This window comes from Molothrus ater, chromosome 2, assembly GCF_012460135.2.
Source record: "Molothrus ater isolate BHLD 08-10-18 breed brown headed cowbird chromosome 2, BPBGC_Mater_1.1, whole genome shotgun sequence".
Taxonomy (NCBI): domain Eukaryota; kingdom Metazoa; phylum Chordata; class Aves; order Passeriformes; family Icteridae; genus Molothrus; species Molothrus ater.
In genome coordinates this window covers 29,921,652-30,065,830 of record NC_050479.2, presented here as the reverse complement: position 1 = coordinate 30,065,830, position 144,179 = coordinate 29,921,652, and the positions used below count along the sequence as shown (strand labels likewise).

General features: G+C 39.8%; 5 protein-coding genes across 5 annotated transcripts in view; 4 read left to right on the top strand and 1 right to left on the bottom strand.

The window, feature by feature from the left end:
* The first annotated feature begins 5,262 nt into the window (after positions 1–5,262).
* IL18R1 (interleukin 18 receptor 1) lies at positions 5,263–21,895 on the top strand. Its single transcript, XM_036384115.1, has 10 exons — positions 5,263–5,342; positions 6,366–6,606; positions 11,871–12,048; positions 12,959–13,112; positions 13,609–13,671; positions 16,168–16,324; positions 16,505–16,638; positions 17,433–17,594; positions 19,347–19,505; positions 21,137–21,895. The coding sequence occupies exons 1-10, from the start codon at positions 5,294–5,296 to the stop codon at positions 21,532–21,534; spliced, it is 1,695 nt and encodes a 564-aa protein (XP_036240008.1). The 5' UTR covers positions 5,263–5,293; the 3' UTR covers positions 21,535–21,895.
* Positions 21,896–34,263: 12,368 nt separating this feature from the next.
* On the top strand, positions 34,264–47,175 carry IL18RAP (interleukin 18 receptor accessory protein). Its single transcript, XM_036393905.1, has 10 exons — positions 34,264–34,387; positions 35,444–35,711; positions 35,843–36,017; positions 37,276–37,450; positions 39,170–39,238; positions 39,397–39,517; positions 41,295–41,449; positions 42,321–42,458; positions 46,017–46,187; positions 46,808–47,175. The coding sequence occupies exons 1-10, from the start codon at positions 34,264–34,266 to the stop codon at positions 47,173–47,175; spliced, it is 1,764 nt and encodes a 587-aa protein (XP_036249798.1).
* Positions 47,176–50,247: 3,072 nt separating this feature from the next.
* On the top strand, positions 50,248–80,638 carry SLC9A4 (solute carrier family 9 member A4). The gene is made up of 12 exons (XM_036386564.1): positions 50,248–50,533; positions 52,760–53,223; positions 58,454–58,713; positions 61,806–62,023; positions 63,904–64,106; positions 65,238–65,324; positions 66,571–66,641; positions 68,875–69,036; positions 74,701–74,797; positions 76,543–76,674; positions 77,385–77,472; positions 80,340–80,638. Exons 1-12 carry the CDS (start codon positions 50,272–50,274, stop codon positions 80,636–80,638), a joined length of 2,343 nt encoding a protein of 780 aa, XP_036242457.1. The 5' UTR covers positions 50,248–50,271.
* A 23,113-nt stretch (positions 80,639–103,751) lies between these two features.
* On the top strand, positions 103,752–137,709 carry SLC9A2 (solute carrier family 9 member A2). Its single transcript, XM_036393282.2, has 12 exons — positions 103,752–104,031; positions 109,466–109,929; positions 115,196–115,446; positions 122,053–122,270; positions 123,653–123,855; positions 126,430–126,519; positions 127,793–127,863; positions 129,306–129,467; positions 130,050–130,146; positions 131,038–131,169; positions 133,119–133,209; positions 135,235–137,709. Exons 1-12 carry the CDS (start codon positions 103,752–103,754, stop codon positions 135,603–135,605), a joined length of 2,430 nt encoding a protein of 809 aa, XP_036249175.2. The 3' UTR covers positions 135,606–137,709.
* Positions 137,710–142,079: 4,370 nt separating this feature from the next.
* Positions 142,080–144,179, bottom strand: part of MFSD9 (major facilitator superfamily domain containing 9) — a 9,035-nt gene continuing 6,935 nt past the window's right edge. The window contains 1 exon segment of the mRNA XM_036389530.1: positions 142,080–144,179. This exon segment is cut by the window's right edge and continues 707 nt beyond it. Coding sequence (XP_036245423.1) covers positions 144,099–144,179 — 81 coding nt within the window. The 3' untranslated portion in view covers positions 142,080–144,098.

The window sequence follows — 144,179 nt, the reverse complement described above, 5'->3', positions numbered from 1 at the left end:
CTCATGGAAAATATTGCTGTAAAAGACTGAGTCAAAAAAAGAAGTTTCCAAACTGTAACTATGAAGACAATCTGTGAAAGTAAAAAGCTGATGACATTTTACTTTACCATTTTTTTGCTGGCTGCTAAAAAGTTTCCAGACTGTCATATAAAATCATTATCATCTTTATGATATCTGCTTTCTTTTAGGTTTTGAAATCAGGTATTAAGTCATAAAACCAAAAGCACTGCAAAGTATCTTCTACACATTTTAAAAGCAGTTATATTTAGTTAGATCCTTAGCTTACTTTCCTGGAGTTGTGCTGATTTACATTATGCAAAGGTCTAATTGTTATAGACATATGCTTCATTCTGTGATGAGGAAAACAAACAAGGTTAGACAGTAAAACACTCCAGGGTTTCTTCTCTTCACCTCTGCAATGAAAAATAGGCAAGAAAGCCAGCCCTGTGTAATCCCTCCCTCCTTTTAAGTGTAGCCTGCTTGTTTTACCTCCAAATAGTCCCCTCCGGTTGAAGTTGGGAACTTTTGCATTAGCAGTTGTCCTGGGTAAAAACCCCAAAATGTAGCTGTCACCAAACAAATGTCTGAAGATGAAAAGGGTGATAGGCAAATAAAAGGATTCCTGAGGGAATGACTTTTTTCCTGATGTTATCAAACTAACTTTATTTAGAAGTACAGTGAATCATTGTGCAGTACTTAGCAGAAAAAGCATTCATGGAATTAACAACGGCAAGCATGCATTTACTTAGGAACAGGACTCAAACAAGAAATATGTCTGTCAGAAACCCCTGACTGAACCACAGTTCCAATATAACAACATTTGGCTAACAAGCAAACTCAACTAATGGCATGATGGCTTATTTAGACGTTAATACATACAATCACAGTGCAGCAATGGAGCTACAAACTTTTTAATGTCCTGAAAGTTAAGTTTCCATTATTATCCCCTTGAAGGGGATGTTGTCATAAAAACTTAAGAGAACCGAAGAACTTAAGAAGAACTACACAAGAACTTTTTCTTTTTTTTTTTTTTTTTTTGTGTGTCTGTGTGTGTGTGTGTGTGTGTGTCTTTTGATGTCTTTGTAGAATATCGGCCTTTCAGTGTTAGCTCTTTGCACCGCCTCATTCTCAAACCAGGCAGCGGGATGGGGAGGAAGCTGTAGCAGAGGCAAAACTTGGTATGCTCAGCCCAATATACTCGTTCCTAGCACTCCGTCCTGCCTCCAGGACGCTCCTACAATGCGCATTCAGCGGAAAAGCGGAGGAAGAGGCGTTTCGGCCCAAGACAGCGGAAGGCATCACCTCCTTAAGCCTTTTCTTCCCCTGAAAGGCTGTGAGAGGGAAGAGGCGCACACACCCCACCCCTCTCCGCCTCCTAAAAAAGCCGAGCATCACTCGCTGTGCCGGCGGGGCGCACCTCGGGGCGTGCGGGGCCCGGCTGGCACCGCTCCGCTCCGCCCGGCCACGCTGCAGCCAGGTAGGGCAGCGGGCCGGGGGAGGCCGAGGCTGGGCGCGGACACCTCATCCCCCCTCGCTCGGAGGAGCCGAGCGCCCGCCCCGCTCACGGCATCCATCCCCGCGGGTGTGCGGGCAGCCGCTCTCGCTGGCCGGAGAGCCCTCCGGGGCACCCTGCCCGTCCCCAGCCCTGCCCGTCCCCAGCCCTGCCCGTCCCCAGCTCTGCCCGTCCCCAGCTCTGCCCGTCCCCAGCTCTGCCCGTCCCCAGCTCTGCCCGTCCCCAGCCCTGCCCGTCCCCAGCTCTGCCCGTCCCCATCCCTGCCCGCTCCAACCCTGCCCGTCCCCAGCTCTGCCTGTCCCCAGCCCTGCCCATTCCCAACCCTGCCCGTCCCCAGCCCTGCCCATTCCCAACCCTGCCCGTCCCCAGCCCTGCCTGTCCGCAGCCCTGCCCGTCCCCAGCTCTGCCCGTCCCCAGCCCTGCCCATTCCCATCCCTGCCCGTCCCCAGCCCTGCCCGTCCCCAGCCCTGCCCGTCCCCATCCCTGCCCGTCCCCAGCCCTGCCCGTCCCCATCCCTGCCCGTCCCCAGCCCTGCCCGTTCCCATCCCTGCCCGTCCCCAGCCCTGCCCGTCCCCAACCTCTCCCTCTCCCACCCAGCCGTGTTTCCCTGTCCATGGCACTGCCCGGTGCTCCCCAGAGTCACCTGTCTCGGACACCTTTGTCCAGGGCCCATGCTGTATTTTTTCCTTATTACCCAGCTGTCATAAACAGTTTAGCTCCTGATAAAGGCTTATTTCAACCCACAGCCCCTGTTGCCATCTCTGCGCTGTCCGCAGCCCTTTTCCTCACACCTGGGTGGCTTTGGAAGAGGCTGGGCTCCTTCAGCGCTGTTGTAAGTGGTAGGAGCAGAAGATTATGCCTAAAACATTTGTGTATCAGCTCTCAAATGGCCTATTAAAAAATATTAATATTAAGGACTTGCTATTAAACTACTCATTAATGCTAGCAGAAATGAATTTCTCCCATCTCCCTTTTCCATTTTCCTTCCTGCAATCAACAGTTCTCTTTTCCCTTTTCAGAAGGTTTTTCAAACTGAAATATCTATGTATTGAATCACTTGCTGAGAGAGACAACTCTGTTTCAGTGATGAATGAGATTCAGAAGAGCTGTAAGTTCAAATTGCAGCTCTCTGGAGTTTGGAAGACTCCCTCTCCATCCACTTTCCACCTGTCAAGACTTGCATAGTAAGTAAACAGCTTTGCTTATGTTCTTTGAAATTAAGACAGATTTTAATTTTTACCAGTAAACTGCAATCCTGGCAGAATGCTGCTTGGATCTAGTATGGTTGTTTGCTAAATATTTTTGTTTTCTTCATCAATGCTGCGTAAATTATGGCACTGTCTGGTAATACTTAAAAAATACTTAAATTCCATAGCTGTTCTTAAAGAGGAAAGACTAGTGCTTTCCTTCCTCAACCCCCAAGATGATGTTTAGAACAGTCACATGTTTAGAAGAACCTGTTGAGGTTTTTTTTAAAAGAAAGTCACAACCCTTCAGGACCAAATTGAGTTTTCCAAAAGTGTTGATCAAAATTAGTTATTTGTCCAAAACTGAGGATCAATCACTTCTGTATTGGCCTAATTTCATTCAAAAATTTTCTGGTGATTCTTGAAAAGTGGGGAATAATTTTAATGGTGCATGATTTTCTAATTCATGAGACATTGGTAATCCACTTTACAGAATTTAAACTTTTGGTTTGTTTGAAATTTTTTTGTGGTTTCACAGTGGCACAAGCATTTCAAAGAACCATATTTTATTATTAAAACTCCATCAGTGGTTTTAAACATGTATAAAACATAAATAAAATGCCTAAAGATGTTGTCACTTTGAGCCTTATAGACAACTTGTAATTTAATCAATTTTCATTGAAACTGTCATTTCCATCTATTACCTTAGAATTTTGCCCATTAGTATTTCTGTACTCCTTTATTAGGTAGAGAATCTTTGCTTTTACTTTAAAATGTCTCAATTTTTTCTGAAAATTAAAAATCTTATTCTGTTTCTCAAAGATTCTCTCTGGATTAGCTGACTTTCACTAAAAGCACTTTTTTTTTACCTTTTTTGCCCCCTCCTAACTTTTCAGTGACGAGTATTCAAACTGTATGGCTCAAATTTTTTAGCCTACAGTAGAACAATTTCAGACAAATTGATCAGATTCAACAGCAATGAGAGAGTAAGACTGAGGTCTTGTGTCTTGATTTTTAGTAGTCATGAATCTCAAACATGGTCATTACTAAGTCACTTTGATTGTGTTGTGTGCATTCAACCAACCTTCTACTGTGTGCTGATGTGATATACCAAAAAGAAGTGATTAGAATTAAGATCTGGCATTAAATGATTCTATCTTTATATAGCGGATCATAGTCTTGTAGTCACTAACAGCTGTATTTCTTCTGAATGTGATAGGATAGAAAAGGAAAACAAAATTCAAGAATTTAAAGAGAGAGGACCTTCTTTCCTTATGAAGTGTAGGAGTTTGAATCTCCATGTGTAATAAGGAACTGAAATTGTGTGTTGCAGTATTCACCATCCAGATTCTTTTAGCTTTCTAAATCTGGATCTGCCTACCAGGCTGTATAAAAAAGGGATGTGAAATACTTCCTTCATCTCCTTGCAGTGCTTTAAGGGATGATGGCACTCTTGTAAAGAACAAAGAAACACAGGGGAGGGAGGGCAGCTACCCAGTTTGGTGTCCTGCAATACTGCTGGAAATGCAGTAGCCTCCTGCCTCCAGACTCTTCAGGTCACAGGAACTTTCTGACTTCAAATCTTAGGGCAGTCTCTCAAAGTTTGTGTTTTCTCAAATTGCAACAGGTTTACCCAATAAAAAAGAAATGGATTACTGATGAGAGTCTTTAGCAGATTTCCCAGATCTCTGAAATACATTTCATGTGTTTTTGTCTCATCTATCCACCCATGTTTGTGTCACACTAAGCAAGGTTATCTGTTTTGGATTCAGGGGTTGAACTGAGCTGATTGTGTATCTCACCTGCTTTGTAAGCAAAACAGAGGCTGAGTCTCAGAAGCAGCTCTGTCTTTGGTACCTGCTGTTCTGAGGAACCTCAGAATATGCTGTAAGCCAGTCTTAGTGGTGTTTTTCACTTGCCATTGAAATCAGTTGACTACAAATGAAGCAAGTGAATATAGGCTGCTTCTTGTCCTCCCCCTCAGTGGAAATGTTAGCACTCTCAGCTGGAGCTTATTGCCCCACAGAACAAGTTGTGAAAGAAATTACACGTCCCATTGCTTTCCAACAGGCTCAAAGTTAGCCATCAGCACAGTCAATCTACACCATTGTGCAGTTCTCACTGAAGGCAAGGGAAGTTTCCAGTGGCTGTTTCTACAAGGTCCAGTCTTGCAAAGTTTATTCTCTTTGTGGGGAAAAAAAAAGCACTGTCCTGTCCTGTGGTAGATATCTGCTGGCTCAGGATTTGAGTGCTCTTGTAATACTGCAAAATGCATCCATGAAATAAGAAAATGGCACAAGGAAATCCAGCAGTGCTTTCTGAATTTGAAATGAAATTGCAAAGAAAAATCTAGACACATGACCTGATGTATGAAAATAGCTGTTATGATAAAAATATGTAGCTTCCCATTTGGAAAGCCCTCTTCAGCAGCAGGCAATAGTTACACTGCTCACATGCTCAAAGGAATCTGTTTCACTGGACTTGTGGTGAACTGTGAATCTTGTTGGTTTTTTTTAATAGGCTTTCAGAACAAGCAAGAGCAATTCAGTTTCTTTTTTTTTTTTGGAGAAGAAATGAGAAGCAACTCAAGAAAATGATTCTGATGATTTTTTTAGTAACGTTGATCATGGAATCTGCCCCTGGTAAGGAAAAGTCTCCAATTCAATAATAGAACATTCAAAATATGTGCCAGCTTCTTGACAGTTGCTTGGAGTAGGACAAGTTTTGTTTTTTGCAGCCAAACCTTGTAATTGCCAAGGTTTGGCAATTACAGCCCAGCTCCAGACTTGGGAAATTTGGTCCTAAACACCAAAATTATGAAATGAAAAAACAAGGATGCTACCTGGAGGAACCTGATGATGTTGTATGTGGCCGTAACTGTATGAAGAGATATGGCAAACAAGAGAAAGAGTCTGCTTCTTTTTGTGCCATTCAGAAGTGTGGTCACAATAGTTGCTAATCTCTGAGAACCTCAGGAGAAAGAGAGTCTGAAGTCTGATTTTATTTTTGACTCTTAATCCTTGATCATGGTTCCTTTTCCGTACTTTTAATAACTTTTGTATGCAAAAGTAAATTTGGGAAATTTGTTTGGAAAGGCAGACTTGAAGACTAAATTTTACACACATAATCTCATTCCAAGGCAGTTTTCCAAAGATATTTGAAGTTTTTCAGAAATATATCTACATAATTATTCAGTTTTAATTAAGAAGATAAGGAAATGCAAATGTTAATTTATAGGATCTGTGCTTTTATCTCAAACATGTTTGTCAAGTCAAACCATATGTGAAGAATTTCTCCTCTCCTCTTCCATTTGTGGCAGCTGCTTTAATGTACAGTGGGGCCAGATTCTGCCTTTTGAGCCAATGTAATTCTGACACTGTTGAACTCATGTGAAATAATCATAGAGATAGGGAAATGTCCTTCTATTTTCAGTCCTTTTCTCCTTCTGGTGTTGCTTTGGTAAGATAAAATAAAACCTTGAAAAAGGCTGTTTTTTAGCAAATATTGCAGGAATAAATAAATAAATGCTGCCTAACCATTTTGCTGAAAGAAGTCTTTTCATAAAATGCCATCAGCAAGAAAATCACTTTAAAGTCAGGCTAATGCAATTTTCTGAAATAATAAAATAATGGCTTCGTAATATATTTTTTCCCTTTTCTCTGAAGAGAAACTGTGTCCCCTTCGTGCCTCCATTGATATTCTGGAAGGAGAATACTTTTTCCTTTGTTATCTTGAGTCAAGGCAAGAACATTGTCAGGAAGAATCATATACAATAAACTGGTATAAAGAAAGTGCTGGCAAGCAGCAAGTGATAAAGCAAACACGCAGAATTGTTTCACAAATGAATTTTCTGGAGTTTTGGCCAGCTGAACTCAGTGACTCTGGGAATTATTCTGTCATTCACAGGTGGGTACACAACACAGTGGGTAAATGTCTTGCCTGTGCACATCTATGATGAAGATAATTTCTTTGTCTTGTTTTTTATAGCTAGTGGCATTCATATAAAAGGGGCTTAGGGAACTGCTTTAACTGCAGTGTCATTTCCCACTTCATTTCACAATAACTATCAAAGTAGACCTGAAATATTTACAAATATCTATAAGGAGTTTCAGCCTTTTAAGTGTTCTGTAAACCTTTTGATAAGGCAGGTAACATTTTTGCTGGCTTGTGATTAATTACCAAAGAAAAATGAGTGTCAGGCAACCCTTCTGTCCACTGCCAAGAAAAAGGAGACATTTGCTTGTCTTCTTCCCCAGACTTGTTCTTGCTTGCTGTGTTGAGTGGATCTCATGCTATGAGGCTTGCCAAATCATCTAACTGTATAGTAAAGATTAAACATAGCATAGCTGAATTCTGCTTTCTATGCAAACCTTTGCCTGCATGGAGCCATTCAAAGAACAAATGAAATAATTGGATTTGATTTCTTACTGCTATAGAACACCATGGGTTAAAAGGAGAAATGAGGATGGGCCTCCATTATTTGGTGGAAATTTTCATTGGAACACCTTGAAAGGGATTAAATCAAAAGTTTGCAGCACTGAGTTCTTATGACTAACCCATAATTCAGCATTTACATTTGAAGTAATGATTAATTTGAAGAAGATCACCTTGCATGTAATGATTTGTGCTGTTCTCCAAGTAATATTTTTAAGGTTCTAGGCAGGTTTATAAAGGGGATGGGACTGTGGATACTGAAAAATGCTCTCCACTTTATTCCAGAAATATCTCAAGTTTGATAGTTTACAGTTCTAAGACAGACTTCAATTGTAACTTCCAAGTCAATTTGGAAGCTGAAAATGTTGGTTTTTTAAAAATTCTTCCATGTATCATTACTGTTATCTCCTTACTGATATTATTTTAAAAAGTACTGACTCATGGTATATGAAATGCAAAATATTTTTAATTGTAGGGTAAATACTACGAAAAATTCTATTCATCTATGTTAAATTCAAGAGGATTTTCTTTAGGGATGATGAATATGGTAGTCTGTCTAGTTTGTTGTGCTGTTTTGTTGTGTTGATCAGTTTTCTGTATGGTCACTTCACAAAAAAGCTATTAAATCTAAAAACTCACTCCAATGCCACCTAATTAGTGTCACAAAATGCAGACTGACTAATTTTGGCAAGGGGAAAGGTAGGTGGAGGTCATACCTGAATTGCCAGGCTATTGAAGGAGACTGCCATAATGAGTCCTAAATACTCATAAAGGGCAAAAGAGAAGAGAGCTGTGATAACCTCAGCTTTAATTCATGATCATTGTGGTTTTCTGATTACTTTAAGGACGTGGGGTAATGACAGTAAATCCACAGTAAGTCACGAGATTTCTACAAAATTTCTATGAAAAAGTGTATACCTCAAAACCAAAGGAAGCAGCCTCACATACAGAAGGAGATGACACAAACTGAAGTAAAACTATCAAAATAAAGTTTTTTAAAATGAGGACTTGTTGGAAAACAAAAATGTCAGAATCTTTTATGAAATTTCTTGATTTACTCATTTGCTTAAGAGAGAAACTCAGAAAAAAGTTTTGTTTACATCAAAGCATTCATTTGGAATTGAGAGTTTTGATTTTCTCCTTTTTTGTCTTGTCTTCTAGAACTGTTACATGCTGCATTTTAAAAGTCAGTTTTGAAAGAAAGTATTTTTGGGGAAAAAAATTCTTACTCTGAAACATCTTTTCTTCTTTTTTTTTTAATTTTTAAATTTTTTTTAATTTTTAGATTTCTTTCTGTTAGGCCCATATTTTCTGTTAGGATCAGAATGATGCCAGAATCTGGCAATCCTGTGGAAACTCTTCACAGGTCTCACTGCTGGAACAACAGGCATTAGGGGATTTTTTAATGGGATTTTAATGGGATCTTGGGTTTCGTTCATATGGTGGTTCTCAGTATTGGCAGGCATATTAAATGAGTTGTATTTCAGTAAATACAGAAGGTTATTGCAATAACTGTTTACTGCAGAGACAGAGGACTTTTAGAAGTTTCTGTAAGGAAAAATTATGGGCTGTTGTGGGCTACTGTACTTGTTTAAGATTTAATAAAAATGCCTGAGTGGAATTACTTTAATTTCAGAGTATTTATAGTAGGTTAAAAGTTTTACTTTTGAAAGAAGATATGCTAAGTATATTTTTATTTATATTGTTAATTTTAAACTATTTAATTTAGAGTTAGGTGTTTGTAAGCTACATGGGAAATAATTTTATAACTTTAGGCAGTTTCAGGGAAAAATGTGACAATTACATATACTGCAGATTTTCAAGAAAAGAAGACAACATGTTGACAGATTTTGCAAACTAATTAAATGTAGGATTTTTTTTTGTAGGATTTTTTTTTTCTGATGTGTTACAACTGACAGTATGTAAGAAGCAAGAGGTGAAAGTAATGTAACAATGGTTTTATGATGTTTTAACCACATTTTTTTTTTTTGCTTAAAGAGTAATCAGAAATTTTACAGTTAAACCAGATGTGTCCTGCTGAGACATACATAGACAGCTGAAGTGTGCATATATGTGTGTTGACATGCTCACATGTGTTTGTTAGTACACTAGACTTAGGATACAAATTCAGGAATCAATGGACATCACATATAGGCTGAATGTGTCCATCTTCAGCAACATTCTTGAAAATAAAAACTGAACTTAGAGTAAGTGTGGTAAGCAGCAAAAACTGTGTCACAGGTCTTTGCAAAGATTTGTAATTTGTATGGGTTTTTTTTTATAGCCTGTATCCTGTGGCTGTCAAAGAGAAAAACAGAGTACAAAAAATCAGGTCATCAGGTTGCTCTATTTTGGTAACCTTGAAATTGAGAGAACTTAGAGGTCCCTGAAAAAACCAAAAAACTGCAGAGGACCATGATAAACACATGATAAATTTTAAAATCCAAATATTGCTCAATTTTTCAATATGTTTAGAACAACTGAAAGCCATGGGAGCATACATATAAAGTTAATACTGCAATTTGGAAAGTGAAGTGACAGCTTCTGCAGAAAATTGCAATATGAGATAACACTGGCTGGTTGCAGTAAAACAGCTAAGGGATTACTTAGAATTGGCTATGTATCCAGTAAGCTTGGTTTATATTCTCTGAGGGCTTTCACTTCCCTGTATCATCTTCTGAGTCAAGCTGGATTTTGTTGTTCCTTCTTGGTGGGTTTGTTGAGGGGGGAGATTGAAAAGCTGTTAAACCAGAAATGGTTTTGTTCCTGACAGAATATCACTGGAGACTCTTAACAAGTCAAAACAATGATAAAAATATATAGCAATTCAGACACTAGCAGTTTAAAAAATCCAACTAAATGGGTTTTTGTGTGTGTGTGTGTGTGTTGAAAACCATGCTACATGGCAGACAACTAGAAATTATGTATGAAAAAATTCATCTTTGTTTGCACTGGTATGGTTTTAATACCTTCCAGGGGCATTCTCCTTGCCAGATGTTGGCTCATCAGGTAGAATATCTTGATCCCCTTTGAGTGGTTTCCCAGATAGGATCACAGAATAAATCCTCTGTGGAGTAACAGTGATGGGGAGAACATGTGGCTTTACGGACCTTTTTCTTTCATCTGCTGAATCTAGCGAGTAAAATCATTTGCATTTCATGGCTCAGTCTGTAATTAATTCTCTGACAGTATTCAGATTAGCAGTGATGCCTAAAGAAACACACAGACTCAGTGGAATTAATTGGAATTAATGTTTATGTCCACACCTAAACTTATCTTAGGTACCTTTGCTGTCAGGGAGGGAAAGGCCTTTCTGGGTCACAGGTGATCGTGTCCTAAACAAAATATGTAAAATAGGTCCAATAAACTGCACTGTAACAGGGTCACTTCTGATGTGGTCCCACTGCTGACTGTGATTAGTAGCTCTGATTTAAATGTGTAAATAAGGTGTTTTGTAAATAAGAATAGGTGAGAAGAGCTCCACGCATCGTGAATACCCACATGAGCTCGTCTCTGATGGAAAAGCTTTGGTAAGGTTTTTCCTGTTTGTGACAGCATAGTTAGCTCATTTACCAAAACCACTATGTTTTGGTTTAAAGAGTCAATTACAGCTAGGAGTAATGAACATCTCAAGTGAGTAGAGAACCTCTGTAGCTGGAAAAAGGGCTACAATGCAAAGAGGGTGAGCAGAATACATAAATACATTTGTTTCAGGAGCTTAAAAAGCAGAAAAGAAACAACCCAAGACTTGGTCTAAATTCATAATAAAAATGATGTTGTGATAGCTCTTCTGAATCTTGTACACTCAAAAGACATGTCAAGAATGGTGTTTAAGCTGATGTACTCACCAGGGATGCTTTTCCATTCCAACTCCTTTGTCCTCTTGGACTTTCTCATTGAAACAATTCTTGACTAGTTGCAGTTCTGGAAGAAATTTGTTTTTCTTTTCTTGGAGGCAGGAAGATTCAAACATATTTATGAAGACATGACTGACATTGGAGGGAAGTTCTCTGTGATTGCTGCTTTTCCTTTGTCAGGCCCTGCTTGTTCAGAAAACAAATGAGAGCTCTATGCACTAATTGCAAAATCTCACCCATTAACTGACAGAATCTCACCCACTAACTGACAGCAGCATATGGCTTTCTCTTAAGTTCTAACTTTGCCAAATAAAAGTTCTTCAGGTTCCTTTCCCTTGGTAGTCATGTATTTGGATATATCAAACAGTGAAATTACAGCTATAATCTGATTCTTTCAAGGAATATATGGATAGAAGCTAGTAGATATCTAAATAACAATGACCTATCTCATTTCTAATTTTACAAATATATTTTTCTGTCATGGCTTTTAATCTTAGCAACACATATGAAATTAAACCTGCAAATTCTTCAGCTGATTCAAGGTCCAAAATTCTTTGATGCTGTCATGTAGCTATGGATGATGTCACAGATTGTTGCATCCTTGTTCAGGTCAATGTAGCATATACTGTCATGTTCCATAGATATAATTGTATTGTCAAATGTCTTGTGATAGTGCATTTAGTTTAGGTAACCTGTTTGGTTAAAGGAAATTACACTTATTTGGGAGTGGGAAAGTGATAAGGGGAATAAATGTAATTTGCTCACTGTAGAAGTACTTTTTACCTAACAGATGTATTTGAGAATTTGTGTTTTGTAACTCACCAAGCTGCATTATTTTAGAAAGCTCCTAAAACTGATTTTGATTTTTTTTTTTCTTAGCAATGGAAAACAAAATATCACAATTCAAAAGTGGACATTGAATGTACTTGAAAGAAATAAAAGCAGCTGTTTCAATGAAAATCATTTAACTACAGAAATTAAAAGTGCTGGAACTGGTCATTCACTGAAATGCAGCGATTTGTCTGTCCATGAAAATGACAGCATAACATGGTATAAGGTAATTACTGAAACAGTGTCACTCAAATCATTGGCTGTAGAAACAAAACATCTGATTGCAGGAACTATTAATTGCAAACAAATTTTTAGAAGCATCTACAAATATTGTAAAGCCTTAATTTCTCATGGGATTAGGGGGAAAAACTTTAGACAGATACACAAAACAAAGCTTTTGTCTGCTTTCCAATTTGTTTAAAAAAATACCTGTTTCAGAAGTTATTAAACTAGTAGTTTGGAATGATAAAAGATGTGATGTGCATGTCTGTTTGCTGATTTTGGCAGCAGCTGGTTTAGCCAGCTGCTACTTTGCTGATACAGATATTGTACTGATGCTAAATGAGATGCCAAGATTTTTATTTTACAGTTGGCATGTACTTGCAAAGTAATTGCAAACTTTTCAATTTTGCAGTTTCTGAACAGTGTGTAACAGATCCACTTCTGTTCATTTTTGGCAAATCATCTCTTTGGGGTGTGCTCCTTATTCCTCTCAGGTCTCCTGGTTGGAGTAACAGGCCCTGTTCACCCCAAGATCAATCAGCTTCAGGAAGGGATTTTGACTGATGTAGTACAGGCATCTGGAGTAGCGTGGCAAGAATGAGCTACAGCCCTGTTCTCTTGTCTTTGGAGGCCTGGGAGGATGGGACCATTGATGGATAGGGCCACAGGTTGTTAAGCTTTCCACAACTGCAGTATTCTCAACTTCTAATGGGTTAAATGTTCAAATGTTGCATTTAAGTGACCATGAATAAAAATTGGGCCTGCACTTCTTTTGGGTCAGATACATGTAATTGAGAGTGTGAAAAGGTGATGGTGGCACTGTTTCAAAAAAAAAAACAAAACAAACTTAATTTCTTTAATATTTTGAATGCATGTTTGCTGCAGAATAGTATTTTCTGGTTTTATTGATGCAGGACTGTAAGAATTATGAACATGAAACAGAGAGGGAGCTACATTTTAGAGCCTTAACAGTACAGAACTCTGGGATATATACCTGTAAAATTTTAATCAGTCATGAAGGAACAATCTACCACAGCACAAATACAATTAAACTTGTAGTAGAAGAAGGTAAGAAAGCTTTCTGAAATTTTGAAGTGTAATTTTTGTTCACTTAACTAAGGAGATTTTAAATTGCAGTTCTTGTTTGATAAATATATACCAGGGGGAAAAAGTCTGGTAATCTGAACTACTTCAGAATAATTTGAGAAGTAAAAAAGGGGAAGTTGAGATATTACCAGTTTTGGAAAATGTATTTAGCATGTTTTCCCTACAGTTTTATTTTTTTTCAAAATAGCTGCTCTAAGTAAGCCATACAGACTACTAAGAATTGTACACAAGAGCCTTTCCAACCATTGCAGATTGTACTCTGTATATATATGTATGTGAAAAAAATTCAACAAGACATACTGGGTTTTAAGCTACTCAGTAACACCAGAATCCAGATATTGTTCTGTGAATTGAATGGAATGTTTGTGATTAATTTTACATATGGAGCAATTATGTAACTTTTACTGTGGAAGAACACAGGTGAGGTATTACTTCAATAACAATACTTCTATTTTAGATGCACCAGAGGCTTTCACTTTGGAGATAGTTGGACGTGATGAAGAAATTGAAACAGAAATAGGTATGAAATTAATACAAATATCTTTGAAGTAGCTACTCTACCTATATGCTTTTTTCTGATTTCTTTATGGTTGATGGTCTGGATAAGTGGAATCAAACTAATTGTGCATCATCCAGTATGGGATCTAACATCACATCTGGTAATGCTTTGCCTAATGTATTCCATGATTGATACACAAGTACATTAAATGTACCCTTTCACAGAGGCTGAAGCTGAGGCTGCTGCTACAGCCTGCAAGAGAAGGTGGTGATAAAACATCTCTCCATGGCTTTCTTTTGTAGATAGCAAACCTCATGAAGGAATGTGTAAAAGATGTATGGTTTACTCAGTGAACAGCAGTAATGAGTAATCCTGCTGCTACCTGATGTGGTTGAGAATGTTATTCTTCAGGGAAATGAGGAGTGTGACGTGTGACAGTGCTGGCAGTGTGTGCATTTATATCTGTATTGTCAAGAGACCTTACCTGTGCTTCTAGCTGGAAGTAGGTTAGATAAAATGATCTGCAGGCTTCACACAGTCTTGGACAGGATCCAGTATTTTGTGATTGAGGCTGTAATTAATTTCTTTTCTCTTCTCTTCTCTTCTCTTCTCTTCTCTTCTCTTCTCTTCTCTTCTCTTCTCTTCTCATTACTTAATCTTTCCTTTCTCCAAGTCTTACTCCCTCTATGGCTCATACCTGTATCTCATTTACCTAATTTTCCTTCCTTCCTATCAGTACTGCTTGGTAAGTCCTTTTCCCAATGGTAGTACCAATCCTATGATGCCCCATACCTCCCAACCTCCCAGAATGCCCTTTCTGCACATTTCCTCCTCATTACTGTGCTTGTCCCAGCCCTTAGAAGTCAGCAGGGTTTGGCATCAAATGCTTATGAAGTACCTGTCTATAGTAGAGGAAATGCATTGTACTTGAATATCTGTACTTGAATATCTGTGTATAGGCTTTGGCCCGGGAGGTCCTGGTTGCCCTTGATGGGCTGCAGCTGTGATGCCCTTAATTGGGCTGCAGCTGTGACCAATGAAGATGACTGGGATAAAAGGGGGTGGGTTAGCTGGTCAGGGAGAGCCTTGGAGGAGCCCTGACCTGAGAGAGAACAGCATGCAGGAGGAGTCTGTGAAGATCTGCAGCTGTAAGAATGCACCGAGGAGGTATGGACTTCAGAAATCTGATAACAACAATATGAGACTCTAGAAATAGAACAACAACACCTGTCTTCCATCCCTTATCTGCCTTGATAGGATCATTTGATAAGGTCATTGAACTTTCTGCTGAGTGATGAGACAGGTGGCATGGTGGAGAGTGAAGGGAATTTAGGATGAGCTGTGTCCATGATCTTTAAAATCTATCATTGCTTAGGATAGTGTTCTATGATATTTTTCTCCATACAACTGTTGTGTATGGTGGAAATGCTAGAGTTGCAAGGCCAATGATACTAGGTTAGGTCTGTGCAACTGTAATTTGGATTTCTAAGGTCTGAATCTATGATGGCCAGTTTTTCATCTGGCTCTTGCTTTGAAGGTTCTAGAAGTATCTGATAAGTCTTGAGAAGCTTTGTGTGCTCTTAGAGAATTGCTGGGTAGGCCTTGCTTAGTGGAAAGTGTTTGTGCATGATGGTCTGAAGAAGGAATAACATGCATTTTTCCTGCCTTAAAGAGCATTCTGGTTGCTAGAAATGATGCTGCAATAACCAATTTCCCTAGAAATGATGCTGCAACCTAGAAACTGTAGTTGTAGCTAGCTTCAGGTCAAGCTTCCCTTGGCAGAATTAAAAAATCTCACACTCCAGAGCTGCAGTCTTCTGCCCTTATTTATTCCAAGTGTATAATTGTCCTCTTAGTTTTGCAATTTCTTGAAACTATTGGAACTTTATGGGGTGCCTTCTCTCAGTTACACTTAGTGTTTTGAAATGGAACAAGTAGCTGATGCATTAAATGACTTCTTCATCTGTTCAGGAATTTCCAGTTGCGATACTGAGATAAGAATTTGTTCTGTGCATGTTCAGCAGGTGCTTTGGTTTTGTTCAGTAATGATATATAGTTTCCCTATTACAATTAGTTGCGTGTAATTCCCCTTACCAGTTACTTACTTTTACCTGGCCCTGGAGCACTGGTGATAGGTTTTCCTCTTCTGTTCTCAGACTGCAGAACACAGTCTGGTTTATAGAATCATGGAATATCTCAAGTAGAAGAGACTCATAAAGATCATCAAGTCCAATTCCCTTTAGGTTTCTAAAGCCTGAAATTCTCAGGTGTATTTAAACCCACCTGGCTTTGATGATTAATCTCAGAGAAAGCAATGGATGATTGTCACTCTGCTGCAATGCATGATTGCTGAGGCCACCACCAGTGCAGGTGTAACACCTATAAAACATTGAGCAGGGGCTACAAAATTTAGAAGGGAGCTCAGCTTATAGGTTATGTTTTCTGGAAAGCTTTACTGTGCTGTGTACATGAATACTACTTCTCACTAAATCTTCGCATGCTATGCTTTTTTTTTAGGTAAAGAAGAGATATTCAATTGCACAGGTTCCTTGGGTGATTATATGCAAGAAGATGCCAGCCTCTACTGGTTAATTAACCAAACATTTCCAGAACAATGCACAGGTATCCCTGAGAATGAACCTTCAATATGTGAAGAAGAACTCAAAACACTACAGTAGGTTTCCTGAAAATGCTGCATTTAGTATGTGATAATGTCCTACACTTTGTGGAACTGCAAATTCAGTAAAAAACACACCCTGAGTGTTTTCTCCAGAAACTTTTACTCAAAATCTGCCTCTCAGGTGGTTTTAGGTTTTTGCACAGATAGTGTTGCTAATGCCATTCCTTATTGCAGGTTGGGAAACAAGTTCTATATCACAAGGCTCCTACGGATTAAAAAAGTAAGAGAGGAGGACATGCATCATAATTTCACCTGCAGGTTGCAAGCTGATGAAACCACACAGATAAAAATAGTAAAACTGAAGAAAGGTATGGCATAATCTAGAAATAATTTATTAATCAGTCTTCTCAATCCTGAGGGCATTTCAAAACACTGCTCCAAATACTGTCTGCTTATGAAGGCCCTCACACATCTAGTGCTGGACCTAACAACCCCGGGTGATTCTTCCTGCTCTCAGACAGGGAGAGGAGGAGTGCAAAGCAAAAGAAATACAGACTACAATGAGAATGTCTTGATGTCTTTGTAAAAACTTCACAAAGATTTAAGTGTTAACAATCTGTTTTTGGAACTAAAACCCTCAAAGATTAATAATAATGATTAATAATAATACTAATAATAATGAAGAAAGGCCTGAAAGAGACTGGAGCAAAAAAATGCAGAAGTATCTTGGCCAAAGAGATTAAATGGGACTTTAAGGACTTATGGATGGGACTGAGAGAGGGGTGAAAGGTAGATAATAAGAAGAAATAATAAAAAACCTGAAGGAAACTCATCACAAAAGTGACCATCATTTTAAGATGCTGTACATCCATGAGGATCTGCAATGTCAGTCCTGATCTCACATAACCTGCACACACACAAATGAACTGTATGTGATTTGTGTCCAAGATTGCTTCTCCTGTTTTTGCATTAGAGGATGTTTTCTAGTTTCTCTCTTAGTGTGGCATGTATATGTGCTTGAACCATTAGCAGGAAAGGATTCCCATCAACATTGTGGGGTTTTTTTTAGGTGATTTTTAGGTGCCATCAGTATTTGATACAGTAATCTTGCTAGATAATACTCTTTATTAAGGCTGTAATTTGCTTTTTTTCTCTCTTACAGGGAAGATCCAAGACTTGCCAGTGCACGTATTTACCACTGCAATGGTCCTTGCTCTGCTATTTCCATTTGTTGCCATAGCTGTGGTGTTTGTGTTTGTGATGTTTAGGGTCGACTTCGTTCTATTTTACAGAAATATTTGCAGGAGCGATGATACTGCTGGAGGTATGACTTTGCTAATGCTGACATTGAAATAAGCATATCGATGAAAAATATTTTCTGGCAGGTTCTATGAAGAAATCAGCTTTGAGGAAGATAAAAAAAATTATCTTAAATCCAGGAGTAGTGTGAGAAAAAACAAAGAATATATAAAAAAAGAACTTGATGGTCAGGTGCTAACATGTGTTTGTTGTATATGTGTGGCAACGACAGCAGATAAACAGAGTGGAGAAGCTACCTCTGGAGCAGGCACTGGAAGGGATGTGGTTGGATGCTGTTCAGATGAGCTCTGTTCTGCCATGTTCTTCATGGCAAAACACAAAAGTTGATTGGGTTGGAGAGGTTTTCAGTTGTCCACGGAGGTTTTCAGTTGTCCACGGAGGTTTTCAGTTGTCCACGGAGGTTTTCAGTTGTCCACGGAGGTTTTCAGTTGTCCACGGAGGTTTTCAGTTGTCCACGGAGGTTTTCAGTTGTCCACGGAGGTTTTCAGTTGTCCACGGAGAGGATGAACACTCTGGAGTTTTCAGATGGGCAGACTGACATAAATTCATTTTTACCTCACTGATGCCCTTCAGTGAGGTGAAGCTTAAAATATTTCTTTGGCTGTAGAGGCCATTGCACATTTATAGGTTTGTCACTACATGCTCTTAAGGAGAGCAGGAGTGCACAGTCCCAGTATCTTACCAGGCAGCAGCTCTGTGGCCTTCACAGCAAGCAAACATGAAATGACTCAATTTTAGGAATAATTTTTCTGAAAATTGTGGTGACAAAACTTGCTATATATATGGGTCTGATTTTCTTGGTCTTTCTTGGTCTCTAAATCAGCTTGAATATAACTTGAATAAACTGCAATGCTTGGAAATTTTTGGATAATGGGTGGATGTAACTGGAGCCTGCCAGTGTTGTTATCTACTTGTTGATATCAGCTACCACAGTAACTTACACTCACTCAGGGAGGGTCTCTGAGGACCTGGACTGTGCTGCCCTGGAGGAGCTGCCTGTTGGGTACTAGGCAGTGGTTTTCCTATTCCTAGAGCTCTTGAAGGTGTGGGTTTCATGGTGTTTACTTTGTGCTCTCTCTTATGAACCACATGCAGTAAAGTATTCAGAAAGGGAAGCAAAGAAGTGCAGTTTAACAAGCAAAGGCATATGTGCTGGTGTATCAGCCCTGATAGTTGCTCTGTGGTGCAGTGTGGTGGACCTCGCCTCTGGATTGGTCTTTGATTTTCTGTCTGTAAATTAGTGCCCCGACCCAGACCAGACATGCCATACTCTCATAACAAAAATAATTAACTGGTTTGTTCTCTCTTTTGCCAGTACCCATTCCACTTGATACTGTTCAACACAGTGTACAATAAATGTTGAAATCTGCAACATCACTTAAACAGCAATTAAAAAAAAACAACTAATTTTTTTCAGTTAACAGACATCTTTTTTGCTTCCCTTCATATCTTGATTTTCACAGATGTGACATTAAATGGTTAAATTAATCTGATTTTATTTAAAAAGCACCTTAATGTAGAAAGGAAATATTTTCAAGTATTTTCAAATGCAATCAGAATCTTTTGTATCAACTTTAAATTTCTTTTTTGAATCTCAAGGAGAGTGTTTGAAGACTCTTCAAAGTCTTCAGAAGAAAGATCAGGAATTTCTAGATGCTTTACCATGGAGATACTAAGTTTGGAAACCAGAATGGTGAATCAGATACTGGATTTCTAGTGGTTGATAACAAGGCAACAATTGTTGATTTATTTTCAGATGGAAAAGAATATGATGCATTTGTGTCTTACCTGAAAGACTGTGTTTCTCCTACTGAAGAAGAGAGAGAATTTGCTTTGAAGGTGTTGCCCATGATATTAGAAGAAAACTTTGGGTACAAGTTATGCATATTTGAGAGGGATGTATTCCCTGGAGGAGGTAAGTGTATTGAATATTCTTGTCATTAAATAGGCTCATCGTTCTCACACAAAGGTAGAAGTCTATAATTAGAAGGAATTCTGTCACATGTTGTGCATTGAAAGGTTACATTTTTCATTTAATCTGGACTGTGTGCATGCAAAGTTTGGTTGCAAACATTTTACACATTTTATAGTTATATTTATGAATTCATATACCCTCACACATGCATACGTAAATCACTAATTGTAAAGAATCAAGATGAAAAGATCAAAGAGCAAGCATCAAGAAAGTTAAGGTGAGGACTCAGAAGATATCACATATTTCCCAGTAACAGTGCTTTTGCTCTGATTTTGCTGAGGGCCAATGAATGAACTCACATTTATTGCACAGAGCAGCTGATGACTCTGGTACTAGTCATTCTTAGGTAACTTGTATGTTTTCTGTATCTTCGATGTGATGGTTGAAACAATTTTCTGGATGAAATGGGTGCCATAACAAAATAGAAATAAGAAATGGAATTTTGTTTGGCCTATGGATGTATCTGGCACCTGCCTTTTCCTTGGACAAAAGGTACTATGAGTTTCTATTTAGTCCAAAGATCCAGCTGATGAATGAAATTTCATTGTGCAAACCACAGAACAAGAGGATCAGTTACCCTCCTTCATTAATCAGGATCTTGTCCCTTTATATCCATTCCTGAAAATTTTTTCTATCCTGAGAGGAGCCACAGCTCTTCCAAGCCCTTTCTTCTTACCTATTCTCATTCTGTAAGTATTAAAAAATTGTTTACTGAAGTGTGCAGTCTGATTCTTTCAATAGTTTTAGATTATTTCCTTTTCTCTGTTCTGATCCATTGTGAACACATAAAATAGAATATTTCCTTCTTTGTACAGGAGCCTTTGGTGTTGTAATACCCTTGTTCATACCCTCCTTTTACCCTCAGTTTTCTCTTGCTTAGGTTAGTTCTGCAGTTTGCTTTGCCTTTCTCTACAAGTAATGTTTTCTAGATCTCTGGTTTATGTAGACTCTGTCCCCTGGTGTTAAAACAAGCACTGGAAGCTGTTAACGAAAATTCAATTTGATATTTAAAGGATATCACCATTCATTTTCATTCATCACTTTTCATACCAAAAGTCAATCTAAAACACAGTTGGCACTCCTTTTGTCATCACATGCTGGTCTTCTCAGCCCTAGATTACTGGAAATAGATTTGGGTGTTTGGTGTCATAAAGGAAGGTGTAACCCCAGGGTTACAAAATGCTTGGAGAGAAGCTGCTGTTTGTGCCTTTCTGTGGAATCACTCCAATGGTATCTATTAGGAAAGAGCAAAGAGATGTCTGGTTGGGGGAAACCTAATTTTGCTGTTGCCTTCTGTCCATGTGACTACTGCCAGACAGCAGTCTAGGGTAGATGGAGATTATCAGCACGTTTATGTCTGCTCTAGAGAACAATCTTTCACTGTACCTGAGTTAATTTTTGGAGACTCCTAATATTTAATACATATTAATCTCTTCATAAGGACAGGATACTTACACACTGTCACTTTATAAGAGGGACATTTTTAGTACATATGTGAATTTAAAAGATAAGTTGATTTTGTCCCTGTCCTTTCAATTTAATATAACAATAAATTTATCTTTAATTTGCAGCACTTGTTGATATCCACTCATTCATTGATAAAAGCAGAAGATTAATCATTATACTGAGCCAGAACTACGTTTCTGACAGAGCCATATATGAACTTGAGAGTGGACTTCATAAAGCTCTAGTTGAAAGGAAAACTAAGATCATATTAATTGAATATATGCCTATAAGTGACTACAATTTCTTGCCAGAATCACTGTCACTTTTACCATCAAAGAGGGTGGTGAAATGGAAAAAAGATAAATCTCTTCCCGTGAATTCCAGATTTTGGAAGAACCTTCGTTATCTGATGCCAGCAAAGCCTATCGAGACAAAGACCAAAGGGCACTATAGTGACCTTGAATCAGGCTCAGAAACTGCTCAACCCTGGACTGAGGGCTGTGACTTTAATGCAATCATATAACAATTCTGGAGACTGAAGATGTAGCAGAAAACTGTGTTTTTCTAACTAGTAGAACTAAATAATCTAATATTTTTGGAAATAGTTGATTAAGAGGCCAGCTCTGAGATCTGAGAAGAATGCAGAAGTCATTGCAGTGGCCAGGATGTCAACCCCAATTGATAAATCCTATCCCAGAGAAGGTTTCCTCAGCAATCTGCACAAGGAACAGAAGTTTTGTTCTGCTTAGGACTTAGCACATGGCATGAAGCACAATGAAAAACATTTTTATTTCATGATTTTCAGTCATGTAGAATGATACTATTTTTACTTGCATATGCTTTTTAGGCCCTTCAATAAATAAACCAGTACTTACAATCTCTTATTATTAGGATGCTCTTTGTTTTATATTTTGGTATTTTCTAAGGATTGTAAGTAGACCCAAACAGCTCCTGCCTTAAAGAGCTTGGCATTCAGGCTTTGGGCAACATCAAGTAGAAAAAAACCCAAACCAACAGAAAAAGGGAGGTTATAAAAAGTAGGGCAGTTTTGGATGGTTTAACAGTATTTACTACTGCGTCATACATGGTGTACAACTGGGAATCATTTGAAGGTATGATGAAGGCTGTTTACATCCTATTTCACTGAGAAGATTGCAAATGCTCATTTTGACTGGGAGAAGAGGGGGGGTGGGATAGAAATAACGGTATTTTGTTAATGTGCGCTGATACCACACTGGAACCAATTGCCCAGAGAGGTTGTGGAGTCTTCCTAAATGGACATATTCAAGAACTGACTGGACATAATTCTGTGCAATATGCTCTGGGATGACCCTGCTTGAGCAGGAGGTCAGACCAGATGTCCCACTGTGGTCCCTTCCAAACAGACCTGTTCTATGATTCTGTTATACCCTGAGCTGCCTTCAGCTATTGCATGTAGGGGAATTAGGTGAAAATGAGGTCTCTGGCATGTATATACACTCCTAATCCTTTGGAACCCTTGTCTTAATATTATTTTCTAAAACAGTGTTAGAAGAGCTATTCAAAACTATGGTAATCCTCCCTTATTATTAGCTGCCTGACAGAAGATACTGAGCTCACATAAATTCCTGGATAAAATGGAACCATATTTCCTCCTAGCATCAGTGGGGAGAAGTCAAGGGAGAATAATTTTGGAAGATCTTTTGTCAAGTTGCTAGGAGATCATCAAGGCTCTGCCCATTCTTGTCATTGCTTTGTATGCCATTACTGCTGGTTTTGAGAAGGCATCTCTTTTACAGTGCCACTTAATTCACAGAGGTGGAGGAGCTCCATTACCTTCTCAGTGCACTTGAAAATACAATTGGAGTGTTGGGTGTCATGACAATGTCTCAAGTTTCATGGGAATGAAACATTGTTTGTCAAATATCCTTTGATCACGCATAGTTTCTGGAAGATGTTTAGATAAAAGGCTAAGTATAGATTTCCAAAATGGAGACAACACTGTTGCCAGGTTAACCGGTAGGTGGAAAAGGAACAAAGAAATAAAGCAAACATCTGAGGGACCTTCAGATCAGCTCTAGGAGGTCTCCTCTCTGTCAGACAACTAAACAGCTATGTAAATATGGTTCATAGGCAAAAGCCATTCTCTGGTGTAAGCTTTTACTGACAAGGATTTCTCCTCTGGAGATGTGTACCTTTACATTCCAAATCTCAAATCTTTCACAATGTTCAGTCCTTCTTTACCTGTGTTTCCCATGTTCTCTAGTCACAGAAAGTTTTAACATTCTCTGTCAGCACAGAAATGCCATCAGACATACCAGGCACATCAATTTTCTGGCCAAAGATCTTACAAAAGTGGTAGTAATTTTCCTAATACTTAATTGAAGTATTAAGCTTTCTCCTCAGCCATGTAGTTTTTCATATACTGTCATCAACGTATTGCCTAAAACATTACATGTCAAATGTGTTTTACTACACATGCGACTGTGGATGGTGCCCATGGTTTGTTAATAGGTCTGGACCAAGCCTACCCTCTATGAGAGTCAGCTGCTATAAATTGAAATTGAATTTGCCATGGATGCCCCCTCACCTCAGCTTGGAGAGACAACATGACTGCATATACCTGCTAGACCTCATGAAGACATGCCCTAAAGCCTGTGACACCATACAGAATTTGTCTGCCCTGAGATTTTACAGATTAACAGAGGATTATACATAAGGAAGGTTGAAAGCTAAATGGCATTAACTCCCAAGTTTTCTGAATGCCAGCAAAGCAGATGCACATTGAATGACTCAACATCTGTAAAAGGGGAAGTGTTTTTGCACAGAGAGGTATCATGACACAGACACTTTATAGATGATCCTCACTGCCCATGATGCAGTGGTAAAGGAGGACAAGGGAAATTAAGGATATACATACTCATACTAATGCCAGATGTTGTTCTTATTGCTCTTGTATCCTGAATTACTGACATTAATCAGACCTTGGAAATGTCTGATTTTTGTTTGCCAGTCCATAGAGAAAAGGAACTGCTAATATTTCCTTTATAGACTGTAGTTGTAATGACTTGCCTCATCATGTATAAGTGAATTCACATGATAGTTGGTTTGAGGTAATGGGTCATTTCAGCGATTTATACTGTGGCTTTTGTTCACTTTTGCACTTAATAAAACTATATTTCTCCTTCTCCACATCTGTGGCTTCCATTTTTGCTGCAGCTAGACAAGTAATATCATGAATGAGTGCTTTAAGGTTGCTTATAGAATCACTGACATATGTATTGGCAAAAGTAGATTTAATATAAAAGTGAAAGGAAGAAAAAAATTAATTGGCAAGGTTCATTCTACTACTTACTGGACAGCTAAAGCACATAGAAAAAATCAGATTAAAACCTAATATCAATCAATCTTACCCCAAAATCAACCCAAAAATTATCTATGAGGAGGCTGGAGGGGGAGTGGGGGGAAGAAAAGAGCTAGGGTAGGAAAAGGTAAGGATAAAAAGGAATCAGGCAGATGCTCCCATTTAGGTACAAGGTTCAGAGCCACAGCTAAATTTATCCAGTCTTGATCAACAGTTTAGGCCCAAAGGTTTAACAGCACTTAAAAGCACTTAATTGATAGCTTAAATTAAACAATTTAACAAAAGATTTATATAGAATTTACTGCAGCAAAACAGTAACTCATTTACAAGCCTAGCTTACAAACGTAAGTCTTTTAGGAGAGCAACATTCATAGCACATTTGCTATTAAATATTCACACTTGCATGCACGCAGACCTGGAGAAGTATGTATCAGATATCTCTGTGAAAAATGCCCCTTGAATTCAGTGAAGTGCTCCCATCAGATGATTTTGGATCTTCTCAGTGGACAAAGGGTTGAGCCTCGAGCAGTGGGGGCATCAGCCCAGGATCTGTCATTGCCGGGTGGTCCTCCAAGTGTGGCAAAGCTGGGAGTTCACTGGCTCTGAGAGGGAGGGTGCTGGCTGCAGCCCACTGTGGTCCTGGAGAGCTCAAAGGGTCCTAAACAGGACTGCCTTTTATAGGGTTGCAAGAGAGTGAGCTTTAGTCATAGTAATATCACATCCTAGCCACAATTTGGGTTGGAAACTTTCCTCAAGAGAGCTCAATCGTGGTGCTGTTCAAGGCCGAGGCCTATTGAACATTTCTCAGCTCATAGTGTGACCTGAGGTGCTGGAGGGAGGGATGCACCATCACAAGCAAGAGTCAAAACTCAAGGATATGAAGAAAAATTGCAGGAAAAGCAAATGTGGTTAGACCACAAGCAACGAATGTCTCATTTGTAATTTAGGAAGATTAAAACAAAGCCAAATCCAAAAAAGCTATTGAAATATGCAATTTCCCTGAGGAGAACACAGATGGGATCAGTAAGGAGACAGCTGTTGCAAGCCACCAGTCTTGAAATTTCTTGTCTCTATGCACTATAACCTAGTAACTGGCTGTGAGAGCATGGTCTGTCTGTGCATTTTATTAGTGTTGCTGGTTGACCACTTTCTACCAGACACAATACAGGCTGGAAGCAAAACAGTATCAAAGAACTCTTCTTGTCTATTGATAATTGTAACACAAACATAGGAAGAATTTGGACTATTGTGCATTATTGCTGCAGGGTAGTACTGTGGAAGGGCAATTACTGCAAAAGGTTTGGCACTTCAAGGGTTTTTTTCCTACTATAAGTGCTTCTGTTCCTTCATGACCATCTACATCCTTTAGAGACATTGGAGACATAGAACTTGTGAAACAGGAATAAATTCCCCCTCCTAAGCAGCTGTGTCACTCTGAATCCAAGCATAAGGGAGTACATAGTACCCTATGTAAGGGTACATAGTTGATTTATGCAAAATGGCCCAGAATTTTATGTTTCACATCCAGAATTCCGTAGATTGAGTCCTCAGATAATTAAAAATGGATAGAAAACAGAGATTAGCAGTTATGAAGATAGATGCGTGTTTCTGACCTGGAAGGTTACTCTAGAACTGTGGTTATATATTGTAGTTGTCCTTTTCTATCTTGATTTCTCAGAGAAAGTAAAAAAAAGTCACTTTCTTTTTAGCGACAACTCTGGTCAGGCTTGCAGACTTTAAGAATGTTTGAAACTGGCTTGCAGGCTTTAAGAATGTTTGTTGCTTTTCCTAATGAGATGCTTGTGATGTACTTAAAAAGCATTCAATATTTTGAAAAAGAAAATTTGATTGCATTTTTTGGGAAATAATTTTCTGAACTAGAATTAGATTGCATGTCTGGGTAAAGCAGCAGTTACCAAGCTTTCTGCAGTATCCACAACTTACAGCTTCCTGTAGTTCAGCAGTCCAAATTTTCTGAATTTCAGCAAAAGCAGCTGCAATTAGGCCACAATAGTATTTTTTGTTTGTTTGTTTTGTCAGCTAAATATATAAAAAAGTCATTACAGGGTTTTGTCTCTTATTGTTTGATCTCCCATCTGGCCTTTATATGTGTAATAATGTGTAATTCAGAAAGACAGTCCAGTGTAATATATTTTTTGCTTGTAACCTATCAAATACAAAAAAAATAGAGTTCAGTACATTGATGCCTTAAGGTGTTTCTTAAAGACAATAAAATAGATTTATGGAGTATTGCTGTATTGCTTTCAGCCACTACCATAACTAAGCCAATTTCAGTGGTGTGCTGGAGATCTCATTTTACTATAAGGTTACAAAACACTTTTCTATTCATTGCTGGAAAATTGTAGCTGTTTTAGGGGTTTTGACAATGGTGAAGGAATGCTGCTCCATAAGAGGTTACAAAGCTACTTGTAATGCTGTACAAATCCAACTTTTTAGAAACAGTTGGGCAAATTCAGAAGTAACTGTCTAGTTTTGAAGAGCAGGCAGTACATACTAGAGATTATCTGAAAATCACTAGCAAAAAGATCTCCTGAGGACTTCATTACGAGACCTCCTCTTTCAGGAGCCTTGAAAGTAAATATTTAGCTCTCAGCTGTGACAACAACATCTCTATTTGCGCATATTGGGTTGATAAGCCATACATTAAGCATATTTATTTATGTAATACATAAGGAAGATACTGCCTTTATGGACTAGCAACAAAAATTCATCTACAAGGAAGGAACTCATACACTGGAAATGAATACTTGTGACAATCTCAGGAGTGTCTCCAGCTTCCAGCATGATGAAGGAAAGACAAATACCAATGAATTGTTCCAGTGAAACAAGACCTTGAGACCTGTAAGGCAGAGCCCTTGAGGGTCATCAGGGGAGCCATGAAAAGGATCCTAGAATAGTTTAATTGTCTAGGTTGGTAAAATGACCAGGGAAAGGAATTGTTACCAAATGCATACAGGAAAAGAAAAGCACTAGAAAGAAGAGCTGTTCAAGCTAAGGATAACATGCATACAAGGATGTGTCATTGAAGAAATGTATGATAGGCTTTAAAGCCATTATAAGAGTAAGGTCTCCTGTGAGAGTAAAGGAGAAACTACTCTGGCCTGCTTTTAAGCTGGAGTACAATAGGTTTCTGAAAGAAAACCAAAAATTTGGCAGTGGTCACCTCTGTCAGGTTTATGTTTCTTGGCTTGCAGTAAGCAGGCTGGGCTATCATGGAAGGCAAGAAGGAATTGTCATGGAATTTGAGGTGCTAGAAAATAATTTCTAATTAACTGCTAAGAATTGTGAGAGTTAAAATTTTTGAAAGGCTTGCATGATGAGAATTTGCTTTGCTCTTTCTCTGTGGCATATGGCTATTCAGTTATTGGTATATTCATAGTCCCTCTGTGGCTCTAGACATTAGTCCTTGATGCCCCAGGGGGAATTCACTGTAGTGCAGCAAATTGATGGTAAGTAACACCACCTTCCTTTATTTCACAATCACCCACAAGTTCCAGAAACCACCTGTGACTGTACATTATTTCACAAGGTGCATAAACTAGTACAAAATGGACAGAGGTTCATGTTTGAACATTGTTCAGACGCCTCCCGCAACAGCAGAACCAGCACCACTGACTCATTGTAGAAGATCATTGAGTGGAAAATTTCTTACCCACTAGGTGTTAACCATAGCTGGGCAGAGGAGGAGATGATGTGTAAATGTGTTAAGCCAGAATAGTGCAAGAATAGTGAAAAAACCCTAATCCTCTCAACACTATAAGACTACACTGCATACACACTGAGATGGTCGGTTTTCCCCACTTGAGCAGAAGTGAGATGGACAAGGTAAGATAAAGCCCCCAAACTTGACTTTCCACAGGGGTGGGGAGGTAAAATTTTCTGGAGATATAGCATAAAATATGCTAAATTTTAGCACAGTGGGAGGGTAAGTAAAAGGGAGGAGAGGGCGGGGAGGATATTCTGGAGTGGTCCTTTACCCTCTTCCTTATGCACTTTGCCTTGCAGTCAAAGATAAATGTGAACCTTGGAAGTGCAAGTGTGTGAGGCTGCTTTTTTAGTGTCTATATTATTTTTACAGAAGACAAAGGGGTGAATTGGAGAAGGGGCTATATACAAGATTTTCATCCAGTGTGGTAACCAGCATGACATACCACTCAAACTTCTGGTAGCATGACTTTCAAAACTCTGTGTGACTGGTGTTTCTGTTGTATTTCTAAAATGCATTTCTGATATAATAGTTGGACTGTTATGTTTAATTTTTTGATTGTGGTAAGCCTTATTACTTGGACACTACAACAATTTATACTTAAAGTGAATGAAGTATATTTTACGTCTTTAAGTTCCATGTCTGTGAAAGAACCATTTTTTTTCTGATAATCTGAGTTTGAAAGAAGAAGGGCTTTGACTTCAGCTGTGTTGCACTCTGTAATTCCTTTAAGTGAAGAGGGAACAAAAGGGCTTTTTTTCAGTCAGACAGGACACCTTCAAAAGCTTAATTCTTTATACTGAAATTTCTAGAGATAAATTGGAGCCCTTTTTAATTTGTAAATCAAACATGTATTTTGCCATGGGGCAAAACATTGACTATTGTTTAGGAGAAAATCACCAAGGTTGATCACCAGTGGGCTCAGGTCTGGAATAAGCAGGGAGCTAAAAATGCTCAGAACCCAACCCTTTTTAATTTGTAAATCAAACATGTATTTTGCCATGGGGCAAAACATTGACTATTGTTTAGGAGAAAATCACCAAGGTTGATCACCAGTGGGCTCAGGTCTGGAATAAGCAGGGAGCTAAAAATGCTCAGAACCCAACAGAATCAAGCATTCATACTGGTCATTGCATAAAGGAATGTGTGCATAAACAGAGGCAACATTGAAATCCCCACTTTGAGGCAAACAGCCTTTCTAACCTTCTTGTGGAAATAGAGTGATTGACCCAATGTGCAGTGAAGATAGAGAACTTCACACAAGAAAAGAAAAACAAGTTCTACTGTTCTTGAAATAAGTCTGTTGCAAACTAATGGACAAATGTTTACATATCCTCTATTTGAATAGGGGTCACTGTGATCTGAATAGATGGCAAAGTGCTCTCACATGCTTTTATGTAGTTTGGGTCACTGTGCAGTCAGTCTTTTATGGGTTTTACATCCAGGCAGGAAGCTTGAAAGAGGGGCAGGAGTGTGTGGGACTGTGTATGCTGAAGGGCTCTGCCTTCCTAGCAGGTCCAAGGAGGGCAAGTCACAGATGGCTCAGACTCAGCAGGGCTTCTCTTCTGTCTCTGCCAAGGCTGTGTTTGGCTAACTAGTGAGGCTGAACTAGGAGCACACAGATGGGAGGTAACAGCTCCCACTTACAGTGGGTGGGGAAGGTAGCTGGGGACATTGATTCTTACTGTGAATATTATTTTATATTGGAATAATCTTGTAGATCTCAGGTATTACAGATTTTTGTGAACTGTTTTAAAGCAGCATATCGAAAAAGATTACCCTTCTTAGATGAAGCAAACTAAAAAAATCCAACACAATTTTGCACACAATGCAAATAGAAGATTTTAGAACCCAAGAAGCTTTGATCTCTTACTAGGGGGTGTTTCCCCTGTTTTTTTTACGAGAAAGTGACCCAGAAATTTTCAACATAATGAAACTAAACTAAGAAAGGAAGGGATGATGACTGTGAGGTAGAGGAAATTCCTGTAAAGGAAACAGACTCAACACAGTGCACAGCTAGAGCTAACCACAATTCTTACTTGCACATCCTACCCACAATCCATGTTGGGTAGGATGTGCAAGTAAGATCTTGAGATAATTTTTTTTTTTAAATTATATGTCTTAGCTTTAGATTTTAGCCCTCCCTACCCTGTCTTCTTGAAGGTGAGTTCATTTTATTGCCTTTGAATGTGCATTTTAAAGTAAAATGGCTTTAACTGCTTGGTCAGGCAAACAGTAGTGTCTTAGTAATTAGCTTCAATAAATGTCCTTTTCCATTTTGTAAACAAGATAAGCTTTCTTCATCTCCTGTGTGGCTATTACTAATCTTAGTCCTAGAATCAGATTATGCTTGCCCTTCCACCGATATAAGTTGAATACAAGACACAGGAATTGGTAGTTTTGATGGTGAAGTGATTTTCATCAGAATCAGAATAGTATGATGGTAGGATTGTGGTATGCCACTCTTTACTAGACTCTAGAGATATTGTGAAACTTGGCACAGCTCTCAAGAAACTGATTTTGGTTTTTTTGCTTATATTTTATGTAAAAATCTGAAGAAGAGGGTGAAGGGAGACCTCATCACAGTGTACTACTGGTCTCTTCACTGTGGTGACCAGTGACAGGACCTGGGGGAATGGTCTGCAGTTGTGTCAGGGGAAGTTTGGGCTGGATCTTAAAAAAAGGTTCTTCACCCAGAGGGTGGCTGGGCACTGAAATGGGCTTCCCAGGGAAGTGGTCACAGCACCATGTGTGACAGAGTTCAAAAATGATGATTCTTATAAGTCCCTTCCAACTCAGCTTATTCTGTAATACTGTGAAAACTCTGTGAAATAGAAATTTACTCTTTTCTTCTAACAGTCCTTTAGGAGTTGAAACATAATATATAATTATATTATAGTCAATATAATACAATTCCTATTTTTCACTTGTATTTTTAGCACAAGAAATTATGTGAAGATCACAATAATTTCTTTGCACATATGATACTTTCCAATTAAGTGGCACTCTAAATTCCTAGACAAAGAATATGATAATATGGATGTGTACATGGTAGGAAAAGGTGGAAAGACTTTTGATAACAAGTTGCTTGGAGTAGAGTCCTTTCTTTCTCTGGTAGATACTGATAAAGAGAAATGAGTCCTTGAGTAAACCAAGTCACCGAATCACCTGAGTGCACCTGAAGTGCAAATGCACCTGAATGGTGATTGCTGTCTGCTTCTGCTGTGAATTTCCCTCTTCCAGTCAAGCACACTTGCAAGATGACAATGATTAATTTCCCATCCTACCATACCTTTTAAACACTATAAAAATGCAAAGACTACAAGAGCCTCTAATAAAAATGTTATCAGTTAGCAAAAAAAAAAAAACAAAACCAAAACCAAAACCGAAAAATCCCCAAAACGGCAGTGGCACATTTTCCCATGCCTAGCTAAAGACAACAGAAAAATTGAAAAGATTGCTAACCAAAACTGTAACATTCATTAGTCAACCTTCCCTTTGGCCCTCCTTTCCCATTTGTGGTGACCTTTTGGAGCTTAAAGAAGGTATCATTAGTATGGCAGCAAATTGCATAACAAAGAGATTATACATCACTGGCATTATTAAATGCTTCGTGAACAGTCACTTCACGTAGCTTCACTACATGTGGCCTGTATGTACCCAGTTACACACAAATGGGAAGCTGAGAAGTAAACACTTGCACTGCTTATCCTGTGCCAGGTTAGGCACTCTTCAAATAGCTTCTGGTGGCTTAACAGAGTCACAGGTGGCTTAATGAGTACCAGGAAGGACCAGAACTGTCACAGGAGAGAGACTGGACCATTTGTCTGGGGTCAAGTGGAGTGCAGAGGACAGATAAATAGATAATAAAATCATAGAATAAGCTGAGTTGGAAGGGACCCATCAGCATCATCAAGTTCAACTCTTGGCCTATACAGGGCACCCCAAGAATCACACCATGTGCCTGAGAGTGTTGGCTGAACACCTCTTGAACTCTGTCAGGTTTGGTGCTGTGACCAGTTCCCTGGGGAACTTGTTCCAGTGCCCAACCATGGTCTGGGTAAAGAACAATTTTCTGATATCCACCCTGAATTTCCCTGACACAGCTTCATTCTGTCTCCTTGAGTCATGTCACTGGTCATGAGAATGAAGAGATCAATGCTTGCTCCTCTGCTTTTGACAGCAGCAACACCTGCTCACCCACTCAAGGGACTAAGCACTGAACCACACAAAAGGCCCTTCAGTCTTGATTGCTACTGGCACCAGCATGCCTTGCCATGTGGGCTGTTGGATGACATAACTCAAAATACCATTCTTGGTTTTATACACAATTAACATGGCTAGAGATGCAGCTTCAGTGAATGCCTTGAGCAAGGTCTTTACAGGTGTCATAAACCCAGATTTGAGAGTCAGGATCCATTGATCTTTTTGCAGCAGACAAAAAAGTTGGATAAACTTATGGAGGGCTTTTTCCCAGTGCTGGTAGCAAACTCACTTTATTAAGGCATACATAGAGACTTGGAGTTTAATGATGATTTAAAAAAAATACATGGGGTGATGACAGTTAGCAGCCAACCTGTAACAAAGCACCAGGATGAGGTCAGAAAAATGAGTTAACTTATTTCCTGTGGCCTCTGAGCATAAAAATAGATCATTTGCTTACAAGGAATGGAGACATTTTGAAGAGAATGGTGACTAAAAGTTCTCCCCTCTGCACAAAACAGCTGCCTGGAAAAGTGCAGCGTGGGAGTTCTCATCAGCTCTCTCTCTAGCACAGTGTGCACTGGAGGCTCTGCTGATGCTAACCAGTATGAGTAGTGTCTGATTTGCATGAGGTACCAATAGACAAAGGAGTAGCCTTTTCCCAACCTCTCTGCTTTTCCCTTGGGCTGACTTAGTGCCTCTCTGACAGCACTGCAAATGCAGAGTCACTCTGTGGCCAAAGGAAAGGAAAAAAACCCCTTGAGGCCTCTGTTGCACAACGCACAGCTGTGCAAATTGAACAGCAGCAAAGTGCTTTGCTCCTGAACCAGGCACTGCCCCTTTACTCCTGGAGCAGATGCTGCAGACATGTCAGTCATTAGCATTGGGTATGTCCTTACTAAACACCCAGGTTAAGCCATGGCCATTGAATACGCACACTGGGCATATTCAGTGTGGCTGAGAAGGCTATGGGATGCAGATCAGAATTCTTAGTAGAAGAAGGAAAACATAACAACATGGTTTGGGGTTTGACCTTGTACAGGGTACTGTCATATAGGGGTCTGATGCATCTGAGTGCTTTGTGGACCTGCTCCAAATCCCTTGGTGTTCCCAGTCCCAGAGGGCATCCCACAGAGCTGGTCCCTTTTGCTGGTGTGGGGGTTACCCTTCTCAGCAGGGCCCTGCCACAGCTGTTCAAGCAGTGCAACACAGCATTGTAGTGCAAAAGTGAGGCCTGATGCTGCACACCCAGGTACACCACAGAGGAGGAGAAGGGGTTTTAGGTTGCTCTGCTGGCCCTAGTAGACATCCTAAGTATGCCCATTTTGGCTGGTAACAAAGCCCACTAGGAGCACATCTCTTGGGTGAAAGAGAGGACCAAAGACACGTGCCCACACAGGACATGCTTTGAGGGCTTTACTTCTGCATGGGTCTCCAGTCACATGGCTCAATGCTGTTTGCAGCTGCAGCACATCTTCAGATTTGGTTTAATCCCAAAGGAGTCCAATCTGAGCCTGTTGACCTTCAAGCTACAACAGCACTCCATGGATTTTTGGTGCCATTTCTGCTGTCTCAGTTTGTTGCTGATAGGCATCATTAGCTGAAGGGTGATGATATTTGGTATCTTACCTCTCATCTTAGAGAACATGCTCCTATCAAAGGAGGAAGGATTTGCATTTCCACTCAAGAGGTGGAGTTCTGCATTGTTGGAGGTATGACTTGGAAATCCATCTGTAAGCAATTCTATGCAAGGTGTATTTAGAGACACTGTTGCATATTCTTGAGTATTGTCCATCCTGCATTTTTGTGAAATAGAGCAGGAAAAGTGCTGCTAACCCCATTTTTAAAAAAACACAATATGCAGAAAATAATGTTTGCAAAGTTTTACAGAGGTACACAATATAATATGCTATTATCTATTTTATTGGACTCTTATTTACAAAAAAAAACCCCTGTTTTCCTCTTATACAGAAAGCAAGATGATTCTTAAAGAAAATGTCTCCAAATATCAGCCAAAATTGATAAAGAAAATAATGCTCACTTTGTGCTGGATGCTAACAATATTTATCAGTGGGGTAGAAGTTAGAGAGATTAACTTGCCAGGTAAGAATCTGCTCCAGTGATGTTTGGTGTTTGTGGTGCTTTCTGAAGACTTAAGACATCTTAATTTTTCCTTGCTTTTGTGAGTTTTTCCTGTACATGTACATGCTTGTGTCAGACAAATAGCCTTTCTGCAAGCTTCTGAAGTATTGGTAATACAAGCTACCCTAAATTTGACGCAAAAGTCAGTTCCTCAATGAAAAGGTTAAATGTAAAGGAGAGTCTCTGAGGCCTAAATGAAACAAATGGATTGCATCTGTGACTTAGGTCTCCAGTGTCTGGTATAGTGAGGCAGGGACTGGGGAGAAGGAAGACAAAAGCAGAAGGAGAGTGATTTATCAAAGCCTTCACACACACAATATACCTAGAGGAGCTTGATCCAGTTTAGTGCACAGAGAGACAATGGAACTGTAAAGGGTTTCCCAGGTGGGCAGCTGAGGAACAGATTTCATGACCTGCCTTCTGCTGGGGTGAAATCCTGCCATACTTTCAAAGGTCACAACAGCCTGATGGGCAGGATGGGCATTAGGATGGCTGACCACACCTTTCAGAATTAAAAAAATTGTGTAATTTTAGAGACAGTTACTGAAACATTAAAAGATAAATATTTATAAATATCACTAACACAATAATGCTTGTCAATCTTACCTTAAATAGGGCATGTGGTGGGCAGGTTCTGCTTCCTCAGGCTTATGTCAGTCCCTTCTCCATTAATAGGAGATCGAGAATAGCTGAATCTGCTTTTCTACACAGTTGAGGTTTAACAGGTTAGCACGCATGCAAAAGTCTACACATCACAAAAACTCTTCATGTTAAGCTTTTGAAAAAAGGCCTAATAAACCTTTGGAAACCTTTGGAATAAATCTTCAAGAAGATTGGCAAATTACATATTACATTTAAAACCTATTTTGTATTAGTCCACGTTCTGATCACATAAAGAAATATTCAACACAAGAAAGGTAAGGTTCTATTTTTGTTCCTAATTTTTATTTTTAATTTTTTCACCATGACTTTGCATTTTTTCAGATGGTACTGATATCTTACTGTCCTGCTTTTCAGGATGTTCCCATGTTGAACCTCAAATATGGTATCGTGCAATTAATGGTGAGGAGTTTGTTCTACAATGTGCTTTACCAGATAGAGATGCTACCAACATTTATAACAACTCACTTCTAAATCAACATAAGGTGAAATGGTTCTGGCACCAGAAAGATAAAGAGACACTGAAGGCTATCAAGGAAAGCTCAAATCTGACTTTCCAAGGGGATGCACTTTGGTTTAAACCAATAAGGGACAGTGCTTCTGGAGTGTACATCTGTAGGATATGGTAAGTAATGGATTAAAGGAGTAAAAGGTTTCTATTTCTATAGGAGAATTACTGTTTTGGTTTGGTTTATGTATTAAATGTTTAACTTTTTTTTTCTTTTCTTTTCTTTTTTTTTTTTTTACATCACTCAGGGGGAAAATCCCATGTCTCAAAATTGTTTTGGATGTTCAAACAAAGAAGGCAGCAAAATGTTCAGGTTATGACACCAATATTCTATATCTGCTTGCTGGCAGTGGGAATTCAATAACCTGTCCTGGGACAAAATGTTTCAACCACGTAAAAAAGCCAGATGTGAAATGGTACAAGGTAAGAGTCAGCCTTGCTGAGTGGAGGCGGAGCATCAGGTCTAGTTAATGTCCATGTGCCATAGATCTTGAACCCTTCTTTGTCAGGCAATGCCAAAGAAATTCAATCCAAAAGTAGAATCTTGGACTGATATATATCAAGTATTTAAGGAAGAGTTTTGAAGAAATTTGCCACACCCAAAACATTATTATAAGAAACAGAAGCCAAGAAATCCTTGCTCTTCAGCTAAGAAATTGAAGTAATTGAGAATTAAAATAGTTTTTTTTACAAAACTGACATGATTGAAATGCAACATTTTAAGTTTTGTTTTGACATTTCAAATTTTGAAAATATCCAGTATATCAAGGAAAAACTGGCTTTGTTAGACACAAAATTATTTTAAGAATAATGTTTCAAATTGTTCTTTCCAAGACTCCTGTGTTAAATGAAACAATATTCTACTGAACCACTACTGGGTCAGTATTTGTAAGGATAGTAATTTAGCACCCAAACCTATATAAATGAGCAATGGAAAATGACTAAAATTTGCAATTGTGCATTTTCCTGCCTGGTATTATTTACATTATTTTATTCTATCAAGTAGAATTATGATCTAGTCAAAGTTATTTTCCATTTGCTTTAACATTTTAAATGATGTTTATCTTTACCTACATCTTGATCTGGAACCCACTGAAGCTGAGGAGTGTCTTCACATTCGCATTACTGGATTTTGTCAGGAACTTGATTTAAGGAAAATTCTTGCTGGTTTTGGTGGAATATGAATATATTAAGATGAAAAATAATGGTGCTTTTCAAAAATAGACCATTTTCATGCTTCTAAAAGTAGTGACAGTGTCCTCGACTTCAGACCATCTAAACTCATGGTTTACTTCTCATAAAATAACTTGAAAATATTTTCAAAATTATTTTTTTACAAAACAAAAAATACCTAGTCTATCAAAAAAGTGATCCTTTTTGTCGCTCTTTAGTAATAGGAGTTTAATTTAGATCAGCTTCATTATTTCATATTTTTGCATCAACCATAAATTTTAAATAATTTTTTAAAAATCAAGGTTATTCACATATTTCTTAGTATAACTGAAAATTGTCCTCAGACTCCTAATACATCTCATTTTGGGCTTCAGTGGAAAGACTTTGGTTTAGCCCTTCTGCCATGAAAATCCTGTCCAAATATATTAAAATTTAATTTAGTAACAGCAACAACAGCAAGAAAAAAAAAAACCAAACAACTTTAATTCTTAGATATTATTTTCATTAGGATGGTCACCAGATAAAATACAGGAAAAGGAGACCAAGCCTAAAGCTTAAGCAGAATGAAATCTTCTTGAATCCAACCTATGACAAAGATGCTGGAATATATGTGTGTGATTACACTCTGTCTGACAACACTACCGAGTGGACAGTGAGAACAGCAGTAACAGTAGAAGTCATTGGTGAGTAGTATAAAAACCCAGAATAAAATATCTAAAGTAAAGCATGTTTTCTTTATTATGTTTATTTCTGTCTTTTGTTCAGGCTCTTGTTCTGAAAACCCATAAACTGAATTAGCTACAGGATCATTCAAATCCTCTTCCAAGTATTCTGAGGACATGTTTGTACACCAACTAGAACATCCAATAGTAATAGCAGTAGGTCCTGTAGGAAAGTATAAATCTGTTCTATATCCTGAACTATATGGATGTAGTACAGCTGTTTCTGTATGAAAACAGCACAGGACTATTCCTCAGCATCCTGGTGGAAGATAGACCACTCTGTGAAAGGGAGAACAGGATTTAGGGAGCAAAAGAAATATGTCAAGTGAGGCAATCTGGTTCTATGGTGTAGTGAAGAAACACTCCTTTGACATTTCATGGTCTAATGAGGATAGCACTTTTCCAAAATAGGTGATCCTTTTCCCCCAGGTATTTTAAGCATTTGTTTCTAAGACTTCAAGGGGAAAATGTATCCATCCCATTAGAACAGGAAACCATGTCTTACCAACCTGTGAGAGCTCTGTGTGGTGGCTTAAAATACCTTTTGCTCTTTCACTCTTCCTTCTGGCTTTATTCCCACGTAATTCTCCAGGCAGGCTTGGACTAGCTCTGCTTTTATTCTGATCTGACTGTATTTGAGCTAACACATTGTCCTTCTCAGTTCTTCTCCCTCACTTTGTAGAGCAGTCATAAAAACACTTAGAAGGCACCATATACATCCTACCCTAGAACCTTGCAGACTGAGGGGAGACCCTCTTGCATTGGAGGTCTACCATGTGAGAGGAAGAGAAGGGACAGGCACTGATCTCTTCTCTGTGGTGATCAGTGACAGAACCCGAGGGAATGGCCTGAAGTTGTGTCAGGAGAGGTTTAGGTTGGGTATTAGGAAAAGGTTTTTCACCCAGAGGGTGGTTGGGCACTGGAACAGCTCCCCAGGGAAGTGGTCACAGCACCAAACCTGACAGAGCTCAAGGAGTGTTTGAGCAACATTCTCAGGCACAGGGTGTGACCCTTGGGGATGGTTCTGTGCAGGGCTGAGGGCTGAACTCGATTCTGTGGGTCCCTTCCAACTCAGCTTGTTCTGTGATTCTGGGCTATATTTCTCTGCTGTGACCTGGTTAAAAAAAACAAAACCAAAACAAAAAACCAGAACCAAAAGGTGCTATGTGTGGCACTATTTCCCGCAGTATGGGACTTTCCTAGAATATCAGAACTGTGGGTTTTATTGTACAACCCGTGGGTGTCATTATCTGTGCCCTTTGGCAGCCTGAGTTTTGAAAACAACATGGCTATTTTGGTACAAGTATCTGTGCTTGTGAAAATGGAGTGTGCATGTGCTCTGTTTCTGCTTACTGGGCATGAAAAAATGTTTGACAGGGAACTGGTATGAGGATTGCACCCTTCAGGGGGTTTTGCAAGGGGGGGGTTCCTAATTTTTTAATCCTAAATAATTTAAAGTTCACACTAGTTGCTGAGCTCCTCAGCTCATGTTAGAGGACAATGCCTCAGAATAAATGAGATAGCAGGTGTTTGAGTAGCTACACAAATTTTGTTGTCCTCCTCTTGGACTTAGGTGTCTAAATTCCACCCAAATCTTGAAAAATCAAATTTTAAGTTATTTTGTTTGGTTTTCTGCACTGACAATAACTTTATACTTAATGATATTCTTGTTAATTGCAGCAAAAAACACTATTCATCCACCAAACCTCTTGTATCCCAATGGTGTTGTGATCCTTGAAGTAGAAGTTGGTAAGTTTCAATTCCTCCTCTAGAAGCAAATGAAAATATTTAAATGAGGTATTGATAAATAATGACAGATCTTGATAAAGCAAACCAGGTTTGCTTTCTAGGCTATTTAAGAGAATAATATTCTGCAGGCATTTGTATTCTGTGTTCATTTGTTCCAGGCAAGCCACTTGAATTGGAATGTCGTGTACAGTTTGGGTTTGAAACAGTTTCTCCATTGAGGGTAACATGGAAACGAAACAACGAAGAGAATGTAAATGAGAAATTGAATCAGGAAACAATGTGAGAACCTCCTCCCCCATCCCTTCCAATATTCTGGTTACTACCACCACAAGCAGCTGTATAAGTCCTTCTGTAACAGTTTTACTGAATACATTTTATTGAAAAAACTTTAGAAGGCACTTTTCTATCACCTAGTAATGCATATGTCCACAAGCGACAGGCATGTGACCTTCACATACAGAAGGACAAATTGATGGCCATAAAATCAAGAACTCAAACTCTGCATAATTTTAGCTCTTAATGCTTTATCTCACAGACAGCTTCAACATGAAGGGCTCCTGGTTGCCTGTCCCCACATCAGCTGTTTTCAAGTGTTCTTGTTCTCAAGTGTTCTTGAAAGCACAGTCTCTGTTGTGCCTTGCTAGCAATTCACACAATCTGCCTTTGGAAGCTGCCTCTTAGTGGAGAATGAATGAGATCAGCAAAACAGTCCTGTGGACATGGAAAGGAGTTTGTGTATCTCAGAAAGTGACGTGTTACAGACTCGGTCTGAGGGCTTGCAGCACTGAATTTCAGGACATTGAATTTTGGATTTTTTCTCCCTGGTGAGAATTAACCAGACCCTGCAGAGAAGAAACATGTAGGGAAAAGGTTTCCTGTGACCTGGGGACAGCCCCTGTAGTGATTACTCTTCCCTCTCCTTCCTGTTTTCATTCACTTATGCAGTGTTCAACTTGGGCAAGCAACAGAGTAGAGGCAACACAGGCAACTCTGTCTTTCGCCGCACAGCCCTGAGTCAACTTTATGGGTAAACTTTCTGTACACTGGGGGAAGCAAAAGCCTGCTGCCACTGCTAAAATCAAGCTCATAATAGGAGTCATATGGGGAAAAAAGAATTATGATATCACACACACTCATGAGATAGACTGGAAATTGCATTTTCATAACTTTAGAATGTTTAGGTTTGGAATATTCTTGTTAACAAGTTTTTACCTTTTTTCATAGGTAGAGTTTCTGTTTATCTTTTAAAAAACAAACAAATGAAACTTCCCCAACAGACTTTGGTTGAATCCTTGCCTATGCTCACTCCTACATATCTTAGGTAGAGGTAGCAGAGGTAGAGAGGTAGAGCCATGGGACACTGTCATTTTGCAGTGGCATGATGTGAGATGACTTTTGGGATGACCCAGAGATGCTTATACTTGTGGCTTTCAAAGGGGAATGCTGAAACTCAGAAACCCTGGGTATTCTGGAGTGATTGCAGATACAGATCTGTTTCCCATATCCTTCACTCAGCCCTGAAGGGATTCCTCAGTTACCTCTTCATTTCCTATACTTCTGTCCCTTATTTCTGTCTTATTCTGTTTGCCTATCCTGTCTTTGGGCTTTTTACCCCTGTGCAAGAGGCTGAGCTGCTCAGTCTTTTGCCCAGCTTGTTGTCTCTTGGGGTTCCTTTTTGAAGTTTCATTTCTTTGCATTTCTGCCAGGTGAATATTTTACATCTTAGAAAACCACAAGTAATCTTATAGAAGTAAACCTTAATCTTTCAATCTTATATTGAAAACTAGGCAAGTCAAATATTTTGTTGAGTAGATGAATTAATAAGGATAAACATTTCAGTCTTCAGACTTATCAAAGTGTTTTCTTACAATGTTAGTTAGTTTTTTCTTACAATGTATAAATCAAGTGAAGGTTCCAAACCAGAATATTGCATTACTATTAAAAGTTCAAGATGAACAAGTTGCAAGCTCCTCTGTTTTTGTGTGTAAGACATTGGGAAATGGTGTGAATGAACAGCAAAGGTATCATGCAAATACACATTTTTTTTTCTCTCTAGTGTCTATCCAAAAGGTTTAAAGGGGCACACACTTCTTCACGTTGCAACTTTGAAAGAAGTTACTGAAAATGACCTCAGAAGCAACTTCACATGCTTTGCTCAGAATTCAGTGGGGAATGCCACTGCTGTGATCCAGCTGAAAAGAAAGAAGAGAGGTAAAGCTATCAACTGGTGACCATTTACCCCTGAAGACACATTTTGATTTACTCTACTGCTACTAATTAATTCCCCATTGACACTGGCTTTTAGCCAGCAGCAGAAGTTTCTTGAACCTGAGTGGGAAAATCTGATTTGTCAGATGTCTTGAAAGCCAGGTATTTTGAGGATTACTCAGGAGAACAGGGCTGTCTGGGGAATTACTGCAGGAAGGTGAGTCAAGTGGAAGTTAGAGAGTAACCGGAAGGAAAAAGAGGAGAGTGTAATCTCTGAGCATTAATAGGAAATCTACCAAACTGAAGCAGAGAGGCTGCTGAAAGCAACAGTATTCCCTGATTTTCATGAGATATTTCTGTTTATTTTCCCAGTCATTAGCATGCATGTTTCTGAGAAGTTACCGTACCTGATATGATTGTGGCAGCCTTTCAAGTCCCAAACCTGAATCAGTGTGGAAATTAAAGTGTTAAACTGTAGTTCACAGTGGAGGTTCATCACTGGAGTGCAACAGGAAGCTGCCAGAAGGGCACTGGGTGCAGCTGTGTCTGTTCTGATGTAGCTTTTCCATCTCAGATGATGACTATTTACAGCATTGCTGAGTGTACCAGAGACTATTTTCTCTGTGCACTCTGTCATAGATTGGCTTTTCATATCACCAAAGAGATGCCATGCAAAAAAGGTCACTGATGGTAGACTGAAATTCTATGACAAAGTTTGTGGCTACATGAAATCTTGACTTCCCTAAATTTTGCCAGAGGGATAAGGAAAAAGTTTTTGTAAGATGGTTTGTCCCCTTTTCTGGACTGATTTTTTATCTAAGTGTCAGTATTATTTTGGAAACTTAAGTTATGACAGACTCTTTTCTTTCTGCAGTGTTGTTCTTATATGTACTATGCAGTGCCATTTCTACTCTATTTGCCTTTGCCTTGTGCACTGTCTTTATTTACCAGTACTGGATTGAAATAGTGCTGATGTATCGAAGTTATCTGGTCCACAACAAAAGTACAGAAGGTAAGAAACCTTGTCTAATATGAATTTGGTCTAGTTTTTCTACTGCCTTTTGCCATGTGGGATAATCTAATATGAATTACTCATTTAATTATTTTCTTTTAAAGACACTGTTCTCTTTGAGCCAATAAAAAGTCTACTAAAGCTTGCAAGATGCCCAGTGAATGCAGATGGAAAAAAAAGTCATATAGTGTGAAAGAAATATCTGACACCAACAGAAATGTCAGTAAGATTTTTACCCTAATTTACCCATAGAAGTTAAGAGTAGGAAGCTGAATTTTGGCAGTCCATATGCAGGGAATAACTTTGCATCTCCAACATTTCAAAATCATTCTCTGGAAAAATTCAACAAAACCTTTGGACAAGAACGAAATGACCTTGCATAACAAGGTGAAGGATTCCAGGGTCTGTTGTATCTTTCACTTGAAGCCAAAAAGTTTCTCAGAAGAATAAACAAAAGAGAGAAACAAGATGATGAAGGGCACCAGTTGACAAATGAATGTTTGGGAAATATTCATATTTCCTTTCTAAAATCTTTGAAAACCACTTGACATTTGGACCCGAGTGATTAGCTTTTGATTTTTCAAGTCTCTATAGTAGCATTGTCCCACCACCTCAGCTAAAACAGGCCCCTAAAATAGTAGACAGAGTAAAAATGTATCAGGAATCACTATGACTACTTCAAAGAACTTAAAGTATGATTTTCTTAAATATGTTGAAAGAATTCTGATAGTTTGTGCCTGAGAAAATTTTTCTAAAAATTCTTGCATCTTGATGCAGTTTGAGATAGGGGTGTTTGAGTCTGTTTTTGTGTTTGTACATGTATCTTATATGTGAGTGTGAAACAACTGTATCTAGATACCTTTGAGTACATGCACAATTGGAAAATTAACTGCTCTTCTGGAAAATATTTTTACAAGCACTAAGGCATTTGGCAAAGGCAGTTTGGGAAATCACTCAAAATTTCCCCACTACCTGGTGACAAAGTGATTTAAGGACCTGTGGAAAGTCCCTTTAGAGCACACCCTGCATGTCAGCAGGACAGACCTGCCAAGGCCTGTGCACTGAAGTTGAGGACACCTTGGGGTTTCACCATGACAGCTCCTGTCCCCTGCCTGTCCCCTGCTTCTCAGGTACCTCGTGCACACAGCTCCATTTGCAGCATGGGGGTACAGGGGGTGTGCAGACCAACTGTGCACACCCAGAGAGTTTTCTGTCCAAGGGAAATGTGTTCTCACCTGCAGGACTATGTCCCTCTCACTTCATGGATGCATATCAAGTCACCTGAGGTCTGGAAGGACTTGCTCATAAAGCAGCAAAGCGACAGTTATGACTTGATTTTGCTCTTTATTCCTTTCTATAATTTCTCATGTCCTTCTCAGCACAGAATCGGACAATTGAAGAATCCTACAAGATTGGAAGGCACCCTGGGCACCTGCTCAAAGCAGAGCCAGCCTAGGTTGTGCAGGACCTTGTGGAGAGAGAATCCACGACCCCTCTGGGGTTAATTGGCCTCCTTAGCCAATTCAGATATATCTCTCAAAACTCCTGCCTTCTTCCACATGTAGAAAAGAAATAATGCAGGAGATTTGATACTACATTTATAGAACATGTATGCCATCACTTTGCTTAAGTCGGGTATTCTTCATTTCCTACACTTTCCTACATTGCTTCTTAAATGCAGCACCAAAAGTTCCTCAGCTTGTAATTTTCCTGTACAATTATGTGAAAAAAATGGCCTAATGGTGCTTATTTTGTACTTATTTTTAATTTGCTATTGTAATAGTAATGTTATAAAGGTATGTGCTTGTTAGTGGTTGTGGTCTAATAAGATTACAGTGACCTCTGTGGGTGAAATGAGGAATACCTGGCTTGTAGTGCAATTTAATGTTATTTAAAATCTGTTTTCAAAGGAGCTTCAATTTGGGGTATAAATGAAGCTAAACCAATCTAGTGAACCTCTGGCCCACCTTTAATTCCCACACAGTCCTGTGTGCCTACTGCTGATGATTCACTCTTGGGGGCCTGAATTGACTCAGGTTGGCAGAAAAAGAACTCAGTAAAAGACAGTGTGTAGCCAGCAAAGTGAATCATCCTCCCCTATTATCTCAAGAGCTTATCACAAGAATTATAACCAGTAGAAGGATGGGATTGAAAGTGTGTCCAGGAGCAGAGCGGAGGAGCAGAGATGCAACATTTGTTGTCTGATAACATTCTTGGCTTCCAGATCAAGTCTGCACACCTCTGTTTTCTTTTGATGACACACTTTCTGCTATGTGCTGGTTCTGAATTTAAGTGTTCAGCCCCAGCTCATCCATGTTAGTTTTCTGAATTTGCTTTACATACAGGCTCTTCTAGATCCTGTAGGAACTTGGTGACTCTAGCCTGTGTCTGTGGTCCTAATCTCACATCCAAGGATAGAAATAGGGAAGTTTACACCAAGGCACGTGGCTCATGACACTCAGCACTCAGGTCTCTGTGCTGGATGTGGGTGTCTCAGTTCCCAAGCAGTGAAGGTGAAGGTGTAGCCAATATGGTGGAATCCAGAGAGCCTCTCAGCTCACCCTGCAGCAGCACCCTGCTCTATACAGGGGCATTTCTTTCTGGTTCCTATTTATTATATTGTCATGTGATACAATTCAGCTAATTGAACATTGGTGCCTGATGGTATTTGGGCTGCCTGATGATGTCCTGCCATCAAAGTGCTTGAGTCTCCAATACTTCCCCTGTCAAATCTGGCAGTCTTAGGATAACTTAAATGGCCTCAAGTTACTGTGAAACTGGACTGGGTTCACTGTGACTTTTGCTTTCACCAGAAATTATTTTATTTTATGTTCCTTCTCCCTCAAGTGTAGTTCAAAGTTTATTCAGCAGATATAATTTGCTTCTGCCTTGTAGTTTAGAATGCATCTAACTCGGGACATTGGTACCAGGGTGATCAAAGCTAAGAAAATTCTTTACCTATGTTTCATCTGCACTGTACAAACGTTCTTTCAAGGAGACTTTAAGTTCAATAACTGGTCAGTACTTGGTGTCAGAGCTGATATTTTGATCAGACTTAGCCTTTGCTCCTTAACAGAGAGACACAAGTTTCTATGTTTACAGACACAACGGTGTATGAAAACAACATATCTTTTGCAAGCAACTACTATACAAGAACATTGTTCCTTTAAGCTTTATTATATTTTAAAATAAGATTGGCCATTGACAAGTTTTTTTTTAATCAGAATTTGGGCAAAAGAGAGAAAAGATTGGGACTCACTCCCTACCACATGGTTTTTGCCTGGAAAGGACCAAATCTCTAAACTACCTTGCACTAAACATCTCTAGCTGGCTTGTTTGCTTTGGTAGCATGTCTACAAAATTTGCAAGACAGTGAAACAGCAAGGTTGTCTTTGGTGACTGGATAGCTGTAATCTATGAACACATCATAATTTCAGGTTTCTGTGTGCCTACTTAAACAGATATAAATGGAAACTGGGCATTAAGAAAGAAGCTGAAATGCTTCATCCAGACTTGTTAATGTATATAGTAATTTATTTATTAATTCATTTATTTTAGATGGCAAGGAATTTGATGCGTTTGTATCCTATGCAAAACTAAACTCTGCTGAAAGTGACTCTGCTTTAATTAGCGAGGAAAAATTTGCCCTGGAGCTTCTTCCAGATATGCTAGAAAATAAATATGGATACAAGTTATGTATTCTTGAAAGAGATATTCTTCCAGGAGGAGGTAAGTTCCTGGGCATGATAGAAAATCTTCAGTTTTTATAAAATTGTGCTTCACTTTAAAAAATCCCTTTTGTGCACCAGAGCAACAAATTGCATAATTAGGTAGTGGAATTTATGTTGAAATCTCATAATGTTTTGATCTTTGTGTCTGGTCCCTGTGCCTGACGCACACACACTTTGGAGTGAGGTCACTGTGAGCTACTAGGCTGAGACAAAGCTTCTTGTGCAAGAATTTCTTTGCAAGCAGACTCCTTTTCCTGGAAACAAGACTTCAAATATTTCAGTAGTTACTTTCTGAGCAACTTTAGCCAGTGATACCTCAGTAATTAGAACGCCCTGTGGGTGAGATGAGGACAAGTCCAAGTGTCCCTTGAAACCCTGCTGAAGTGTGCTGAGGTCTCAGCTGTGGCCTTCATGTCCTGAGCAGAAAGTTGTGTTCTTCAGTTGTATAAGAACAGCCATGGTACCCCTTGATAGCAAACTCATTTCTAGGTGTTGTATGATTACTTAGCATTCCTATTCTTGCCTTTCCTTATTTCAGGGTTTTAGCTGTTGATAAAGAAAGTGATAAGATAAAAACTCCTTTGCAGAATGCAGTAACTCTCACCATTTCCTCTCCAGCCTACACAGATGAAGTTGTAGCTGCTATTAAACACAGCAGACGGGTAATAATCATTTTGAGCCCAGCCTATGTCAGTGGACCAAGCATCTTTGAACTGCAGGCAGCAGTGAACTGTGCATTGGAAGATAAAGGGATCAAACTGCTACTAATAAAGTTCCAGGATTTCCAGGAGCCAGAGACTTTGCCTCCAGTAGTGAAGAAAGCACTTCGGATTTTACCATTCATTACCTGGAAGTCTTCAATTTCTGCTGCTCCACACAAGAAGTTCTGGAAATACATGCATTACCACATGCCAATGAAAACTACTAAGAGGCTGGAAAGTTTCAGCCTCAAGGGCTTCTCCCAAAGGTTATTCAGACTGGTATAGATAGGAGAAATTTCACAGAGGGATGGCATCAGGCTCAGGAATGGTAACACAATTGTCAAAGACCTCTTCTGTATTGTCTGACAGCTGCCCACTGTCACTGCAGCCAGCAAGAGCTTGCTCTGAAACAGTCAGAAGGACTGAAGTGTGACAGTGCACAGCAAAACTGTGCCACTGCACATAACTGTAATATATAAATATTTAAAAACTGTAAATATCTTTCATAAATTAATATTTTATTACCATTTTCATTATACCATTTTTTTACTATTTATTATACCATTTTGCTCTGATTTTGAGACATACAATGTTCTTTGCACTGCATTTCTTTCTGGAATACTTTAACACTTGTTTTCTAGAAAAATATTTTAAAAATGGAACTCCAGAGGATGCTTGCAGTTTAATTTTCTGATGCAGTCCAGTGGGACATACCCAAATTCTTCAAGTGAGCTACCTCCTCCAGTGGGAATGTCAAGAAACTACCATGAGAGACTTCTACAGCTGGGTGTGCCAAAGGGATTCAGAAAAGAAGGACCACTCTGTAGGCTTACCCCAGGCATCTCCACCCTTCCTTCAGTGAGGGGAAGAATTCAACCAGTTGTAAAACAGTTCACACTCAGGGATACCTGCACCTGATCATTGCTGATCCTGGCTGGTGCTGGTCACTCAATGCCCACTGAACCTGTTGGCACTATGGGTGTGTTGCAGGTGTAAATCAAAGCCCTGATTGTCACAACTAGTAGACTTCAAGGGTCTCTAAATCTTTCCCTTGCAGTCCTCTGGCTGCCAACTCTCCAAACCATCTTGCAGTCTGTGTGTATGTCTGTAGCTGAGTGAAATGCAATGGTCAGTACTAAGCAATCTGAGTGGTATGGCCTCTTCTCTGTTGTTCTGCTCGCTTTATTTGGCCTTCAAGTTAGTAAATCCTTGTTTTATAATGCTAATTGAATATCTCATCTGCCAGATTCCTTGTTGGAAAGGGATTCTAAGAAATACTACTGTTAACAGGATCAGTATATTGGAAAAAAGAACTCATTTGCAAGCAGGCTGAGTATTATCTACCTAATGTTATATTGGGTTCAAAGCTTTTTTGGAAGTACTGTTGGTGCTGTGAGGCTGACAGAAGATACTGCTTCATGTAGAACATAAAAGGGCATCACTGACTGTACTGTGGAGTTTTAACTTCTTTTTTGTTAGGCTCAGTATTAAATGTGCGAGATGGTATTTTTTGTTTGGATTCAGATGTTTTCTAGTTTTTATTTATATTACAGTCTCATAAACTGTGAGTTTTACAGTACTTAAACAAACTAAAAAATGGAGCCGTATCTCTCACTTTACAAGGTTTTTTTAAGGATAAATTGTCTAATTAAGAAATGATACTTAAATTATTTTTACTTTTAACATAATAACTAACTACTTGTGGCTCATAATGTGGACTTTTTTATTTAATTACACAATACCACCCAAACCCATAAAGAAGAAGGTGAAGAAGAACGATTAGTTTCTGCTCTAAAACTTATATTTTATTTTATATATATTACTATATTCTAAACCTTTAAACTCTAAGTTTTCTATTATGTGATATTACACACTTCTATTCAAATTATACACTTACAATTTTAGTTCTAACATTAATTTTGGAAGCTTTCTCTACAGCTTCAGGTTAAATGTAGTGTTCTTTTGGGGGTCAGCACAGAAAGTCTAAAATTCTCAGTAACTAGGGTTCTAACGCTGTACCTCAGAGAATTTTGACATTGCAGCCGCACCTGTGTTGGAGATTTGGTTCAAATAATTATCATTTTGATGCAAATTTCCCACTTGTCACCACATGTCACCTTTTGTTTTGCATTATAGACCATCACAGCTGCACACACTGTATCCCTTCCACAGGAAGTCAAGTGGAAGATATTCTCTACCCATGAAGGGACATTCAGTCTATAATGCCAGTTGCTTTGAAGGAATCCCCTCCCAAGCACATGCAGTGTGGTTTCAGGGTTCTCAGAACTAGTTGTTTTGGGTTATCACATCTGTTCTCACCATCTGCCCTATCTGCACTGTCTTCTAACACAGTCAAATCATCGATGAATTTGAATAATTTGTCACTAATTTAAATGCACTCAGTTCTAAGATAAGTAGTACAGGTTTTAGAACTTTCTAATTAACAGCACTATGTTTGCACACCCTTTTTTCCTTATACTAAACGTGGTAGTTTTTGTGGAGGAGAAAATATGCTGGCGTTTAAAAAACATGATCCACAGGAGCAGTTGGAGGAGGATAATGTATTTGCCCAGTAGGTGCCTTACTGGTATGTGTAAAACAAATGCCAAGTACAAGACAACCCAAGATCCAATATCAGGCAGGCGGTGTGACTCAGCCCTTCCTCTTTATATTGATATTTCCTGCTAATTACATACACGTGTTTAAGGGAGGGAGCCCCTTGCCCAGCGAGGCTGTAATTTGCGCGGTCCCCCACCAGATGTCCCTCCCGGGAGCCCTGCACAGTCCCTTTATTTACACACTGGGTAGTTTTGTTACCAGGTGTGACAGGACCAGGGAGCCGTGCCAAGTGTGGTGCCCGGGGTGCCACTTGCGCTGGGGAGGCAGATGGGGAGCGAGGGCAAGAGAGGAAGGCACGGAGCTGGCTCTCCTGCCTGCCCACAACCGATGCAATTCCCCCGTGCTGTGCTTGCTGCCTGAATGGTGAGCATTGAGAGCTTTTTTGGTTGATTTTTTTTTTTTTTTTTTTTTTTTTTTTTTTTTTTTTTTTTTTTTTTTGGTGACAGGGGTAAAATCAGAGCGGCTGCATAAATTATGTAGTTGGAAAAGTCCTTTTATTCCTCAACAGGGTAATGCTGTGGCCAAGGTTTTTCTGGGTCAGTGGAACCTGCACAACCGGTATCTTCACAGAAACTCCAGGTCTGTCTGCAGCACAAGGAATGGGACAGGCACATAAGGACTATAAAATGACCTCTAACAGGTAAATGAAAGAGCCCTGAGGAAGAAGTGGCTGTGGGCAGTGTGAATCACCAGAAGTGACTGTGCACACCTTCATGCACCACTCTATGCTAAATCTGTAATAAAATTGTCACAGCTCCAGACATGGGCTTTGCCAGGCTTGCACATGCAAAGCTTTCCAACGTGCTGCTGCTGCTGTTGAGTGTGGTCTCCTGTTCTGCTGCTGCTCATGGGGGTGAGCACAGCCTGGGCAAGAGGGCCTTGCTTCACTATGAACATGATTCCAGTGGTGCTGTTGACTCTTCTGAAGACATGAGGCTACATGTTTTCACACTGGACTATGACTATGTGCAAATTCCCTATGAAGTTACCCTTTGGATCCTCCTTGCCTCTTTTGCAAAAATAGGTAAGTGGAAAATGGGATCTTGGGTCCTCCTAACTTGGAAAGAAGTTAAAAAAATACAATATAACCAAGTAACTTTCATTCATTTGTAGCTGGGTTTGATTTTACAGCGTCTGTCAAAAGAACAGGCATGTTCATTACCACAGCACTGCCAAAATTCCACCTTAGAATGATTCCATCTTACTTAAGTTAACATATGACCTCTAATCTTCAGGTGTCTTGGGTTGTGAGTAGCAAATAGCAACAGAGCTTCCTGACACAGTGATGTCCATTCATTTTTTTAGTCCTTATACATCACAAGATACTGGAAATTGCAACCTGACCCAGCTGCAGAAATCAGTTACACCAGACTGAGACTTCAAGTGCATCGAATTTTGGGGAGAAAGTGTAAAGCATTCTTCCTTTGTATGAATGAAAGGAAACATTTCCCTCTGAGTCTTTGTTTTACTTATTTGCTCCTTGAAGTTGGTGTGAAAAGTAATACTGGGGAGAGAGAATGAGGGTCTCTGAGGGTGTGGATCATCAGGGATGTAGGCTAAGTATCTTTTGAATACATAGCAATGCAACTGGCTTCTGTTAGAGCTCCATGTGGGTATCTGAAAGGGGAAATGCAACTCAGGGAGTAGTAATTGCAGTAGGAACTGTAATTAATATTGCAAAAAAAGGCTCATCATGTCTTATACATTTTCATGGCTGGGCTGAAATTTTTTTGACCATTTAGAATTAATGCAGCAATACCAAATAAATGAAGAAGATGGTAGTAATGTGAAGAGTTGCACACATAAAATACTTTTCTTTTGAACTTTGTGTGGGATTTTTGAACCCTTTCTTAGAAGAAGCTGGTAGGTGAGAATATCCAGAATCATCAGGTGAGACTGATGCTTTTGTGAAGGTGGCCAGGAGATAAACATTTTTCCTGTCATAGTCACCCAGCTGACAAAAATCATTACCACTATCCATGATTTGCTAGCTTCATTATAGCTGATGCCCTCAATCCGATTCCTGCAAATGTTTTCACTGGTAACATAACAATCAAAATTCTCAAAAATTAAATTTGTTATGGCATCAGCAGAGTGTTTTAATATTAAACATATCAACCAAATTCTTTATTTATCATCCATAAAGCACAAGACTTGACATATGGCACATCCACACAATATTCTTGTTTTGAACGTGAAATAGATACTTTAGAAGAATTGTGTGATGCCTCCCAGGTGGACCTGTTACTTTTACTGTGAATTTTCATACAACATTATTTCTGATGAAAAGTGTGGAGCTGTTAATTTTAAATCTATTTGAAAGAAAGAGTTAGTCTGAATAATCTGGTTACCCAGGGAAGAAGATTTCTAAACGGTTAAAGTTTTCAGTGTTTTGTTCAGGTATTTTCTTCTTTCTGGATTTTGAGATGTAAGGGTGGGAAACAGTTCCAAGATACTGAAAGGCAAAACAATCCCTTTATCTGTAAGACTGGAAGAAGAGTTGAAAATTATTTTAAAATTAAAAAGCAGATGAGAAGAGTTATGATATAAACATACCTCTTGGTAAAAAAAAGTAGTGTCCTAAAAAAATTATTGAGACTTTCATAAAAATATTATGTTCCTTTGCTTTTGAAGACTGATAGTGTAAGGGTCACAGAAATACTGTCATGGCAGAACCCTCTAGAGTTGCAAGATGAAGGCTGACCTAGCTTCAAACATGGAGTCACAGACATTGGATTTAAGAGTTTCTTAGTCTGCATCATTCTCATTCTTGTAAATTTTAAAAAGTCCTGACATTTTTAGTACAAGCACATCCCATTCGCACAATGATCACACAGTTCCTTTTATAGTGACTAGACAAGTCAATGGCAGGTGGGCAGTAAGGATTCTTAAAGAATATTTTCTTTCCAAATTGTGGAGGATCATTTCAAAGAGGTTTCTGCCTTCCCAGAACTGGAGCTTAAACTCAGACATGCTTGCTCAGCAACCGGGAGCAGGGCAGCAGGAAGAGAAGAAATTCATGGTCACACTCTTGTCCTGCTTTAGTGATACAAGTGTGGGAATGTTTAGTTTTGAAGGGAACAGTACTGCAGAAGTGCAGTAAAAACACTTCTAACAGAAGTTTTTTTACCTTCATAATCCTTAGAGCAAAAACTGGCTGTCTGAAGACAAAGTGTCCAAATGCAGGCATGACAATTGTCTGATATGAGGTTAATTTAAACTTGAATAATCCCCAAATGTTTTATTCAAGGTTTCCACATCTTTCACCGATTACCAAGACTTATGCCTGAAAGCTGCATCCTGATTGCCATTGGAGCACTAGTAGGAGCAATCATCTTTGCTTCCCATCACAAATCTCCACCGGTGATGGACAGTAGTATTTACTTCTTGTATCTCCTCCCACCCATTATTCTGGAGGAGGGTTATTTCATGCCAACTCGACCATTTTTTGAAAACTTTGGATCCATTCTGTGGTGGTCTGTTCTGGGATCTCTGCTAAGCTCATTTGGGATTGGCCTCTCCCTCTATGGAGTCTGCCAGATCGAAGCCTTTGGCCTGAGTGACCTGAGCCTGCTGCAGAACTTGCTCTTTGGCAGCATGATTTCAGCAGTTGACCCCGTGGCAGTTCTGGTGGTTTTTGAAGAAGCCTCTGTTAATGAGCAGCTTTACATGATGATCTTTGGAGAGTCACTGCTAAATGATGGCATAACTGTGGTGAGTTTGTTTTTGCTCCTTGTCTTCCCCTCTTTGGACCCTTTTGGCTTGTAGGGTTACTGGGCACAGGACAAGAACACAGGAGATCCTAATACATTATCTATTTTATGAATACTCCACTCAGTTACACACAAGAGATTTTAATGCATGCAAAAATTACATCTTAGATTACCTCTTTCCAAAGCATGTGCTTTAGAGCTGCTGGAAGAGGGAAACATCCACTACATGTGAGATGTGCTCTTGCATTTACTAAAGTGAATGGATAAGCTACAGCTGATTTTCCTGGTCAGATCAGTGTAGGACCTTGGAATGTTCTTGACATTGTGCAAGCAAATAAACAGAAAATTGTACTGCTTAAAGACTGAAGGCAGTAAGGGTAGAAATACAGGAGATCCTGCTTTGTCACATACCTGAGAAGGTCCTCTGGAAAAAAAACAAACCAAAAAGCAGACCAGATGTGGATAACCGCTGGAGACCACACTCTGTCCTCCAGCCCCTTCCAGAAATTTCACCAGAGACCTTAGACAGGAATTCCAAACGCCACTAAGAACTTTGCATAATTCTGTTTCTAGTAGTAAAAAAATATTGACATCCGACAAATGTTTAAATTTTTCAGCTGTGTTGTCATAAATATCCAGAAACAATGTTTCCTGAGTAGGAGAGATTTGTTTGGTTGGCTCTGTTTTTATTGTTGCTCTTCTTTGTTGTTGTTGATTTTTTGTTTTTAATAGAAGAGTGTTTTTACAAAGTTCCTTTTTGCTAATGTTTTTCCCCTTATCTCATTAGTTCTGCTAAAATTGGAGCAACCTGAAACTCTAGCTGTAAGCAGAAATGACAAGAACATTTAAAACACATGTTTTTCAAGGAAGAAATTTCAAGCAGGAAGTTTATTGCTCAGAAACCAACAGGACTGCTCATGTGGTACAAGTTAACAGCAGGTTAAGGAGTTTCACTAGATAAGATCTTTACAGAATTTAAATCACAGGAATCTAAACCACATAAAAACTATTCAGATACTGCTATACAAGAGGTACAGCCCAACTGGGACTTGTAAAATCTGTACAGAGTTCACTGCTGAAAGGCTTCATGGGAGAAGTGCAGTTTACCAGTACTGAGAAAAGAAAAAGGAACAAAGTAACTTCTCGCAGGCATGGCCTAAGGATCATAAATCCTTCCTCTTGGTGATCAGAGATACAGGGCTGATGTAGAACTAAGGGACAAATGTTATTTCATTTATGGTCAAACTACTTGGGTGCTACAGTTGTAACAGAAAAAATCCCCAATAAGGATCTATCTCTTACACTTCTCTTTTTAGTTCCTTCAAATACTGACCTCAAAAATGTAATGCCTCGTTTTCACGCTGGAAGAGCTTGTTTCAGGCTTTTATTGATGGGCTCACTACCTTGTCTTTGCTTTTCTCCCAGCTATTTATCATATGGGTCCAACTCCTGATGGTATTTACCTGAGCTTCCAGTTGGGATCCTGTTACAGCACAAATGTGCAGTGACAGAAAGCCTGTTAAAACAGTGGATTTAGGCACCCCTCAGCAGCCCTGGGTGTGTTAGTAAAGGAGGTGAAAAGGTTGTACATGGGCTTCGTTGGGTGCACCACTGAGAGTTCCCATTGCCCCACTCATCTTTGGGGCTCATCTCAGAGCAGCTGTGTTGCCATCACTTTGTCAGCTCCTGCTACTGCATCTCTGCATCAACCACCATTCACCCCCTTTCTGGGCATTTGAGCTTTCAAAATCTCTACTTGGCTTCATGCTCAAGAAGACTGAAGTATTTGTCACCTGAATGGAGTCCAGCAGATGACTGTCTCCTCTCTGATATCCCACCTACTTTTTTCCAAGACTTTAAAACTACTTATCTCAGGTGTCTTCTCTTACCTTATCCTTCTATTTCACTCTTAACCGTTTCATTTGAGTTAACTCTAAGTGTTTGAAAAAGATACTATCACCAAGATATATTAGGCATACATATTTTTTTATTGTTTAAATATAAATATCCCCTGGTATTCTCCAGCCTGCTTATCAGCTTGAACATTTTTTTCACCAGCAGGAAAAACTGGTATGAGTTTTGTTCAACTTGTGTAATACATGTGGGGCAACAATAGCTCTGTCTCCTATATTTAGTTTAATATGTTGGTATATAAAGAATATTACAAAATAACAGACTGTAGAATTAGAATTATAATCTAGAAGTTATGACTTTGCCTTAGGGGGGTGGGAGAAAAGTGGATGATTTACTCATTTTACCTGTTGGTACCTTTTCTGTTTTTCTTCAGTAGGGCCATGTATGTGGATGGAAAAAAGAAGGTTCCAAGTCCTCTTAATTACTTCTTTCCCCAGTTATTTCTGAGTGGGCTGTCAGCATCAGAATAGTTCAGACAGCATCAGGGCTGGACCTAGGATACATCATACATTAATGGAATTTCAAAGCCCTGTTCAAAAACAGTATTGTAAATCCCAGGCAGATCTTATTCAAGACTGAACTCAGGTGGAATACCCTGATTTTGCTGTGAAGTGTTTCAGCCATCTGAAGTTCTGCTCCCACATATACACAGACAATTCTGTTTCTAAACAGGAGCTGAGCCACTGATATGAATCAGGAAATGGAATATTCCCTGACTGCTTCATCTCTGAGGCTTGATTTTAGAAATACTGAGAACACCTAAATATCATGCTGTACTCAACATTAGGGGCACTGGCTGTATTCTCTAATGGAACCCTGTCTTCTTTGTAAGCAGCAGAATAGTTAAATCTAATACATGTTGAAGACCTAAGTAAAATTAGTTTTTTTATTTGAGGAGATTTGAAAGTGCCTCTAATGTCACTGAGAAAGATCTTGATCACTAGTTTGGATGCTAGATAGGAGGATAGAGATATTCTCTGCTCCTGCTGTAAAAGTTGTTCCACTGTCATTAGAGTGAAACCAGCTACAGTGGTCAGAAAGAATCAGCAGGGTGGTAAGAAAGAATTATCAAGACAGCCTGTGTTGGTGGTTAAGGCAGCCACTTGAAAATCTCTTCTTCCAATGCTTCTGGTGTGGATTGTGTGTGCAGTAATCGTACACAGACACCTGGAACACGGAGCAGTCCCTGGGGAGTCTCCTGTGGCAGCAGTGTCATGCTCTCTGCTCCTCTCTGTTGTTCTGAGAGCTGCCCAGTAGTACAAAATCCTCTCCAAGCAACCCAAATCATGATGTTCTCAGGGTTGCTACATGAGACCACTATCAATCCATCTCTTTTTGTGTGAACAAAAGCCTCCTAATCTGATTCAGGCTTTCCTAATATATAAAGAATTCTAGTAATCCATTTACTGGCGTAAACACTGCAATGTAACTTAGCTGAACCTTACTTATATGACACAGTGCAGGTTGTGATACAGAACAGTTTACTGCTACAAAGCATGTTACAAAAAAAAAAAAGAAATTATGTCATTCATATTTCCATAACTTTCATTTTTATGCCAAATCAGTTAAATCATATGGATACTTGAGGAACTAGAAAAGTGAAAAGCATTCTTAAGTCATTTGCTGAGAATCTTCTTAAGTCAGCATAGAATAATGCTCTGGTACCATTTATAAAGAATCACAACTCTTAGGAAGAGGTCAAAGTCTACAAGAAAGGGAAACAGAGAAAACAGGCTCTGAAATTAAAAGCTATAGGGTAGGTAGGGTGAGGTTTGCTTACTGTGAAAACATGAACCTTCTTTTCCTTATCTGCCGCTGAAGTGACAAATTTCATACACTGGCATTAGGAAAAAGAAGTCCTGGGTATTTTCTTAAAAGAAATATTTTGTTAGGCTTTGTCTGTCTCCCAGAACTATTAGCAGTGAGCCTCCTGGAGAACAGACTGTGTGACAGCTCAAGGTTATATGTCCCCAGGAGCAATTTAAGATTGGATAGTAGCTGAGCAGTAATTATTATCCTAATGAGCTTGACTCTTCTACCTGCAAATACCTGCTTTAGTCTTCTTAATAACCTTCTGGAATTAACTAGATGAAGAAGAAAGACCAAAGAAAACCATAAAATGCAAATTACTTTGGTCTATTTATTGTTTTTGAACTAATGCTTTCGTGCAACAGCTTTGGAGAGCTGGTGTCTAGTTATTTCCCAAATTCTCTTCAAAACTAAAGGTGACTTTCATGTGTTACACAGTCACTGTAAACAGATCTGACAGGACTTAATATTAACTGATTGTCAGCAACCTCTAAGGCCTTTTTATTACTACACTGCTCTGGAAATTTTCTGTTAGTTTCTAAAAGATGAATGAAAGTGGAATTTGCTGAAAATTTTTCATTAACAGTTTCTGAAGAATAGAAATTATTGATAATAGAAGTTTGGTAAAGTTTTCTTCTCTAAGATATTATCTTTACAGTCCAAATTATATAATACATTACATAAAATTGTAATTTGCATTAAATTGAATCTTTCTTCTAATCTGATATTTTCTTTTAATTTTTGCAATTTCAAGATTTCTAATCAAAATATATATATGTGCAGGGTCTTTAGAACATTTAGAGAGTCACAGCATTTCATTCATGCTTTTAGATGGTTATCTTGGGAGGTGGTTAAGTAGCACCAAACTCCAAATATGTGATGATAGAGAGGCTTTTTTTACCTAGCTAGAGAATGAAACTGAGGCTACCATCTTCCTTTCCCAGTCCCATTCTCAGTGATGTTTCATGATTTTTATGTGTCAAGTGCTGTTGAAAAATATGCAACATTACCATGTCCATCTGATGAGTTTGTCAAGTCTACTGACTGATCCTACAGACAAACTAAATGGGACTTAAATCAAATATGTGACTCCTAGTCCCTACCCTGCCCCAGCCTGATTCAGAAGGAGAACATGGAGGATAGACCCTCCATGGTGTTTAAGGTACCCAGATGAGCTTTTAACCTTTTCTACAGGTTAAAAAGGACCAAAAATTAAATTAACTCTCAAACAAACCAAGAAAAGAGAGTATTTTTTTATTACTCAATGCTATTCCACAGCCATTTACTATTTTTTTTGTTGTTGTTGCTCTTTTTCAGGACACTTAATGGACTCATATTTCTGAGACTTGTTAAGAACCAGCTGAGATTTCAATTGTTACTTTGCTGATCTGTCTAAAGCAATTTCTGGCAAACACAGACACTAAACACACGCACATTATTTCACCTATGAAATAGGTGCCAGGTTCAGAAAAGATGCCCAACTGCTGTTTTCTTATTTTCACATGTAGGTTTTATACAACATCTTCATTGCCTTCACCCAGATGCACAGGTATGAAGAAATTGAATCCATCGATGTCTTTGCTGGCTTTGCTCGCTTTTTCGTGGTGGGGCTGGGTGGAGTCTTGTTTGGCATCGTGTTTGGATTTGTCTCAGCATTCATGACTCGTTTCACCCGCAACGTCTCTTCAATCGAACCCCTGCTGGTCTTCATGTTCAGCTACCTCTCATACTTGTCTGCTGAAACCCTTTACATCTCTGGCATTTTGGCGTGAGTATTCCTTACGGCTTTTTGGATGATCTCTTTGAGGAACTGCTGTTGTTTTGTGGTGGTTTGCTCAAGGTTGGTGCAACACAGGCATTAGAGAGGCAGTGCACAGATTCTTAGAGATCTGTAAAATGCAGTGGTGACTAGGAAAAGCAAACCCACAGTCAGTGTAGGCACAGATATTCTACCAAGGGACGCTGGCAAAAGTACTGGTACTTCACATGCTGTTTGTGTGTAAAGTTGCCAGTGCTGCCACCATCTGTCTGCTATCTCTGATAAGATCAGCAGCAGAAGAGAATGATTTGATACTACAGCAGTTTATCTGTATTTATTTCTAAGCAGCTTCACCATCAGATTCTGAGAGAGACATAAAGTGATGGGTATGGAAAATATAAGAAAGCACATCTGAGTTCTTTGTGAACATCAGCCCTAACACCATTCACTGGAATTATATTACATTTGAACAGCATCACTGAGATTGAAACTGGAGGAAATACCAGGTGAAAGAGAACATCACCTACACATGCATACTTATAGTCATGTATATGAATATTAGCAGTATTTTATTTTTGTGGTCAGGATAGCTTGATACTGCTGTGATGCTGGGGACATGTTCCTCAAAGTATGTGATGGTGTGGGTGCCTGCTGCAGAGAGAAAGCTGTTAGGCTCTTGACTGGAGTAAATGCAGGAATGGTGAGAATTGTGGGAAGGAAAGAAGATGGTAGCAGGAAAGGAGCTGAAGAGAAAGGAACAGGGATGGAAGTGAGAGACTTAAGGAGAAAGCTGCTGGCAAGTGGCTTGCAAGGATACCACCCAAACCAGCCCACCTGCAGGGTGCAGCATAAGAAGGTGGAGACCTCCTGTTGCTAAATGCTCCAGCTGGTGCTGCTGGTTGCCGCAGGCTCAGTGCACAGCTGGTGGGGGGCAGCAGCTTTGCATGGGCTCTGCTGGCTCTGAGCTTTCATGAGGGCCTTGGATGACCTTGTGTTGCAGAAAGTGATTCCCTTTATCGAGGACAAGCCAGTTTAAACTTAACAAATACAAGCATATGGCTGCTGATGTCCAGACAGGTACATTTACTCACCTCAACTTGTGAAGCTCTGATTTCACAATCACGGAATGGTTTGGGTTGGAAGGGACATTTAAAGGCCATGTAGTCCAATGTCCTGGCAATGAGCAGGGACACTTCAGCTAGATCAGGTCGCTCAGAGCCTCATCCAAACTGACCTTTAGTGTTTTCACAGGTGGGATGTCTGCCACCATTCTGAGCAACCTCTTCCAGTGCTTCACCACTCTCATTGTAAAATAGTTTTTCCTTACATCTAGTCTAAATCTACCTAAATCTTTTAGTCTAAGACTATTATCCCCTGTCATATTGCAATAGGTGATACTAAAGAGTTTGTCCCCATACTTCTTATAGGCCTCTTTTAAATGTCAAAAGATTGAAATAAGGTGCTCCTGAAGCTTTCTCCTCTGCAGGTGAAAAACCCTGGGTTAGTCAGCTTCAGAGCAGAATTGCCATTATAAAAATAACCTTTGCAGGATGGTCCTGGGAAACAGTACTTGAATATTTAAACATATGAAATAAGTAGTTAGACTGGATATAGATTATCTTGAGCAACTATACAAAGCAAATGAGTCTTGTGCTATGTTTTGTATACCCAAATGTAGGCTCAGATTGAGCTGACTGGCAACTTTAGTTGAGCAGGATTAGATGTACTGTGCAGTGAACAGTAAAACCATATGGACCCCTTCCTACCTGCACTGCCCAAAATACTGCTTCCCCACCTACTCCTTGCACAAGATCACATAGCTCTTTATTTCTTTCACTTCTTATTTTCATTAGAGTTCTGAAATTATTAGTAATTTAAGAATGGTAATATAATTTGGATTTATTATTCTTACTGCTTCATTAAGGAAATTATTGCTTGTTTTAGAGATGGAAACTTATTGCCACCTTTCTGAATTATTGAGGATTCATTCATTTTTCACCTGGATCATGAAAGTCTATTATGTATGTGTATCTGAAAGTCAACAGTATTAATCATTAATACCTAATGGCCTTGTCTTGGAGTGTCCTTGGACATGCTAAATGACTCAGCTCCACCAGGATACCCTTGAGATTTCTCAGTGGAAATTAAATGAACTGAAACTAGAGGAAGGTTATCTAGTGAACAGTCATCATTCTCTGAATTCACAAGTTTGGAAAAATATCATTACAAGAGGCCCCCAGAGACTAAACTCATATCAGTAGAAACTAGATAGGTGATGGAATATGTTACTAGCATAGCACTCAATCTGTGTGTTACCTATGGAAAATGCAGAGGGGAAAAGGAAATCCCCTTCAGTAGGGCTGATCAAAGACTGCTGCTCCATGTGACTGTCACCAGCATCTGTGCTGGGTGGCTGCTGATGCCTCTGACACAAGCTCTAGTCTTCATTAACAGTGGAGAAGTGGAAAACATCCCTTTGCCTTCTTAGGCACATTCCACACACCCTAGGTAACTGCAGGGAGGAGGACACCTCTGTAGGATAATTGAATTTTCTCCTGCTGTGCCACAATGGGCTGCTGTGCTTGGAGAGTCCTGCAGCTTGCCCTGGCACTGCTGATCTGCCAGGGAGCCATGGTAGCTTCGGCCCTGGCGTGGGGCTACCATGATCTGCACTGCCACCTCAAGGGAGAATGTCACCCAGGTGACATTCCAGGCAGGTTATGTCCCTCTAACTGATCCACCTGTAGGCTGGTACAAAACCGACCTGCCTGTTGTTTGAGACAAATATTTGGTGCTTGGTGGCTCCATGTTAGGCATTCAGGATAAAATGGACTTTGAGCTGGAATGTGATCCCCTCCCTTCCTTGTCAGAAAGGCCGACTGGTTTGCTTCCTTTATCCTATAAGTAAAACAGATTTGTAAACATGAATGAAGATCCTTTTCTATCTAATGAAATAGCTAATGTTACTGGGGAAATAAAATGCTTGCTTTGATGAAGGTCAGAACCTGGTGGTGGAGAGTACAGGTAACGATGGCTGATGCTGTCCTTAACTGAAAAGAAGAACAGGTCATGGCTGATCTCTGATGTTTTGCTTGATACAGGATGACAGCATGTGCAGTGACAATGAAAAAATATGTGGAGGAGAATGTTTCCCAGAATTCTTACACCACAATAAAATATTTCATGAAGATGCTAAGTAGCATCAGTGAGACCCTGATTTTTGTGTTCATGGGAGTGTCTACAGTGGGGAAAAACCATGAATGGAACTGGGCCTTCATTTGCTTCACTCTGTTCTTCTGCCTCATTTGGCGGACACTGAGTAAGTAAACTCTTGCAGACAACCTTCTCTGCATCTATGAGAAAAAATCTTTGGCACAAAATTTTGTTAGAAAAGTCTGTGGGGACTGGCACAACTGGTTTAACAATAAGTTTACTAGTTCATATTAGTGACAAGCAAATTTCACACATCGACACACAGAGAAAAAGAGGAAAAAAGCTCCACACAAATCTGAATGCAAGTCTCCAAGCAAAGACTTTACATTTAGGTGAAAATGGATTTTTTTAAAGAAAAACTAATATATTGCCATGATTACACTTATAGAGATGTTTATATCTTTATTTACTATATGCCCCTTAGATAAGTGGGCCTCATAATGATTTTACAACACACTGTCATTGACCTAATAATTAGCTAATGTAGATCATCACACTTCCAGTGCTATAACACTACAGGTCCTGGGCTGGGAGGGCTGGAGGCATAGGAAAAGAGGGAAGGTGAAAATTAGCACTAATAGATACCTGAACAGGGATTTATACCACATGTGGGCCAACAGCACTATGCTACTACTAATCACAAGTCGAGTCTAAAGTTTTAAACTGCTAAAAAGTAGTGCCTATATGAAATTACTCCATTTTTGCACATGGTATGTCCCATTCCTGCAAAGGTGTCCTACTCCCTGAACTGTGGGACAGATTCCTCTAGCATGGACAGGACAGTTCATAGATGATGTCAGACAAGTTGTGAGACACAGTTTCTCATCTCCTCCTAATGTCCAGGATGAGTTGACAGTAATGCTGAAAAAGGAGAAGGAATAAGAAGGTTGGTGTTCTGAAGGTGGTACCAAAAAGGAAGTAATTACATATTTTCTTGCTGCATCTGGACCAAGTGTGGCCTCTGAATTTTTAAAGGCTTGCTCTCCATTTTGAAGGATCCTTCTAATTAAGACAGAAACAAGGCTCTCCTGATATAAAAGCTGTTTTCCAGCCACATGTCCATCCTTCTCTCAGACACCAAGGGGAGTGCTAGAGCTTTCCAGAGGAAGGACAAAACATTTTCTGCGAAATTTGTGTGTTAAAATGATTACATCATTTTCTCTGGAACTTGAATAAAATAAAGAGAAGTGGCCTGAGGTTGATACCTCACATAGGCTGTTTCACTCTGAGTACCTGATGCCTAGCATAATTATAAGTAGCCAAAAAAGGTCTTGCATAAAGCGATATCCAGCAACCTACAGCATTTGTCAGCTTTTATGTAAGTAATTTAATGGTTTCCACATAAAACATAGGATATATAAGAAGCGAATCAAACAAATTGCTAAAACTACACTATAAAGACAAGTTGCAGTCCTTACACAGCCTCAGATTATCTTATTAATTTTAAATTTTATTAAAATAAAATGAAGTTTGAGAAATAAACAAAGAATTAGAGTCATAATAAACCCAAGGATAAAAATTTAAAATGCTATTATTCTTTGTCTTTCAGTGAACCTGTCCACTGGACTTGTTGGTAAAACACTGTTCAAACACTTTAGGCAGACACTGTACAGAAAGCAGGAAACATTGCAAGGGAAGGCCCAGGGAAAACTCTCATCCAGTTGTTTTCCTTTTCTCCAGAACACTTTGGAGGAAATTATACAACATAAGTATAGGAAGTAAATATTTTCCCCTAATCTCTCTTCCAAACTGTGTTAATGATTTTAAATCCTGAAGCTGTTAGGAACCACAGTATTTTGTAGGACATATTTCACACAAGCCAAATTTAGCGGTTGGTCAGAGAGAAGCTACAAGAAACCAAAAGAGAAAAAAACATGGGCTGTCAACAGTTCCCCAAAACAACAATTGCTTTGCTTTTAATATTTAATATTTTCTTTTTCTCCTTGATTAATAATAGCTGTGGGTTTTTTTTTTATCCCTTCCCAGGTGTGTTTGCTCTCTTCTACATCAGTAACAAGTTCCGAACATATCCCTTCACCTTCAAAGACCAACTCATTATTTCTTACAGCGGCCTCCGAGGAGCCAGCAGCTTTTCTCTTGCATTCTTGCTTCCAGTGAATCTTTTCCCCAGAAAAAACCTATTCATCACTGCGACTATTGTGGTTATATATTTCACTGTGTTCATCCAAGTATGTATATTTCTTAATTGATAACTTTCATGTACTAGACGTGACTGAAAGCTTCATAGTGAAAATTGCATTGAATTCACTCTTAGGCTAGGACAAGTTATTGCATTTTAGGGCCAGATTTAGCACTGTACTGTGTAATTAGCCTTTTAAAGAGCTTATAGGTAATACAAAAATTGTGTATTGAAAACATGTGTCTTTTAAAATATTCAGGGGAGAGGGCACTTGGTGTCCAAAATTATTTATGTTCATTCCACATGCATTTCCTGGTGCTTCCAATTTAAGAAGTCGTTTAGCTTTACCTTTCAGTAGTGATTCAGTCATTATTCGTGATGTATCTCAAACTGACCAGAAAACAGTATGTCTGTTCTGTGACAGCTTTTGAATTTTATACTTTTAACTTCATCTTAGAGACCAAATACAAATATTTTGAAATCCTTTGTAAAAGAATATTTTAAAAAATGAAGTGAATAAGTCACATTTGTAAGTATAGGTGTCTACTTTTGATATTTGAGTTATTCCACCTTGCTTACCTGCTGTACCTGGAAGAACTGAAACTTCTAGAGAACTCTGCATCCCATATTTTGCATTTTCCAATACCAAGGTCTCAGATCCTCTAGGGTGCCAATGGGGCACTATGCACTTGGGATAGTGTAAAGTAAGGCACTTAGGTTCCACCAGAATGTTTCAGGAAAAAAAAAAAGTTTCTATTTCCACTTTTAAAATGGTTTTCTGTAGCAGTGCAGTAATGAAATGGGAAAAGCTGAAAACTGTTTCTAAGTGAAAAACCCCTGGAATGTTTAATTCTGAAAATGTTGAAGTAAATGGTTTTAAGACTTCCAGACCTCGCAAAGATTATTTTTTTTTTCAAATGAATCCTCTTTTGAAGATGATTGCCAATGAGTCAGTTACTTTACGTTATTAGAATATGCCAATAAATAGAATCTCACTTAAAAAAACTCTTATTAAAAAGTTTTTTATTTTAGATTCTCTTCTGTAGCTCTCCATACAAATAATAGTTAATTTCTGTGCTAAGACACAGCTTTCCTAACTGATTAAAATTATCCCCTTTTGCTTTTTTTCTATTTTTGCCTAAAAGATATTTAACAATTCAACTCATTATTCCAAATGCAGGGAATCACAATCGGACCATTGGTCAGATATCTGGATGTTAAAAAGACGAACAAAAAGGAATCTATAAATGAAGAAATTCATGTGCGAGTAAGTTTTTAATATCAGTAACCCAAAAAGAAACGAACAGGTATTCTAAAAGAGCTGGAAAGAGGGAAGCCCTTGGAAATCTGGCATTCTGTGCATTTGGATGCTCAATGCTTTTAAGAACGTAAGGAGGTAACTTAGGCATGATTTTCTGAGATCTTGCATCTCATGTTCATATTTACTATCATATTATATTATCATCCACAAGTGTCATGGTGTATTAGGTCCCTTATTCATTGGCACTTTGACCATGGGAGGACAGAAAGAGAAAGGTAATGTTTATCGAAGTACTCACCATCCTTCCTAGCTGGATTAGTCAGAAACACTTGTTGCCATCTTTTGACCAGTTCTAGACACTGAAGTCTTAAAAGTCTTTAATCCAGATTTATTTAACTGAGTTGAACCATTGAACTGCAAACTTAGTTTTGAGTTATTCTGAGCAGTGATCTTTTGTCCTCTCAAACATTTACTTCAGTTCCCAAATTACTATTATATAAAATAACAGGAAATTGTTCAATCTGGTTTAACATTACAGAAAACCTATGTACATTCTTTCATTTCACAATAGGGAATACATTTGAAATCAACAGAAATGCTGTGTCTTAAAATTAAACACACGCACAGATGTAAGCTGAAGAGATATTAGCAAAATAAGAACATCTGAACTGATTTTGAATTTTAAGTGAATTTAATTCTTCCTATCTGAACCTTTACAATGAACCTTGAAGAGAACCTGCATTTTAAAGCACCCCTTATGACAATATGTCTGTAAGAATTGGTCTTTTTCTGTCTCTAGAGTGCTGGACAAGCACACAAAAGGACTGAAAGTAACAGAAGGTAGCAGTGACCAGTCTCATGTCATTCTGCAAATTCCTCAGAGAGTTTATCTGTCAAGGTGAAGGTGTTGGTATGTGGCCCTGTGCCTCTCCCAGGAAGGCCATGCATGAGGAGGGGAAACTTGGAGGGGAAACGGAACCAAGAATTTATATTTTGGGTTCAGTAGACAAAAAGGACCCCAAAATTTTTTGCTCCCATCAAAACACTGCCACTGCAGCCAAGCTGCCGCAGTGGCCTCTTTGCCTTGATTTTTAGAAAAATGTAGATGCTTTCAGAATTAACTCACATGCTCCAGGAAAACAATAAATCTCAAAATCATTTCAATAAGTGCATATTTGTGGTAACATTTCATAATGAAAACATGGACATTTCATAATGGCCACTTACAATGTTTCCATGTTTTTTCCTGTAGTTGATGGATCACTTGAAAGCAGGTATTGAAGACATATGTGGACATTGGAGTCATTATCAACTGAGAGATAAGTAAGTATGTCTTATTGCAGTCTAATATAATAAAATAACCTATCTATCAGGTAAAATATGGTAGGTAAATAGAAGAGGAAATCAAAATGCTGTGGTCATGTGCTGTATCTCTTTCTAGAAACAGAACTCCTGAGTAACCATTAACTCTTGAGAGTGCAATGCTCATACATTGCCTGCTAAATTGGATCTGCACAAGCAGAAAATAAGCCTTCCGAAAGAAAAACATAGCATGGCAACTCATGCTGCAGACATCAGCCTGTGCACACCCTTGGTATAAATCTGAGATCCCAGGAAACGCTTCTTTAACTCTGGATTTAGAACATAAGCCACACATGGTCTCAGTGCTTTGATGGCTTTTGCTGTGAGCCTCCACAGTAGCAGAGAATCAGTAATAATTAGTCACCTGTCCTTACAGGTCTTTGCATTCAGTAAAATCTAAATAAGAGTGCTGAAGGGAGTGTTTGAATTTAAACAGCCAGTAGCATAAGCAGATACTCTCAAGCTAGTCTTTACTCAGAAATTCAGGGCACACATTGTCCCTTCCATCAACAGTGTGAGGTGGTTTTGTGAAGCTTTGCAGCTCTTCCAGGCTCTGCTCAGAAGAGATAGATCTCCTGTTCCCTTTACCTTTTCCCTAAGGGAGTCCTGTGGACATGTTGGCCACCACCACAGCATGAAAGGAAGCAGGGAAAAGACTAATTTTTCTTTCCCCCAAACATTTTATTATGATGCCGTGGGCTAAAAGTTATCCTTAGTTCTGCCTAGGCTTCTGTGCTGGAATCCTGTCTGACCTTTCAGCATTGGACTCCAGTAATCCAGCCAAGGGTGTCTGCTGGGACGTATGGCAAGTCCTCTCAAGCTTCTCCCTATGGAAAACAGAAATTCAGAGGGGGAAGAGGGATGACTAGTTTGCATCCAATTCTTGTCCCAGTGGGGAGTAATGATAGAATGTACTAGGGCATACCCAGAATCTGAAATGTCTTCTTAGTTCTGAGTACAGAGATAGCTTTAGGACATCCATCTGCTGGGACCACACCACTGTCTGTGCAGTCAACAAACTGAACAAATCTCTGTTGGAGCAGTAAATCCATTTAAATAGCTACATTTACACATATTTGTGAGTAAATGCCATCCGTTTGTCCCATATCTACCTAATAGCTTTGAAAAGACAATTTTCCCTGAACTAGCCATAAATGTAGTGTTTTGTTCATGGACAGATTCAAAAAACACACAGTGTCTAGGACATTTAATATAAGAAGATTGTATTAAAAAGTATTCCCTCAACTTTTGTATGCAGCTTTAAAGTTGTGTACAGAATTAATTACCTAAGCAATGACAATCCAGGAGGCTTTTTATTACACAGAGAAACATAAAGAGCTGTAATCCCCGTGCAAATATTTGTGTACCTTCCTCTGCTATTAATGAATAAAACCAGCCTTTACTAAGGAAAGAAAGATACAAACCCTGTAGTGCTTTTCCCAGCATTGTGGAGCACCTTACCTTGCTGTGGTAAACCGTTCCTTTGAAAGAAACAGAACTGTTGCTCTGCTGAAGATCTGCTGTTGTTCTGCTAAATGTCTGCCTGAAAGCATGTACCTGTTCCAAGGCACCCACACACATTCACATTCAAATTATGCCACACATTAGCAATATTTGACAATCTGCAGCATGCAAGCACATAGTATTTTGGGGTCCTTTCAATTTCTCTGTTATTCAGAATACAAAGAAATGTATTTTCTCTGCTCTAATTGTCAGGATTCAAAATTATCAGCAATGTAATGGGCCCTAACTACTGTAACTGCTGGGCCACTTAGAGCCTCATTGGTGGCTGGCTGAATAGGCCAGGATTACAGTAAGAGCAGCTGCTGCTGTTATGTCCTTCTATAATGCAACATTTGTACAAAAGCATGGAGACTGGCCGTATTCTTTTCTGACAAATGTGCCAGTGCAATATGCAAACATACACGCAGCCTTCTTTTTTGCTCTGATTGCAGCTTGTTTCTTTCTTTTGTCTAGCGGGCTCTGCAATCTCTGTGGACCAGTAGACTATGCCAAATATCCTCCTAAAGGTCTCAGCTCACCAGGCCTTCAGGAGTCCACAGGTGCCTCTAATTTGTATTCAGTTTCCACCACTGAATTGTAGATATATGCATTTGAATGAAGATCAGCTTGTAGTACAGAAATGAAAACATATTTCCTTTTCTACACTTTGATTTTGGTATCTCTTTTGCAGATTTAAGAAGTTTGATAATAAGTATTTGAAGAAAATTTTAATTCGGGAACACCAGCCCAAATCCAGCCTTGTGTCATTGTACAAAAAGATGGAGATAAAATTGGCCATTGAGATGGCTGAGAGTGGCATGAAAATTTCAAAACCATCCACTACTTCTTTACAGTGAGTACCAACCTCCTTACCCTTTGCAGAGTAGGGACAGGGGGACAGGGACAAAAATGAGGAAGTACCCAAGGTATTCCATGACTTAATTGAAATGTAAGAAAAAAGAAGACAGTTAAGAAAAGAGAAGGTGCAATTTGGTGTTCATCATAACTGCGCTTTGCTCAGAGAGTGAAAATTAAAACCATGGACATTTCCTATTTCTTTTCCATGATGGGCAGTCCTGAAGAGGAATCATGAGTCACGTACAAGAGTCCTGTTGCTTTAAATCACAGCAGTGGCTCAAGACAGATGTACTTATAACTTACCTGGCCAGTGGGTTTTGTTAATCCCTGCCAGGTTCCTGCCATCCCTGCAGGATGGCTTAGCATACAGGTCCTGGCTCCATTGTCCCAGTCATGAATTTTTGCTGAGAGCAGATTTCTTTGTAGCATTTGCAATTTTTGCTGCTCAAGTTTGCAATCCCTCACACCACCTTGCTATATTTTGGTATTTCCAAAACAAACAAATTTGTCCAATTAAACATTGAGAGCAGCCTGCCAAAAACGACTTGAGGATAGTTGTGGTGGAAATGCTGGACATGAACTGTCAATGTACATTCACAGCCCAGAAAGACAACCATATCCTGCCTCAAAAGCAGCATGGCCAGCAGGCTGGGGGAGGGGATTCTCCCCTGCTATTCTGCCCTTGTGAGACCCTACAGTGCTGTGTCCAGTTCTGGGGTCCTCAGTACAGGGAAGACACGGACCTGTTAGAGCTGGTCCAGAGGAGTGCCACAAAGATGATCAGAAGGTTGAAGCACCTATCCTAGGAGACAGAGAAGGCTCTGGAAACACTTGTTTGCAGCTTTTCAGTACTTAAAGAGAGCTTATAAGAAAGATAGGGACAGACTTTTTAGTAGACTTGTAGCAGTAGGACTAGGAGAAGGTAGGTTCAGACTAGGTACGAGAACTTTTTATGATGAGGGCGGTGAAACTCTGGAACAGGTTGCTCTGGGAGATGGCAGATGCCTCATCCCAGGAAACATTCAAGGTTGGGTGTGATGGGGCTCTGAGCAACCTGACAGAGCTGAGGATGTCCCTTGGTCATTGTGAGGGGGTTTGGAACCAGATGCAAGGCATTCTATGATTCTATCAAACAGTAATGCCATGTGGCATCAGACGGACCAGGGGACAAAACTGGTGGGATCTCCAGAGGGAACTGAGGGAACAACCCTCTAGGAGAAAAGTTGCACAAATCTTCTGTCCTGCATACTATTATTGATATGCACATATTTATCCTTGCTTTGCAACACACTGTCCAGAACACAGGTACTGCTGCAGGCACTTGCCTCCATCATTTCTTTCCACGGTTCTTGCTGACCACTGTGGCTGCTCTTTCCTGTTGCATCCTTAAACCACTCTCCATTTTGCAGCAGCTCCTGGTAGGGTCTGGCATATTACCTTTTTTGAATGATGATCATTCCCAATAACAGAAAATTCAAATATCAACTGGATATTAAATGAAAATCTTGCTTGAAACTCTGATTTAGTCATGTCAAGATCAATTTGTTTTCTTGTACCAATGTCAGCATGCAGTGTAAGACCTAGCCCTTTTCTCTCTAAATTATTCTTTTCTGAATGGATGATATTAAAAAAGACTGCATGTATGTCAGGCTCCTTTCTGTCTGCTGTAATCCCTTAACCATTCTGAGCCAAGAGAAAATGTGCAAGGTTGATAGACAATCCCTGGCAATCAAACCACATCCTTCTTCTTTTCCTGAGGGAATGAGAAAATAAGACAAATTACTCCAGCATAGTTCAGAAATTTTCTCCTGAGCTGAGAATTTAGGTTGATAAATATTCTTTAATAACCAGCTGATATGATGGACTAATTTTTGCCATCTCTACTCTGGCTATAATTGAATTTTGCTGTGCATCATCCTCTGATGAGAAAGCTTTTTTAAAAATGAAGTGTCAACTTCAGAAAAACAGCCTGTGGCTCAAGACCATTATGATCTTGTAGGTTGTGAGAGTGTTCTAGGAAAATAAACATTTCCCTACCTCTGTTCATTGATAAGTGTCTGCTGTTGAGGACTGCAGGAGACAGGATATTGAGGGAGATGGTGGATCTTTGGTCTGAGCCAATACACCAGTTCTTGCTGTCTTTCCCCACAGCAACCAAAAGAACCTGTGTAAAAGGTCTCTAAATATATTTATAAACTGTATGATTACTGTCATTGAGTCAGCATGTACCTAAAGTTCCTGTCTTCAGTGAAGATACAAAACTCTGGCCATGAACAAAAGGAGATTTGAAATAAAATTCCAATGTATGGCTTGTAAATCATTATTAGCAGTGCCAGAGTAGTGAGAAAACTCTTGCTCACACTTCTGATCAGTTTTTTCAGCCTTTATGCACTCAAGGAGATTTACTTTATAAGAATCAAAGCAGATCTCCAATGCTGTGAATTAGAGAATTGCATTCATGCTGGTGTGATTCCTGCAGGTGGAGTGGGTGTCCAATTTACAGTAAGTATTTTCAGTGTGGAGTGAGAAAATTTGCCCATAGATAGTGCAACAAAGAATCCACACTGGAATGAAAGCAGAGCATTTGGTTATGATATTTTGGAGAATATAAGCCTGATAAATAAGGATGGAATGGCAAAAGTGGAGTGTAGGAGATATTATCAAAACTGTGGGTTTATGGCTGGTTTTTGTAGGAAATATGAGCATTAGAGAGAAAGATGGTTTGGTACTGAATTTACTTAATGCTGGCTTCATATTGCTGCAATATTGACTTTGATAAATCTTAGAATATATGAATACAGTACAGATCAGAACCAATTGTTGTGTTGTCATTTGTGGTGGTACAGTTATGAGAAAGTTGTGCCCCAATAACATTATTGATTCACAAGATGAGTGAAGATTAATGGAAAGTTTACAACATTCAAAATTTTAGATATAATATAAAAAATATGACACAGATTGTGCAAGTATCAATGTATGAAATATCAAGTATCTCCATATCTAAGGAAGAGAGAAATAATGTCATGACAGTCATTACAGAGAGACAGTTTTCATGACGTATTATAACTTTTTTCTTGACAAATATATCCTGTGTTGTTCTTTGTTGTAACATGTTGGAAGATTCAATAAGAACAAAGAAATAGTTTCAATAAGGATTACTTTATGGGTTTGGTAACATACTGTACATGCTTGGGGTTTTTTGAAAGCCTTTTCTTAAGGTACTGCAAAATGTGAAAGCAATCTGTTCCTTATTACCATATACGTGCATTGTTATCAGTTGGGTAGGTTAATTTCCAATCCCATGAAAAGAATGACGGTTTTTTATTTGTGCTCCAGAACAATATAGATTATCTGCATGCTACTTTTTCTCTTGCTACCCCAACTGAGACTCAAGCAATTTTATTTACTCTATTTAATTCACTTTAAGAGCAAAATAATAAGATTTGAAATTACTTAGAACTGGATATTTCTGTGTTGGCATGTGGAGAAAGTCGGGTATGCAGCTGGAAAAGTAGAGATAATCTGATAATCTCCCCTGTGGAGTCAAGATTTTCCCTGTTTAGATACTTTCCCCTATTCCCAACTGTAAATTATAAAGACCCTGTGGGCACATTCAGTGGAGCACAGAGCAGGGAGGCAGTTGTTACCTGTGTTGTCAAAGCCACATGCAGCAACTATTCCAGTTCCATTTGCATTACACAAATGAGCCAAGCCTGTATTTTAGAGACCAATACTTGATGACAGTCCCCAGGGCTTGTGCTTTGTATATCTTCCAGGTGTACCTAGGGTCTCCCTGTTGTCCAAAGGGACATCAGACAGGGGCTGCTGACAGCAAGGAGTCTGGTTTCCCTGTGTGGAGGGCAGCATACACGGGCTGTGCCCCAGTGTGACACGCCACACCCAGTAGGGAGAAAAGGCGCAGTGCACCCAAGCCTGAAAATTGGGAGCATCCCCAGATCCTCTCAGTGTATCTCTGAGAGCTGAAAGCAAGTGAAAAAGGAACCAACCAACCAATGCACCCACCCACTCAGGCTGGGTGATGGTAAAGGTACTTTTTTTTCCCTAATGGTAAATAAATAACTTTGTTGCTATTGCAATTGTTGAGAATTGATGAATGTCAATTAAACATTTGATGGGAAGAATTTATCAGGGACAAGATAAGATTTCTGGTCAAATCCAGAATGGCAGCCCTTTTCTGTCACACTGACTTGCCAGCATCTCAGTGGCAGACTTATGGGTTACTCATGCTTCAGTGAGTCCTTAACCTGCTGCTTATCCCAATCCTTGCTTTAATATTACACCTTAACCTGCTGTAAATTTCCCACTTTGTTTTTATTTCACAGAAAAGAAGTCAGGTGTCTGTTTTAGTCTGATGGCAGAATGAAAACACTTTCCAAAACCTTGAAATATATCAGGAATTATTTCTTATATTCCAGGGGCTTTGGATAGGGACCAGGGTACCAGGGATCTCTGTATACTTCATGGTAAGAGGCAGTAAAATATAGAATCCAGGCAGTTCATATTGGTCCTACAAGTTTTCAAGATGTTAATGGTAGATTATCAAACAAAACAATAGTAATATTGTTAAACTAGCTGTAGTTGCAAATTTCAGCCTTTTTCCTATGTTTACATCATAATCAATTTAGCATGAATCATAAACAGTTTAGCATGAATCCATTGTCCTTTGCCATTAAAATTTTTAAATTTATTTTAGAGGCAGTGGGAAATAAATGCACACAAAACTCTGGCAATACTGTACATAGATCATAATTTATTTTTTAATTATTGCACACTTTACAGACAACACTTTAAGGACATCACTTAGCTGAAAAACAACACTTGCAATCACTTTTTTTTTTTTTTTAAGAGGTGGGAAAGCAAAATGGAGAAAGGAAAAATTCAGAAAGAACAAGACAGACTGATTCATCCTGGATGATCACTATCTATTTCCCTTTCTTTTCCTGGGAATTCACTCAAACACTAACTCTCACAGTGATTGACTGTTGTAGTGAAACCCAATAACATTTCACAGCAGCCCTCCTCCACTGCTTTGCTAGTGAAAAAGCCAGGCAGTTACAAGTGACTGTGGGCTTGTCAAAGTTTTTTAAAGACACAAAGATTACCATCTTTTAGGTGATTCTTTAATTTCAAATGGAGAAACAGGTTCAGTAGCAAGGAAACTCTATATGTTCTCTTCACCACAGGGCAGGTCTCTCAGACTTCATAATTAATATACTCTAAGGATTTTCTTCACTTTCTCAAAGGAGTAAAAACCAGTAAGGTGGCAAGGCCCAGATTGCTAGACCATGCTGAGGTTTTTGTTCAGACAGAGGAGGAAACTTGCAATGCTTTCCTGAGCTGGTCATGGCCTAATCTAATCCTTAAATAGGAACTTCCTTCTGGAGGTTTAAGAAAGAAGAGTTTCTGCTGCCAGCTGTATGAGGGCTTAGGGCTCAATTTGACTACCCAAAAAACCAATGAAAGAGCAAAATTTGACCTTTTTTAATTCATCTTTGGATGATTTGCAGGTGTTGCTGATCACAGAAAGGCTCTACATAGCCTTCTTTTCTAGCGCTAAAAATAGTCCATGCATTATTTAATGGGATCAGTATTTAATCAGCCCATGAATATCATATTTAATTTCCTCTTTTATTTACAGGAGCGGCAGGAACCAGCGTGCACACAGGCTGTCCCCGGCAGAGGTGGAGGCCATGCGGGATGTCCTGGCACACAACCTGTACCAAGTGCGGCAAAGGGTGCGTGAGCCGAGCCGAGCCGAGCCGAGCCGCCGCTGCCTGCCGCGCTGGTTGCGCACCCGCAGCCCGGGTTTGCCCTGCCCGTACCACGGCCCGGGGGCACTGCGGGGAGCTGGGAGGGCAAGGGGGGAAGAAACCTGGGCTTGGGCACTGCTCGGAATAGAGGAAAGCTGGGTTTGCGCTTTTTTTTTTTTCTTTTTCCATCCTGACGGCAGCGGGAAAAGGCAGGATAAATCAGTGCCTGAGCTGTAGAGGTCAGGCTTCCCTCGCCGCTGGGCTGTGCCTTGCCGGGGCTCCCGGGAGCGCAGCCCGGCGCTGGCAGCGCTCCGGCAGCAGCAGCCAAACTCCGCTGCGGGGGCGGGCGGGCAAACACCGCGCAGCCCGGCGTGGGAGCGGCATTTACCGCACCGCAGGAGGAAAAAAACGAAGGAAAAAAAAATTTCCACGTCCTCCGAGCTTCATTTGACACATTTAGGTGGTATGTTTCCCTGTAGAAGTGGTGCGATAATACCTCAGTGGGAATTTGTTTTGCAGAAATTTGTGGTGACCCTGACAGAGCCCAGGGTATGGTATCTGCTTAATCCAGTCTCGGGCACTGAATAGACAATTGAGAGCTCGCCCACAGCAAAGAGTGGGAGAGAATACATTACAGTAACCTTGAAATTATGCCGATAAACAAGGCTAACTCATGTAACACACGTGTACTAGAAAATGCTAGGGCCTGCTCATTTAAATGTGGCATTATTAATATGTTATTAATTCCTAACATTGTTTGACTTGCCATGGCTAATTATCCTTATGATATAAATTTCTTATCTTACCAGCAACAATTTGCATTTATAGTTATCTCTTAGCTTACTGAAATGAACTAACTCTCTTCAAAATCAATTACAGTAATGACTATTTGTGCTAGTCATTTCCTATGTAGTATTGAGAATGGTGTGCTTTTGGAAATGAAAGATTGGATGGAAAGTAATGCCACTTCTAATACTCCTTTTCAGCTCTGAAAAGCTCTTGCTCCCCAGACCAGTTTTACAAGGAGCCTTGCGAATGAAACTGAGATGAGGTTCTACTTTTTAAGAGGGATTATAAACTTCAATGAATTTTTCTCTTTAAGGCAGATAATTATTTCCTTCATTTCACTAGATGTATGTGATAAACTAAAAAGCTTGTCTTAAATGATGCTCAGTTTTAGGGTAACAGTAATTTGTAGTTTGTCCAAATACGGAAAGGAAACTCAGTTGTGCATCTCATTCTAGAGATTCATTCTTTGTTCCTGAGTGCATCTGAAGCTTGCTTCAGACTCGGTAATATTAGTACCAAAGCTCAGAGCTGAGTTAACCAGTTATCTCTTTCTTGGGACCTGCCTCATATCTGTAGCTCCCAGCTACACTTGATGAGAGGAGAAAAGAGATGACTAAGACAGGACAAGCCCAGAGATGATAACAGCCTTCTTAGGTAGGTATATTTTATATACCTGCACTTTGAGCAGGTAAGAGTCTATCAAAAATGGCATCAAAACACAGCCCTTGAGGTCTGAGACTTACAGCTGTGTTCAGCTTCCTCCCATCTTGCTCTGCAGCAGTGAGATTTGTGCGTGGCTGCATTTTGCCATGTGATACCAAAGCGATCCGTGTTGGGTCGGTGACCGAGCTGAGGCAGATGTCCCCTTGGCCCTGTGGTTGATCAGACTGATTAACATTGCAAAGGCACTGAAAATGAGCTGGCTGCATCTTTTGTTTCAGGCACCAGCATACAACCGGCACAATCTTCCTACTGAGACAAGTGACAAACAAGCACAAGAAATCCTCATCCGTCGGGAACACAGCCTGAGGCAAAGTTGCAGGAAGGGAAACAGCTTGCCTTGGGGTAGACCGGTACCTGTTATCCATCTACTGTTTATGTAAAAATGCCTTGGCTTCTCTGTAAATATGGAAAGACACTAGTTTTAATGTGCCCTTCGCTGTATTAAAATGGGTATTCTCCCAGTGTGCTCATGCAGCCCTTAAGAAGAAAAAGCTTCACTTAGCATGGGAGCAGCAAAGTTTTCATGTCCCATCTCAATGCATTGGTCAGAAATCAGCTACTCTGGCTGTGTGTAGTAAAATAATGTAACTTGCATTGATTTTGCATGTGCAAAGTATAGGGTAATCAGAAAAGGCCTGATGCAAAGCCTCTGGCACGTTGATGATTTGGGTTCTCAATCAGTAAGAGATTTGTCTGAAGGTAGGCATTGAACAGCACAGACATTTATAACTGAGATAATCATGGTTAAGGAAGAGAAATAAGTTCTTGTTGGATGGATTAGTTGTATTCAAATTTTTTAACTGAAATAAGAAAGGTGAACCTTAGAGGAACATGTTTTTCTCTGGTGATGGGGAAAACACTTTGGCTGTTATATCAGACAGATATTCTCACTGGAGCTGATGTGAGTTCAACCATCCAAACCAAGCATTGATCTTATTAATGCCTATCAAAATTTGGCTTTAATGATGCAGCATATTGCCATAACTCTTTACTGTTTCACCAAGTAAGTGCCCAGTGGAGGCAATCACAGGCATTGGACACACTTCTGTCTCCTACACAGGTTAACACCACAGAAATACGCTACCTCTCCTTACCTCAGGGTCCACGCCAGCCCACTAGAAGAAAGGCCAGGCATGTTACTTTTACAGGTAAGGGAAGTGCTTTACTCTGTATCCTACTCCAGTAGCAAAAGAAACTTGGCCAGTTGTTTGGTGGATTTAACAGTACTACATGCACAGTCCCGTGGAAGTCTACGGCCTCTTTAAATGAGCTACACCCTTCTCTCCTTTCTGTTTTATCATGTTGTTTATATGATCATTACTGCATCAGTTTCTGTTTTGTTCCAGCACCTCCTGCTTTTCTCTTTTTCCCTCTTGAACAAATATTCCTGTGATCCCTGCAGTTCCACCTGGCCAAGCTCAAGAACACAAATGAGCCATTCCCTGCAGCCCCACAGACAGAGCTGTATGCAAAATTATTATGAATTTCTGAACCTGTAGCCCTGTCCAGGTGAGACTGATGGAGCTCCATGGTCCCAGGTCCTGCAGGTACCAAGACTGAGCAGGTTTCCCAACAGGCAGCCCCACCAAAAATTCTGTTTCCCAACAGGCAGCCCCACCAAAATTCAGTGCATATGTACACACAGCCAGACACGGAGAGCAGCACAGACATGGCACAGGGCTCACACAAATGCAAACAGCACCAATGGCCTCATCCTTGTCCCCTCCCTGGATGATGAGACTGATAGACTGTTGGTGGAAAAGTATAAATACATACATGCTATCTGAATCTTCGCCTGAGATACATGCTCTGCTCAGCAGCTGGCCCTGGACCTTCCATCTGTACATTTGGTGGCACTTGGGCATGTAAGTCCCTGGGGACACAGCGCCCAGCAGCTCCGGTTCACAGACCTGCACACAGAGACTTGGTGTTACACTCTACCTCATGTACTGGAGGACCCTCCAGTAGCTGGCCTTGGGCAGCCAGTCCTCCCTGTCTAAGAGACTTAAAGTATTCCACACAGCAGTCTCATACCTAAAAGGACTGCAGACACTTTGAAGGAACTAAATGCTGCTATAGGAGGTAGGCATATTATTTTAGTGGGGAGAGAGCTAAATCCTGAACAAAATGTAAGCAATGATTATCTGCTGCTGTGGAATGTAACAGGTGGATCTGTGATTGGTCTCATGTGCTTGTTTCTAATTAATGGCCAATCACAGTCCAGCTGTTCGGACTGTCTCGGTCAGTCACAAGCCTTTGTTATCATTCCTTTTCTATTCTTAGTTAGCCTTCTAATGAAATCCTTTATTATATTCTTTTAGTATAGATTTAATATAATATATATCATAAAATAATAAATCAAGCCTTCTGAAACATGGAGTCAATATTCTCGTCTCTTCCCTCATCCTAAGACCCCTGCGAACACCACCACAATTGTGTAGCATAAACACCACTTTAAGTGTCTTCAGCAGGAAAAAGCCACCCTAAATCCTCTCATAAACTGTTGGGATGAGATGGATTACGTTGGAAACTAAGAAGAGAAGTACTCCGTATGTAGGGAATTAGAGTGACAACCTCATTCGTGCACACATGCATTTTAGAGATGAATGTCATCTCTTCTGTCTATGCCTGGAAGACCTTCTGGAAAAAAAATCTTCCAGCAAGCTTGATTTAGGTCTTATATATAGCATGTGCAGAAATTTTAGTAAATAAAGCTCAGAAATAACCTTAAATAGATCCTTAAGTCACCTACCAGCTCTGTCTGCCACTCATATAAACGAATTGGCCAGAGAGGTTGTTGTTGCCCAGACAAATTATGGACTCCCCATCCCTGAAGATGTTCATGAGCAAGTGGATGGGCCTGAGCAACATGGTCTAGTGGAAGGTTCCCTGTTCATGAAAGGGGGGCAGAAGTAAGGGATCTTAAAGGTCCCTTCCAACCCTAACCAGTCTATGATTTTATGAATTATTTCTTTGGCAGTATATATCATTCATACTTTGTAGCAGTGATGCTCCCAAAGGGCTGAGTAGAAGCCCTGGAAATCTGGGAAATACTATCTTGCTTGGGGTGTAGTATGTCCATGTGGCCCTATGAGCAGCAGTGCTTTACTGTGCCAACTGTGCAATAAACATTAGCTTAAAATAATTTAATAGTTATAGATCTGCAATAATTTCTTAATTTTGAAAATGTGACCACAGTCAATACGTGTATACTTTAATTGTAGCAGGATTTAGACTAATTTTACTGTTCATAGACCTCTGTGTTTATATCCCAGATCCTCCTAGTTTAGATTGTTAGGAGTTGTTTCTTACATTAACTACTTTCCTACTGTGTAGTTAGACTACAAGTGGCTTTAGGAAAGGGAAAAAGTAAATTCTATAAAACTCAGCAGAATGAGAATGCCAGTTACTGGCCTCTTGCAGGCAAATTTTTACAATGTATTTGTGGCAAAGCAAGCTGGTAGGAGCAGATCTGACACACCCAGAGTAATCAAAGCACCCCCGGTTTCAGATGAAACTGTTCATCTTGTTAGTCACAGGTCACTGGCAAACTTGATTTTTGATGGACCAGAATTTTCTCCTTTATCATGTTTTTGTTTTGTGCTGTGGGTTTAAAAATGCTTTTTAACCATGGTACTAGGTACACTTCTGAAATTTTAGGAAAATTTAAATTACATAAAGGAACACTCTTGCGTTTCACTCTTGCCCTTCATCCTTGCAGAGAAGGCATTGGGCAGGTCTGTGAGACACCAAAAGGTAGGTGAATGTGCTCATATTCTGGTGTTTCAGAGCTGAGATGAGGTAAAGAAAATCTTTTAAACATCAGCTTTGAGATGAAAATTAAAAATTAGGGCTATTTTTAGTTCTTGACTGCTTCCTTATTCTATAATAATTATTTAAAATGCTTCAGTTCCAGGGTATTGTATTGAATACCCTTTATCTCTCCTTTCCAATACCATGGCATTTCTCTCTTCTCTTCTTTAAATAAATGAATTATTTGTCTGTTTATCTTTAGATCAGCATAGGAGTGGCTCTGATGCTGCATTGCCATTGACATTGAGGTCCCAGCCCCGGCTACAGCCACTGGAAGCCAAGCAGCGCCAGGAGCTGATTCCAATGGCACACCTGGACAGACGAGCTGCTCCATCCAACCGGCCAGCTCGAAGAGGATATTCAATCAGGCCTCATCGTTTCACCAGAGCAGACAATCCAGCTCCAATGCCAAAGGCTCGCTTCACTGTCAGAGAAGTGGAGGAGTATGAGTCAGAAGAAGAGACAGAAACAATGGCACCAGCCAGGCCATTAGTTATATGAGGAGAAGAGATCATCAGTGTTTGCATCTCTAGGGCCCTTGGTGTACTGCTTCAAAAGAAGTAACAAAGCTTTTATATGAACCAAACTATGATTTTCCTCTGGGGACCAGTGTGCTTGCTCTCGTATCACTTTCAAGAGTTGTATTAAGGTACTTAGTGGCTCAGAGAAGACTCAAATTCTTATGTGCTAATATCAAGCTTTCTTTCCAACAAAACACTGCAGGAAAGAGAAGAATATGATATTTGTATGGGTTTGGATGAGGATTTAAACAACAGTAGTTGGGTGCATGAAGTACTATGGGTGGAAGCTGACACTGCCTTTGTTTCATACTATGGTCTGCATCCAGAAATATCTAAAGGCATCTCTGACGTGTGAATGCACATCATAGAGCTTTTGATTTCAGATCAGAATCAGCTGCATTCTGGAAAAGGGTTTGTTGTAGTGCTCTAAATAGGTTATTTAGTTGGTGTTTTTACCCTGGTGATGGGAAAATTTTACTGGGTATGTCAGGTCACATGGACTGTTTATTCCCCCTTTCTCATCACATGGTTTGTCCCCATATCCCCCCTCCCTTAGTGGTCTGTCCCACGGGTGGTCCCTCCCCTTGCCCCTCCCCAATGTTATCCCATTGGCCATGGTCCTCTTTCCCCGCCCCCATCACCTGGGGCATAAAACCCTACGGCAGGTGTGGTTGTGCCTCTTTGCTGCCTGGGTGGTCGCTGCCCCCGAGTGTCCTGTCTCAAGCTAATGAACTGGATACTCGTCTCCACGTGGCAAAGAGCGCTTCTCGTCTTTTACCTTCCGTCCATGCAATTCCGTGTGGGCTTTAGTCCTGAGCAAGCCGGATCTGGATTTATATTAGCCCAGAGAACCACGGATTAATTGCAAGAGTTAAAAGCAGAAAGGCATTTCTTAGGGCATGTAAATGTCACTGAAGATGCCTAAGCAAGACCTTAAGTCAAAAGGATTTTCAGTGAACGTTTTAAGCACTCAGGAACCTCTTGGTAACTCAGGTTTTGGCTCTGCAAAAGTGTGTAAAGTCATCTACTGTGATGATCCATGGCTCCAGCTAGTTAAATCAATTTCAATAGGTAGGCTCCTATCACTCACCTACAGTTGTTTTGGAGGAATAAAGAAGGTATCCTTGTATGTACAAATCCAGAGGAGTTTTCAGGCAGAAGTACTGTCAGGATTTTATTTGTGAGCATGGAATGGCAAGAACATACACAATATTTTTGTGATTCAGCAAGCAGAAGGCTTCCTTGTAAAGTATTTAACTTCTTCATTCCCCACACCCACCTTGTGTGCCCAAATGCATGCACCATTTTTCACAGTACAGCTGGACCAGCAATGCAGATAGGAAGCAAGAAACTGGGATTAAAGGCAGAGGGAGCCTAATCCTGTTGCCTGCTGTCAAGCAGGAGAGGCCCTGTGTTTGCCTCACAGCTATTTGTAGTGTCTTTCTGTATGTTGTACAGAGAAGATTTTCTCTAAAAGAAAGCAGAAATAACCAGAGGGATGTGCACTACAACACTTGAACTCCCAGCCTTTCTGTGGAGCTCCCTTCCAAGTGACTCTGTGTGCCCATGCTCCACTCTCAATGGTGGCTCTCCCTAGCAGCAGGAGAAGCAAGTATGGTCTTTAGACATTTTAGCTAAGTCCCAGACACCTAATTTCTCTTAAAAAGTTCCTTTCTGTAGAATGGAAGCAGCATTGCCATTGTCTTCTCTGTCTTAGCACTGTAGTTGAGCTGATTTTATCCAAAGGGATGAATCCAAAAGTCCATAAACCCACCCTTACAGCTGCACTGAAATCGAATCTATGGTTAAGAAATGTACCAAGTTCAGTCATGTTTCTGTTAAGTTTCCTCCTGTTTCCTCCACTCAGACCTTGCTCAAGGTCTGTAAATGCTTCTCTAAGAGTCAGAGATAGCAGTGCTACTTGCATGTTTCTCTTTTTTATATTGCTGGTATTGCTTGTATGTCCTGGTCCCTAAAATAACTTATTTCTGTAAGTTATGATTTCACATTTTTCACAAAGGCTTTCTGATTCAGGACAGGTATAATCTAAACTAATAAACTTGAAAAGCACTGCCAGAGGAAGAAAGCCCTACAAGCCCTTTTCCCCATTTTCTTGTGTTTGCAGCTTTTATGCTTAGCAGGTTATAATGAATCATCTGTACTGAAATTGTACAAAGCTTTATGAAACTCGAGTTCTGTTTGTATTTCCTTATTGTGCCAGAGAAATTATATGACTTCCTTTTGTGAAAACAGTGGTACATTATTGAAACAGGGTAGGATTTTTCACCTGTACCGAAACTGAATTAGCAATGAAATACAGTTCTGTACCTGAAAATCAACAAATAAACCCAGCTCCACCAAAGGAGGAAGTGCACCACAGAGTTTTTAAACAAAAGCCTTGCACCAGAACTCAGTCCTACAGCAAGTTATATTGACATATCATAAATCTAAATTAAAACATGATATTAAGGGAAAGCCTTACTATACAAGCTCGGTTCTTAAATTGCACTGTGAGCCACACAATATTTGCCACGTGATATTTAATTGAGGGGAAAATTAGTACCCATATGATGTGGTCTAAGGCCACAGAGGTGCATGGAGTAGGACAACAGAGGTGTGAAACCTGCTTCTGCATCGCAGAGTTGTGGGGGATTAGGATCTCCAAAACTGGCTGGTGGGGGATAGAAACTGCTGGCAATCCTTGGGAACAGAGAGAATGTGGAAATCTGAAAGAAAGGTGAAGAAGGGATAGTGTCTCATCTTCCAAGGGAGGCTCATGAGAGACAGCTTTAATGGAGGAATTACTGTGAGCTGCAAATTCAGCATTTCATCTTTAAGAAGATTTAATCAACGAATTGCCTCGGGGAACTGGACAGAGACAAACTCTGTGAGACAAGGATTAATGGGATGTCAGGAATAGCCTGGGAAGGGACTAGGCATACACCATGAAAAAGAGGAGTCTGCACATTTTGACCCGTGTATGTTTGACAGATATGCTCAAAATTGACTCCTAAATTCCTTAAAGTACAAGTTGTGGAGCATCATATAATTACCCCTCAGAAGTAGGGAGCAAAACATTCAGTTTCTAATTATGGGTTTATATTAGGACTAGAGAAAAATAATGAAATACTAAGATAATTAGTGCTTAGATGGAGTCAAATCTCCCTCCTTTGCTTCATTCCTAATCTTCTTGTTGATGAAATCAGTGACCCAGAGCTTCAGAGAGTGTAAAGCCGTAGAGAAGCTAGAAGTTAATAGAGTGCTCTCAGATTTTGCAGTCTAACTCCTAAACTTGTAAAGTCTATTTTTAGTTTTCATTCCTAGCAATTAGCAAATAGTACTGGAAGAAAATTTCCTTCTGTGCCATTAGTTGCTGTTAATGGCTTTTCTGGCCATCAGCCAAGAAGCAATGCTGCAGATCCCTATATAAAATTTGTTCCAAAACATAATGTTGCACATTTTATTTTTTTTTCATCGTTATTTCTTGTGGAAAAAAAAGTTCTCCCGAAAGAAGCACATTACTTATATTTTAAGTAGCAATAACTACAGCAATATCTTATTACAAGTAACTTAATCCATGTCTATAGGCTTCAGGCCTCACCATAAAGAAAGCTGAAATGGTTTAGGGCATGAATTTAAATCCAGTGTGTGGGCATTCTTAAGCTCTTGAACCTGGGTCACATCCAGGAACCTTGTGCTGTAATTTACAAAGGTGAGTTAATTCAAGACCTCTTTCTTTTATTTTTTTATTTCAGGCTGGTAGAGTGCTATTTACTCAGGAATTTGAATTCCACACTTATTTAAGGTAAACTGGCACAGGAAATCCGTGCCCAGAAGGTGAAGAATATTATTCAAAATCCAGAGAGGAAATAAGAGCTCAGAAAATTAATACTGTTTCCTTGGCAGGACAGTTGAGTTTCAGGAAGGAATAATAATTAATAGCCTTTACCTTTCACAGTAGAGAAAACAGGAGATAATGTGGTAATGTGGTGATTTAAGCCCAGCTTGCAACTCAGCCCCATGCAGTCACTCATTCACTCCCTGGTGGTGGGATGAGGGAGAGAAGTGCAGGAAAACCTTGTGGGTTGAGATAAAGACAGTTTAGTAAGTGAAGCAAAAGTAACACACACACAGGCAAAAGAAAACAAGAAATTCATTCACCACTTCCAATGGACCGCCAGGGGTTCAGATATCTCCAGGAAAACCAGGCTCCCACACACATAACAGGGACTTGTGAAGGCAAACACCATCACTCTGACTGTCCTCCCCTCCTTATACTTCCCCACCTTTGTTGCTGAGCATGACACCACAAAGTGTGGGGTATCCCTTTGCTCACCTGGTCAGCTGTCTTGGCACCCTCAGCCTGTTCATTGGTGGGGTGGGGTGAGAGGCAGAGCAGGTCTGTGTTCTGTGTACACAGAATCCTGTGTAAGCACAGCTCAGCAATAACAAAAACGTCCTGTTATCAACACTGTTTCCAGCACAAATCCAAAATACAGGCCCATATGAGACACTATGAAGAAAATTAACTCTGTCCCAGCCTAAATGACCTCACGCCTGAACAGAACTTGTTAATCAATGCGAAAAATAAGACAAGAACAATCATAATGAGAACATATTTTAGGAGCAAAAGCAACAATGCTCAAACAGAATACTGCAGAAAAAGGGAGGGATTTATTGAGGTCAGTGATGTGTTGTGAGGAGCTGGCAGTACTTTCATGTTTATTGCACAGTGTAATTAACTGTTAGATCTTGTTGCTCTTGTTGCAGCTATTGCTTTTCAATTAATATCCCTGGCAAGTAAGAATGTGTAGTAAAAGAAGAATCTTTCCCTTAGAGAACTCAGCAAGAAGGATGCAGCAGCAAGTGGAGTGGCAGCACTCAGACAAGATAGCAGCTTGTGCAGGGAGCATCCAGATGTGATGGATGTTACATCCAAGTAAACATGGTGCATTGGAAGAAGGCATTGCTGTGGTGTCTCTTCAAGGGACAGTGGTGCCCACCCCTGAGCAGTCAGGGCTGCTGCCATCTGTACAGCACCCATGGGGAAAACTGCTGCTTACAGGATAATCCCAGCAAGCAGGACATGGAAGGATGCTGTGAAAGACCCAAAACTTTCTGGGTCACACCAGGGGAGGACACTGGCAAAGGGTGCAGAACCAGGGGCTGGGGAAGGCAACTCCCCTTGCAGCACTGCTCAAAACCCCAGTGCATGGAGCAGGCACGTGCCCATTGAAGGCAGAGAGAAGAAGCTGCAGCACAAGGAAAAGAGCAAATGTCCTGGTGGGAGTTCTAGGTGGACTGATTTAGTGCCCTGTGTGTGCCAAGGAAGTACACCAGCTTAAATGACAAGAGTTCAGATGTGCTCAGAGCAGCAAAGGGAAGCTATATGAGATTCAGGAAAGTAGGTCAGAGTTTAAGGCTGGAGAGGTTTATAGTGATCATGTTTAATGTGAGAGGGATAAAATTCATATTTGTAAGAGAGGTAGTCAAAGAAAGAAGACCAGTGGTATCTGTAGGGGAAACCATCAAATGGCTGTGGATGCAAAACACAACTTATAAGTAACAGGAGATGAAAAAAAATGTGAAATGTTCTTTATTTTCCTGCTGGTGTGTCAGTTTTGAGAATTAACACTTTCAAGGTTTTTTCCTGCGGCCCAAAAACTTAGACCCCAAAAACTCACATTTTATTGTCATATATGAGTGGAAATTGCTATTTAAAAGCGTGTGGGTGACTGGAAAATAGCAACAAATATTTTCAAGCTTCCTTTTTTTATATGTAATCTTTTTAAAATTTTCTATTTACATATGTGCATAAAACACAAACACTGAGAGTGGAAAAGCAGATTACTTTATCTCTATGTTTTGTTTGCTTTTTGGGTAGGACAATTGTATTTACTGTTTAGCCAAACTCACTATACTTTAGAACCTTAAAATTAAAGATGTTAGGTTTATGAGTAATATTCAGAACCAGTTAAAAAGACTGGAAGTCTATTGAGCTAAGTTATCTAGTTAATTTCATTTTGAGAATCTATCTCAGTGTTAATCAAAAGTGAAACTTCTTTTTCTTTCCTTCTTTGGTTTCACAGGTGTTAAATTTCAAAAGCTAATATTGGTTCTTGTTTATTTCTAATCCACCCATCCTTATGGAAAAATTTGACTACCTTTCAATCATAAGAAAAGTGACATGGACTGAAGAAAACAATGTCAAGTTCTGATTTTCAGAGTTTTCTTTGGCAGGGCACATTGCTGCCACACCAACGGTGAACATCTGGTCAGGAGCAGACAGCCAATCTGAACATCAGACCTTACTTATTTTTCCACCATCCTTGCGGGAGAAACACAGAAAAGAAGAAGGATCTGTCAAGAATAGCCACAGTGAGCTATGGGCACAGGTATTGGTCATCTGCAACATCCCTTTTACATGTGCAAACACAGGTCAGATTATCAGACTATCAGACAAAGCTCAATGCTTTCTCATCAGTAATCTATTCTGCTAAATATAAAATTATCATAAAAGATGCTTGAAGTTAAACTGCTGGCACCTGTGCCAGGTATTAATTTAGAGTCATTATTTGGTACTAAGCCTAGGACCATTTGTTCCTTGCTCTAATGAATCATCAGCAGTGATAAAGGGTGAAAAAAAAATTAAAAAAAGAGACTTTTGTTCCTTGACCCCAAGTCTATCTTTACTCCCCTTTGGTATTCAGATGACTGAAACCTACAGAACGGAACAAAAGAACAGGCTGAAGCTTTTCATTCATCTCACACTACAAAAAAGGAAAAAATTCTCACAGAAATTGTTTCTGCACTGCTTCAAGCCAGACACCAGGACTTGCTGCTTACAAACACCCAGTGTCCTAAAACATGTCATAAAATTTAGCCATACTTAAGAATCATGTACAAAATATATGAAATGTAAAAAAATAGTTTTCCACTCATTTTTCCCTTGTACATTCACTGTTGTTCCTTTCAGAATCTATATATGTTCTGCATGTTTTGCTTAGTTCCAAAAGCTGGTGACAGGGTAGGAAGTGAATATCCTATGGCAAACACACCTTTTTCTTGGAAAATGGAACAGAAACTCTTGGAAGCTGCTCCTCTTCCCTTTCCTCTGATGGGTATGGGAAGCTGGAGATATTTAGCACAGGTGTTAGAACTAGGACAAATCTCTTAGGGCTAAAGGCACTCAGGGCTAAGGCATATACAGATGCCACAATTCATCTTTGGCCACAGTTGGTAGAGGAACCACAGAAGTTCTTTGCTCCCTGAATCAGCAGGCAGAGCTTAGAGAGGCCCCTTGGGGCACCTTTAGGACAGCTGGACAGAACCCCTGGGGCTGAAATTGGTGGGGACCAATGGCATTTAGGGCATAAATTGATTGAACATGTGGATGGCTGCCTTGGTCACTACCTGATAAACAGCTCTGCCTCCACTGACTCCAGTGATTGCTTAGATAACTTAGTGGTGAACATATGAATGCAGCTTACTGTGCCTGAATTAGTATTCACTGACCTGATCCATTTGGCATTTATGAAAGAAAAGTGTCCTTTCAAAGAAAGGCATTATCTTTGAGACAAATCTTCTTTTCCTCCTCAATAAATTAAGCTATTTCTATATGTACATAGAGCACATATACCCAGATATAGATATACATATATATATATTTTTTTTAACAGTGTCTCACTGTGTGGAACTCCCATATTCTCTTCATTTCTAAAAGACTCTGTCTGCAAGTGTATTTGGCTCTGTCAGCTGTAATGCCTTTAGTGATAGAAAATTGCAAGGCTCACATTATTGCAGCTTCAGATGGACCCTTTGGCTTGAACTCCACTTAATGATAAATATTCCAAAATCATTCCTCATCATTTTCATAAGTATGCAGACAGATTCAAATGAAAGTGATGACTGCTGACAAAAGTCTTAGCAATTTAAAGGAACTTTTTTCTTATTTTTCCATAGTGTAGAAATGCCTGATACTGATTTACCAAGAGCTGCAGAGCAGATAGAACAGCTGGTGCCAAGATCAGATTTACATGTCTTGTTCCTGGGTAATGTAAAGAAGGATAGATGTAGTGACCAAGCACAGAACTTCATATAAACAAGTTTGCATGAATTAGGTTAAGTTTCAAAACTGAAATGAGCTCATTTTATTGTTGTTTTTGTTGTTATTGGTGGGGTTTTGTTTTAGTTTGTTTTGATTTTGTTGGGCTCTAGTCTTCCCCTATGTGCAAATTTTCCTGTAGTAATTTTTCTGTCTCTAAAATAATGGATAAACTAAACTTCTGCTAGATGACAGCATTAATTATGCTTTATCTGCTGGAAGGGGAACACTTTCACCAAAGAGGAAAGGAGCTGCAGTGACCTCTGTTGATGGAATTAAGCAATGTGTTTAAATAGCCAAAAAGGAAAGGCGACACATTCAAATCCTCTGCTGTAAATCAATAGAACAAAAAGCAATTGTGCTAAGAAGAAACAACTTTCAGGCTGAATATGAAAAAGATTGACATACACAATTAACAGCCACTGAAGTCAGAAACCCTATCAAAGTAGTCTCCTTTTTAAAATTAGTTTTAGAAAATTTGTTCAGTGTTTTTTGTTTTTGTGTGGGATTAAAAACCATTGGCATAAGGACAGAGGGCGTAACACAGAAGGAAGATGTGGGTTTTTGCAGTGCTATAGTGCATTCCAGGAGTTTATATCACAAAAGAAAACATCGTGCCTCTCTGTATTACATGATCTTAATTTAGTGACCAGTTCCCCACGCCAGACTGAAACACGGTATTCTTGAAGTTTTGAGGCAAAGAAGCTTCCCAGTTGGCAGGCTGCCTGTGGCAGAAAGAAATATCTAGGAACTGTCATGCCTTATGACCAAGAATTTGGAACGTGTCTTTATGGGCTAGTTCTGATACAGGAAAATAATTAAACACGTAAATACCCACAAGGATCTGGACTTTAATGCTTAACTTCAAGGTTTGGAGGAGTCTCATTAGAGCCAAACATGTAAGGATTCATCCCATATGAATAAAGTTATTGAAATCAATAAGAAAGCTTCCATTAAGAGCTAAGTAGTTTGTGGAAATAGGAGTAGTATGTCCTTAATTTTTTTCAGACTTGGGCCTTTGCTGAGGACTATTCAGTATTAAACAGAGGCATAATTGAGGGGCAGGGCTTTGTGCTCTTGAAGTTGTTTTATGTTTCCAAACTGCCCAGTGTGGTACCCACACTGTTTGTCTTTTCCAGGAGCCACAGGGATAGAAATTGGTATTGATTTCCTTCAGTGTTAGGTGTTATGGTAGGTCTGACCATGATCACCAAGATGGAATTCTTCCCACTTCAGGTATTTCAGTTTGATAACGCCTCCACCAGAGCCTGAGAAGTTTTGGTTTTTTTTTAGTACACTTTACAGAACCACTGCTGTGCCCACAACATCCTTCTCACAAGAGACAAATGGATATTGCTAATGAGTTTTTACCAGTATCTACTGCGGTATTCTTGTTCAGGATTTGTAGAGAATTATTTCTGCAAGTGTAAGGAGGGAAAAATACCAAGTTCATTCTGGTTTTTATAAAAAATACTAGAAAATCTACATAATGAAATATCTTATTTTGATATAGATAAATCTAACCCCCAAAATAATAATCAGTGTGCTACGATAGGATATCATTAACTAGATATTAATTGTCTACTTGGTCTGTCAGTGTTTTTGTGATACAGTGTTTTCAAGATACAAAAAGTATAAAGAATTAAAACCTATCCCAGTCTGCATATGTTACAGAGGCCATAAATATTATGGTGTCTTTATACAAATTTCAGAGTAAAGAGAAATATTTATAGCTGCCTCTTTGAGAACTACATGCTGCCAGGCATGAAGGAAGTATTGATGTATCTTCTATATATAATTAATTATCCTGGAGAAGATCTTAATTGACTGCTGGGAAATTATGTCTGGATATTGTCTCTGCGTGAGTCTGACAAATTTTTGTTCACAGTGGTCAGGATATGAGGTATAGCAGGATGGTAGGTTAGATCAAAGATTTATTTTCCTCAATATATTATCATCCTACACAGACCTCTACATGTTAAAGGACACCAAATTCCCACTCAACATGCTAAATATAAACCAAGAAAAGACTATTCCTGGAAGAGTTTACTTATTAAGTAAATAAGTTCTATGGTAGAATAGCACATAGAATCATTCTATATAAAGAATGATTTTTTTCTGCTGATTGTTATCCTACTTTGTGGTGTGAAATTTTTTTATGTTGCTTGACATAATTGTAAAAGGAACTTTTGTAATATTGTACATAGCTACAACTTTTGCACTGAAGCTGAAATCACCTATGTTTTGGCATCTAAGCTAAAACTGAGCTCCATTTCCACATGTATTAGTTTTGTGACCTCAGATATCATTTTAGGAAACAGGTTGTGACTTGAAAGGAATCAAAATATCTTATTGCTGCTTTCAACCGTGCATTCTTATTACCCAGCATTCAGGATTTATAATTTAGTTCTTTTCCATTTTAATTTTATAGTGCATTTATGAACAAGTTTCTGAGCTGTTATTTATGTACCAGTCTTTAGAGGTCATTTCTCTTGGCTTATCTTATAGAAGAGAAAGGGAAAAGTCAGCAGTCATCTTTTTTTATATCTGCAAAAGTATCTTTTTCATACAATTATAACTGTTTGACAGGAATTTTCTCAAAGTTAATGAATATCTTTGGATAGAGATTAAAAATGGAAAATTACATCTTCAGAGATGTACTTTTCTTTAAATTACTAGTATGTGAAAACTGTTTTGGAACTTTAATTGCTGCTACAGGCTTACTACAAAATAAACTTTGCAATAAACCCTGGCTGATCCTTATCTATAACCAAAAAACCTCTACACTGGCAATAGCATAATGTAGGGTGAAATCATATTTGGATTTGGATTTTTTCTTGCAACTGAGTTCAAAAAAGCAGGATTTTCTCTTCAAAAAGCCCCAAACTTCTCCTCTCTGTATGCAGAGATTATCTGAATCTTGCAGTAATTACTGGTTTGGTCAATTGCTTGATTTTGTGCAGTGAGCAGACTTACATACTTTCTGGTTTTGGCCTTACACAGAAGCATTCGGGTATGATTTCTCAGGGTAAACTGGACAGTTCAAACCCAGAATTTGAGTGACCTTCTGAGTTGGAAGCCAACTTCTCTGCTTAGTGCCAGCTCTGAATCATAACAATTATGTCCATTTCCAAAAACTGCATCTGAACCTGCCATTCTTTTGACCCTTGTGATTTTGGCAATTTGTATCTCTCTGTTCATCCTATTTTAGTGTGACACAGGTGAGAGAATCCTGAGCCTCAAACCCAGGAGAGAAGGCTTCATTTAATCCTCCCAGAGAGGCAACCACTACAGAGGTGATAGGTAAAATCCCTTATCATCACAGAATCACAGAATGGCTGAGATGGGACCTCTGGAGGTCATCTACTCCAAACCCTCATCCACTACTCCCCTCTAGTGAGTAGTAAATTGGAAAATACCTGGAGAATGCACACACCTACAAGTTTCTTAGCAAGGGTCAAAACTCGTATTCCATCCCAGCACTGGGAGAAAAACTTCTGGAAAAGAGGTACCTGCAATGAGCCATGAAGGAGGAGGCACCCTGCCTAGGCCAGCCTGTGAGATTTTGATAGTAGCTGAGGGCAAATGTGAGATTTGAATCCACCACATTCAGCTTCAGATGTGAAGCTTACCCCAGCTTATCAAGGTGGGGCATCTTTTGTGCTCAGCTCTAGGAGGCAGCGTCTGCAGGCAGTGATTGATGGGTCTGGGTAGCAGCAAGCAAGCCTTTTTGAAGTGCCTGCTGCTTTCCAGGAGCCCTAAATAGATCCCAAGGTGCCATTGCTACAGGACAGATGAGGGCACCCTAAAAATAAAATTATGATTACATTTTTTTGAGGAGTTTAAGGGGGTCTAAGAGATTTTGGTCTTTTTTAGACCAAAATATGTTCAGCATCTGAACATATTTTATATGATGCTAGGGCTGAACCTGAGAGCAGTTGTTAAAAAACATGCTGATACTTTTTAGTCTAGTTCTGTACCAAGATACTTGCATGGGCTCTAAAAAAGCACATCTAGAACCAAAGCAGCTGTATCATCATCTGTATCATGAGCTCCAAGCCCATCTATTTTGCCTTAAGAATGCATCTGCTCACAAGTGTGTGGCACTGAGCCAGTCTGGGAATCCTGCTGCTGGGACCCGACTGCATGCAGGATCAAAATTTGTTAGCTCTCCACTACTGGACTGTAGTAAACCCCATAAGTTTGGGAAAAGCACCATGGAGAATATGAACAATAGGAATGCTGAAACAGCAAAAGAAAATTCCTGTTTCCCTGTCCTCCACCCTTAACCCATCTCTGTAACCCTATAAGGCAATGTCATGTTAACCCCTTACCATTGGTTGGATCCTTTCCAACCCTATAAAAGAAGCATACTGTACCCCATTAGTTGGAAGAAGAGCAGAGACCCTTCATGGACCTCCCCAAATAAAGCCATCTCCGTGGAACAGCCTGCGCCTTCTCCTTCTCCTCTCTCTCCGTCTGCTGCAGCCTCAAGCCCGGGGCACCACTACCAAGCAAGCAGAGCTGAAATCCTGAGAGCTTGCAATCACTCTAGAGCTGATAACCACCATGCTTGCTAGATGGCAGCCCCACAGCATTGGCATGAGCGAGCTAGCTTCGGGCACCCGGTCCCTACTCAGGGACTGAGCTCCTGAGCCCCATTGCTCTGCTTTACGATAAGGCCGATCAGAGGCTTTATCACTGGACTTCATACGGCTTTGAGTTTCAAGGTATTTGACTTCTGCAGTAGAAAACACAGGTCAGACAGATTTCTCTTTTCTCTCTCTAAGGTTTTTCTGTTAAACAACTCCTCTAGTTTATTTCAAACACTGTGGGATGGTGTTTGCTGCCATTACAGGACTGGCACCAACATGCTGGTCTAGCTGAGAACCAAACTGCTTATGTGACAACTTTACTTCAGCACAGGACAAGCAGAGGTTAATTGCGCAGGACAGATACACAGCCTCTGCTCCTCACCTCAGAACTGGCATTTCCTGAGGGACCTGCAAATGGAAAAGAGGATTTACTTATTTCTGTGTGTCAAGAGGTGATAAACCTTGTTGCAAATTATCTAAGAAATTTTGCTAATTCTGTATTTTGGCAGGATGTTCCTTCCTCAGGAGGTATAGATGGAGTGTCAGGCAGGAGGAGTTAAAAAACATACTGGTAGTTAATGACCATGAATATAACTGCTCCACCTTCTTTTTCCATGATGCAATGTTCCAAGAGAGACTGTTGCATAAGAAAGTAATCAGAGGCAGGTTAAATTACAAGGAAATGGATACAATCTTCTCAATAAAGTAATGCTATCCTAACATGGCTTCTGTGAGCAGATTTGTTTGTGGTTGGCATTGGACACACTTTACTATTCCTCTGCATTTTTCTGCTAGGGTGCTTAGGATGGCTTTCTTCAGGGTGCAGGGTTTTTTGTTGTTGTTGTTTTAGTTCTTTTCTTCCAGTTTTTTTTTTGTTTGCTTGTTTGCTGGTTTTTTTACCAGTGCAGCCTTTTCTCTTATCAAAAAGTTTGTTTACATTTTGGTGCCCATGTGTAATTAATTGTGGGATCAAATCCTACTGCTTTTTATCACTTTTAAATGCTTGCAATTAAGTTGAGAACTCTAACATTGAAGTATCAATGCCTAGCTGAAATGATTTATAAATACAGCAGCAGATTCTATTTGCAAGATTTGCATTCATGGAGAAGGGGAAAATAATTTCAAACATAAGACTGCTTATTCGAGCTAATTACATGGAAGATATATAAAATAGAAATAAAATCATACTCATATATGTGTGCAAGTATATGTGCATGTGTGCTTGTGTGTAAATGTATTGATATAGATACTAAATTATATAAAAGGAAAAGAGGCTGGCTGTTAGTCACTGAAGAAGCAGTAAATTTGTTCTCTACTAAACTATCAGCATTTTAGTATAATCAAAACCAGGTTATAGACAAATGAAGAGGGTATGGGAGCCAGTGATAATGTGATTATCAAAGGATTGTCAATACTAAGAATGTTCATCAGATCTTTTCAGTGGTATGTTATGTATATCTTGCATTTAAAAAGTCTGTCAAATGCTGAGAAAGTTAACTGAAATAATTTCACTGAGACAAAGAAAATCTGGCATCTTCCTCATTATGCTAATATATCCAATTCGTTTCTATACCAGTGAGCAATCATTAGTTTGTTAACAAAAATTTCCACTCTTCTCAAAGGTTTCTAAAGAAGTGTCCACATTTTCCATTCCTGAAAACTCCTTTATGCATCTTCCCAGTTTAAAATGCCATATAAATTTTTTGAGAAGTTTTAGGATATCAGCAATTTTTGCTACTACTTTTCTTTTTTTCATTTGGAAAACTCTGATAATGAAAATGTTGTACCTATTTCTTGATACTCTTTTGGAATGTTAAATGAGTCATAGGGTTCCATAATACCATCTTTGAAATGATGAGAAGGCTCTTTCTAGGAAAAAAAAGATTTTGATGCCTGGCTGCTGCATGCTCTAAGCACTGCAGCTTTGCTCCCTTAACCCCACACTCTGATGCTATTCCACTTCAGAAGTGCTAAAATCCAGGCTGTAAGGCTGGGGAGTGTTTCTTGTGCAGCTGAACGTTGTACCCTTTGTCTCTGGAGTGCAGAGGGAGAATTTAACAGCTGTAGTCCTTTTGACTCTAAATTTAGGGTGTCTTCAAATCAGAGGCTTTCTTCTAACTCTCACAGACTCACTGGCTGTTCTACAAACACACCTCCTCTTCACAAGGCAGTGGGAAGGGTGGACTTTCCCATGAGATGTCTTCTTGAACAAATGAATGATTTTCTTTAATTTCTTACCTGATTGTTTTGTGCTAACTTTCCCAAGGACAGGATTATGTGAAGAAGATTTATTTTTTCACATGAATCATAGGAACAATGAACTGGACTAATTTTTATTGAAAACAAACCACACATAACATTCTGTATAAAACTTAAAGCCAAACTCCACCAAGTCAAGTGGAAAACCTATGTTCACACCAGCTGCCTATTGGTCATAGAGCCAAGCAGCTGAGATAAGCACTTACAGATTCTGCAAGGGTTTATGAACCTTCTGCAGTGAAAATATAGTGACATCAGAGATGCAAGCAATGGCTAATTGACTTCAATGGGTAGGCTGGATAAAGAGAAATAAGTAAAGGAAAACTGAGTAAAGATAAACAAAACACAAGCCAGTGAAAAGAAGAATTAATCAACTCTTGAAATGCAGCTTTCTGAATCCTAACAGAAAAGTTATATACAGTCTATAAAAATCACCAGCTATTCTAGGTTAAATTTTTTTCTAGATAACAAATGCTTACTATTTAAGTCCTGCATACACAGTATTAGTGTACAGACAATTAATTCATTGGCAGACCACTGCAGCAATTCACAAACTACCTTTCAGTGCAATTCAAAATTCAAAACACCTTTGCATTAGGGCTACTTCAGCTGTCAGGAACACTTCCCTCGCTTCAGTGGGATACATACAGCATCACTCAAGACAGAGTCAGATTTGTAGAGAATCTAAGGTAGTTTTTATGCCTTTGCTGAAGGATGGCTCCTTGTAGCTAGTGATGACCGGAGGAAGCCCTGGGTGCATTTATTTGTATATTGCAGGTGGGTTTTTGGGATAAGGAGGAGAAACAAGAGTGTGTCAGAAACAAGATATAGATGAGAAAGGGGCCATGAGATGAACAGCTCCCTACACCACGTATCAATGCTGTTCCAGCTACTCTTGTCAACTGACCTTCATCATTGCTGCAGGGTGGTGTTCTGCAGGGCATCCCAGAAGACATTTCTAGACTCCTGCTTAAGATCTGAGTCTTCTTAGATCTTCTTAGAGTCTTTATCCAGGGCCTAAATGTGACCTACTATACCTATTCAAGCCAGCTCATTGTTGGTGAAAGGGAAGCAGAGGTTAGGCTGTGCTTAGCCGAGAATAAGGTGGTACTTGATTCCTTACAAGACCAAGCACAGTCTGGACACATTTTTTGCGTGCTTCAGAACTGCTTGGGAAACATTGTAGCATTTATTTTTAAATGAAACTTTTTCAGGGAAGAAATCCACAACTCCTCAGCATTTTTGAAAGCCACACTTGGCCAACACACTTGTGCTATTAATCTAGTGGCAGTGAGTCAGAAATGTAGCTTAGCAGGACTGGGTCAGTCTTTACCTTGCCCTTTGCAAACAGAGGCTACACCTCTATGCTTCAAAGGTTGTCAGAGTTGTAAATATGGGTTACAGCACTAAAGGAATCACTTCACCCTCCAATTTCAGCCCTCAACTTGAACTCATGGGAGAGAGTTAAGAAATACGTTTATCATATCTGTCATAATATATCAAACTCTGCTTTCAAAGGAAAATTCTCATTGTTGTTGATGGCACTGTAAGGCTAAAACTGGAAGTGTTCTTTTAGTCATTAACTTTCTTCGCCCCCGAAGTTAAACATTTAAATTAGTATTTCTGTATTCATGGCAGTGACAGGTGCTAAGCTTGAGAACAGTGGCCACTCTTGACAGCCAGCATGGGGACACAGCCTCTGAAATCATTCAATGACTAAGTGTCCTGGTGCAGAGTGAGCTAAAGAGGGGATTTACTGTTTAAACATTAAACATGTTGCTTAGCTATTAAGCAATTAGATTGTTCTAAGACTTAAGAGAAGGAGACCAGCCTGTGATGTTGAATTCTAGACTTTCAGCAAATGTGCCCAACAATGTAATTTTTCAGTGATATCCAGATCACCTCAAACAGAAGTAATAAAAGAAAAAACAGTACAATCACTCTCTGGGTGACTCTTGATTTTGCCTGTCTTATGAACAGAAGGCCACTTCACTTTGAAGAAATAGCAGAAATCAGCTTCATCGGTTATTTGTCTTCCTGGGTTATATATGTCCCTCTGGAGCTAGAAACATCACTTAGCACTCCTGCAGTAGTTTATGACAGGTCCCTTTTCTGTTCTTTGGATGATATTTAATTCTGATGCCCTGCCATGCTGCTGAAACCTCTCAGTTATTTGGTACGAGGCACAAAGGCTCTCTAGATCTTCCTGGCTGGATCTGCTGGAGATGCTTACTCATGGTGAGCAGAGTGCTGTGTACAAAGCTGCTGGCTGGGGAAAGCCTCAGGAAAAGTCTTTAGGAGAGTGTTCACATGGGTGCAATTACTCTGATGCCCAGATTAGTCCTGGCTTTGGGGAGGTGGTTGCCTGTAATCCACAGAAGCAGCAACATGTTGCTCCTTCAGGGCTTCACAATGGAATAACTGTGCTGGTGCTATGATGGCTGCTGTGTGTGGCCTAAGGAAACCCCAGAAAAGCAGAGCTCATCACTCTGAATTCAGCACTTCATTAATGGGGCTGCTTTTGAAGGCTAAAAAAATAGTTATGCTCCTTTCCTCATGTTCTGCAGCTATTGCCAGGCAATCTGCTGCTTCTACCATTCCTGGAGTCCTGGAATATTAGAAAGCTGATGGTACCTGTCCCCTGCTAACAGAGCTAGGGCCTTAAAATGGCTAACCAAAGTTCAGACCTGCAGAGCTAAATTGCTGCCATTAAAGTGCCCACATGAGCAAGGTATAATGCCTCTGGTGGACCTGGTTTATGGGGATGGTTGCTAAGCAGTCCTGGAACAGTCTGTGGAAAAACACATCCTAAATGGAGTGTTGATTTCAGATAATAAATCATTTGATAGTTGAGATATTAATTCACTAATTAATGGATTTAGAGACAGAGTTATTCAGCCAAGGCCCTGATGACACAGCCCTTATAAAAGAGTCTAACCCCTAATGGAATAGGTTTTGAGAAACAATTGTTAACATAATGCATGTAGGTGAGTGACCAGCCCCCACTCCTAGAGAAAACCACTCTCAGTCAAGCATGTTTATAATCCTTAAATCTTCAATGAGGCTGCTTCTAAACAAGTGAAAAAAAAATCTATGTCCTCTCTTTGATGTGTATTTTCACTTAACTCCAAGAACATCATGGTTGCATGCACTACGGGCACAGGATTTCCTTGTGTAATTGTGATTCCCATACAGCTGCAGATGTCAAGATGAGCCACCTCTCTGCCTGATATAGCCCAGAAACTTCCTTCCCTTTTCTAATGGGAATAGTAGACTTTTTTACAAATTTATTTTAGTAACACTCTGATGTATTTCAAAAAGGTAGTCTGTGTTTGTCTTCTGTGCACTAGGGGAAAATATTTTTGGGGAAAACTGGAAAAAGTTTTGGAGAATTTACTAGGAAGAATGGTGAAATGTATCCTTTTCTTCTGAAGAAGGAGCACAGATTTTACAATACTGCTATATGGACTGTGTCAGGGAAAGTTCAAGAAGTATGCAAAATTCCCTGCACAGGGCTAATTTCCACCAAAATAAAACATCAGCAATAGAATATAATTTTTTTTTTATTTTTTTATCTGCTGAAATTTTCTGTCAAACTAGAACAGCAATGAAAATTATGGACAAATATTTGTTATTATATTTATGATTTCCCCTCCAACCATTTTGATTTTTGATCATGTTTACAAGAGAAGACCTAAAACATTTCTTGTAGAGGATCCAGTTAGTGGAATAGTCACATTAACTTTCCAGAATGCTTCTCTGATGACCAAGACGGGTCAGAACATCAAATATGAAAATATCATTTCATAATTTTTAGGGAATCCCTAAAATACGGAGCTAAATTTATGATACAGTGAAAATTCTCATTTTTTTCAAATTACTTATTACTCTTTTTATTGAGAAAGCAAAGATTTTATAATAGCAATAGACTGATCTTTGCTACTAAAAAGATAAAGCTGAAATTATAAACACAGACGACATACAACCCCTGTAACTCAATGCCATGCTTACAATGACTAAGTCCCAGTGCCTACTCTAGCAAAAGTAAAACTAAACTGTCCTATCACCTGGATGAACCACTCAAGCTACTCCAAATTTGTGTGGTGTATGAGCCAATGCCTCCCTTTCCCAAACAGCTCTCTGTGGGTACCCTGGGCAGTCCCTTGCTCAGTAATAATCAATAAAAGGATTAAAAGGTAAACAAACTGAATCATGTGAGTTAGCATCTTGATGTATGAAATAACATGCACTTTGTCACGTGAAATGCTGTTAGCACTGTATCTGGCAAACCAGACAACGCCTGTGAGCAGAATTAAGGAGATGAAAGCGCACCAGGCGCAGATGGCTCGGCGCAGCGCGGGCAGGGAGGCAGCGCTGGGGGCTCAGTGGGAAGGTCCTCTATGGATCAGCTGGAATCAGGGAAGTGCGGCGTACGTGCTCTCTGTTTGTGCTGTCACTGAAATGGTGCGGAGCGACCTGACAGAAAATTGTTCTGAAGTGGAAGCAGATGCATTGAGCTGTCAGGCGCAGAGCCATGACGAGACACCGCGGCGCCAGCAACACACCTTCACGTCTCCCCTATAGCTCTCCCTGAGCCCCCTCCCTCCCCTTCTTGGGCAGCACTGAAGCTCAGGGATATTTTTCTCTATATGGAGAGGTCCCCAGTCATGGCTTCAGGAGAAGCTGCTTCTTGCACAGACACTTGCAGGGCTGGGCACAATGTGAAGGGCAGTGCAGGGAAATGAAGCTGTTGCTGCTGTCTCACACAGCCTACCTAGGTGAGGCAGAGGTAACAAGAATATCATACCCCATTCTGCTGTCTTAGGCAAAGCTCTGCCTGGATTCAAAGACCTTCCACCTGTGGTGAAACCCTCAGCATCTGTGGGACCAGGGCTGGTGGCAATGAAAAGTGGCATGTGTCAAAATATTGCCAGAAACTTCACAAGTGCTTCAGTACCTCATACCATGCTAAGCTTCACTGCAACCATTTCAGCTGGGTCCAAAGTCAAATAGGGTCCACTCCCCCGCTGCATCATTCTATTCTGTAAGAGCAATTCCTGTTCAAATGGTGGATAGTCTCATTTACACAATCCATCCATAAAATACATTAGTTTGGTTTAATAATAGACTATCATCTCTAATTAATCTCAATACCTTTGTTCTTTATTGTCTCAAGTGTTTTGGGGTCTGTGTCAATGCATTATTTCCCTTTTTATTACTGGCATGTAAGTCTCCAGGCTCAAGATTAATGACATCTTTCCGTCAGTTTTTTAAATTCCCATTTACCAACTTCTCATTTTCTTAATATAAAAAGAAAGTTAGCCTATTAACCAGACCCACAGCAAAGCTAGAGGGATTTCTCTCTAGCTCCCTCAGAGCTAGAGGGATTTCTGCTGTCTGCGCCCTTTTATTTTTGGAGTTGAGGAGAGCAAGAGGACAAATAATGGCAAATATCTGGATGGTGCCCCAAGGAAGGGTCTGTTTTCCCGTGTGTGAGTGAAACTTTGTGACTAAAAGCACATGACCTGGGTGCTGAGGCATCTCTCTGTCTCTGCCAGCATTCAGCAGCCGTGTTCTGTCATCCCTCACTGCCTGTAATGAACAGGGCAGCAATGACGAACATTTTCCATGAGAATGGACCTTCCTCCACTTTTGTATGACTCAGTCTTTTCCCACTCATAGTGTTCCTTCCCCTCTTATGGCAAAGTGAAATTCCTCAGGCTGTTCAAAAATGTCCAAACATTGGTCTGGTGGCTGGTGCACCTGCAGGGCTGCTGCACAGCAGCTCAGTTCCCTGCTCTACAGTGCATTTTGGCTGTGTTATTGGATGGGGTATGAATTCCAGCATAGATCAGAATTATGAGGTGATTTTAGAGAAAAGGGTCGATGGGATACCTTGCTCTTGTCAATACTTACCAGCACTGAATAAAAGTCTCAGTTCAGTGCAGCATCTTGCAGATAGAGGGGATCCTAGGAGAGCAGGTATTGATGCTTTCATAACCTTATTTTTCAGAAAGGTTTTCTTTATCTGCAGAAAAGGTCATAAAATGAAACATGCGAGTACCATTACAGATGTTGTAATTTTAGACTAAATTAAATTTATTATTTATAACAAATAGTGCTATCACCTTCACCTGAGGGTTAGACTTCTCTTCTTATGGATGGTCTGACTGGGACAAGGAGATTCAAAAATGAAAGATCATTTTCTTCTTGTATTCCTTTTCCTATAAAGGAAATGTCCTCAGAATTGGCAATATTTATGTGTTTCTTTTATATCAGAGAATCTAATAAAACAAATAAAAGAAGATATGAAGATATTGCATCAAGTTAGAGATGATGTATATAATGGTTTGATATTAAAATATGTTTTCCTGACTGCATTGTAGATAAATAAAGAGCATTTTTTTATTAATATAATGCCTTAAAATTTGTCATTCAAACCACGGGCTTAGTGACCTTTTTTCAGGTTCTGAAGGTAAATGACAATTACAGATATTCAGCTAATTGATTCTGAACTTTAACACCCTACAGACACAGTAGCCACTGATACATTTGTGGAAAAAAATAACTCCTACTTCCTGCTTTAGTTTTATTGGAAGCCAAGAAAGACATGCTTTGCTATAGAGGCATGCAGAATGGTGTGCTCTAAAGATTTTATGAGTTTGAGCTTTGGAATACTGTCTTACTCATAAGTGATGAAGTCATGAGTAAATCTCGGGTGAGATTGATTCTTTCAGGAAATACAGAAACCTGGTGCTCAGCAGTATCTGATGGAATCAGATCGCAGTGCCTTTAGAAAGAGGATTTTGCCAGTCACATGTTCAATATTTGCAACACATACTGACACACACATACATATATTATCAGTCGTATATTTATATACATATATATGAGAATATATGTATGAGTGATCATATATGCTTATACAGTGTGTAATTTTAACTGCCTGAATTAACAGAATGTGTATCTGTTAATAACATAAATCAGATTATGACTATCACATGTTTGAGAGGTGGAAACATATGGACAATATATTATATATTATTTTATATATTGAATATATAATATACTAATTATATATAATATAATATAATATAATATAATATAATATAATATAATATAATATAATATAATATAATATAATATAATATAATATAATATAATATATACTTATATTCTATATTAGGCATATACATATATATATCAACCTACATACATATATGTATACAGTATGCACTGTTTTAACTTTCCAAATTAATAGAGTTTTAATTAGTAATTCTGAACAGTATGCTATCTTTCGTATATGTGGTAGAGGCACCTATGCTGCATTTGGTAATGGCAAAATACATACGCTTATACACACATACATATGTAAACATTACTTTAATGTATATATAAAAACATTAATATACATATATATATGTATATACATATGTATACATTTACACGTACGTGTATAGATGTACATGCATAAAGTCCCTAAATTGCGTTTAGATACATGTATTTAAAGACGCTATATGTATCCACAGGCGTACCATACTGAGTGTGTCAACACTTTAGATTAGTTTATGTAACTACATATGTATATATTTATATGACTGCATATATATCTCTCTTAGAGTAACCTGCAGCTAGAGGAACACCCCCCGGCTCTGCCTACACCTGCGCAGCCCCGTTCATCCCCGCAGGTGCTGGGGGGCAGCAGCTGGTGCCGGGGTCCCCGCTCAGGCCGCAGCGCCAGGCGGCGGCTGGGACCCGGGACACAGGGGCAGGCGGCGGCTGGGACTCGGGACACAGGGGCAGGCGGCGGCTGGGACCCGGGACACAGGGGCAGGCGGCGGCTGGGACTCGGGACACAGGGGCAGGGTTCCCCCCGGGCGCTGCCCCGCCGGCGGCCGGCCGGACCCGGGGGCGGCGGGGGCGACTGCGGCGGGGCCGCCGCGTAGCTTGGCCCCGCGGGGGCGGCCCCGGGGGCGGCCCGGGGTAAGCGGAGCGCCGCGGGCGGCTGGAGGCGCCGGCCGGGACTCGCCCAGTCACCGGGGAGGAGGCGGGGCCGCGGCGGCGGCAGGTGCCCGCGGCGCGGGGATGGTGGCGGCGGCCGGCGCGGGGCTGTAGGGCAGCGCAGCGGGGACGCCATGGGCGGCCGCGGCCCCCCGCGCCCCGCCGCGCCTCTGCTGCCGCTGCCCGCACTGCTGCCCGTGCTGGCCGCGCTGGCGGCCGGCGCCGCGGAGGCGCGGGCTACCTCGGAGGGGCAGCTGCCCGGCGCCGCGGCGATGGGCACCGGCACCCCTCCGAGCCCCAGCGGCACCGCTTTCGAGGAGACGCGGCTCCACGTCTTCACCCTGGACTACCCCCACGTGCAAATCCCCTTCGAGATCACCCTCTGGATCCTGCTGGCCTCCCTCGCCAAGATCGGTGAGCGGGGCCGTGGGCGAGCCTCCCTCCGTGCCGGTGCCTGGCCGGGCCGGCGCTGCCGGGGCCGGCGCGCAGAGCCGCGCTGGGGCGGTCCGTGCCCGGCGCGGGGGGCGCGGGGCGCACGGAGGGGGCCGATGCTCCTCCGCGGAGCAGGATGCTCGGGCGGGATTTGGCCGGAAGAAGTCGGGGTCCTTTCAGTTAGGACAGGTGCGGAGAAGAAAAGAGACGGGTAAACCCGGCACTACGAGGACCGTAAACCCCGGAGTTCACCCGGTGCATGACTGACTTTTTCTTGATCGCTCTGCTGTCATTTGAGTACGGTCTTCTTTTTCTTAAAATAACGCCGGGTATAATGACAGTCTCAAAGCAGAAAAACGGATCGATGAAAAGCAAATATTTATGAGGGTAGAGTATGCCTCCTCCTTACTCTGCTTTTCCACCATTCACTTAAGTCCCGAGAAAAATATAAAAGACAGCACTGTAAGAGTAAGGAAGGCCACCTCTTCCCTCATGTGGAAAACATTTGCATTGCATAGTTTCACTGAGTTTTGTGCAGCTTATATGTCATATTTTTAGTTAGCTTCTATGTCCCAAACAGATAAATGAGTAAAGACTGTCAGGTGATGGTATGCTAGATAGCTATTTAAAATCCAGTAAGTCTCTATGAATTGTGAACTTTGTATCTTCTTACCTAGAAGATAATGTAAGGAGTAAAGTTCTGGGAACAAAATAAGTAAGTTTATCCACACTACAGTTTCATTCAGAACTCTTTGACTTTGCAGCACAGATTATCATAAAAAACACCATCATGCTCATTCTAATGAAACATTTTTATCGAAGTTAAAACTTTTAACCTCTGCTTGTGACATTTAAATAGACTGTGTCACAATTTGGTTAGTGATCGGGTAATTAGGATTCTGATAAAACAAAAATTTGTACTCACGTCCTGACATGTCTAACATTGTGTCTGGGGGCCTGATCCTTGACCCAAGTAACCTGGTCTGCTACCATAACTTGCTGCAGAAATAATGTGTTGCAGCCATTAAGCAGGCATGCATCCTGATGCACGTGTCTTAATGCATTAAAGGTGCACGCTTAGTCTTAAGTCTGAGTGTTCAAATATGATGCACTCAAATATACTGTAAACTTTAATAACCAGGAAATAGGGAGTTTGGTAGAGAATTTAGCCTGTTGAGTACTGAAAATTGCTCTAGCTTCTGAGTTTAGATAAAGTGAAAACTCTTGTATAAGCTAAAACTATTGAAAAAGTTTCTGTTTTATTAAAGGTTTTTATTGAAATGAAAGCCATTTCAAACATGTAAATACACACACAGACACAATAATATATAGTTTCTGTAAAGCTATACATTCTGACTGTCATGGTATTTTGCTATGCATAGGCATCTAAAAAGCTAAAAAAAAGAAGTTGCCTGACTGCTTTAATTTTGCAGTCTAGTTCTGGTAAGTAAGCAAGCAAACATCACAGGTGAAGAAAAACATGTATAATTTTAAAATCCTTTCAGTTACACCACGTGAAAGCAAGTGTGGCTAATCTAGGGCATGCTGTTGTCAGTGCATGTGCGCAGAGCAATGAGGGCCAGATCCAGGAGTGGCCCTAGGTGTGGCAGTGCTCAGCTTCACCACACCTATCTGCAGGCGCCCTGACTCCAGGACTGGAATTAGGAACATCCAGTTCTTGCTCCTGGAGCTCTGTCTGTGCTTCCTTATCCAGTGAGTGCATCAGGTAAACCTTCCCAGGTCAGGCTCCCATCGCTCCTCAGTCACATTCCACATCAAATTTTCACTGGTTTATGCCTTCTTTTCTATTGAAGGTAGCCCAGATTGGCAGTTTTGAACCACCAATGGTGCTCTGCCATGTCCTACTGGTTACTAGGAATGAGCCGTGTGTCTCGATTCAAAAGGATGGAGATGGGTTTCCCAGCCCATCTCACTGCCTGTGGCCCTAAGAGGGGCCCTCTGAGAGGGGAGGCTCTCTGAAGCATTCCTCTCCTGATCATTTCCTGCTGGGCAGCAGGGGCATCTTGCCCCTGCCATGCCAGGCAGCGCGAGATCCACCTTGAACTCCTGCACTGCCCAGGAAACTTCGGTGCTTAATCTGGCATCACAAATTCCTTTCTGGGGCTAGGCACTGAATGCTTACACTTGGCACTGCTGAGTATCAAACCTTTATGAACAGATCCCTAAGGTCTTTTCAGCTGTGAGGAGCTCAGAAGATAGGGTCCTGTGTAACAACAGCTCTCTCAGTGTGTGAAAGATCCCAAAGAATACTCAACTGCAGCAATAAATCTTTTAACAAATGCGTTTTCACAGAAGTGCAGTTTCACCAGAGCTGAAATATTCCAGAATTTGCTAATTTTTGTAGGGAATTTACCTGAAAGGTTTGTCAGATCCTGCTGTGATCATGTCAATGTAAGCTTGGTTTAGAGGGAGCAAGAAAGCCAGCATAAGAAAGGAAAGACTGAAGTTGTCAAGCAGAACTTGAACATTTTGACAAGGTACATTTTCACAAGGATATTAGGAATATGGTGCTTTTTATTCCCGTATAGGACATGAGCACAATTTGAAATCTAATAAATTACCCTGAATAGAATTATTTTATGACTACCTGTACTTATTTCTTGTTTTGTGTGTTGATACCAGAGGTGTTTTACTCACATGCTGATGGACTCCATGAGTGTATTAGATGGGACCATTGCACCTGAATATGCTAGAGTCTCTAAGCAGTGAGACTATTCTACCTGATCCCCAGTTTTGCTTAATTTTTATGCTATTAAACCTACAAAATATTGTGTAACCGATCCACATTCCCGTTATTTCTATGCTTAATCACAAATGCACAATGAGAAGTGTTTCTTCTGGCAACTGAGCTGATACCCTTCCAAACCTGCTCTCCTGAAAGAAGGTTTATGTTGTTCAGAGGTACTTATCTCAGTGGCATTTCCAGTATCAGAAAGCACTGGAATTCACCCCAAAAGAAGAAGGAAACTGAGATTCTAAGGTCTTTTATCTTGAAACATACTGAACTTGACTTTAGATAAATATCCTACTGTCATTTTTACTATGATATATGGAGGATGCTTACTCAATAAACATCTTCCATGCTGTTGAAGCTGGTCACTGCATAACCTGAAGCCCAAGGACAGGGTCAGAGGAGAAGAAAGGAGCTGTAGTCTTGCATTCAGCATGAAAGTCTGAGTATTCCTGTACTGCAGGGGATCTGCTCACAGGGTGATCCTGACCCTGTGGCTGTGAATCCATCAGAGCAGGGAAGATGTCCCTCATTGGGCAGAGAATCTCCTACTGACTTGACATGCACTGGACTCTAACTCCTAGCTCCCTGCCTTCAAATCAGGAACCACAGCCTGTCCCTAATCACCCTTGAATACTTTTCATGTAGGCCGAAAGTCTTCCAGGAGTTTTGATGCTGTTTATGTTAGTAAAAAGCATATTTAACTTAGTGGGAGGCTTTCTGTTATCTTTAAGAATGAGGTGGAATCCCAAATCTCTGAGAGGCCATGAACTTTTCAGCGTAATTTGTAAAGAAGGAAAGAAAATATTTAATTTTTTTTAAATTCACAGTAGACATTTCACTGCCATTGTATTACAACTGGTTGGTATTTTTTTGTTTTTGTCAAAAGCTGCATTTACAAAACTTGCCTTCTCTTGAATTTTTATTGAGGAAATGATTTAAAATTCACTTTTGAAGGGTTTAAAAAAACTTTTGGCAAAACCTACTTACTCAGGGGAAACTTCCTTACCATTGTATTGGAATTGTATTTCTGCCACTGCAAGATGAATTACAAAATGTTTATATGTAAGTGGCTGAAAGGTGAAGAGTCAAGTCTCCAACTGCAAATTCCTGATTTTTCCAGGATCATTACCTGTTCTGCCAATATAGGACATTAGTGATTCTGGTTTGAAGAATGGCAATGAATTTGGCAGTCCTTCTAATGAGTCACATAGGCTGTGTTTCTAGTTATTTAAAGCAGTCTGTGTTCATTTAAAAAGGAAAAAAAAAATGCAGCTTGAGCTACTTGCTTTTAAAAATAGCTTTAATAGTTACAGAATATATAAGTAAAAAGTTCATAGATTAAAACAACTTTACTCATGCTCCTTCTTAACCATGTGTTTTTCCTAATTTGTTATATAAGTTCAGGCTTTCTTTTAACTGGAAAAAAATCCGTGGTGAAAGGAGAGTTAACAAAATAGGTGTTACAAGATACATAACCCTGAAACTGGGAAACTGGATGTAAACCAAGATTGCAGAAATTTACACTGTTTTGACTACAGGTGTGATTTTTACTGAAATAGTTTTACTGAAATAGACGCCCGTTATTACCACACCCAGTGTTTCCATGCAGCTCTCATTTAAAATAATTTAAATGCTTTTTAGTTAGGCAGGGATTGTGGGATCTTGTGGGTGTGGATCAATTTCTATATAATTATGTGGGCCAAATATAGATAAGGAGGAGTCTGGAAAAGATTGGCATCACTGGGACCTGGAATGTGACCTTGGAGCATAAGGTTGATCATTCCATTAGATTGGCCAGAGTAAGTTCCTTCAAAGCTTTTCCCATTCCTTACCAGAATTATCCTTAAAACAGCCAACTTCTATAAGTGATTAGAATCTTTAAATCAAAACAGCATGGCTTTGAGAGTTTTAGAAGGCTAAGTAACATTCAACCACTAAGTCCTCATTCAGAATCTTTTAAAATGAATTTCTTCAGTACTTTGCACAGATTTTTATGAGAGAATCCTGACTCTGCTACAATTCATATGATACAGAAGAATGAACATAATAATACAGGCCACAACTTATTGTCACTTTATGGAAAATATGTTGACTTTTGTGAAATTAATTTGGAGGCTCCACTAAAAATAATAATTGTATTTGTAAATGCTTCATTCTGGTTGTGGGGGAAGTGATCATGGGTAACTGGGTGGAAGTCATGTGCTAGTTCCCCTCACTAGCTTTGACACTAAAAGTAAAAATGAAATTAAAGTGCTCTTTAAACTCCTTTCTGAAGCTGTCCAGAGAGGAAGCAGTGGCTAGTGTGAATTTTTTTTCTCTATCTAGATGTAATTTACCCCAGAGAAGTGTTTGGACTGTGTTTCTGGAGGATTCCACACTTTAAAAAGACCCCACAGTTTCACAGAGAGTACCCTTGCACACAGCTGATAAGTGGAGCGTCTAGCTATCAATGTCCACCAAATCAATTGAATTAACTATGCTAGCCAACATATTTGCTTTGACCCATTGTGGATGTCCAGTTCAGTCTTTGCAATTAAAATGAAATTGCCCTGCAATCGCTGTTTGTTTAGCATAGAAATGACAATAACAGAATCCAGAATAATCATATGGATTCTGTACAAGTAACCATTTCCCTTTCTTGTGTTTGAATTTCCTTTGAAGGCTTTCATCTCTATCACAAGTTGCCCTCAATAGTACCCGAAAGCTGTCTCCTTATCCTGGTTGGATTGCTTCTTGGTGGGATTATTTTTGGAGCAGAGGAGAAGTCCCCACCTGTAATGAACAGTGATGTGTTTTTCTTGTATCTGTTACCGCCTATTGTACTTGACGCTGGATATTTTATGCCAACTCGTCTGTTCTTTGAGAACTTTGGTACCATATTCTGGTATGCTGTGGTGGGCACGCTCTGGAATGCCATCGGCATTGGAATTTCCCTGTATGGAATTTGCCAGATCAGTGCATTTGGTTTGACTGACATCACTTTGCTGCAGAATTTGCTCTTTGGCAGCCTCATTTCAGCTGTGGATCCTGTGGCGGTGCTGGCCGTCTTTGAAAATATCCATGTCAACGAGCAGCTTTATATCCTGGTGTTTGGAGAGTCTTTGCTGAATGATGCTATAACTGTGGTAAGTTACTTGATAAGTGATTAATTGATAAAAATGATGAATGATTGTTTACATGCCACTCTGTTGTATCTCCTCGTATCTGGTTACTACAATTTGCTACTAGATTGGAATTCAAGGAGTGCTATCGTGTCTAATTCTTTAAACTTTAGATTTAGAAATCACAGTAGTCTTACTACTTGAGAGTAATGGTAGCATATTTACTGTAGGGATTTTACTACTGGTCACTCTAGTTTCAGTATATTTGCAATTCTATTACTTCTGTAATCTGAAACTGTAGATTTTCCTCACCTGCAGAAATGTTGTTGGACAGGAAAGGGAAAAGGGCCTGGTGTGGGGTGTCACAGCACGTTAATGGGGAGGATGGCAAATCATGGAGATGGCACAGGACCTTGCTGAGGCTAACTACTTGCATATGCCCATCCACTTGGAACTGCCCTGAAACCAATACCTGTATCCCAGGCTACAGATGAGATAAGACAGCCACCTGGAGGCAATAATTTCTAATCATTAACTAGCTGAATTGGGGTTGTGGTGCTGACCTGAGGAGAGCAATCTGCAAATTCCATTATCCCCCCTCAGTGTCCCTCATTTGTACCTGATGACACTGTCTGGGGCATTACTCCCATTTATTCATGCCTTGAAGTCCTGCCCATGACAGACATATCCTAGCATGCTTTCTGTTTTCTGAGACATAGAAGTACAGTTTTTCATATGCTGGAAGGATCAGAAAGATTTATGAATTGGGTCTGCACTTTCCTGTTTCTGTCCCTGGCTTCTTATTCCAGTCCCATTCTATGCAAAATTGTCCTGTTTTCCACTTCTCTTGGACTTTGCCTTACCTGTTTTTCCCTTTTCATAGACTTTCCCTCACCTGCTTAACACATGTATATGTCATAATTTATTTTGAGCCTTGGTATTGAGAAATTCTTGTGTGTCTGTGGGAATACTATATTATTTCTTCACTTAGACTGCATGCTTTATCTGAATCTGTTGCTATCCAGTCAGCTGAATCACATCTCCTCTTACAAGCTTGCCTTAAAACCTAATTTTTCTCATTAGCTTACAGTTGGAACTGCCTGCCAATGCTAAACTGGTACTTTAAGCCAGTCCTGTAAATAAATAGGTGCACATACTGAGTTTCAAAAGGCTTAGCAGTTCAGCCATGACTGGGACTGTCTCTAGTCACTCTAATGGCCACTTGTGCGATGGATGCCTATTCATATATTTTTTTTTTGGGGGGGGGGGGGGAAAGAATCTGGTTATTTAAAACTTGTTGTTTGGTGGATTTTTCCGAGCAAAATCACTTTTTTCAATGAAAGTCAGCCACTGAGGCAGCAGTTAATACAGCATGATTTGCTAGGAAAACTCTGCATCCTGATCACTGGCATATTCATATGTGCTATTTCCCAAAGGCAAATTTCTCTAAACCACCATTTTTATGGGGCTGGCATGGCAATTTATTGTGTAACTTTTCTGTAGGCATCATTATTGTCTTTGGAGGTTTCCTTATGGCCTGCCTCCCCAGATGCCCTAGCAGAAGGAAGATAATCTGAGGAGTCTGTAGGGACAGGCCAGTAATGCACTGGCCTTGCATATATTTATGAAGGAGTGAAAGGAATGTGGAGTACCTTTGGTCTTACTTCCTATCACGCAAAGGTAGTGCAAAGGAGAGAGATCAAGTTGTTTCCACATGCACAGAAATGGTCTGCTAATGGTTCCTTGTTATGTTTTTGCACACCTGCAATCATGTGATTATACCTAAAATGTGACCCAGGCTGTCACACAGATTCCTGGGGCTGTCCTTACAGGACCTTACCTTCCCTGCCCAAGCAGATGCTGCTGGAGCAGCCCGTGCCAGGCTACTCAGCCCTGGGCTTGGAGGAGGTGGTGCTTTGTACTCTCCCTTCCTCTGTCCCTGTTTTATGGGGAGCTGACAAGACCAGCAACCAGCAGAACTCAGAACTTGTCAGCTTTCATCTTCTGGAGCCCTTGAGTCCCACCTGCTCTGGCAGGGGCCTGCAGTGGGATGTGGGGATGAGGTAGGAAGGGAGTTGAATGCAGGTTGGCCATCCATGGAACCTGCTTAAAAAACAGGGGCTATGCAGATAGGCAGTGCAAAACATAGTTGCTGTATTAAATGTGCTTTTATTAGAACAGCAGTGTCATCTATGCTTTCCTTTCCAGAGAACATGCTCCCACACCTTCATTTTGTATACAAAGAAAGGTGTGTTTTCTCAGGAGTTATGAGTTCTGCTGCATTTTTCAGGTTGTCTTCCATGCCTAATAGTTTTTGCGATATGTCTGTCAAAAACATTTGAATGTTTTTTTCCCCCACTGGTGGAATTTTGGAACTTGAATTTGATAGAGGACATTGTTTGACAATTGGATTCTTGATCAGAGCTGGTGCTTTACCAAGAAACTGAGTCAGACATAACAAGCAAGGTGATAATAAATCATAAGATCGCAGCTGAGTGTTAGAAGTTCAAACTCCAGTTCTGGGCTTAAAATCAGAAAGGAGCCAGTGTCATTATAATAATATTATTCCCATGTTAGAAAACATTACAGCAGTACTTTGTACTCTGCATCTGCTGACAACATTATTTTAGAGTGCTCTAAAGTAATTTTAGAATTAAAAACTTAATAACTGAGAACTGATGAAAATAAGCAATTAGTGTTTCAGAGATACTCTGAGACAAGATTAAATAGTGGATAGTGACTAATATTGCTTGCTGTGACCTTCAGTGAGTTCAGATGAAGGCTTTTGAGTAAATGAAACTCTTGAAAAAAAACCCTCTGTTATCACATGAGATACATTAAAAATGTGACCAGAGTTGGTGTTTGATGCACCTGGAAGTTTAGAGAAAGCTCAGTAAAACTGAACTGCTGTAGAGTAAAGGAAAGTGAACCTGATTTTGATCTCATTTGCAATAGTGTAAATAAAAAACAATGAGGTTAAAATCCTGTTCATGACATTCCATAGTTGTAGCTGCTGCTTTAACCATGGCTGAGGTACAAAGGAGAAAATGGCTTTTCTTCTTTCAAATAATTTATGGCATTAAACTTGAGATTTATGAGGATGTCTCCATGTGGAGCAGCAGGCTCCATTTTATTTGCAGGGTGAATACTTTGCTGGGAAGTGACATTGTAGAAGGGCTTGGATAGATCAGAATTCTCTGCTTCTTTACAAGAACCTTGTATAGAACCTTTAGAAACTAGCCTTGTATATATTTATATAGTTACTTTTTAAAACATAAAAAATACTATTTAAAATGCCAATTAAATAAAATAATCAGCTTCCCTAATATGTACTAAGACAGTATTTTGCCAGGTCAGATTCTGTAGGTGTCTTAGAGAAACACACAACTCTGAGATCATGCCAAATTTCAACAAGTGACTCAGGGGAACTCTTTGCACACATCACAAGTCAACATTATTCTTCAGACTGTGATTAATGGAGTCCTGGGAGTGTGTGGAATGAGAGGTCCTTGTAAAGTGACCAGCAAAGGTACTCCTACTGTCAGTAGGTTTAATTCTGGTATACTTCTCTCCATGCAAATCCATAAGGTCTACAAATCAAAACAGATGGAAAAACTGTGGAGCCTATGACATTGCTTTCCTTCCTGCACAGTACATAGTAACAATGAATGGGGAAAAAAGGCTGGGAGTCTGCCTCAGAGCAGCAAGGGGTTTGTGCAGATGAAAAAGGATGCTTCTCCCAAGTGGACTCATCCTGAGAGCATCATTGTTATCTAATAAATAGTTCATGATCCTGCTCTTATTGTATTTGCTTCTTTGTAATGAAAATTACTGGTGACCATTCTAGGTTTGATTTAACCTTCTATTTTCATGCTTGCTCTGGAATATCTTTTCTCTTTTCTGTTTGATTTCTTTCCTTTCACTTAGCCCAAATGACCCATAATAAGCCATGTCTTTGCATTAAACTTTCAGTTCTGTAAGACTTAGCCAGTTTTGACTAGGAAGGGCTGAACAGCTTATGTTCTGTCCTGTGAGAGAGAACAAGAGTGCAAACATGAAAAATCCTTGCACAGCCACTACTCAAACAACTACTTTGTTGGCACAATGCAAGTACTGATAAAACACTGTGATCTCAAATAGCATTCCTGATAGAGAAACCTGTTTGGTGTACTAAGAAGTCTAGAAAGAAAGCAGAGATTTAACTCCTGCAAGCTGTCTAAGATGACTGGTCTTCACTGGTTTAGTCTGTGAGCCCACTGTGGTAGGAGCAGGTGCCTGTGACCAAAGTTAGCTCTGTACAAGAGGACAGTGTAGCCACCCTGGTACTGCAGGGCTGGGGGCATACATGCAACACCATGGAATGGTTCAGTCTCCCAAGTGGATCTGCCGATGGGGCAATCCTTTAAAGTTTTTTTAAGACTAACTGGTTCCATTGGTTTCTGTTTTGGAGAAATTAAAACACTGTATATTAGAGAAATGTGGTCTTTAGATTGTTCTGTTTCCTGTATAAAAAAAAAAGGGTCTCTGGCTAAGGAAATGTGATAGTCCCATTGACCTAGTTTGTTTTGAAGGATGGTTATAAATGCTTTGAAAATTAAACTGGACAAACACATGGCAGCAGGTTTTTTTAATGGCAACTAAATCCAAATCTCTAGAAATACTCAATATTTTGAACAGTCTTTAAACCGTTGGATTCCTAATGGTCAAGAATTTTGAGAAAGAGCACTGACTTAATGAATACCATGTTTCTTTTACTCCTTGAGGTAGTGACAGTCCATCCCCAGCTGCTTCTACATCCCCTCCTACCCCAGCAGTTTAGATGCATCTGTGGTCTAGTTTAGTAGTCTACCTGTCAGTGTCATGTACAGCAAACAGATTTGAAAATAACCTGATTTTTCACTGGTTATGAAACTGTGGTTTTTTTTTCTCCTTCTGTTTTATTTCTTTTAGTCTGGGGAAAATCTGAAATGTACATTAGGAGCTCTGTAAAATAAATTATTTTAAAGAAGAATTAGATAGATTTATGCTCCTGGCCCTCAGAGTGGCATGAGTGAAGAAATCTGTCCCCTTTGCAAAAATGGGGGTAATTATATTTATCTGTCTTTTGTGATCTCCCTGATATATATGGATGACAAATAACATGCCAGATATAAATAACAGCATATCTAAAAAAGCAAATTCAAGTTAGATAGAGAAATTCAAAGTTCAACATTTAAGCAGAGGAACATAATGGCATGAAGGGAAATTAAGAATAGTTCACAAAGATAATGTGCTTTCTTTTTCCTCATAGGTCCTGTACAATTTGTTCAAGTCTTTCTGCCAGATGCGCACAATTAAGGTTATTGACATATTCGCTGGGATTGCTAACTTCTTTATAGTGGGGATCGGTGGAGTATTGATTGGAATCCTTTTGGGATTTGTAGCAGCCTTTACCACCCGTTTCACCCATAAAATCCGAGTGATTGAGCCACTCTTTGTCTTCCTGTACAGTTACTTGTCATACATAACAGCCGAAATGTTTCATCTCTCAGGCATCATGGCGTAAGTACCACAAACTTCAGTACTTGTAGCATCCAAGTAAGAATGCCAAAGGGAATTGGAGAGAGGATCAGCTTTTGCAAACCCTGCCATGTGGCATTGCTCCACAGTGCATGGCACAGTTGCTGGCTTGAGGATTTCCAGCCTCTTCCCTCCCGCTTCCGCCCCACATTCTCAGCTTGCCACCACACCAGCTGTGTCACTAAAACTGCTCATGGCATCACATCATAAGCTGTATCTTTGAAATGTTCCAAGTTAAAAATATTCACTTGTATTTTCAGTGGGCTTATTTTTAACCCAGGTCGCTTTGGTGACCTGTGTCCTAATGTGACCCTTCAACTATTCATAAGGGCATGGGTGTGGATTGGCCCACGGTGATGTAGGGGCAATGGTGGCAGGGAGGGAGTGGCAGTGGTAGCGGGGAACTTCATGAGCTGCCTTCACTTTCGATGCCAATATATTGTGAAACTGTGTTTAACAGTTAGTCATGTGAGCAGCCAGTAAATGCCATTCAATGAAGACAATTTATGTATCATTAAGGCAAACTTCTGCTGGATTACAGGCACAGTAAGGATTGGGTGAGTGTAAAATTTGCAGTCCAGTGGTAATATAATCCTATAGTTTAGTATCTTGATACGTGTGCCTTTGTGTTACAATGTTCTCTGTATGCATCATTATGTATAAAATAATATTTTTCTTCCCGCTTCCAACAGATTCAAATATTTTCACTTCTGGTTTTTCACTCCTTGTCTTCAGTAAAAAAAGATCACAGCCTCTCTCTTCACTCTGTTTATACTGTAAGAACTTCAACATTAAAAAGAGCCTTTATGACATTTGATATAATTAAATATTTTGCTCTGGTTCCAAGTAATATTTTTAAAGTCAACTTTCTTTAATGACTTTTTATTGTTCTAGTGGCAAATATGAGTCATTCAGGCACGAGGAGCAGAGCTTTTTTGTGTAAGCTCAGATGTTACTGCTGAGTGTCACTAATACTCGATAATACCTCATCTGATTATTATCTTTTAGGCAAGTGAAGATAGGTTTACTATTATAGGTATGGCAATATAAGGTTTTCTGGGGCTGGGAAGCAATTTGCAAGGAAACTTATGGGTGATGATTTCAGTAGTATAAAAATAGGAATATGCCATGAAACAACAGGGGTTGGAACTTTAAAGCAAGTAAAGAGCTAAAGATTACATGGGTTTCTTTCTCTGATATGAGCCTAAATAAAGCAACATATGCATCCACTTTGACCGAGTTCATAAATGTGCCATCTCTTTCCATAGCTTCTATTCATAGCATTTGTGTGGTTTCTAGTTTCCTCCACCTCTAAAGCCAAATGTCCTTGACATCCTATGATCAAATGCTTAAAGGGTTTCTAAACCAAAAACATGTGGCTAAACTGTACATGGAAAAAATTGAGGCAGTGTTTATGAAAATACTGATTTGGACCTGCTGCATCCAGGACACAATGAATAGGGCATGGTGGATCTGCTGGTTGGTCAAGGGACCCACCACATGCCAGTGCCTGCCACCAGCACACCAGTGCTTCCCACAGCACTAACAACCTGTTCATTTTAGTTTCTGCAGTGGCCCCTGAAGGGGTGCAGAGCAGAAGAGGAAACACAAAGTATTTTCACCCTCAAACAGCACAGTAGAAAATGAGTTATCTTTAAAATGTTGTGTCTGTTTTTGTCTCTAAGCATACTTTGTGATAGCTGACAGAACTGTGTACAGCAGTAACATCCCAGCTGAGACAGAAGGGCTCTCTGCTGCCATGTAGGGTCTCAGCTGCTATAAGCCCTAAAGCTTGTCCCCTCCCAGCAGTGCTGCTGACAGCCTTGGAGCTCCTGCAATCTCTGCATCTCCTTGGAGTAAATCTGCCCTGTTCTTGTCACATTTCTTTGGCCTTTGAATTACAGAAAGTAATTTGCTCTGTGTCACAGTGCAAAAACACACACCAGTGTTAACCAGAGTTCTCTGTCATTTTTTTGCAGCGACTGCCTCATGTAAGATCATGGGTCTGATCTAAAACTCAGCCCTCCTTTGAGCAGGTAGTTGGAGCAAATGACCTTGGAATGTCCCTTACAACGGAGATAATTATTTTATTATTTGCTTCTGTGGCCATTTACAGTTCAGCCTGTGAGGAATAATTGCCTGGTCTCCCCTTTTTCACCCACATCCACATGAGCCTGTTAAACTACTGATTCCCACTTCTTTCATAACCAGGTTTATAAAGATACTCAGTGAGACCTTGTGGTTACATGCTGTACCATACTTTAGGAGAAGGCCATGAGCAGGAACGTACAGTGTTACCAAATAAATAAGATACTTAGATTGCCTCATTCCTGGGGAAGTAGGAATTCACTGGCAGAGGAATAGAAGGGAAGGAAAGGCACTTGTCCCTCTTCTGATAAGTTTGTGTACTCATTCTAAGGATAAATGATTCTTGAAATGTCCGTGTATAACCCCTGCACCAGGTTACCTGGCTGCAACAGTGAAGGGACTGAACCATGTCCCTGGGAGCTGCAGGGAGAAAATCTCTTCAGAAGGAGAGGAAAGAGTTTCTACTGTAATTAGAGCTGGGCATGAATGAGGATCACAGCCATAAAACATACAGATCCAAATCTGAACTTTGTTCACTTGCTTCCATGCTGCATTTTCTGCTTACTAATTTCTCATAAAGGCTGTGAAGCAGCAGAAGTTTTAATATAGGTTTCTTTTTTTTTCTTTTTTCTTTTTTTTTTTGCAACAATGAATTAGCAGACTGAAAGGAGCAAACATTGAAACTACTGTAAATTTAGTAGGTCAAGGAAACTTGAGGATTGAACCCAGTGGCCTGGTTTATTGCAGTCCTGACAGAAACTGTACTGTTTATACAGTGAGACTTTTATTCTTCAGAAGTACAGAATGTTGCAGGTTAATTGCAATGAAGTACTTTTCCCTTCCCCTTCTTGACCAAGGCAACTACTCAGGTCACAGAATTGGAAGCCAGAATTAATGTATGTGGGTACAAAATGTAAAATAAAACACATCTAAGCTTTGGCTTTGATCATTGTGACAGTAAAAATGTAGTTTGTGAAGAATTTATTATAATAATCTATATAAAACCTTGCATAAAGACATTGATTTTATACTAAATTTTAACACTATATCCCCACACAATTTTCAAACGAAGGAGACTTCAACATTTTTTTCTCATGTAAATAAATACTCTAAAGAGATACCTGATTCCAAGTGAGCAGTGATTAGGTGTGGAATATTACTTATCTGAAGAGTAACAAATTGTGTGCAGCTCTATTCCTTGTAGCATTGAGCCAACTCCTCTGTTGCTTGACACTAATTGAATGAATGCAAAATGTGACTGAAAATAAGAGTGTTGTCCCTTTAAATTCTAGTGGGTAAGCACGGTAGGTGTTTTAAGTTACAGCTTGCAAGGATTCTGATTAATCTGGTGACAGATTCTTATCTTAGACATCCATTTACAGTGTCTCCATTACCTCAGGTTCCAAAAACAAACCATGTCCAGAGCGTGATCCCCTGCTCCCCATGCTGCAGGGCTTTCCTAAATTACTATAATCATGAAAACGATTCATTTTAAGAAGATAGTAAATAGTACTGCGTGTTTTGTTGTGCCTTTGATGCAAACCTGACAGTCCTAATGCTTCAGGGCACTAAGCTGCTGCTTTGGGACTCTAAAATGACTGTGGGCCTAGAAATGGCTGATTTCCAGCTCACCCACTGCCTTCTTGCTCTTTTGCACTTGCCAGCTCCAGTGAGTGCCATGGGCTGGAGCAGCCGGGCTGCACCAGACTGGTTACACTTGTGCAGATAAGCACTGTGCACACAGGAGAGCTGTCACAACCCAGGCATAGCTGACATCTTTGTGGCTGTGGCAGTGCAGTGAAGAGCTGTTTTGCCACTGATTATGAGGCTTTTGGCAGGTCAAAGTGTTAAGTGAATTTGAGAAGATTTGTGCAAGTACTTTTGTGGTTGATCATCAGAACAGTGTATAAACTGAGGAACATGGGAGTGTTTGAAGGCTTCTGGGCTTGAGTGCATGTCCTGACTAAGCTGCTGCTTCTTGTCAGGACAAAATCTATGTCTGTGCCAGGTCCTCTCCCACTTTATTGCTCAGGCACATGATGTGGGATCTGTTGTAAGTCCACAATCTGGGCAACTGTAAGATCAGAACAAGAAGGAAAGCTATGAAAAGCATGATCAGTTTGTCAGTATTGGCACCTCTGTTATCCTAACCATGTGCTCAAACTAGGAATGTTACCTTAATACTGAGTGTTTCAGGGAGAAGGCTTGCATGCTTATGAAATCTACATTACATCTTCCACAGTGGAGCCTGTGTAGTCAGGATGAGCTCTGCTTCCCGGGCAGCATGCTACCTGTGGACCACATAGGATATTTCTGTTCAGGACTATGGTGAAATCAGCTGACAGTGAGGAGAGGGCTGACAATTATATCAGTAAATATATCAGTAAATATATATAACATCTATATTTACTGAATATAGATGGTGGTCTGGGATAGTCTTAGTGAGGCTTTCATCCTTCTTAGACTTGGACTTTGCTTAGGGGTGGAGTAGTCTTTGCATGTCAGTGGGCATTTTATTTTGTGCTAACTAGATCCTTCTCCATCACCAGTGTGGGCAAAAATGCAGGGTGAAGGGCAGGTTAGGTACAATGTTCTGCCTGTATTTGTAAGCCACTATCTGCCCCTTCAGACTGCATCTGTCCCCATAGCACATCCTCTTCCTTGGGTTTTCTTCACTTTGATGTATATTCAGGGTCTCTGCTGCTTGGGAGAGGTCAACAGAGTACGCTGTCCTCTCCCAGTGTCCACATGTCCTCCCAGACTTGTCCTTCAGAATTATTGTTGCCCAGCCACTTTGGGGATGTAGATGTGTTTCCATGTAAGAGAGTGGAACTTTTGGAGAAAACTAACTTTAATTAATCAATGTGTTCAGTCTGCCAGTGGCTACAACCTGAGCTGCTGCTACAGACTCCCTCTTGCAAAATGCAAAGAAAGTTCACTGTATGGAGGTCCTTTTGAAGTTACTGCTGCTTCTGGGATTCCTCCTGCTTTGCAAAAAAATTTTTAAATCCCTTATTTAGAAGAAAGAACCCAGGCATGTATGTTCATAAGGTCAGTGAGTTTTTCTGAGCTCTGCCCCAATCTGCCTTCCCATTTACCTTCACATTCAGAGATGTTTGGTTCAGAGTGGTTCAGAGATGGGGCTCTTGGCTTAGAGGCAGAACAGGTTTAGCAGAAGAGTTTCTGCAGTGAAATCTCCACAAGATTTGGGAGATTTCAACAGAAATTTTCAGAGATGCTAGCAAGCGTGCCCTCCTGCCCCATGAGAGAGAGAAGTGTAGAGATTTCAGCATGAAGAAATATCCCCTATGTTAGCAATACTTATATCTGAAAACCTGGTGTAACTGGAATAAATAACCCTAGACAAGTTGGCTGTATTCAGAAAGACAATGTAAGTACAGCTCTCTTTCTTTGTTTAGATTTAGTGTGCTGAAACGTTTTAGCACAAACTTTTGTGGGTTTGACTGAGAACCCATACATGGATGTGAATAATGTTTTTCACTGGGAAATTAGAGCAGATGTTGTTGCCCTAGACAGTAGAACCAGGAATGACAGCTGTTTCACAATGTATCTTGCCTTAGTTGTCCTCCCTGATAATTATTAGTGAGCTCAGACTGTCTTTCCCTACACTGAGACACCACCTTGGAGTTATCCTCCAGCCAGTCTGCTAACTACCCTTAAACTTGTAAACATGTAGCTGAGTGCTCCTCAGCCATCCCTTTACTGTGGACAGCCACACTGAGCAAGTGATGTACAACCAGTAATGTTTTTTCCCCCTTGCTTTTCCCAAGGATTAACAAACTCTGCTAAGACAGAAAATAGACTTGTGGATGCATTTACAGTAAGCCCTTTCTTTTCTCTCATGTATCAGCTGAGATGCCCATTTCATTCATTTGTAGATGCTTTAAATGTGCAGCAGCACCAGTGTGATTTCTGGTGGTGTTTTTCTCCTATTCAGCCCTATGTGCAGGCAGAGCAGGTCTAAACTGGTGAAGGATGACAAATTGTCTGTAGCCTTGCTGCTTACTTTGCTTGGAAAGAGGAGCTGGCTACTGTCACGGCCACTGAGGTTGGACAGCTGCTCGTAGGGAAGGAGGGAAGTCCTGCCCTGCCCCAGGATATGCAGTTTCCACCCTGTCTGATGTCCCTCAGCAGCAAGAGATGCAGCAACTCCTGTTTTCCAAGGCTGTCCCTGTCTCTCCTCATCTCTGCCCCTTTCAAAACAGAGTTGGAGTAACCCCTGCACAGATCATGTGCAGTTAGTATGTGAAAAAACTCTCCATACACTGATGTCTGCTCAGAAAACTTCCCATTGCAGAAAAAAAAAAATTGTGCCCAAAATTGTAGGTTCACCAAGTCTGTAAATTTGATATTGGGTATGAAATAAGTTATACTTTACATTTTAAAGAAAACTATGGAAAATTAATACTATTATATAGATATAAGAGAGGCTAAAAAAAAATAAAGCCAATGAAATACGAGATAATATTTGCCTTTCAGGATTACAGCTTGTGCCATGACCATGAATAAATACGTGGAGGAAAATGTTTCTCAGAAGTCCTACACAACGATAAAATATTTCATGAAGATGCTGAGCAGTGTCAGTGAGACTTTAATCTTCATCTTCATGGGTGTGTCTACAGTTGGGAAGAACCATGAGTGGAACTGGGCCTTTGTTAGCTTCACCCTCCTCTTCTGTTTAATCTGGAGGGCACTGGGTAAGCAAGTCTCTGACTATGGGTCAGTATTCTTTGCAAGTGAAATGTTTTATTTCTTATCAAGTAGAAATTGCCAAAAATTAAACAGAGACCCATCAGTTTGTGGAACGGTTTTTGTATTAGTAACATGCCCTATATCACAGGGTCAGCTTCTACCTTTCCCTAAAATGGAACCTAAAAATCAGTTTTGCCCTGATCCTACTTACCTAAAGTGAGAGGCAGTCTGCTTGTTAATCACAATACATGTATTTAAGTAAACATGTATTTACAAATGAGCAACTTTTGGTAAAAATAATTAGCAGTCATTCAGGAATTAAAAAGGTTGTGGGTTTTTTTTTTGCTTGTTTGTTTGTTTGTGGGATTTTTTCTTTGTTTTTGTTTTGTTTATAATTTATGTTTACTAGCTTTGGGATTTTTACAGTCATTGACAAGAATAGTATCAAACCAGGAAATGCTGTAATTGAAGTGTAAAGAAAAACTCCTGTAAGAAACTGATCCCTCCTGAATTTACAGTACTACTCTTTTCCTTTTACCTAGAGAGCTAAGTGCAAAGGGCTTAGCTCTTAGGGCTAAGCTGGTAGGTCTTGAATCTGCTCCTCTCCCCAGCTTCATCTCTAATGATTCAGTTCCCTGCATGTGTAAAGGTGCATCATGCTCTAATCCAGCTCCCAAGTCTCCTTCCAGAGCAGAAACCTGGACTATTTTACTACTGCACCTGCCACCCCACAATCAATATGCTGAATCAATATGCTGAAAAGCAGCCAAACACCCTGATTGCCACTCAGCTCTTGCCCCCTGTGCTTGCTCCCTTCACCTGCCTTTATTCCTTTACTCCAATCATCCCTGGAACCTTTTTCCAAGGTACACCAGCATGCACCGCTGTCTTGTCCCCCCATCCCCAGTCCTGCATCCTTCATGTCTGTGTGAGTAAAATTGTGTGAACAGGAATTTCAGGGTTCAAAGCACAGATTGATGGTGGAGACAAACCAGTTTTCAAAATCACCTCAAATGCAGTTAAAAAAGCAATTAGGAGTCTTGGACTATACTGACACAGAGAATTATTGCTGTTTTAGAGGTGCAGTCTAGCAGGTAGCTGTCTTGTAGACATCTGTTAGCTACTTCAGGTCCTAAATCCAGCTGACTCGAGGTGTTTAGCTCACTAAATATGTTCAAAATGATGTTCCTAGGGCTTTTTAATTTAATATTATGGTATTTCAAGCTGCTAAGTAATGTTTAATTTCTTCAATAATATATATTGAAGAAGCAAATAAAAGGTAAGAAGCAAATGGAAACATTTTTAAACAAATATTAGCATCATGGGCTAGTTCTGAAGTTCCCTTTTTTCCCCCCATCCTCTCTGTATTTCTGTTTTTTCCCCTCAGGTGTTTTTGTTCTGACTCAGATCATTAATGTATTCCGGACAATACCTCTCACTTTCAAGGACCAATTTATTATTGCCTATGGAGGTCTCCGAGGAGCAATTTGTTTTTCACTTGTATTTCTGCTTCCTCCTGCTGTGTTTCCCAGGAAGAAATTGTTCATCACTGCTGTTATTGTGGTGATATTCTTTACTGTTTTCATTCAGGTAATACCTTTCTCCTCCTGAACTTCTTCTTTCTCAGACATGTTGTAAATAAGTACCTCTAATGGGTAGAATATGAAATTTTCTAACTTAATTACTGTAAGGAACATACTTGAAGGTACTTGCTGTAGTCATAGTAGAAAAAATGCTATGCATACCACAGGCAGGTAGCAAAAGTATGCCAGATATTAAGTCCTTATGCTAACATGTAAATAGTACTAAGTATTTAAGACTAGTGAGGTTGGAGTAGAGACAGAAGATAATCTGGGCACAGCTTCAGCACTAATTCCTTTTCCTAGAATGTTTAAATTTGTGCGTTCACCCAGAAGTTCAGTGTTGGACATAGTGCACACTGAGCTAAAGACCCTGAGGTCCCAGACAGGTGAACTGGAGTCTGGGTGTTAGGAAGTGATGCTGCAAACCAGCTGGACAGCCCTAAAAAAAGCACCAGGTGTGTGTTAGGACATGATGAACTTGTCTCTGATGACCAACTGGCCATGGAGGCCTCGTCAAGTGTGAGCAAGAGACTGAAACCTGCAAAATGTGGAGGAGGCCAAGCCCATCAGATAAACATATCAGACTGGTCATTATCCAGAGCAGTGAGAGAGATGTGAGTTGCTATTAATGAAATTTCAGATCTGTGGAAAAAAAGTAGAATTTTTTTACTCTGCTTTTTACATGGAAAAAATTGCTGTGGGAAGCAAGCATATGTGCTCATGCTTGGGCAAAGGGGCAAGGTGGAGGTCAGGTAGTTGACTTCAGCTGTGAAAACTAATTTTGAAATACAGAATAATTTAAAATATGGAGATAAATGTCATGTGCTGTGAGATGTAACATGATTTATCAAAGAAAAAACTGGTATCATTCTTTCATACAGCAGTTTATTTTCTAGGGTAATCTCATTTAACTGGAATATAGTAAAATCTTTGGGGAGGGGGCTACAGAGGAGATTGTTAGTGTAACTACTCATTAAACTGAGGTTTAGATTGACATTAGGATGACTGTAAAATGAAGGAGGAAGGAGCTTACAGTTCCTCCTTTAAATGGAAATAGAAGCAATTTGTCGTTTGGGTCAGAAAGGATCTCTGGGGGTCTCTAGTCCAAGCCTGTGCTCAAAGCAAAGCAGCCCTCAAGTCAGATCATGTTCCTCAGGGCCATGTCAAGCTGAGTTCTGAATATATTGATGGATGGAGATACCCCAGCCTCTCTGGGCACCTGCTCAAGTGTTCAACCTCCCTGGCCAGATAATAGGCTGATGAGATATTATTAAAGGAATTCCTCAAGGATAAGTTAATACTCTTGTTAACTGACCATGGCACATAGATGTAGGAGTTTTTGTTGCTGATGTTTCTTGATGACAGATTTTGAAAAGTGCTCTCAGGGTGACAATGAGATAGAGTATCCTGTAGAAAGAACTGAGGGCAAATATGAAAGGAACAGAATGAAATTGAACAGTAATATGTGCAAATGTGTTCTTGCAAGGATTTTCTTACTAGGAGTTTCTCTTGTGAAATGGGAACTTTGATTTGGAAAAAAATAGAAAGGGAAAAAGATGCAGATGTACTAGTTGGTAATGGGGTAGATTTTAAGTCAGTGATACAGTGGGGACAGAAGAGAGGCAAATGTGATCTTAGGACACCCTGTGACAGGTATTTCCATTAGAGCATAGTGGCACGTTCTGGAGTGATCAGGGGACTGGTAAGCCTGTCATGGGAAAGGACACCAGGATTCCTTGGCCTTAACAAGATGAAGGAGAAGAGGGAATATAATTACTGTTTATATGAGGGAGTGAACACTGTTTAAACTAAAAGACAAATGTTGGCACAAGAACAAAGTGGTACACAGTGACCATGATGCAATTAAGAAGCAGCTTTCTAATTATCAGAACAATAAGATTCAAGATGAGTGTTCCATTATGAGCAATGGGGCAAAGAAACCTAACTACTTTTAAAATAAAGCTCGACTCATTTACGAAAAGAAGTGTGACCTGGGTGTCTGGGATAGTAGGGACTGATTTCAACACCAGAGGAGATTCATTCCTCTCCCCTGTGCCAGTGTGTCTGTACAAGTAAACAAATTATCTTAATTCTTCCACAAATATTTATTGAAAACCATTATATCATTCAGGGAACAGCCAAAACTCTTTGTTCTTTCTCTGAGAATGGACAGGCAAGGATACATATTTACAAAAAACCTATAGTTTCATGATCTTAGATATCCATAATAGTACTGTTCATGTATCTTTGAATACCTATTTTGGATGTAAATACTAAAAAAGGACTTTACATGTTCATTTTGAAATTACAGGGAATCAGTTTATTAATTCATGTTTTTCTAACACATAAAAAAACTGGAAAAAAAAAGTTTAGAATTACTATGGATGGGATAGGTGATGTATTCCTGATAGTTTCTGTTAGGTTGACCCTCTTGGAGCTCTCAATACTAGGGTGCCCCTTTCTTCCTCCTGTTGCATTAATGGAGTTTGAGCTGACAAGGACTTCATAGCTAAGTGCAAAACTTGCTAATCAAAGGAATGAATTCACTTTTATAATTCTTGTGTTCTGTTATTCTTCACAGGGAATAACAATCCGCCCACTCGTGGAGTTTCTTGATGTCAAAAGGTCAAATAAAAAGCAGCCTGCTGTCAGTGAAGAGATTTATAACAGGGTATGTTGTAGCTTCAGTATCATAGGTGAAACCCTTGTATAGATGAAATTCCTAGTCATGTTCAGACAGACAAACATTCAGCATCAGTATTATGGAGAGGGTGTACTAGATTTCTTTTTGATAGCTGTAGTAAGCACAATAATTGTAAAGCTTATATTCAACTTTTGGCAATTACAGAAATTATTGTTACGTATCCTTATTTTGGAATCTCCCATTTTCTTAATTGTTCAGATATAGATGTAAATTAACTTTCTGTAGTTTATTTCACACATGAGATACATGTTATTTTATAATTCGGCTACATAAGGAAACCTTTGGCTTTATTTAATTACATTATACTGCATTTGATTTAATCAAATTAAACAAATGCAAACTTGTCTTAAACACTCTCTTAAAGTTACTAAACTCTTACATCATCAGCCTTTTTATAGATATATGTTTGGTACATTTGTGTCTCCAATTGTTGCAGATTATTAGCCATGCATCTTGAACGTATTTCTCCTTGCAGCATACCTGAGGCAAGTGGTTTGAAATTTCAAAAGGGAGGAATAGTAAGGGCCACATTTGGGAAAGAAGCCAATCTAGGCATTTAAAAGTCTCTTCTTTTAGAGCTTATCCTTTGGACATGTCTACCAGGGTTTTTCCCTGAGATTGAGAAACCCCTATGATGGTTCCAAACATGCTGCCTCTGGGATCAAGTGAGACTTGGCTGAACTGATTCTGTTTTTCCTAATTGATAATAGACTCAGGAAGTGTATGTTTCTAATATTAGGTGGACAGAATGCTTTAAGATGATACAAATTCCTAAAATAGGATCTCAGGACCAATTGCTGGCTCTCAGTTCTGTCTGTGCATCCTGAGGGGCTGGTGCTGATGTAGGGAGCTTCTGTCCACTGAGATTCTCTTCTCCACAAAGTTATACTTGCCTCACTGTCAGGCCTGGGGGAGTTTCAGGCATAGCAGTGAGTGGTTAGGGCATTTCAAGTAAGTGAAAATATAGGAAAAACCTTTAGTTTCAGGCAGGAGGTGAGCAAGATTGACATTGAGGAAATCATCAACTAACTTCTGTCCTTTTGTGAGCTAAGGAAGATTCAGAGGGAAAGAAAGAGATTCTGTCTTTAGCTTGGTTTGAACTGCTTTTGGTAGGACTGAACCATTGTCCTGAGTTGTGACTAGATGTTTCTGTTTTAAAGTAAGTTGGCAATTAATAAGGTCTAAGGACAAGGCAAGTGATGTCTATAAGTTTATGTAATGAACCAATGTTTTCCTTTAGTTCTTTGACCATGTGAAGACTGGAATTGAAGATGTGTGTGGACACTGGGGTCACAACTTTTGGAGAGATAAGTAAGAATGGCATTTGAAACTTTATTATACAGGAGAGGCTGAAATGGCTCTGCAGCAACAAACAAAGGCTGTTGGGCATCAAATTTCATTTTCAGCATTTATTCTTGAAAGCATATGGTTGTTTTTAGAACATGTGGGTTTCAAAGGGAAAGTAGCAAAACAATGTCTTTTACTAAACCACAAGCAAGTAGAACAGAATCTCCAGCTGGGAAGAAAGGCAGACCTCTGATCCCAGGGTGAAGGATGGTACCTTCTGAGGGTGCATGATTCTGACTGTTGCAGAGCATCTCCTGTATGTCTGCTGAGCCTTTTTTCCCACCCAGCTGTCCTCTTGCGAGCTGTATTTCCTTGGGCAGTTAAGTGATGAGTTAGTTTCCTGTTTGACAGTAAACATACAAAAGCTAGTGGATTTCCTCTAGAAGATCAAGGCAGCAGCTGGCATGAGATACATGAGAGGTGCTAATGGCAGGCAGCTCCACAGCTCTTGGTGGTATTCCTTAAGACTTAGTATCAGTTAAGAAGATTACCCCTGGCAATACCTGAATAATTAATATTTTTACTTTATCTGCTGAATCGTCATCATCATCATTATGTTGGATCTAATTCCTTTCACATCCAAATTCTTTAGATCCAAAGCAGGGGCACTGCTCACCACCCTCTAGTCTTTGTTCCAAGAAGAATTTAAGTGTTTTATATAAAGAGAGAATAGCACCAGCAGGAATGGCCGAGGAGACCCCTTTCCAAATGACTTGGGGGTGACACAGTGAGGATGCTTTCCTGACAGATGTGTGACATGGGTGCAGCTTTTCTTTATTTAGCCTGGTTCTCCTCCAGTCTGTGTGACATCTTTAATGAAAAGATTGCAGAGCTAAGGAGAGTCCCACCTCTTCATGACCTTCACACCCAAATTCAAGAATAATTTCAGAATGTCTGGAGGGCAAAATATTTTCTGACAAACAAAATCAACACCAGCTGTAATCAATATTTTTTCACTAAGCATCCAAGAGGGTGCAGTTGCTTTAGAGAAAGGAACAACTTCTAAAGTTTTACGAAAGCAGGCTAAAATTTCAAAGAACAAGCAGTTGATGCAAATTTTGGCCTTTTATTTGTTATTACAGTAAATATTTAATGTTCTCTTTGTCTTGATGAAAACAGAGAATTAAAAATAATATTTTCTAATAACAGAACACCTAAAAGCTTAAAGTTGCTTCTAGGGAGACTGCCCATTAACATATTAACCTATCTAACCTATTAAGACTATCTATCTGAAGTAAAGTTGAAATTGACCCTTTCTTAAGTTACTCAGCATTAGGTTGTTAACATGAACAGACACATTCCCAGACAATAAAGTCCTTTAAAATTTCATTAACTGCAATGTATTGGCTTTCCTTAACTGTGCACAGTAAGAATTAACTGGTTGGGCTGGTTTGCCTCATGTACAGGTTTAAAAAGTTTGACAATAAATACCTGCGAAGACTTCTAATCCGTGAGAACCAGCCCAAGTCCAGCATTGTTTCTTTATACAAGAAGCTAGAGATCAAGCATGCCATAGAGATGGCAGAGAGTGGAATGATAAGCAAGGTGCCATCATCGGTGTCTCTCAGGTAAGGCAAGCGAGGCCAGCACAGCCAAGCAGCTCAGCTGGGTCACATAATTTGTTTCACAGCCTGGGCTGTAAGGCAGGATAATCACTTTGACTTAGGATTCTTTGTGTCCTAATGACACCAGAACAGTGAGAGGGTGTGAAAGAAGAGCCTTTTGCCTGTAGCTTCAGGTGAAGGGCTGTGTTCTTCTGGTGTGTGTGGTTTTACTGGGACAGCTGCTCACTGGCACATCCATCTGCCCTGAAGAGCGGAGGTGGACTTGAACACGTGCCTGCCTGCCTGCCTGCCTGCTGAGAACAGCTACAAGGCAAGCCTGAGGGGCATTTTGAATAGTACCTAAATACAGTTGACAAATTACTGTAATTTTTATCACATTTACATCTTACCACAGATTCAAATGAAATCAGGATTTCAATTCTACATGTTATATTTTCACCTATTACTTGGTTGTTTTGAAATGTTGTTTCCACCTCTAACAAAGGAAATAATTCAAATGTCATTCCTGACCATAAAAATAAAAACATCCTTCTCTCTCTCTCTCCCTCTCCTCTATTTTCCTTTTTTTTTTTTATTCTGCCACAGTGACTATCATGAAGGAAAGATAAAGCCCCTTTCTCCCACTGAAATGGAAAACATGCGAGAAATATTAACAAAGAATCTCTACCAAATACGACACCGAGTAAGGATGAACTTTTGCCTACATAAATATCCCACTGCTCTTGTAATATACTGATTATCTTCTTAACACATCTTTGAGCTGGTGCATCTGCTCTATCGTATAATAACAAATAATGCTCTTATTTAACTCTGTTGCCATATCCTGTCATATGTACAGTAGTATATTCACATTCCTCTGTGTAAATACTTACTTGATCTTATACTATTGATAAGGCTTAATGTTTTTGTCTTATTACCTCTGATGCAACCACAGTATTAAAATAGGATCATAGGTGCCAATTCAACCCAACACTGTCTACTTGTATCGCTATATTGGTCACTTCATGATACGGGATTAGATTTCCTATTTGCCTCCAGTTGTAAGATTGTTTGTATTAAGAGCAGAGATGATGAACTGGAAAAATAGTGAAATAAAAGCAAAAGGACATTTCACATTTGTCCTCCTGTGGCTAAGTAGTTTGAATGCCTGAGCCCTTGGAAAACATTCAAAAATTGAGCAAGCTTCAGCTTGCTGTATGTTAAAATGACTTCCCTCTAGGGGACTCATCACTTTCAAATATGTGTCCTCTGCTGACATACTGACCAAGCTACTACAGTGTGGGGGTAAACACGGTATTAAGCCAGCTTCTTCCATTTTGTCTTTCATTATAAATATCATCAGGTTAAAAAAAAATGAACCAAAGCCAAGAAAACCCCAGGTAGTTGTGAAGCAGATGAATAAAAACATTCTCGGCATAATTATTGTTCTTGTTCTTAATCATCTGCAATACAATCTTGTTCACAAGGAATTATGATGCTTATTAAAGCAAAAAGCCTGATTTTCCCTGCTCATATAATCTAGCACATTTGACATCATGCTTTCCAGGCTGTGATCTCTGCTTTTCCATTTCAGACAATGTCCTACAACCGACATAGCCTGGCTGCAGATGCAAGTGAGAAGCAGGCCAAAGAAATTCTGATCCGTCGCCGGCACAGCCTTCGGGAGAGCCTGAGGAAAACCAACAGCCTATCAAGGGAAAGACCGGTACTTGCAGTTTGTGTTGTTTTTTGGTTTTTTTTTTTTTGGTCTGTTTGGGTTTTTTTAATTTTAATTTCTATTGAAAGCAGCTCTTTGTCGCTAACTGTCATGCAGAAAAAGCAATCTTCTGACATGCAGGGAAAAATCCTGAATTTGGAAGACAACTGCACATGTAGTATCACACTTACACCTTGAGTTGCACACATGAGCCCCTTAATTTGTGTTGACACCTTCAGCAAGGCTTCAGGCTTGTAGAAAGTGATGTGGGAGTGGGATCTGCTGCCATAATTTTACCTCAGAGAAGCTGGACAGGCTCTGTACACAATGTAGGTATGATCAGTATTCTCCATTAGTATTTTGATGAAGTGTGGATGATTAAAGGTTAAAAATTACTTTGAGATAGAAAAGCTACTTACAATAAACTCCAAAATATAGGAGAGGACTTTTGACCACATCAGTCAGAGCAAGCTCTTAACTTGAAAACTATTGTATGCTCTTTAGTATTTATAAAATGTAGTCAGGCCTTCAGATTTTGACACTGGTTAGGAAAGCTGCTTCCACTTACAAGGATTGCTGTGACATGATAATATTTGGCTCTCTGAGGCAATCCTGCAGTTGTAAACTTCCAACCATATTGGAATGCAGCACTAATTAGGCAGGGAAACTGATCCTTTGGGTCATATCAGGTATCAAGGAAATTAGCCATCCTGTAAATATGTATTTTCATGGCACAGGAATATTTAGTAACTTAAAGCAGTCACTGAACTGTATCAACATTGATACAGTTGTCCTTCAGCACCTGAGGCTGTAATAATGTCTCCAAAAGGATGATAATGTCTCATAGTTGATCATTACCAGAGCTACTGTGGTGTTAATTATGACAACAAGACTGTTGATTTCTTTTCTGAATGATTTTTTTTCTTCTCATCCGCAGTTACATATGTTATCTTTTTCATAGAATTAAATTATTTACTGTGTAGAATAGTGAGGAGACTCAGCAGGACTTTTGGGGCAGGGAAAGAAAAAAGGATGTCTGATAACTTTTTAAAACACACCAGCTATAATTTTAAGAATAATTATTCTTGGATAAATCCTCCACAGCAGGAAGAGGAGAAAGAGGAAAAGAATAAAAATCCAAAGAAGAAAAATCTCTAAGGGAAAATAAATTTCCTTTCAGGTTCTCTTTGGGTCAGCCACAAGTAATAGTATTAGCATAGGAGAGCTGGTAGACCGTAAAGATTTTAAAAATCTTTGTAGCAAATGTAAGAAAGGATGTCCTTGAGAAACTTTTGAATTTAAAAAAAAAGCAACTTGTTCTGGAAAATACCTCTCATATTCTAGAAGTATGAAGTGTGGTCTGTTCCCAGAGCCTTTAAATCTTAGTCTGGGGAAAACAAGGATTTTATGCCCTGAACTGGTAAATGATCATGCTGGTGCCTAACGTCCTCATCAACTTCAGTGTGACTAGTCAACTGTATAAAGTCATTTATATGTATAAAGTGCTTGCAGGATCAGAATGCAGATTAGTTCTTGAGCCCAAGCTCCATTCTCACCCATATTTTTGCGGCTGGCTAATAAAAAGTTTTAAACAAGTTTTAAGCTGCATGAAGTGCCATGCTTGTGGCATTTGCCTTCCTTAGGAAAGCCTGTGCAGGCAAGGTTGAGGTTAGAGACCATACATTTATTAACTCTGATCTCAGAGGGCATTTCACTAGGTTTTCATTTGATTAAACTGCTTGAGTTTATTCAGTCTTTACCTTAACTGATTACCTTACCTTCAGCCAGCAATCAGCGCTGAATGTGTAGTAAAGGATCACATATTACCTAATTCAAAACTACTCTCCAGCCCTTTAGCTACAGAAACCTGTTCAAGCCTCAGTTGTGTATCTTAACATGCATTATGCAGGTACACTAGCCTACAGTAACTTAAAATGTTTGGTTTTCTTTGCATGCAGGCTGCAGCAAATACAAAAAGATTCCTTTCACTTCCTAAAAACACTAAACTCCCAGAGAAACTACGAGTGAGAAATAAAACATCTTCCAGAGGTAATGACATTTTTTGCTTTTCTCTTACTGTGCTGCAGTCATTTTGCTTACATAGAAGGAAGGTTTTTCCAGAGATGATGTAGAGAAATAAGCAAACTAGAGCATTTAAAACAGTGTGTCCTAAAGTAGAAATGTGAGTGTAGAGAAATGCCCTGGACAGCAGGGTTTTGTAGGGTGTTTTCGCTTCCTCTCCCCTACTGGCATAGTTCTCCCAACACATCTCCTGTCAGCAAGGAGCTGCCTGCTGCACTTCTGCACCAGGAACACTGCCATGGCTCATTCTTCTCATCTTTATTCCATAATCCAGATATCCCTCCTGGATTATGAGCCTATTTGGGTCTTTTCTCTCTGGGGTCAGGGTAGAGGACACTGCTCTGAGAAGCCAACCAGAGAGGGTAATGACATTAGACATTAGACCTAGTTTATTGTTCTCATGAAGAACACAAAATGCTGTGGTTTACAAGGTTTACAACCAAATTGTTAACTTTTTTCCTCTGCCTAAACTCACAAATGTTTTAAATTGTAGTTTTTGAGTTCTAACAAAAAAATCTGTTGGAGCACAATATTTCATTGAAAACTTTGCCCAATTCTATATATTACTTTTGATACTGGTTTTATTACCATGCTTATATCATACTCTGGAGCATTTTCTTTCATGACAAGATGTCATAAGGATCTCTTGCTGGGAAGAAGAAACCTGTGCAGAATTTCTAAAATTTCCTGATCGCCACCCCAATTAGTTTTCCACTATTCCCAAGTAATTTAACAATAGACTGTGCTTTTGTCTGTTAATAATGATATCACTGCTCTCCTGAGTGTAGGATGCCTTTTATTCTATAGTTAGTCTGCAGAGGTCACCTACTGTCACCTAGAATTAAAGAGAAAATATGCCTCCAGATTATTAAATTGTCAAAAAATATATTATTTGACATACTTAGAAGGGAAAAAGCCTGAAAACACAGTCTGATGAAGACCTGCCTTGATATATAATTATCTGGGTGAGTGGACAATTACATGGTGATATATTTTGTTGACCCCTTCCTCACCTTTTTAAAAGAAATAACATGAAGGCTACTAATCTAATTTGTTCATATGACAGTTGCACAGTTGTTTACTTTGATATATTTAAAACATCATATCTGATTTAAGTCTAAAAACAAATCTGAGGCATTCATAAACTATTGTTAAAAATTTTATCAAATATCTCAAGTGTTTAAGTTTTGATGAAGATGTTAATTATTTTTAAAGAAGTCTGCTGGGAAAAAATATTTGCACATGTGCACATCCAGACTATCTCCAGCTTGATTTACCTGGCAATGATCATTTAAGGGCATTCCCTAAGCAATGATGCCACCTTTCCCTAGAGCATATTCTATCCTGCTCTGAGTGGGAGGAAGAGTCTGCAGCACTTGCAACCTCTAAGATTTGCCCTGTTGATTCTCTTTCATGTCTTACATTCAGCCTTATTAAGGATGGGCTATTTCCACCCATCTGTACATTGATCTTGAGTGATCCTTTGCCTGGTAAGAGTATTGATGTTCCTTTTCCAAAGTCAAGTTTCTAGAGCCCCTGTACATGTTGTGCTCTAGAAATGCCTCTCAGTTTAGATTTCATGAGATGTGGGGCTGAGAAATCTAATTTTGGTATCCTGCTTGGATGTAAGCAGGGACTAGACCCTAAGCTCAGAGAGATGCAGTTTTTTCTGTCCAGAGAACTGGAAATTTGCCAGCACTGGGGAAATGTCACTTCAATCAAGGGGCCCCTCGGCAATCAAGGAGCAGCTGCTGAGTGAAGCCTGTCTAAAAATCACACTTTTGAGGGTAGGGATGTTTTTAAGTCAAATCTATCCCCTGTTTTGGCAGAGTTAAGAGGTTGTTACTGGGTCTAATCAGAAAGCACTGAAGATAGAAAAATATGGGGAAACTTTATTCTATGACTGCAAGGGCCCTGTGTGCTGTTACTCAGATAATTCCTGAAACAGTGATATTCTACACCTAAAACTATACTTTTGTTTTCAATTAACAGTGGGTGACAGCAGTGACTCTGAGCTGGATGCTGCTACCACAGTGCTCAATCTAAGGCCCAGAGCAGGGAAAATCTTGAGAGACCAGAGACTGAGACAACAGAGGCCATTACCTGAGTTTAGGGTGGAGTGGAAGAACGAAGTTGACGGGAGCCAGGACGGACGAGGAGAGCAGCAGGACCCAAGCACTTTGCCTCAGCCATCCATTGGGTTCAGGCAGCCACTGCTGACCAGACCAAGATTTGGCACTTTGAGCAGGGAAGATCTGACTGCAGACCATGGGTCAGCCAGACCTATGCCACCACCACGGTTAGTTAGGCAGGCATCGCAAGGGGACAGGCAGAGAAATAAGCCTGAGAACCAGCTGTACTGAACATGGCCAAAGGAGAACTATTGATAATAAACCATGGACATACTGAATTAGGATTCTCAATGATCTGATCAGACTATGGGATCCATTAAAATAACAAAACAAGCCTCCATCTGGGTCTAACCACTTCCATTTGAGTTAAGTCAACTCCATTAACTAAGTGAAAGGAATACTGCAGCAAATGCAACGTTAAAGATACAAAAAAAAATAATATATCTCTTTTACAAATAACTTATGGCAATGCTTTAATTTAATTACATTATTTCCACTGTTAAAATAGTATGGAAATGTGCCTTATCACATCATCTCTCATGGAACCAAGTCACGAAGGTTCAATACCCAGTTTTCCGTTGAAATCATTGTTCAAAGTCCAGTGATGAATAGGTTCTTAAAAATACCCCCAAACTTTTGTATCATTTCAGATTTTATTTATAATCAATAATACTTGTTTTAACCAGAGCTTCAACACGAATACCACTGAAAATTGCACAATGCACCTATCATACAGACTTCTAAAGAAGAATAAATATATTCCTGAAGCCTAGTTTGCTTGAAGACCTCTGATGCAGAAAAAGAGGAAGAAGAGAAGAAACAAGCTGTAGGGGAATTGCAAATAAGGCTTATAAAAAGGACTTGCAACAAAGACCTGAATAGCTTGAATTTTTACTTTCTGAATTTTTGGCAATATGTTACCTTTGAAAGGTACTAAGGATCACCAAAGAAAAACTGAATTACCTTGGCTTTCACTTCTGTCAGCAAGAACTGAGAGCACTTAGCAGGACACCAGAAGGCCTAAAACCAGAAAACTTCAAGTGGATAAATAATGTTTTGAATCAAAATTGCTTTTTTGCACCTTAGTTACTTGGTTGCGATGTAATGCAAATGCAGCAGTAGAATAGTTGCAGAGCACTGCCCGTAGACAAAGCGAGCAGTCTCCTGTTTGAGTCAGGGACCACTGAGACTCAAGCAAGCTCATGCTTGTGACCCTGGTTAATTTGTTTTACTTTTTGTTTCCTCATCTGTAAGAGGGGAAAGGTAATCTTTTCTTTGTCTGAGCTATGCACTCCAAGGAACAAAAATGTTCCATCTAATTTGTTTTTACAGAAAAGTAGCACAGTGGGGCCCTGGAATCAGCTGAAGTCACTGTGCACCTTAATAACATGGACTTCTTGATCCTAGAATCAATGGCTGCCGTTTGAGGGCGTATGGGAAGCATTAAAATAAATGATACTTAACTGTAGTTCTCAGGAATTTGCACTTTCTGTCCCATTTAATCTAAGTACTGAGCTTGCTTTAGCACAGATACACATTTCAGTACAATGCAGAAATAGTTTTCTTTCTACTTGTTACAAAATTGATAACTTTCATTGAAGAATGTACACTGTGAAATCATAACTTTTCTCTTTCATTAGCACATTTCTAAATCTGTGGGCAATAAGATTATTTTTTTTATTTAAGCTTGTTTTGAAAGAACTATTAAAAATCAGAGTTTCCTTTTAAAACCACAAAGTAGATTTCTTTCAAATGTTCATGGGTGGGGGTTGATAAGCAGGGATGTAAGACTTTCCTTCTTCTAAGAGCATTTCCAAAATACTTATGTAATGTATGTATTTGAAATATCAAACCTTCCCAAACTCGTTCCTTAGGTCCTTTAGTCTTTTTCCTCTGTTCAAGCTATGGAAAATTCTGCTGTGTGGCAAAAGCAAAGTCTAAGCTGCAGAGGAATGGCTCTCTGAACCCTATAATCCTCAGTCAAATGTTCATGGGTATTCTCAACAAATGATTATTGTGGAAATCGATACTTAGCTGTCCTCTAATGATCATCTCCTGTTTGGAAATAAACTTGGGTTCAAGCAAAGCCAGCAAGTTTTGAAAACAAATTTAAATTTGTCTTTCAACAGGAAAGTACTTTCATCTGTAAAACTGTCAGGGAATGCTATGTCACTGCATTATTTGGATCATGTTTGAATAAGAAAAAAGCCTTGAGTTTTGATTTCAGTTTTGAGACAACATTGTCCTTACAGATCAGATTGTTTAAATTAGCTCTTTTATATCAGGCCGATATGAAATCTGACCAAATCAATAAATGTGAAATGTTGCACATCAACATTTAGTTTACTCTCTGTGGAGTTTTCTTGTTTGTGTGCTGGTAATGACCAAGCATTTGGCTTCTGTCTGGGGAGAGCTGCCTTTCATTTTTTTTTTTTTTCAAACAGTTGTTATTTTTTTATGGCACAATTTTAAATAATGAATGCAGGTTTCAGGAACCTTGCTGCTATGCTGGTTGCCCATTAATGCAGGGCACGCTCACATTTTTTGTGCTTAAAGCGCTGCCCCATAGTACAAGCACATCAATTTGAAGGTCATTTCTATCAAATAACGTCTTAAGCTCTTGGTGCTTCAAAACATGATAGTATGTTTTTACCTTTCCAAAGCACTTGAAATCCACAGAATACAAGCATCAAGGCACATCTCCATCATGGTCACACTGTGAAACAGAATTGCAAATCTTCTGGGACTCTGTGTCCTTGTGAGCAACCTTCTGCCTTCCTCACTTCTGCTCTTCCCACCCTTTTTAGGCTCTTTTCCACTACTGCTGAATGCTCCCTTGCCATGTCTGGGAACTGATTTCTGGGTACTCTCCTTTTCAGCAGCAATGACAGCAGCAGGTGGCACAGGCATTGTTCCAGTTAGCCCTTATCATTCAACTCTCACTCTGGTTTGGGTCAGAGGTTTACCCTTGCCTTTTTTTTTTTCCTCCTTTCCTGCAAAGGAAAAACACGTGAGCGCTTTTTTTGAGCCTGCAGAGGAGACATCCTTCATGTTGTATCAGAGTTTGTCTGCTGGAGAATGAAATGCCCAATAAATCTGTCCTCGAGCACCATCTGATGGGGAAAGTCATGCATTGACGGAGGACAACGTTTCTTGCTTTTTCAAGGAAACCGGATCTTCAGTAGTGACTGGGAAACTTGCCAAAGCCACATACAAATATTTTGTTTCCAGATGGACTCCCCAGTACATTCTGCAGCACAGATATTTTAATGCATTTTTGATGAAGAAAGTTCAGTTTTAGGGACAGTGGGAAAATACAGTTCCACTCTGAATTAGGGTTTTAAGGATTTTCCCTTCAGCTCCTCAAAGGCCTATAAATTAAATTAGGATAAGAAAGTAGGTATAACAAGGCCTAGAGGAGATAGACATCCTGTTACCTTTTTTAGGCAGATATTTGAAAAAAAACCCCAAGAATAATTTGCTGAAAGAGCTAAAATTTTAAGGGCTGTCCTACTTTGTACTAAAATATAATGCAAATTCCACTGAAACCAGTTCAACAAAAGAAAACCTTGCTGCATAACAATTTAAAAATTAGAGAATATCCTTCTGTACTAAAGCCACATAGAAATCACATGGAAAAACAAAGTTAAATTTTTTGCCAAAATAACATGCCTGCTGTTATGAAGGGTATCTTGGGCTCTCTGGAAGCAAACACACTGCACCCTGCACCAACTTTTTCAAGAGCTGCCAAGTCCACCAATTCCAGACATCAGCTGACCCTCCAAGAAATGCTTTAGGTCACCATTTCCAAAATTGTCCAAGTTCTGTCAACATCCCCCACACCCTGAAGAAAAGATGAAAGATTTTGAAATTGGATGCTGGAATGCTTTTTTGTACCACAAGAGCTCTGGTCCAATAAAAATATCCTTGTTAATGTGCATGAATATGGCACCCTAATTGCCACAGGTTTTGTTTCAAACAGTAATTTTTTGCCACAAAAAGGAAAAGAAATTTTAAATACTTCAGCTTACTTCAATTTTCCTCTCTGAGACCTCCTATTTATCAGATATTTGACAGAATGGAAGACTGGTTCTTACTGTAGAGCACATCTCAAAAAAATAGTTCCTTGGTGCTGAGATTTAAAATAATTAAAACTTTGAATTAATTTCTCTTTGTAAATTAAAATGTAAGTTTTTCAAGACTTCCCTTTAAAATAAGCTGTATATTCTTTCATTTCTAAAAGCAGTCTGACCTCCATTCACAATCATTTGATTCTCAAAGTTCAGGCACTCTTACAAGATTCATGATCAGCTCTTTGTGAATTAGTCTTCAATATTATAGCAATAAAAGTACAGGCAAATCTTGGGTTTTCAAATGCCAAAGTGCCAGGCTGTAAAGGATCATTTACCCAAGGGTATCCTGCAACACCCACAACCAGATTGGCACTGGCAGCACCCACAGAGGTTCCCAGCAGCAGGAATGTAATGGCACTACAGAGAACCTGAAGTAATGAGCAAGCCAGGTCATGAACAATGCTACTCCTATTTTGTTGCTGCATTATCTGCTCAATAATCCACTTGTTCTCAGAAGATGAGAATGGTACTGACCTCTGTGATAGTGCTGCAGTGAGTAAATTCAGAAGCATGACAAGAAATGCAAGTCTCAAGAAGTGGTGTATTGGGTTTGAATGGCAAGGCTTTGGTAGCAGGGGGGATATAGTGGTGGTTTCTCTGAGAAGCTGCCAGAAGCTTTCCTTTTGTCTGACTGAGCCAATGCCAGCTGGCTCCAAGGTGGACCCACTGCTGGCCAAGGCCAAGACAATCAGTGTTTGATAACATATTAAAAAAGGAAAAAAGGAGTTATTTTGTAGAAGCAGTTGTGGCCAGAGAAGAGAGGAGTGAGAGAAACAACCCTGCAGACACCAAGGTCAGTGCAGGAGGGAAGAAGGCCCTGGAGCAAATTCACCTGCAGCCTGTGTTGAAGACCATGGTGATTACATAGTGACGCAGCTGTGCTCCATGGAGGACCATAGGGAGCAGATATTCACCGGCAGCCTCTGGAAGACCCCATGTCACAGCAGGTGGATGTGCAAAAGAGGCTGTGAGTGACCCCGTGGGAAGCCCACATAGGAGCAGGTTTCTGGCAGGACCTGTGGATCCAAGGAGAGAGGAGCTCACAGTAGAGCAGGTTTGCTGGCAGGACCTGTGGATCCAAGGAGAGAGGAGCTCACAGTAGAGCAGGTTTGCTGGCAGGACTTGTGGATCCAAGGAGAGAGGAGCTCACAGTAGAGCAGGTTTGCTGGCAGGACCTGTGGATCCAAGGAGAGAGGAGCTCACAGTAGAGCAGGTTTGCTGGCAGGACTTGTGGATCCAAGGAGAGAGGAGCTCACAGTAGAGCAGGTTTGCTGGCAGGACCTGTGACTCCTGGGGAACTCACACGGGAGCAGTCCATTCGTGCACCCTGTGGTAAAGGGACCCACACTGGAGTGGTTAGTGAGGAACTGTGGGCTGTGGGAAGGGGTCACATTGTAGAAGTCTGTGGAGGACTATCTCCTGTGGGAGGGACACCACGCTGGAGCAGGGGAAGGACTCTTCTCTCTGAGGAGCATCAGAAACAACGTGAGAGGAACTGACCATCTCACTACTCATCTCCCTGTGCTGCAGCAGGGGAGGAGGTAGAGCCCGGGAAGGAGGGAGGGGTGGCAGGAAGGTGTTTTTAAGATTTATTTTACTTCTCATTATCCTGCTCTGATTTTCATTGGTAATAAATTCAATTATCTCTCCAGGTTGAGTGTATTTTTCTCATTAAAGTAATCAGTGAGTGATCTCTCCCTGTCCTTAACTCACGAGTCTTTTATTTTCTCTCCTCTCCTCTGTCTGGTTCCAGAGGGGAGTGGCTTTGGTGGGTACCTGGTGTCCAGCCAGGGTCAAACCCCACCCAACTACTATGTTTATAAAGGGTCTCTTCAAAAGTACACAGCCTACCCCAACAGGAAAAAAAAAAAATCTTACCTTTGCTTCATCATTTAAAAGCAGTAAAATCAGTACTTATACACAGCCTCTTCAACATGAGCTGATAAAAATTGTCAAAAAAGTCACTTGACTTACCAAAGGGAAGGGCAAAGATCAAAAAAACCCAAGGAACCAAACCAAAACCCAACCCTTCCTACAGGCCCAAGAAAACCAACCCAAAATAAAGTAACAGCAAGCAAGAGAAAAATCTTAATTTGCAGTGGTTTGCTGGCAGAAACTGTTTTCCTTTAGGCCATATTCAGATCTGGTTTGTTACAGTCTTCTACAGAAGATCCTACAACTGGATTCAAGAAACAGCTGAGTAATTCAGTAGTTTGCCCACTAGACTGGAGCCAAAATTAGCTGCAACTGCTGCTTCCTCAACTTAAAATGGGGAATCATATCTCTGTATCTGTCATTGAATCTTCACTCCCTGACCTTGCATGGTTATAGCAACTAAGAGGCAACACAAGGGATGCAAATGTGGCCTCCAGGCACAAGGAACAGTAGCTTTAAGGACTTCATCTCAAAATTGCAGAGTTCTCCATTTTATTTTATTTCGTCTTCTTCATTCACTGCCAAGCCACTTATTGGTTGAATCCTTGGTTCCTGTGCCCTTTATGAGAAATGTAGACAGATTCAAATGATTTTAACCACAGCGTGAGGAAAAAAAATAAAGCATCCACACTTCACATTGACTTGAACACTTCTATTTTGTGCTGTAGCTTCAGCAGAGGAAGATGGGAAGAAAACCACAGTGACATAATGATACATACATAATGTCACTTCATCTTATTTCTTAAAGTCCTTAAAGAAAAAAAAATATAGTGCAATTCTTCTGTACCAATACAGAAAAGAAACATTTCTGTGGCACTTCAGGAATAATTTTGGCCTACAAGTAAAAAACTTCTGTAAAATGTGTTACAATGAGTTCCCAAGACCACAGGCTTCCACAGATTTCTCAAATGTGAGGCTTCTATAACCTCCATTCAGTAGGATATATATTAGGATAGATGTACACAGAAGTCAGATTAAATCAGTGCAGCAATTTAGAAGGGTAAATATTATGTCATATAATCCACAAGTATTGGAAAAATTACGAAATCATTCATATACATTAATTTTTGAAGGTTTTTTCTTTTGACTCTTTTCCTTAACCCCTTGCTAGAGATGCAAAACAGAATGCCCTTACTTACAGAATGGAGGTTTTAAGTAAAGGAAAAAATAAGAAAATTAAAAGATGGAAAGAAACAAAATAGGAAATTTAAAGCAACAATGTTTTGGGCATCTACCAAGAAAGGCAAGAGAAGAGACTTGAAAATGCCTCAAGTTCCTAGGGAGAAATGAAACACATATTACTGTAATAAAGAACTCTGAGGATATGTACTGAAATAAAATTAAAACAATTCAGAGTTCCATATATGAATTCCTATGGTGCTGCCACTGGAATCACAGAGTTTTCAGAAAATATTTGAATGCTAGTAGGCAGTGGAAAAGGTAAAGAAGAAAATGAAAACAAATACAAGCACTATCCATGACTGACCTGAAGCAGGAAGAGTGTGCACTGATGTGTTCAAGGGATAACTAAATTGCATAACCCCCCCCAACCAAACACTTACATAGCTGACTTTGTACTTTCGTCAGGTAATGTAATGAAGATCATAGAGAACATTATCGGAGCAAAATACATTTTTTCCATGTTTCATATGAAATACAAACAATGGTAACTTTCAAGTAATGAGCTTGAACAGTAAATAGCACAGGAGTGCTACAACTCTGTACAGATCTGAGAGTAACCTCTCTTCAGTTAAGCCATGCACACAAATGAGGACTAAAATAGTAACAAAACTGTACTTCTCCTGTCACCAAAATGTCACTTATGGCTGAGATGAGACAGGATGCATTAATCCAGATCTATGAACTACTGCTAGATGCTCACACCTTTAGTCATTTGAGAGAATTAAGAAGGACATTTATTCTTAAAGTGAAGGTAGAAAAATTGCACAGGAAATATAAATAAAGAAATTATGACAAAGTTCCTCAGTAGAAATTATTACTAAACAGAAGCCACCAGTTCAAATTTCAATAAAACTTAAATTCAGCCTCAGTTTCAGTCTGAATGGCCTTGTATTATTCTAAGATTAGGTCTTCTAGTACATGAAGTTAGCATATACCCAATTCTGTTACTTGGGAAAGACCAGGAGTCAGCCGGGGTTGCATGATTACTCCAAAGTGCCCACCCATTATCTGCAAAAAGTGCTCTGGACAAAACGTGCTACACAAAAATCACATAAGCAAACATCCTGTTATATAAGCTACTGTCATAACAGACAAAAGGAAACAGACCACAAAATAAGAAATTAAGGCCAAACATATTGCAAATTCTCCTGATTAAATAACAAAAATTCACCTCTGATTCACCCTTTTTAAACAATCTTTCAATCTAAACACTGTTTCAAAAATGAGCTACAAGCAGGATTTGTGCGTTTCCCGACATTCTTTTTTCCCCTCCAAAAAGGTTAAAAATACATTTAAAAAATCACAGCCAGTACAATGGGAACCTGTTGGAATAACATCTGTCTAAACATCCCTGCAGCAGAAATACACATGTATACTTGTTTCCACAGGAACATAATGTGCTCTCTTTAAACATCATGTAATTACTGTACAAGCCTGGCAGGTGAAGATACATCTGTGCAATCCAAAATTGTGACTACTGATCCTTTAACTTCACACTTCCATGACTATGGTATTTTTGTTTGTTTGCATTCATTATCACAATAGCAACTAATGC

Excerpts from the sequence above, each read along its gene's own strand:
- IL18RAP (XM_036393905.1), top strand. The coding sequence starts at position 34,264 with ATGATTCTTAAAGAAAATGTCTCCAAATATCAGCCAAAATTGATAAAG. Across the intron at positions 37,451-39,169 it reads AGTAACAGTAGAAGTCATTG|CAAAAAACACTATTCATCCA; the intron begins GTGAGTAGTATA and ends TGTTAATTGCAG. Across the intron at positions 41,450-42,320 it reads GCTGAAAAGAAAGAAGAGAG|TGTTGTTCTTATATGTACTA; the intron begins GTAAAGCTATCA and ends TTCTTTCTGCAG.
- SLC9A2 (XM_036393282.2), top strand. The coding sequence starts at position 103,752 with ATGGGCGGCCGCGGCCCCCCGCGCCCCGCCGCGCCTCTGCTGCCGCTG. Across the intron at positions 109,930-115,195 it reads TGAATGATGCTATAACTGTG|GTCCTGTACAATTTGTTCAA; the intron begins GTAAGTTACTTG and ends TTTTCCTCATAG. Across the intron at positions 129,468-130,049 it reads CCATCATCGGTGTCTCTCAG|TGACTATCATGAAGGAAAGA; the intron begins GTAAGGCAAGCG and ends ATTCTGCCACAG.
- SLC9A4 (XM_036386564.1), top strand. The coding sequence starts at position 50,272 with ATGGGCTTTGCCAGGCTTGCACATGCAAAGCTTTCCAACGTGCTGCTG. Across the intron at positions 66,642-68,874 it reads CATTATCAACTGAGAGATAA|ATTTAAGAAGTTTGATAATA; the intron begins GTAAGTATGTCT and ends TCTCTTTTGCAG. Across the intron at positions 76,675-77,384 it reads GCTTGCCTTGGGGTAGACCG|GTTAACACCACAGAAATACG; the intron begins GTACCTGTTATC and ends TCTCCTACACAG.
- IL18R1 (XM_036384115.1), top strand. The coding sequence starts at position 5,294 with ATGATTCTGATGATTTTTTTAGTAACGTTGATCATGGAATCTGCCCCT. Across the intron at positions 6,607-11,870 it reads AATTATTCTGTCATTCACAG|CAATGGAAAACAAAATATCA; the intron begins GTGGGTACACAA and ends TTTTTTTCTTAG. Across the intron at positions 13,672-16,167 it reads AGAAATTGAAACAGAAATAG|GTAAAGAAGAGATATTCAAT; the intron begins GTATGAAATTAA and ends CTTTTTTTTTAG.